Source organism: Podarcis raffonei, chromosome W (assembly GCF_027172205.1).
Source record: "Podarcis raffonei isolate rPodRaf1 chromosome W, rPodRaf1.pri, whole genome shotgun sequence".
Taxonomy (NCBI): domain Eukaryota; kingdom Metazoa; phylum Chordata; class Lepidosauria; order Squamata; family Lacertidae; genus Podarcis; species Podarcis raffonei.
Window position 1 is genome coordinate 16937428 of NC_070620.1, and position 144179 is coordinate 17081606.

The following is a 144179-nucleotide window of genomic DNA, read 5'->3' on the forward strand; positions in this document are numbered from 1 at the left end:
TCACATGGAAGAAGTGAACATATCCCATTACTACGCTGCCTGTAAGGATGTTTTCAGTGAGCAGGAGGCAGATAAGCTGCCCCCCCCCCACAGGGAGTATGACTGCAAGATAGACTTGGTGCCAGGGGTCAGATTACCCCCTGGGAAGCTTTATTCTATGTCAGAGGCAGAGACGCAGGCTCTGAAGGAGTTCTTGGACAAGAATTTGAAAAACGGTTTCATCAGAGAATCCACTGCAGCAGGAGGTTCCCCAGTTTTCTTAGTAAGCAAGAAAAACACGGATAAGGTGAGGCTGGTGTGTGATTACAGGCGTTTGAACAGTGTAACAGTACCCATAGCCTATCCATTACCAAAGATAGGAGATTTATTGACGAAGGTTAGGACTGGGAAAATCTTCACAAAGTTGGACTTGAGGGGGGCGTATAATCTGATCAGAATCTGAGAGGGAGATGAGTGGAAAACCACCTTTTACACTCTTTTTGGGTCATATGAGTTCTTAGTCATGCCCTATGGCTTACAGGCGGGCACGCCCACGCTTCAATCTGTTATACAGCACGTATTGGGGTCACTGCTGTACAAAAACTGTGTGTGTTATTTGGATGATGTGCTAATCTTCTCAGAAACTGAGGAGGAGCATGTGAAGCACGTGAAGGAGGTATTGGAGAGGTTAAAAAGGCATAAGTTGTATGCCAAGTTAGAGAAGTGCCAGTTCCACATGCAAGAAGTGGAATTTTTGGGCTACCGCCTCTCAGCAGGAGGTGTGCACATGGAAAAGGGAAAGGTGAAAAGTGTGCTGGAATGGAAGCCACCCAAAATGAAGAAAGATGTTCAAAGGTTCATAGGCTTCAGTAATTATTATAGAAATTTTATACCCAATTACGCACAAATCACAGCCCCTATAACCGATTGCTTGAGAGGAATGAAGGCTTTCTATTGGATGCCTGAGGCACAGGCATCCTTTGAGAAATTAAAGAAGGTGTTTGCCTCAGAAGAGTATCTGATACACGTAGAGCCATGAAAACCCATGAGGGTTGAGACAGATGTATCAGACAGGGCTATAGGTGCAGTGTTACTCCAGCAGGATAGAGAAGGAAACTGGAGGCCATGTGCCTTTCATTCCAGGAAGCTAAGCCGCTCTGAGCAGAATTACACGATTTTTGACAAGGAGCTTTTAGCCGTTTTTGATGCGTTCCGAATTTGGAAGCATTTCTTAGCAGGTGCACAGCAACAGGTGCAGGTGTATACAGATGACAAAAACCTGGAGTACTGGAGGAAGGCTAGACTGCTTAATCAGAGACAGGTCAGATGGTCGGAATTCCTGTCAGGCTTTAACTTCAAGATAGGATACGTGCCAGGGGTGCAGAATGCAAGGGCAGACGTGCTATCTAGGAAGCCAGAATACATGGAAGGGCAAGACGCTCCAACGGAGAGGTATGTGTTTAAACCTGAGCAATGGCAATGCACAGCCACCATAGTAAGGGAGCAAGAGCTGCAGACACTCACAGAAAGGGACGAGTATGCACAAAGGAAACTGTTAGAAGTAAGACAAAACGAAGGCAGAGGAGGGTGTTTTGAAGAAAAAGAGGGTTTACTTTATTACAAGGGGGCGCTGTATGTGCCAGATGGGGAATTAAGGGCAAGAATTTTCAGGCAACATCATGACAATCCGACAGCGGGGCATTTTGGGCGTAATAAGACTATGTACTTGATTACCAAGGAATTCTGGTGGCCCAGAATTAAGGAGGACGTAGCAGAGTACGTCAGGGGCTGTGCGGTTTGCCAAAGGGCAAAAGGGGAAAGGGCAGCGCCTGCAGGCTTGCTCCAACCTTTGCCCACACCTCACAAACCGTGGGAGATGGTATCTATGGATTTTATCACCGACTTGCCGGTGTCTCAGAGGAAGACAGTGATTCTAGTAGTAGTGGACATGTTGACAAAAATGGCGCATTTCATACCCTGTGCCAAGATGCCTTCTGCACAGGAAGCAGAAGCAGCGCCTCTAGGGGTGAAGTCAAACGGCTGCGTTAGCAGCACTGATGTGACCTCCCTAGGGTGCAGGCCTGGGCAGTGTGTATGGAAGTCCTGGTCTGTCTAGACGACAAGACCTCCCTCTTGGCCTCATTGAAGTGGTCCAAAGGAAAGCAGAGGAATACATATGGTGCTAGCTTGGCTGCAGTAGTTGATGAAAGAGGCATACACGGCACCATACAATCACCTTAGAGACTCCACTCTGGAGACTTCTGGGTTGGCGCCATCGGTAATGGCGGATTCCCTCTGACTCTGAGGGACCAGTTCTGAGGGAATCGGGTCTGCACCGGTACGGCGAAGCGGGGACCCTTCAAAAATCACAGGCGGGTGAAGCCTGTGAGCGTGGGACTCGGCGGGCACCTTTCGCGCCCCCCCCCCCAATTTGCAAAGGAACCCAACTACAGGCTCCAGAGCGAAGCGGGGTGAGCGGCGCGGTGCTGTGAGTCAACTGCTTCTTCCGCGGAGCGAAGCCGCACAGCCGTTACCGGAGAGCGCTGACTTTTTCCTGTGACAATCCGGCCACAAAAGCAACTACCCGTGAGTAGGATAAAATTGGAAATAAAGGAAGAAGAAAAAAAAAGAGGCTCAATTCGGCACCGAAGCGGGGAGGCATAAACAGGAAGTCCGCCTTCCGTTTCTTGTAAATAGACTAAAGCAAAGAGGCTGTAAGCTAAAGACCTGGAAAGTCGATTGGGAAGGACCATAATCCTAACATCAAAACAAGTGATTTCCCCCCTTGGCTGCAGGAGAGGAGGGGGGAAAGGTTTGAACTGTATTTTCCTGCAAAAAGAGAGGGAAGGAAATAAAAATTCTTTAATGCAACAAGTTTTGACTGTTACTGTGTCCCCCTAGAGGAAGTTTGAAATTGTTACAACAATTGGGCCAGGGGAATTTTCCACTTCAAAACAAACTCTGACCGTGGGATTGACCTTGGGTTTTAGCTAAAGTGTTATGGCAGATGGAAAAGAAAAAATAGATTTGCTTCAAGAAAAAACAACGAGGTCTGGTAAATCTTGGCAGCGAAGAGCATCAGCATCTGGCCCTTCTGCGCCACCAGCGGCAGCATCTGCACAATCTAAGTCAAAAGTAATGGCATCTGAAGATGTTTTAGCACTTGCATTAGGTAAAATAAATGAATCCTTGGAAAAGTTAAGTAAACAAGTAGCTGAAGCATCAATTAAAATCGATCAAAACACCACAAGCATTAATAATTTGGGACAGAAGGTGAACACTAATACAGAAACTATTGAGAAATTGCTACAGGAATCTACTTTGACCCGACAGACAGCCAAAGAAGCTAAGGAAAAAGCAGTTGCTGTAGAGGAGAAGATACCACCTATACATAGGCAACTCGAGGACCACAGGTCGATGCTGTCTATGATTGAATTGAAGGAGAAACAAACGAACTTGAGGATCAGGGCTGTGCCTGAACTTGAGAAAGATAACCTGATTGATTTTCTTATGCAGGAATTTGCAGACTTTTGGAAACCAGATTTGGAGAAGGAAGAATTTAAGATAGTGAGTGCTTTTAGGCTTGGAAGAGGGGGGAAGAAGAACAGGGTGAGAGACTGTTTGATTACCCTCCGAACAAAAGAGGAGAGAGACAAAATCTTGAGTCTGCACTTTCAGAAGACCTTGGAAATACATCAGTCAAGAGTGGAGATATTTAAAGACATTCCGAAACATCTTCTGGACCTTAGATCCAATTACAGAGATTTGGTTGCCCTGTTGAGAAGTAACAGAATTGTTTTTAGGTGGGAATTTCCCCAAGGCCTATCTTTTAGCTTTAAAGGAAGAAAGATAAAAATAAGATCAGTGGATGACAAAGAAATATTTTTGAAAGATTACGGAGAAGATTTGCAGAAAGAATCTGGAGAAGAGCCAAGAGCATTAGAAAGAGGAATACTAGACAAAGCAACACTACATTTTGGATTGGACTGCCCAGAGAAAGTGATACCACCGACAGAACAAGAACAAGCACTTGGCGCAGTTGGAGGAAAAGCAAAGTAACTACATCATGGCCCTGCAACTATTAAGCTGGAATACTAATGGTCTTAACTCCCCCCAAAAAAGGAAAAGAATTTTTCATTTATTAAAAAAGGAACAATTGGACTTGATTTGCTTACAGGAAACACATGTAATAAGGCTACATAGAAAAGTATTGATCAACAAAAGACTGGGTCAAGAGTTTATCTCATCGGATAAAGTTAAAAAAAGAGGAGTAGTGATTTATGCAAAGGAGAGCTTATCACCGAAATTTATTTTTAAAGATGACCAAGGAAGATTTGTGGCAATTGAAATTCAAATACAAGGAGAGAAATTTCTGATAGTAGGAGTTTATGCACCAAATGAGGGAAAATCAGAATTCTTTAAAAAGTTGCATGAGACCTTGATGGACTATCTGGATTACAATGTGATCTTGATAGGGGATATGAATGGAGTGGTATCTACAAATATGGACAAGGCACAAAGACAGGTAGTTACTAAGGACGGTAGACTACCGAAAACCTTTTTCGAGATGACTGACAATTTGGATTTAGTTGACATTTGGAGAATAAAGAACCCCTTGGGTAGAGAGGGAACTTTCTTCTCTGAAGCCAAAATGACATGGACAAGAATTGACCAAATATGGGTAACTAGAGTACTGGCCCCAAAGACAAGAAAAGTGGAAATTTGCCCAAAAACCTGCTCTGACCATAATGCCGTGAAGATGGAGATGAAACTAACACCAGCTGGCTCTTTCAGATGGAGGATGAATGACACCTTGTTTAGGGATGAAGAAGTGACTAAGAAGGCCAAAAAAACCTTGAGAGATTATTTCGAGATAAATATGAATACCACTGTTGAAAAAAGAGTAATCTGGGACGCAAGTAAAGCGGTTATGAGAGGGTTTCTGATACAACAGAATGCAATAAAGAAGAGAACCCAAAACGAGAAGAAAGATAAAATTTTGGAGAAAATAAAGGAAAGTGAGAAGAAATTGAGAGCAAAACCAAAATCGCAAGAGATCTTGAGAGAAATAAAGTTATACCAAGTACAATATATGAAAATGATGAACCAGGAAATAGAATGGGAAATTAAACAGATGAGGCAAAAGACATTTGAGTCGGCTAATAAATGTGGGAAATTGTTGGCTTGGCAAATGAAAAAAAGACAAAAACTTAATACTATCACAAATTTAGAAGTGGAAGGAAAGAGTATACAGAACCCAGTGGAGATTAGAAATTGTTTCCAGAGATACTTTAAACAACTATATACACAAGGGCCACAGAAAGAAATTGACATAGATCGATTTTTGAAAATAAATGGATTACAAAAAATTTCTCAAGAAAATAAACTAATGTTGAATAATAAAATAACTGAACAGAAGGTAGAAGGTGCCATTCAGAGTATGCAATTAGGTAAATCTCCAGGACCGGATGGATTGACTTCTAGATATTACAGATCTTTGAAAGAATGGTTAATACAACTGTAATGGAAATTGGGGTTGCTCGTGCGTAAGTTGCCGCCACTCTTGGCAAGGTTGTCTGGTTAAACCTTTCCCTGGCTGGACAGCCCTCACTCCATGGCTGTCTCAGTCACTGGCAGAATCCGTCAGTGGGCGTTTCCTGAACTTCTTCCAGCATAAAAGTTCTTTGACGCCAAGTCTCCGCCTAGCCTCCCTGCGCAGAAGTCTTCTGCGCAGGGTGGGTGTGGGCAGCAGAGGACCCGTGCTCTCTCCACTGGTCTCTGGCGAAGAGTCCTGGAGCCATCTCTCCGAAGCCCTCCTCTGCCCCCCTTTCTCCCTGGTGTCACGCTGATTTCCTTCCCCGGCCGATGAGTCCCCTCTCTCCCTGCTGGGCCCTTCTCCAGCATCGCTTGGGAGCCTTGCCTCCACTCCTGGCTCCGATGGCAGTTCCCTGACATCCACCTCCCGCCCAGGACCCCCTCCACCTCCGGCCCGCAACTTTGACCCAATTTCGTCCCTTTCCTCGGCCGACGATGCGGGGAATCCCCGGAAGGAGCTGCCCCCATCCTCTGATGATTCAAACTCTGCTTCCCACCTGCTCCTATCTCTTCCCGCGGGGTAACCCTCCCAGTCCGATTCCTCTCCCTCTGACACCTCTCCTCCCTCCTCTTCAGAGGCTGAAAAACCCACAAAATCCTCTTCATCTTCTGTAATTCCAAATTGCTCCTCCCAGAATCTCGCTAGTGGTTTGGGTTTCCTTGGGAACCTGCTGTGAAACTCCTCCCTAAGATACTCATCCCTGATGGCCTCCGCGGGAACCCACGTGTTTTCTGACTCGGGTTCGCCCTCCCAAGCCACCAAGTACTCCACCTGGCGCCCTCGCCATCTTGAATCGAGTATTTCCGTGGCTTCACTGCGAAGTTCCCTCTCCTCCACCTGCGGGTGTGTGGGGACTTCTCCCTCTCACCCTGGAAATTCCCGCCCCTCCCTGTATGGTGAGAGTAGAGACCTATGGAACACCGGGTGTAATTTCATGCTGGCCGGCAACTTGAGCTTAAATGCCACGGGATTCACCTGCTGTGTTACCTCAAAAGGTCCTAGTCGCCTTGGCCGCAACTTCTTGCACCCTCCCTTAAAAGGTAACCCTTGGGTTGACAACCACACCCGATCCCCAACCCGTATGGTTTCCCCTTCCCTACGGTGCTTGTCTGCCTGCCTCTTGTAAATTTCCTTGGCCCGTTCCAAGTTCATCTTAAGTTGCTGGTGTAAGGCCTCCATTTCTTCCACAAACTGCTCTGCCGCCAGTACGCTCCACCCTTCCTCCCCTTTCCCCGGGAAGGCCCTGGGGTGACACCCATAATTAGCCATGAACGGGCTCATTCCCCTGGACACATGTTCAGCGTTATTGTATGCAAATTCGGCCAGTGCTAGTTTCTCCACCCAATCGTTCTGCCTCTCGCTGACGTAGCAGCGTAGGTATTGTTGGAGTATACTGTTTGCTCTTTCCGCTTGCCCGTTGGTCTCCGGGTGTCTCGCCGTCGAGAAGCTCACCTCGACTTGCAGCAAGCTCATGAGCTTCCTCCAGAACCGGGAAGTAAATTGTTTCCCGCGGTCGGATAAAACCCTCAAGGGGGCGCCATGCAGCCTGAAGATGTGATCCACAAACAACCTGGCTGTTTCCTCTGCCGTCACCGCATGCGAGCAAGCGATGAAATGGCACATTTTTGTTAGCAGATCTACTACCACCATGACTGCTGTTTTCCCCCTTGACTTGGGCAAATCGGTCATAAAATCTATGGATACCACCTCCCATGGTCTTTCCGGCGTGGGTAAGGGTTCCAGTAACCCTGCGGGTGCAGCCCTCTCCCCCTTTGCCCGCTGGCAGCGGTCGCACCCCCGTACATATTCCCGTACATCTTCCCTCACTCTTGGCCACCAGAACTGCCTGGTGACAAGCAACATGGTTTTGTGTTGACCAAAATGCCCCGCCATCGGGTTGTCGTGGAGTTGTTTGAGTGCCCTTCCCCTCAAGTTCTCCCCCAGTACGTACAGTGCTCCCTTGTAATACAGTACCCGTTCCTTCTCCTCAAAACCCCCATGGTTTTCCCCTGCGTCTCTGAGTTCCCTGATTTTGGTTTGAGTGAACTCGTCGTCTCTCGTAAGCCTGGCTAGTTCTCGTCTCCCGACCAACACTCCCCCCCACACCCATCGGTTCTCGGGGATCACGTGTCTGACTTCTGGCGGTTCCTCTCCTTCCATGTACTCCGGCTTCCGGGAGAGAGCATCTGCTCTTATGTTTTCCTCTCCCGGCATGTACTGAATCTCGAAGAAAAACTTGGAGTACTCCTGTGCCCATCGCACCTGTCTCTGGTTGAGCACCCGCGCAGTTCTCCAGTATTCCAGGTTCTTATGGTCCGTACACACCTGGATCTTGTGCTGCGCCCCTATTAGCAAATGCTTCCAGCGTCGAAATGCTGCATAAATTGCAAGCAGTTCACGGTCATACACCGTGTAGTTTTGCTCCGACTTGCTCAGCTTCCTTGAGAAAAAGGCGCACGGTCTCCAGCTCGACTGGTCTCCCGGCTGTAGCAGTCCGACAGCCCGGTCTGACGTGTCTGTCTCCAGCCTCATTGGCTTCTGCTGATCCACGTGCAGGAGCTGCTCTTCCGAAGTGAATGCCTTATTTAGCCTTTCAAAGGATTGCTGTGCATCTTCTGTCCAGACGAACTTTCTTTTGCTACTGAGACAATCTGTGATGGGCGCGGTTAAGTGGGCGAAGTTCTTGATGAACTTCCGGTAGAAGTTGCTGAACCCTAGGAACCTCTGCACGTCCTTCCGGGTTTTGGGGGTCTTCCATTCCAGCACCGCCTGCACCTTGCCGGGGTCCATAGCTAGGCCCTTGTCCGACAACCTGTACCCCAGGAACTCGACCTCTCGGGCGTGGAATTGGCACTTCTCCAGCTTGACCCACAACTGGTGCTTCTGTAGTCTCTTTAGCACTTCCCAGACGTCTCTGACATGTTGCTCCTCGTCGTCCGAATAGATTAACACGTCGTCCAAAAAGGCTACGCAATTTTTGTACAGCAGGGGCCCCAACACGTGGTGCATGAAAGCTTGAAAACAGGCGGACCCCGACTGTAATCCAAATGGCATAACTAAGTACTCAAAGGCCCCCAAAGGGGTGAACATGGTGGTCTTCCATTCATCCCCCTCCCCCATCCTAATCAAATTGTACGCTCCCCGAAGGTCCAGCTTAGTAAAAAATTTTCCCTGCCTTACTCGTGTTAAAATGTCGTCAATCCTGGGCATTGGGAAGGTCACGGGTTCTGACACCAAATTGACAGCCCTATAGTCCACAACGAGCCTGGGCTGATTAGTATCTTTCTTGTCCACAAAGAACACAGGGCTGCCCCCCACCGCCTTTGATTCTCTTATGAAACCTCTTTTCAGGTTCTTGTCAATAAAATTCCTTACCTCCTGCATTTCCCGGTCCGACATGGCGTACAGCTTACCCATTGGCAGCTGAGCCCCTGGGATCAAGTTGATTTGGCAGTCAAAGGGCCTATGGGGGGGTAGTCTATCCGCTTCCTTCTCACTGAAGACCTCCTGCAGGTCAGCGTATTGTGGTGGTACCTCCCCTTTCTGCTCCACAGCCATCCCAGCCACCCTGGCCACGGCAATTCTCGGGGTTTTCCCCCCTAGACAGTGTTCCAAGCAGTATGCTGACCCAAAGGTGACTGTCCGCTGATGCCATGCCACTACTGGATCATGTAGCGCCAGCCAGCTCATTCCTAATATGATTGGGGGTCCTGCCAGTGTGGCTACGTGAAAGGCAATGGTCTCTGTGTGCCTGGAAACCCTCATTCTCATGGGTGGAGTCTGGTGCGTCACTCCCCCCCCAGAAGTTCTCTGCCATCAATGGTGGTCACCTGCAAGGGAAAATCTAGGGGCAGTAGGTGGAGCTGGTCCTCTAGCGCGAAGTCTTTGCTGAAAAAATTGCAAGAACTGCCTGAATCCAGCAGCCCCTTCACCTTAACTGGGTGCCCGTTCGGGAGTTCTAGTACCACCTCTATGGCTATAGCTGCTTTGGGGGGGTCTGGCTGGGGCACTTTTAGTGGTTGCTGGCCTGGCTGCTGTGCCTGCTGATCGGCAGCCAAGCGTTGGCGTTTCCCTGCCCCTGCTCCTTTTCCCCCTCCTCCTCACAGCCAGCGGCTCCCACCATCCCTTACCATGCCTTTCTTTGAGGGCAGACCCTGGCAAAATTTCCTGGCTGTTGGCAGAGGAAACACTTCTTGGCTGTTTTCCTATCCCTTCCCTCCTTCTTGCAAACTTTGCTGAAGTTTGAAACCCCGCTCGCGCGCGCACCATCAATTTCCATTGGCTCCACTGGCTGGGATGGCTGCCTCGGTATTTCAGGAATGCGGTTGTCATGCCAACGCTTTCCTCTCCCTTCCCGCTTCTCTTGAGCCCGCGCCTCTTGCCTTACACCAATCGCAAGCACAGCCTTGGTCAGCTGATCCATCGATTGCGGGCGGGGCGCGCGGGAAAGCTCGTCCTTCACCGATGGGGCTAATCCTTCCTCAAACAACATTTGTATGGGTTCCGAGTCCAGATCCCACCCAAGTCTGTGGATAAGCATCGCAAAACGTGACCAGTACTCTCTAACTGATTGGCTCCCCTGCCTGCAAGCCATCAGTTCCCGGCGAGTCACACTTTGCTCCACTTGACTGGAAAACATGGTATCCATGGCGCCAAAAAATTTCCTAAGGTCTTTTAAGGCAGCATTCTGCGTTGCCATTAAGGGCCTGATCCATTCCCTGGCCCCATCTTGAAGATGCCCTACAACATAAGCCACCCTCTCCCCATCGTTAGCAAAGTCATCATACTGCAGTTCCAAAGCGTACTGTACCTCCGTTCTGAACGCATTATAGTCTCGGGGGTTCCCCCCAAACTTGTGCACCAGTCCTGGTACCTTCCTTGAGATGGGGGTGGGCCTCCCCTGGGCATCCTGAGTCCGCCTTTCGTCTAGCCGCGCCATCAACAGAGCAACCTGCCGTTCCAAATCTTGGTTTCTCTCCTCCAGATTTGGCACTGCCGCTGCTTCCTCCTTGGCGCCTGCTCCACCAGTTTGACTCATGGTGCTGCCTGTCCTGTCGTTGTGCACAAGCAACGTCAAGGACTGACGGATTGCTGTAATGGAAATTGGGGTTGCTCGTGCGTAAGCTGCCGCCACTCTTGGCAAGGTTGCCTGGTTAAAACTTTCCCTGGCTGGACAGCCCTCACTCCATGGCTGTCTCAGTCACTGGCAGAATCCGTCAGTGGGCGTTTCCTGAACTTCTTCCAGCATAAAAGTTCCTTGACGGATAGTCTCCGCCTAGCCTCCCTGTGCGGAAGTCTTCTGCGCAGGGTGGGTGTGGGCAGCGGAGGACCCGTGCTCTCTCCGCTGGTCTCTGGCGAAGAGTCCTGGAGCCATCTCTCCGAAGCCCTCCTCTGCCCCCCTTTCTCCCTGGTGTCAGGCTGATTTCCTTCCCCGGCCGATGAGTCCCCTCTCTCCCTGCTGGGCCCTTCTCCGGCATCGCTTGGGAGCCTTGCCTCCACTCCTGGCTCTGATGGCAGTTCCCTGACAACAACCTTTAAAGGAAGTCTGTAATGAAATACTGGAAGGGAAAAGGGCACCGGAGTCGTGGAAGGACGCGTATATCACACTTATACCGAAAACAGAGATTGAAAAGACGCAGCTCAAGAACTACCGCCCCATATCATTGCTTAATGTGGATTACAAAATTTTTGCAGACATTTTGGCAAAAAGATTAAAAAAAGTATTAGTGGAAGAGATTCATAAAGATGAAGCAGGCTTTCTCCCGGGTAGACACTTGTCTGACAATACGAGAAACATAATTAATATTTTAGAAAAATTGCAAGTGAATATAAATACCAAGGCAGTTATGATATTTGTGGACGCGGAGAAAGCTTTTGACAATATTTCCTGGAGTTTTATGAAGAAGAACCTACAGGGGATGCGGGTTGGTCAAGGTTTTGGAAATGGTATAAGTGCAATATATTCTGAACAAAAGGCTAAACTAATTGTTAATAATGTGGTGACGGAGGAATTTAAGATAGAGAAAGGGACACGACAAGGTTGCTCAATTTCTCCGTTGCTTTTTATATCGGTCCTGGAGGTCCTTTTAAATATGATTAGAAGGGACCAATTGGTTAAAGGCATACAAGTCGGAGCTAAACAGTACAAATTGAGAGCATTTGCAGATGACTTAGTATTGACATTACAGGAGCCAGAATCTAGTACTAAAAGAGTATTGGAACTGATTCAAGAATTTGGTCAGGTTGCAGGATTTAAGTTGAATAAGTTAAAAACCAAGGTTTTAGAGAAAAATCTAACAGTGATTGAGAGAGAGAGGTTTCAGAAGGAGACAGGTTTAACATTGGTTAACAAAGTGAAATACCTGGGGGTTAATATGACAGCTAAGAATGTGAATCTATTTAAAGATAACTATGAGAAATGCTGGGTTGAAGTGAAAAAAGATTTAGAAATATGGTCAAATTTGAAGCTTTCACTGCTAGGCCGTATAGCTGTGATAAAAATGAATGTATTGCCAAGAATGTTGTTTTTGTTTCAAACACTGCAAATTTTGGATAAAATGGACTGTTTCAAGAAGTGGCAGAGAGATATTTCTAGATTTGTCTGGCAGGGCAAGAAGCCTAGAATAAAATTTAAAATACTAACGGATGCAAAAGAAAGAGGTGGATTTGCCCTGCCAGACCTTAAACTTTACTATGAGTCGGCCGCATTTTGCTGGCTGAGAGATTGGCTGCTTCTTGAAAACACAGACATTTTGGATTTAGAAGGTTTTAACAATGTATTTGGGTGGCATGCATATCTGTGGTATGATAAGGTCAAAGCACATAAAGCATTTAAAAACCATATTGTCAGGAAAGCATTGTTTAATGTCTGGATAAGATATAAGGATTTACTTGAAAATAAAACCCCAAGGTGGTTGTCACCGATGGAAGCGAAGGCTCAGAAAAAGCTCAATACGGAGGCCAAATGGCCGAAATATTGGGAAATTCTGGAACAAGAGGGAGATAAATTGAAATTGCAGAGCTTTGAAAAACTAAAAAATAAAGTGCGAGATTGGCTTCACTATTATCAAATAATGGAGGCATACAATGCGGATAAGAAAATTGGCTTCCAGGTGGAAAAATCAAAATTGGAAACAGAACTGTTAGATCCCAAAACTAAGACTTTGTCAAGAATGTATAACTTGCTGTTGAAATGGAATACTCAGGATGAAACGGTGAAATCTGCTATGATTAAATGGGCACAAGATGTTGGACATAACATAATGATGGCTGACTGGGAACAGTTATGGACCACAGGTATGAAGTTCACGGCATGTAATGCCTTAAGAGAAAATATTATGAAAATGATATACAGGTGGTACATGACACCAGTCAAGCTTGCAAAAATCTACATTTGCCCGATAATAAGTGTTGGAAATGTAAAGAAACTGAAGGTACATTCTTTCACCTTTGGTGGACGTGCCCAAGGATTAAGGCTTTCTGGGAGATGATATATAATGAAATGAAAAAGGTATTTAAATATACCTTCCTGAAGAAACCAGAGGCCTTTCTCCTGGGCATTGTCGGCCAATTGGTGCCAAAGAAGGATAGAACTTTCTTTATGTATGCTACAACAGCAGCGAGAATACTTATTGCAAAGTATTGGAAGACACAAGATCTACCCACACTGGAAGAATGGCAGATGAAGGTGATGGACTATATGGAACTGGCGGAGATGACTGGCAGAATCCGAGACCAGGGAGAAGAGTCGGTGGAAGAAGATTGGAAGAAATTTAAAGACTATTTACCGAAATACTGCAAAATTAATGAATGTTAGAATGATGTTGGAATGAAGTTAAGTGGTTTTAGCAGCAATGTTATTAAGGTCTATGTAAAAATGGATTGTTAATAGATGTGAACTTGAAGTAATAATATACTAAGATAAAGGATTAAGATAAGAATAAAGAGGGAAAGGATTTGCTGAATTAACTAACTGAACTGGAATGCAAAAAAGGGAGGTGTGAGGAGCTCAGGGAAACAAGTGAATGAAAGATAAGATATGGAAAGACTGATTTGTTTTTAATTGTTATTCTATTTTTTCTGTTTTTTGTATTTTCTTTTTTCTTTTTCTTATTTTTCTTGTATTATTGTAATTTTATTTGAAACTTTAATAAATATTATCTTAAAAAAAAAAGAGAGAGACTCCACTCTGGATTTGTGTAAGGTTTACTCATTAGCCTTTTCTTCTCCTGAAGATCTCCCACAGAGTTTTCCTTCTCCTAGATGGGCTACCTTCCCAAACTGACGAGCCCCACCTGCCCACATCAGATTTCAATGTGTAATTCAATTCATGAGGAAATTGGGACAATGTAGGGCAGACTCTCACATTCCTAAGTTGGATTCCACAATTAACAAGGTGTTTTGAGATGGATTTGGGAGTTCCATTGCTTTGGTTTTTCCAGAAAGTTAAATGCATGATTTTGCTGCCCAAGGATTGTGGGACCTGCAGCCCAAACCATCTGGAGGGCACCAGATTGGCGAACACTATTACAGACCATGCTTTCGGTGTCAGCATGTGTTCATTCATAAACCACTTCTTTTCCATTACTGCATCCATCTGCATTGTAAAAATAAATAAATAATCAAGACAAAATATTTATTCACACACACACACACACACACACACATATATATATATATACACACACTCACTTTTTTATTTAAATGCATATTGTTTGCAAAAATGCATTTTGTTACTGATTTTGTGTGCTGGGAACACTACTGCAAAATCTGGAGAAGTGTAAAATCCAGGACATTATAATGATCTGATCTGTACTTTAATCCTGGAGGTAAAAGTTGGATAAATTCATCTTGAAATTAGCAGAAATCATTTTCCCCAAACATCCCTAATGCAAACATTTCCCTATATCTATATAGGAAAGCTATAGGGTGCCCAGATTGCATGAGATTTCCTAGAGCCATTTTTCTGAACACTGAGCTGCCAGCCTAGTTCCTCCTCTAGAACACACAGAGAATGTCAGTAGATTTGGCCTCAAGGTTAGCCCAGTCAGAGTCCGCCCAAGAAGTCAGCTTGACTTCACCCTGAGCTGACAACTTAAGGCAAAAATCTTTGGCATCCTGCAGATACCGCAATACTCTCTTGATGCCATTCCAAGCCTATACACTTGGACTTGAAGTTTCCCTGCTGAGCAGATTGATAGCAAACACTATGTCTGGTCTGCTCCACTGGGACAGATACAACAGACTACCCAGAGCTGACTGAAAGAGTTCAGCATTTTCGAACACAGCGCGTTCTACTTGCTGACTGTCTTTCACGTATCCAGCCTCCATAGGACTTCTGACTCCTGCTGCATTGCCTCATGCCATTTGCTGGCTTCCTCCTGAGGCATCCTTTGAACATCCTCAAAGGTTTCAGGCTCACACCTAGCCACACCAACCCACACACTTGTGGCCTCGAACCTGTCAGGAGGCTTGCCCTTCATAGATCTTGTTGATCTTCTCAGCGTAAACTCTGATTCCCCCTCTGACCCACTAGGGCCAGCAAGACCATCCTCAGTGTCAGAAACTTCCCCCTCTGACCTGCTGCGCCTTTTGAACCTTACAGCTGGACCTGCGGGTGAGGAGGGCTCACTCTTTGTCTCAGACTTGACAGTGGTTTGAGGAGGCGTTCTGGGCCTCCCCCTCTGAGGGATTCTAAGCTGCCCCTGTTATGGACTCTGTTGCCCTGGACTTTGATCCCCAGCAACAGATTCCTCCTCCTCTTCCTCATCTGAGTCAAAGAACTGCTGTAAAAGAACATCTGGGTTGCCATGCAAACGAGTCCATCCAGCTTGTTCACAGAACTCAGCGCTGTTGCTGATTACCAGTCTAGACTGGTTACCACTCGGGTAACCTCCAATGAAAACCTATGCAAACCTCCAAGCTTTAGAACCAGGTTCATACCCCACAAAGATCATCTTCTTGGACCTTGGTTCGCCCTTCCTGCGTAAATCCTTTGGAATGAGGACCCAAGCCTCACAACCAAACACACGTAAGAAATGCCCTTTGGGCTTCTTACCGTGCAGCAGGAAATAGGACGTGTCCCCTACAACAAAGCTATAGGACCTGTTCAAAGTGAAGCTGGCAGCTTTCCAAGCTTCGGCCCAAAAGCGCTGTGGGAGCCCTGCGTCATACAGGATAGCAGAAACAGCTTCCTGTAAAGTGCGATTCTTCCTTTCCGTGACTTCATTTTGTTGCGGACTGTGAGGCGCTGTCAGCCGGTGGCTGATTCCCTTCTGGCGGAAGAAACTCTGCAACACAGAACCAGTGAATTCTGACCCCCTGTCACTCTGAAAGTTTCTCACCTTGGTGGAAAAAGTCACCTCAACTGCTGTGATCCAATCTTTGATCAACCCAGCAGCCTCACCCTTGTGTTTAATCGGAAAAACCCAAGAGGACCTCAAAAAATCATCAACTAGGAGAAGATCGAACTTTGATCCACCCCCTGGGGTGTGTTTGACTGTTCACCTCCCTAAAATCACCTACAAGTCTTTTTTGGTTGGTATCTCCCTCATCTACAAAAAAAACCTGGGGAACCGCCTGCTGCATGGGATTCCCTGATAACCCCCCCCCTTTTAAATTTTTGTCAATGAACTCTTTCAGAGCTTGTGTTTCTGCTTCAGACACAGAATAGAGTTTCCCAGGCAGTAGTTGGGCCCCCAGAATTCAATCTAGCTTGCAATTGTATGTTCTGTGGGGGGGGCAGCTTGTTGGCATCCTTTTCACTAAAAACATCACTGTAGGCTGCGTATGGTGGGGGGAATGGTCAAATCAGTCCTTGTCCCCCCCCCTTCTACTTCAGCTTCTTTTGCCCCCACTTGCCTGCTTCCCCTACCTCCCAAACAATATTGAATACAATGCGAAGAGGCAAAGGTGAGTGACAGTTGACACCAAGCTATCACTGGGTCATGCTTGGCCAGCCAACTCATTCCCAGCACCACTGGGTGTCCCGCCAGCTTAGTCACATGGAAGGACATCGTCTCTGCATGGCGTGATACCTCCATCCTCATGGGCAGGGTCTCATACACCACCTCTCCAGCCACCAGTGGTCACCCATCAATTGTTTTGCCCCTCAGAGGGAAATCCAACAGGTGTAAAGCTAGCTGGTGCTTCTGCGCCAAGTCTATGTCAAAGAAATCTGCTGACACTCCAGAGTCCACTAGAGCTTTAACTTCCAGTTGACGCCCGTTTGGGAGTTGTAGTTTCGCCATCATGGTAATTCCTGGAACTGGAGCATCAGCTTGGGGCTCTTTTACTGCTCCTTCCCCTGGCTGTCGGCCCCCAATTTCAGCCAGGCGCTCTTGTTTCCCTGCTCTTGCTCCTTTGCCACGTTGCTGGCCCCCACCTCTGTGCCAGACAGTGACTCCCAGGCCTTGCGGGGCGGACACTGCCTGGCAAGATGCCCTGGCCTGTTGCACACAAAACGTTTCCTGGTTTCCTTCCATTGCTTCTCTGCCCCGCCTCCAGTGGAAGCAACATTTGAAGCAGATTTGGCGTGCACCACCCTGATCTCCATTGCTTCCTCCTCCTGTCTGGGCCCGCTGCCAGTCTTATGTTCTGGAATGTCTGGAATGCGAGCTTCCTGTGAGCATCGCCTTTGAGCCAGTGCCACTAACTGGACTCATCCACTTCAGCCCCAACTGGGCTAGGCGAGCTGGGTAGCACTTCCAGAGACCACCTTCTGCACAGGAACAGGTCAAAGTGCTGTGGACTCACAGCTTAGAGTTGTGAGCACCGGATTCACTTCCACAAGAAGACAGTCGTCACACAGCAGAGTCTAGCATAGCATATAAACGACTCGGAGAGCAGCTCTGTAGAATATCTTCTTTATTCTATAGCTACAACTATAATACACAACTATATACAGAGCTAAATAGGTCTAAGCATAAATGAATGCTGCACTGCACTGAGTGTCTGCAGCTGCTCTTAGCAGCAACCTTATCTATACACACGATCTCTAACACTCAGTCTCTCTCTCTCTCCGACACTGACTGACTCTTTGATGTTAGGCTGGAGCGGAATAAGTAGAGAGCAGAACACCGCCCCTCCTCTCTGGAAAATCACCAGACTCATCAGCAGATTCTTGGATATGGGAGGGGTGAAATCTCCTCACTTCCAGCCAGTGCTGCCCAGTTACATCCCTCCTCTCTGCCATTTGATTCTCCTGATGTAACCCGATCTGCAGGCAGATCCGGACCAATTCCTCAAAGGAGGCCAGCTCTGGCATTCGTGCAAGCTTGTCCTGCACCTCCCCAGACAACCCTTGCCGGAAAATGGCCTCCACTGGCTCTGAGTCCATTCTCCACTAGAGCTTGTGGACTAGCATGGCAAATTCTGTCCAGAAGCTCTCACCGATCTGTTTCCTTGCTTCAAATGCAGCAGCTGCTGTGAACTAACTTTCATTTGCAACGAACTCAGGAACACAGTGTCCATCATCTCTGTAAATTGCTGGACATTAGAGAAGGCTGCGTGATTGGCCGCCATCAGCGGCACAACCCATTCTTTTGTGCTTCCTTCTAAATGCGCAATTATGAATACCACCTGTTCCTCATCTGATTTAAAATAATTCTTCCGAATCTTTAGAATATACTGCAGTTCAGTTTGGAAGGTCGAGTATTGTTGGCTGCTCCCTGCAAACGTACTGAGATGCATAGTGACTGCTTTACTTGCCTTGTTCGCTTGTTCCACCTGCAGTAGCTTGCGCTGTTCCTTGAGCTTCCCAACCAGCTCGCTGACTTGTGCCTGTAGAAGCAGGTTCTGCTGCCAAACTGCTTCCACTGCTGGCCCGCTGGCTCCCTGTCCCGGGGCTCCTCCAACCGCTCCCTGCGGCTGCTCACCCCTGGCTCCCTGGGTGCCCCTGGCTGCCTCTGGCTTCTGTATGGCTCACCTCCGCCCTGCCGTTGCGAAGAGGGAGAAAAACTCTCCAAATGCTGTAAAGGTGGTGTTCCCCCTTCGCAGTAACACTCCAGCACAATCAGCGTGGTATTTAGTGTTTTTTTAAAAATATATTTATTGAAATTTTCAACTTTAATACATTAAAAAAGAATCAAAAAAGGAAAAACAAAAAGGTTTAAAAACACATAAAGTTCACAATCCTTATTTTTCTATAACATATTTCTCTGACTTCCCCACACCTCCCCTTCTTATATTCCAATTCAAAATGTTAGTTCAGCAAGTTCTTATCCCTAATTTTAACCTTTTTCTATTTAGTTCATTTTAAAAAAGCAATTTTGCCTTATCCAAACTTAAACACAATACTTATGCATCAATACTCGTTCTTAAAACATTTTTCTAACGTCGACCCAATTTCCCTTCCACGAATTCCCCAATTTTCATACAAATAACAAAATAAAATAAAAATAAAACAGATTGTAATTATACACCCTTTGGATTCCCAAACTCCACCCCCCCCCTTTCCCGGTTTCAATCCCCAACAAATGACCATCAGTCTTAGTCTACTATCAGCCTGGAGATCTCACATCCGAGGCTCTTAATTCTCTCTCAATTCCTCTCTGCCGGTTTTTTTTTATAGTCCTTAATATTAAACACCAGATCTCGGAGAAGCTCTGGCCCAACGGGATCCATGTTTCTTCCAGACAGACCTCCATACTTAAAAGTGGAGCCCGAATCATGTTTCTTATTCCTTTCAAGTCCAAATGTCCCCAAAGCTCCAACTTCCACCTTAAGCAAATTTGTAATCCTTGGGTATTCAGATCTCGACATGAGGAGATCTCTCCATTCTTCAATCTCCAATTCAAGCCAGATTTTTGACATCAAGTTCTTATTTTCCTTTGTAGCCATCATGTCAGGCCTCTGGCTCTCCTTTATCATCTGCAAAGTTACAGCTCCTCCTTCCTTTTCCTCAGGAACAACATTTATCTCCTTCTCCACACGCTCAAAGCTCTCAAGTTTCTCTTTTTGTCCAGCTGCATGGGCTTCCTGAGTCAAATCCTTATCAAATTCAGTGATGTTATTTACTGTTAAGTTCAGAGTTGCAACATTTGTAGCCAAAACATCAATTTGGCCTTGTAACTTTCCCAAGAGAACAAAAACTTTGTCCAACCCAGCCTGAATTTTCCCTCCTCCAGCCATTCTTGTATGGTCCCAAATCCCCCTCTAGAGGGATTTTGGTAACTTAATATTCCTTCCAATTCAAATCCAAAAATCAAGTTAGTTTGTAACAATTCTTCCTTGTTTTCAACAAATTGTAACCAAATTGTAACAAATATAGCCAGCAGAAAAAACAGAAACAAAGTTCTCTTTTCCCGTCTTGACAGCTAAATTTGACAGCTGTCAAACTCTTCAATACCTCATCAGCAGGCTCTCTCGCGGAGCACTCCCGGGTCCGGGGGGGTGGCACTTCAGCTCCCAAGATTAGCTCTTTATCCTCCAGTAAGATTACTTATATTGCCAAATCGTGAAATTAATGTCTTTTACCAAGTAAAAAAGAAAGGGTTCTCTCGACCTTAGTTAGCAGGTCCTTGCTTTAAATTATTTACAAGACGGGGAGACAGACTTCCTGTTTGCGCCTTCCCCGATCGTGCCTAATTAAAAATAAAAATAAAAAAATTCTTTCCAATTTCTGTACTACTCACGGGTTGTTGCTTTAAAGTCCAATTGTTCACAAAAAGAAGTCAGCGCTCTCCGACCATGGCAATGCGGCTTCACTCCGCAGGAGAAACAGTCGACTCTCAGCACCGCGCCGCTCACCCCGTCCCCTGCTCCGAAGCCTTTAAAAAGGCTCCTTCACAGGTCGGGGGGGCGCACAAATGGTGCCCGCCGAGTCACCAGGTTCACAGGCTTCACCACCTGTGATTTTTGAGGGTCCCCGCGTCGCCGCAGCGGTCAAGACCAAATCCTGCGGAGCCGATTCCCTCCGGAGCTCGGAGGGAATCCGCCATTAGCCGATGGCGCTAACCTGGAAGTCCGGTGTTTACAGTTTTTATTACATAGATACAAGAACAGCTACAGTTCAGAATTATGCGTCCAAACCCGTTGAGTCAGATTTGGGAAGTGGCTTCCTACAATTCCTGCGCCAACAAAGTAGGCGTGGGAATTGCGCAAGATGTCTTTGATCCTTACGTTTCATTTCCCTCCTTGTCTGTGCTGATTTGAAATCCCCCTCCCTTCCTGAGTCTGAGCTTCCTTCCTGAGCCTCTGCGTGGTTGCCGGGCTCTCCAACAACCCTGAGCCCCTGCTCTCCCTGGCTACTCTCCGCCCTCTCTTCCGCTTCCTCTGTCTCTGGGTGGTTGCAGGGTTCTCCAGCATCTCTGAGCCCCTGTTCTCCCTGACTGCTCTCCGCCCCCTGTTCTGCCTCCTGCACCATCTCTTCTGTCCATTGCTCCTCAGAATCCTCCCTGACAATGAGGGGGAAAGCTGGGAAATAATGGGAGAGGAGGAGGATGTGGTGGAAGAAGCACCAGGGGAGCAACAACGGGAGGACTTGGTGTCTTTAGAAAGCATTCCAGAACACGGCAGGCCTTGAAAGTAGGAGAGCAAAGAGCTCAAAGGCAGAGGGCCCTTTCCAGCACCCATAGCAATGACTCCTGAGGAAGTGGGAGAGACGGAGGGGAGGAGTTTCACTCAGAACAACGCCTTTATTCCCAGAGGCCACATTCCTAAGCCTCTCTCAGATGACCTTGTCTTATCTGTTCCTGGCAACCTGCCATGGGGGTTGGTTCCTCTGCCACCTGACAGTATAACAGTGCCCCCAGCTCCCATAGATGTTCTAGAATGTCATGGTCAATGGTATCAAAGGCCACTGAGAGATCCAGTAGAACTAGGAAGCACCTTCCAGCTTTTTCCCTATCTCACCGGAGATCATCGACCAGCGTCAAGTGCCCAAAACTCTGAACCACACCCTCCAAGTCTGCTTCAGGTTGCATGCTGCACGGATCTGCCTGCACGACGCTGTAGTGAATTACATCCTGAAAAGACTTCGGAGGCAGGGGTATCATGTGGATTTGGAGCACCAGTTCAGAACAGCTGAAGGATTGAGGAAGTCCAACATAGTGGTGAGTAGCGAGACCAAGCATTCCAAAAGGACCGAAAAAAATGTACATTATATTTGAAAGACAACTGTAAGCAATTAACATCATTAGCAGGGTTAGCTGAAGATCTGTTGAAGGAATGGGTTTCTGTGCAGTCAGTTTGAAACTGACCCAAAATCCGCATTTTTCCTTCTCCAAGGGAGCATTTCTAAAATGCATTAACTTGAGCTGTTGAGCAAATGCATAACAGGAACCCAGCTGTATAAATAAAGCGCTCTCCTTTATCAGTCCGTGACAGCAATGTATGGCCTTGACTGTTCCAGTGGAGCAGGGATGGCACGTCTGGGTCTTATCTTACATCCTGACCTCACTCTGACGCACAGACCTGTTGAATGGTCACTTTAAAATGTGAAGGTTCATTATTATTTCACAAGTTGTGTATGTCTTTAAGGGCCAGGGCCAGGGCAAATAACGAGACCCAGTCTTACAGCTGTGAAACATAGCAGGTGCTGCTGAGTTGTGTTAATCAAGCTGTGTCAGCAATTGGGTATAGTATATAAGGAGTAGCACCTAGCTCTCCCATTACCCTGGGGGATGGGTTGGTGGTTGGGTCTGGTTTGTTGTTGATGTATTTAGTGTATAAGGAGTTTTTGTTTTTGTTATTAAAACCTTGTTAAAGTTATTTTTGAGTCCCTTTTTAATGCATGGTCTCCCCAGCAAGCTCTCTGCAGCACTACTAAACTGCAAATAGCCAACATCTTTGGTTCTGGGCCCAGCTGCTGAGTGGATGACTGCATATTTTTGGACTCTGAGAAAGGTTTGAAAACTCCTTCTCCTGTTGGCGTAGTTCTGTGGGTCTGGAAGAGTTCCAGAATGGTTGACCAGGTTCCAGAAGCTGAGAAGGCTCTGGTCTTCCCACAGCTGACAGATGAGAACTATAGTTTATGGTCTTTTCGGGTGGAGGTGCTTTTGACCTCTAGAGAAGTATGGACCTATGTAACTGATGACCCTCCTGACCCTGTAACTAATGCTTGGTCAAAAGGAGATGCAAAAGCCAGGGCGATAATTAATTTGGCAGTCAGAGATCAGCAAGTAGTCTATATAAGGAATAAGAAAACTGCCAAAGAAATGTGGGACAGTCTTGAAGCAGTGCATATTAGAAAAGTGTCAGCGTCTGCATTGACGTTTTTCAAGCAGCTGTACCAGACGAAGTTGCAGCCTGGTGGTGATTTGGCAGCACACTTGAGACGTCTGTGTTGGTTTCCATTTCCCTCACTGAGCAGCTGCTGGTAGTCACAAGACTGTTTTCATTCCACAGTCCAGTTAGTGTTGGATTCCCATGGGAAACGGAGACGGGATGTGACGTTTACTGGTTTCCTGTTTCTTTTGTTCTGTCGTTTCTTTGTCGGAGTTGCTCTCTGCTTCTCACAGAGACAAGATGTATATTTGTATGCTCTCAGCATAGCTTAGAAATAAAGCTTAGCAATGTAGCCATACTTGCTTCACCCTTTCGTTGCGGACTCTGGGTATACTCTGCTGGGCTCAAGCCAAGATGAGCCGTATCAGCTCGGAGGATCGGAGCTGAAATTACTAACAGTCTGGAGGCAATACGCTGCGAATTAATTCAAAGGGACATGGAGATACCTGATATTCAGTATGTTTTTATCATTCTTTGTTCCCTTAATGAGGACTTTGATGGTATAGCTAGCCAGATATCTGCCGTTCCACCAGCACAATTAACTGTGGAAGGGGTAACGGCAAGATTAATGGGCTAGTTGGACAGAAGGGATGCTTGTGCCATAAGCACTCCTATTTCCAGAAAGAATGAGGAATGCCATATGCAAACTTGTGGTGATACGACTGCATTTAAAGCTGCCAAGCGTTGTTGGTTCTGCAATAAGCAAGTACATTTTGCAAAGGACTGCAGATCCAAAAGAAAGCAAAGTACTCCCAAGTCTGTTTCTGTTCGTCAATCACGGTTGTCAGCCCAGCAGCCAACATCGTACTGTAAAGACAGAAACGAGCCGCGAGCTTTTCATGCTCGGACAACAGATCGTAAAAGAATTAAAGGTGCCAAGTGGAATTCTTTTATTGTGGACTCAGGTGCATCCCAGCACATTTGCAACGATCAAAGCTTGTTTATTTCTTTCAAAGAGGAAATTGGTAATGTACATTTAGCCAATTCACAAGTCCCGCAGTCGCTTGGCAGGGGTACTGTTAAACTTGATTCTTTAAACATGACAATAGTGAACTGCATTTACTGCCCATCAGTGGACAATTTATTATCAGTAAGGTGTTTTGCTCGTCAAGGCATAACTGTGCGTTTCTTAAAGTCAATGTGTGAGTTTTTCGATGGGACCAAACGTCTATTGTATGCCCGGGACTCTGATGGTTTATATAGACTGTACTTTCACACCTGCTCCCAATCGCCTATAAATTGCAGAGCAGCACAGTCAAGCCGGGGGTTGAGGAATGTAAGGCCACATCCCGGGTGTGTCCATGAGGCACACCGTCTTCTAGGACATCTGAATTTTGCTGATGTAATTAAGACAAAGAATATTGTTAATGGCCTCAACTTAAAACCATGTAAATTCTTTATGCAATGTCTATCCTGTTGCAAAAATAAGATTAAGGTTGCACGCAAGGGTAGGTGCTCAGATAGGAAAGTAAATGAGCCATTTGAGCACGTACATTGTGATTTAGTTGGGCCACTCCCACCATCATTAGGAGGTTCTAAGTACTGGCTTACCCTGATAGACCAGTATAGTAGATATTGTTGGACTTATGCAATAGCTGAATGCCTTGGTTGAAGGTATGACTATTAAGTGTAAGGCATGCGCAGCAATTAAGGTGAAAATGGCTGCAAAAGGTAAGGTGTCTAGTAGACAAGCTACAGAAACATACCAGGTAATGCATGCTGATCTCGTTGGTCCACTATTGCCCTCTTTGGGTGGAGCCAGGTACTTCATGGTCCTCATTGATTCATTTTCCAGGTATATTTATGTGTTCAATCTCAAGCAGAAATCAGAGGCGTTTCCAAGGTTCAAGGAATTCTGTGCTTGGTTGGAAAATGTGCATGGTAAAAAGGTAAAGTCTCTTTTTACAGATCGAGGGGGAGAATTCACTTCTCAGCAGTTTGAAGCTTTTCTGACTGAGAAAGGAACTCAACACGATTTGTCAAGTCCTCGTTCTCCATGGATGAATGGGCTTTGTGAGAGAGCAAATCAAACATTGCTTCAAGGGTTGAAAACCTTGCTGCATGATGTCAATCTTCCAGAGAGTTATTGGGCAGAATCTCTGAGCTGCTTTGTTTACAGTTATAATCGGAGATTATCATCATCGATTGGTAGTACCCCTTATGAAAAGATGTTTGGCAAGAAACCATACATCAACCACATGAGAATTTTTGGTTCTGACATGTGGGTTCACACACCACAAAGCTCCAAGTTAGGCAAGCGTGGTTTGCTTGGTATCTTTCTAGGGTATCAGAAAGGTTCTTACAGAGTAATGATGACTGACTCTAAGACCATTAGGCTCACTAGAAGTGTTGAGTACAATGGCAAGTGGGGGGAGAATGTGGGAGTTTTCCAGTGTTATCCTGATGACAGTGAAGAGACTGAGGATAAGCAACAGCAACACCCCACACAGCAACAGCCCACACCTACTGATGAAGGTCCTGAGTCTGAATCTGAAACTGACTCAGATGGTTCGGACGATTTCAAGAGTGCTAAGGCCTCTCTGCGACCCTCTGAAGGCTCTGATTGAGAATTGGAGGAACCATTGTTCACTGTAGGCCACTTTTCTCCTAAGAAGGAAGAGGAAAGTGTTGAAGACTTACGGCTAATTCGCAGGTCTGAGAGAGCCACAAAAGGTAGACCTCCAAAGAGATTTGCTGATGAATTTGCTAAGACAGCAAAAGCTGTAACTGCTGTTAATAGCTCCAAGAAGGTATTTGAACCTTCAAGTTTCCAAGAGATTCAAATCCTTTGGATTCAAAGGATGCTGAGCCATGGTTAACTGCCATGAAGGCTGAGCTTGATTCCTTAGAGAGGAACAAAACATGGGAGCTAGTTCCAGTAGTTCCAGGAATGAAACTGCTTGGAAGCAAATGGGTCTTCAAAGCGAAGACAGATCAAAATGGCAAGATAGCCAGACACAAAGCCAGATTAGTAGCCAGAGGTTTTTCACAAGTACTAGGTGAAGACTATCACGAGACCTACTCACCCACCGTGAGGTATGAGAGCATTAGGCTTATGCTCAAGCTTGCTGCAGAAGAGAATCTACACGATTTGCCATGTGAATACAGCATTTTTGTACGGATCTTTAGGTGAATCACTTTATATGCTTCCACCTGATGGCGTACAGGTAAAACAGGGATTGTTTGTTCTCTGAAGAAATCCCTTTATGGTCTCAAACAAAGTGCACGGTGCTGGCACTCTAAACTCACTGAAGTATTGTTTTCTCTGGGTTTTCAGCAAGGTAAAGCTGATCCATGTGTAATTCAATTCAATTCAAAATCCTTTATTAGGCATATCACACCTCACATTAACAAACAAACATCATATACAGACTGTATAAAATATGGGCTCAGCGAACACAATTTATCCCAGTCCTATTCTTAACTCCAAAAAATAAATCAATGTACATAAATAATATAATACAAGACACAGGTACCAGGACAGGATTACCACGAGACCTACTCACCCACCATCAAGTATGAGAGCATTCGGCTAATGCTCAAGATTGCTGCGGAGGAGAAACTGCATGTTTCCCATCATGACATTAATACAGCTTTTTTGTACAGGGTTTTGGGGGAGGAGCTGTTTAAGCTTCCACCTGACGGGATGCAGATACAGAAGGGAATGGTCTGTAAACTGCGGAAATCCTTATATGGTCTCAAGCAGAGTGCCAGGTGTTGGAACACAAAACTCACTGAGACGTTGCTTTCTCTAGGTTTTCACCAGGGCAAAGCTGATCTATGTGTGTTTGTCAAGGAGGAGGGGCAAAACAAACTGTATTGTTTATGTTTTGTTGATGATCTTCTGATGTTTTGGAAGAATCAGGCTTTTTACCAAAGCACCCTAGCTCAGTTGAAGGAGCACTTTGACATGAAGGATCTTGGTGAGGTATCCAACTATCTTTCTCTGCAGGTGGAGAGAGACCAAACAGGTAATTTTCTGGTACACCAAACACAGAACATTGCTGATGTATTAACCAGGTTGAATTTGGTTGATGCAAACCCAGCAGACACACCGATGGTGACAGGTTACCAGGTAGATAGTACTGCTGAAGCGTTTTCTGACACAACTCTGTACAGATGCATTCTAGGCAAGTTGAATTTCATTGCTAGATGTTCGAGACCTGACATAGCTGTAAGCACTAACCTGCTTAGCAGACATGCTAACAATCCTACTGTTCAGGATTGGAAAGCTCTGAAGCGCATAGCCCGCTATTTTAAAGGGACTTTGCACTACAGGCTGAGGTTCACCAGTCAGAAGACTGGAGGTCTTGAAATCTTTGCAGATGCAAGTTTTGGAAGTGACACCACGGATGGTACAAGCACTTCTGGAGTGTGCTATATGTACAACCACTGTCTGTTTGACTGGTTGTGCAAGAAGCAGACGACAGTTAGCCTAAGTTCCTGTGAAGCAGAACTCAATGCTCTGTTATTTTCACTCATGGATTGTGAATGGTTGATGCAACTGTTTCAGGACATCAGAGTTTCTGTGAAATGTCCTGTACAAGTGTATCAAGACAATAGATCCTGTTTGGCTTTGCTGAACTTGGAGAGTTGCAAGCAAAGAACCAAGTACTTGCAGATTAAGCTACATCGTGCAAGAGAGTGTATTCAGAAAGGACTCATTCAGGTGTCCTACATGCCAGGAAATGAAATTCCTGCTGATCTGTTGTCTAAGGTTGTTAACAGAGAACAACTTAAGGTTTACGTACAAAGGTTGCAATTGGGTTGAACCACAGGTACTACAGGTTACACGGAAAGGGGGAGGATGTTAGGATATTTCCGTTCCACCTTAAAAGGGAGCAGGCTTTGTGAGTCACAGAGTCTGCGTATTTCCTGTTCACAGGAAGTTTATGTTTTCTGTTGCTTTCGTTTCTCTCTCTCGGTGCCTGAACACTGAAGCAGGCGGTCATGTTTTTTCTTTGTTCTGACCAACGCTGAATAAACTTAAATAATGCTCTCCTGCGTGCATCTTTCGCTGTGCATTATCTGCTGATAAGAGCGTGCATCAGCTCTGGAATGTGGCAAGCTATTTCTGGAGCTCGTGTCACTAATTGCTGATACTGCGTGCCAACGGGAGATCGATGGCCGTCCGGAGGCGACGGGGGGCCATGATGGACTTTGTCTCCCTGGTAGTATCCCAACAATATATGCTGCATGAATTTTCTCGTTTCTTTGGACTTGCTGTGGACTGACCACGCAAGTGCCTTCTGCTATCCGGAGAGCAGAATAAACTTTTTGAATCAACCTCGGTGTCATTTGACTCCTTCCTCCCTGTTCTGGGAGCAATGCTCACCCTACCATCGGTAAAGTCTAATAAGGCTACATTTCTTGGTGCATTGGCCGGGAAAGCGTTCCCCGAGGACGAGGGATGAAGGTCCGAGGTGCCACCGCAAGTGTACAGCTCGGTTCGGCGTCGGCGGCTCCAAGCGCACACCCTGCCAGTTCGTAGGGGGAGCCGACCACCCCGTCCCTGAGTGGAGACGCTGCAGGCGGCAAGAGAAAGAGAGCGGCCGCACGGGAAAGAGGGTACTCAGGGGAAAGGTAAGCTCCACAGTTTATTTTGTGGGAGCCAGGGGTCTGATCAGCCCCGCCCAGTAGGAGCAGTAGAGTGCCGCTGGTTTTGGTAAAAGGGAATTTTGGGGATGGGGGAGGTGCATGGGGTTTTTTTTTGTTTTTTTTTTTGTATGTGTATGGGGACACTCCAGTGAATGTTTTTTTTAATAGATTTTTTATTAAATTTTTCCATAATATCTCCAATCATACAATTTTCCAAATCACATATTTTGACTTATTGAACCTCCCTCAACTCCTCTGACAATCATCCGTAGTTAAATTTCTATCTTCACATTCCTTAATTATAATATCACCTTTAAGTAAATTTTTTCTGTCCTCATTTACATTCTTGCAATATTCCTTATTTTTTTCACAAAGCTTCTTTAAAACACACTAGCGTTGTTTGTTCCTCACATACAGTCTTCAAATATTCTCTGAATTTTCCCCAGTCCTCTAGGAACTTATGGTCTCTTTGAAGTCTGATTTTTCCAGTTAATTTGTCCAGTTCTGCATAGTCTGTTAGTTTTGTTCTCCATTCTTCCAAAGTTGGTAGTTCTTCTTGTTTCCATTTTTGGGCCATCAATATTCTCGCTGCTGTTATTGCGTACTGAAAGAGTTTACAGTCCCTCTTATTTATTTCATTTTTAGTTATTCCCAGTAAGAAGGTTTCTAGTTTCTTTACAAAGCTATATTTCAGCATTTTCTTTAACTCATTATATATCATTTCCCAGAACCCCTTCACTTTCTTACACTCCCACCACATATGAATAAATGTACCCTCTTTCTCTTTACATTTCCTACATTTGTTACAGGTTTTGTACATTTTTGCCAATTTAACTGGTGTCATATACCATCTGTATACCATTTTCATAACATTTTCTTTTAACGTAGTACATGCTGTAAACTTCAGATTTTCATTCCATATTTTTTGCCAATCTTCCATATCTATACTATACCCTAAATCTCTGGCCCAGTGAATCATTACCGCTTTGACTTCCTCATCCATCGTGTGCCATTCCAGTAAAATTTTATACATTTTTGAGATTATCTTACAATCATTATTAACAATTTCTGTTTGAAATTTCGAATCTTTTTCTTTATACCCTTTTTCTTTCACATCCTTTTTAAACATATCACTTATCTGATAATAGTGCAGCCAGTCAAATACATGTTCTTTTACTTGCTCATATGGTTTCAATCTCCATTTCTCTCCTTCTTTCACCACCAAATCTCCGTAAGTAATCCAATTACTCCTCATGTTAATTTTCTTGACTCCCATAACCTCTAGTGGGGATAGCCAATGTGGAACCCCCATTTCTAATAAATTTTTGTATCTGTCCCATACTTCAATTAACAATTTCCGGAAGATATGGTTTTCAAACTATTTATAACCCTTTTTCTTCTCTTGCCATAGATACGCATGCCACCCAAATCTGTTATCAAATCCTTCTAGATCCAATAGTTTTGTATTTTTAAGTTTTATCCATTCTTTTAACCAGCAAAGACATGATGCCTCATAGTATAACTTCAAGTCTGGCAGGGCAAAGCCTCCTCTTTCTTTTGCATCTGTTAGTAATTTATATTTAATTCTCGGCTTTTTGCCCTGCCAGATATATCTTGAAATCATTCTTTGCCATTCCTTAAAAATCGTTACTCCTTTTAGTATTGGAATCATCTGAAATAAGAATAACATCTTTGGTAGCACGGTCATCTTGATCATTGAAATTCTACCCCAAAAGGATAGTTTTAACCTTCCCCATACCTCCAGATCTTTCTTGATTCCATTCCACACCGGAACATAATTGTTCTGAAACAAGTCGATATTTTTTGGAGTTACCCATATTCCCAAGTATTTAACCTTTTTAACAATTTCAATACCCATTTGTTGTTGCAGCACTTCCATCATTGTTTGATCCATATTTTTAATTATAATTTTAGTTTTTTTTTCCTAGTTAAAATAAAACCTGCCACATCACCAAATTTTTCAATTTCCTCTAACACTTCAGTTGCACTATTCATCAGATCTTCCACCATTATAACCAAATCATCGGCAAAGGCTTTGACTTTATATTCATTTTGGCCTACTGTCACCCCCTTTATCCTTTCATTTTTCCTAATTGAATTCAGAAAGACCTCCAGGACCATTATAAACAATAAAGGTGAGAGCGGACAGCCCTGTCTAGTACCTTTTGATATTTTAATTTCTTCTGTTATCACGTTATTTACTATCAGCTTCGCCCTTTGTTCAGTATATATTGCCTTAATTCCATTAAAGAAATCATTCCCCATCTCCATATATTCTATATTTTTCAACATGAAATCCCATGATACATTGTCAAATGCCTTTTCGGCATCTACAAACATTAACATTGCTCGTCTCTCATTCCTGGCTGTCAGATATTCCAAAATATTTATTATATTCCTCACATTATCTCTCATCTGTCTGCCAGGAAGGAAACCTGCTTGGTCCTCATGAATGATTTCTTGTAAAACCTTTTTTAATCTCTTTGCCATTATTCCTGCAAAGATTTTATAGTCCGTATTTAATAAAGAAATCGGTCTGTAGTTCTTTACTTGTGTTGGATCCGCATCCTCTTTTGGAATAAAAGTTATAAATGCGTCTTTCCAGGTCTCAGGAATCTCTCTCTCTTTTAAGATATTATTCATTACTTCTTTTAATGGTGTCGTCAGGGTTAGTCTCAACTCTTTGTAGTACCTTGCTGTAAAGCCGTCTGGTCCTGGGGCTTTCCCGTTTTTCAGTTCTGTTATTACCTCCTTGATCTCCTCGATGTCAATCGGGGTGTTCAGCCTCTCTGTTGCTTCTGTCGGGATCTTTTGCACCTCTTTCTCTTTTAAATATCTTTCTATTTTCCTCATGTTGTTCTTTTCTTTGTTCCTATACAATTGTCTGTAAAAGTCCAGGAATCCTTTTCTAATAGCTTTAGGGCTGATTATCTCTTCTCCTTCCACTTTAATTTTGTTTATTGTACTTTGTTCTTTCCTTTTCTTGATCTGCCAAGCAAGCCATTTTCCTGATTTGTTTGCAAATTCAAAGTTCTTTTGTCTTAATTTTTTAATGTTCCATTCCACCTCTTTGTTTATTATCATTGCAAATTGGGTTTGGGTAGTTTACCTTCTTTCGTTCCACTGTCTCTCAGTCTATCCATTTCTGTTGAAACTACCCCATTCATATCTCCCATCACAATTATCTTTTGGTCCACATATTCCAACAATTTTTCTTCCAAACTTTTGTAAAAATCAGTTTTATTTCCATTAGGTGCGTAGATCCCGACAATTATTAATTTTTCACCTTGCCAATTAATTTGAACAGCAATAATTCTTCCTTCTTCATCCTTAAAAATTTGCTGGGCTTCAATTTTACTTTTTATATACAGAATCACTCCTCTTTTATTTTCTTTGTCTGAAGATATAAATTCGTTTCCGAGTCTTTTGTTAATCAGAATTTTCCTGTGCCTTTTTGCCACATGTGTCTCCTGCAGACAGATTATATCTAAGTTTTTTTCTTTAGAAATTGTTCCACCTTATTCCGTTTTTTTTGTCGTTCAGTCCATTAATGTTCCAATTCCATATTTTTAACTCCATATTGTTTCCAATTAATAAAAATGTTAATAATTTTTCCTCTAATTTATTTTATTATAATCTTTCCTCTTCTTCCTCTTCTTCCTCTTCTTCTTCTTCTTCTTCTTCGTCAGGCTTTTCTCCAATTTTCATCTTCTCCCCCAAATCCTTCACTCCTTTAACATCCACTCCTCCTGTTGCTCCTTTGACTTCTTCTTCTTCCTCTGTTAGTAATTCTTTATATTTTCTCTGGAATTTGCCTATCTCTTCCGGGCTGGTCAGTCTGTGCCTCTTATTTTTGTAAATAAGAGAGATCCCTTCCGGGAACTCCCATTTGAATTCTATATTGTTCTTTTTGAGAATTTGCACCTGTGGCTTGTAGGGGTCTCTCCGTTTTAACAATCTAATTGGAATATCTTTAAAGATGATTATGTAACTGCCATCTATAGATAATCTTTTTTCTCTATTTTTTTGAAGTACCAAATTTCTCATGTCTCTATCCTTAAAAGTTATAAGACAGTCCCCTGGAAATTTTCTTGCCTTAGTCGTTCTCACTTTCATTCTGAAAGCATTCTGTACTGTACTTGCCACCTCCTCTACTTGTAACTCCAACCATTGTGCCAATTCTGTTACTAATTTTTGTCTGATATTCTCACCTTGGCTTTCTGGTACCCCCCTCAGCCTTAAGTTGACTTCCTGTTGCCAAAGTTCATTCATGGAGATCGCATCCCACATTTCTTCTTGTGATTTATTGGTTTCCAAGAGACCTACCCTGATTTTGTCATCTTCACGTTTCAATTCCTTCATTTCCAATTTCGTCCTTTTCATTCCTTCCTCTAACGCATGAGTTCTTTTGGATACCTCTTTAATTTGCCCTTTCAGTTCATTTACTGTTTCATCTATTTTCTTGTCCATTTTCCCAATCTTTGAATCCACCTGTTCTATTTTTGTTTCCAAATTCTTCTCACTTTGTCTGATCTCTGCGAACATTTTTAATATTTCGGTTCTGAAATCTGATTCTTGCTTAGACCCCTTTCTTTCTGCCAGAGTCCCCCCATCCCCACCTTTCTCTGGTGGATGAGACATTTTGTACAAATATGTTAGTAGTGCACCAATTAAGTATAAAACCTATTTCAATATTAGAATCACCAATCCCAAAAAAATAAAATATAAATCAGTTTTGCAAATATTTTACAAAGCTCAGAGCAAATTCCAATCAATTAAGTTCACTAAAGTTCAGTATATTTGGTTCTGATGTATTTATAATAAATCGTTTTGAATAAAGTTCCAATATCTTCGTCTTGTTGCCACCAATTAGGCTAATCCACCGAATAGGATAATCCAAAAGCCCCAAAAAAAGAAACCAAAATTCAAATTGTAATCCCTCCAGGGGTATCCAAAATTTAAGTTGAAATCAGATGCTTAGATCAATTCTTAAATCTTCATGCCTCCATTTAGGCTATTCCTTATAGGGTCGTTTGTAAAGTATTTTTTTAGAACCACTCTTAGTCTTCTTGCCCTCAATTGGGCTAAATTCCACAGAGATTCAGACCAGCAAAAGGTTCCAAAAGAAATTCAGGCAGACCAGAGTTCATCCCCCCAAAGTAAAAATCCAACCTTCAAAAACGACAGGCCGGCCCAGGGAGTCCAGCAAACACCAGAAAAACAAGTTGTAATTTCTCCCCCATCCACCAGGAGTCCACCATCCGGCAAAAAGAAAAAAAAAAGAAAAAAAAGTCTGCCCAGCTTTTGTTTTAACTTCCCAAAAACAATGGCAATAGTGGCATGTCCATAAAAATTATTTAGAGTTATTTAAGGTTGTCTAACCCCTTCATGGATCACTGCCTTGCCGTGGCGAAGGGGCTTGAAGAACTCAGAGAAGCTATGAACTACGCCGAGCAGGGCACACAAGATGAACAGGTCATAGTGGAGAGTTTTGACCAAACGTGATCCACCTGGAGGAGGAACCGGCAAGCCACTCCAGTATCCTTGCCAAGAAAACTCCATGGACAAAGACAACAGGCATATAAAAGTTATGACGCTGGAAGATGAGCCCCTCAGGTCGGAAGGCGTCCAACATGCTACTGGGGAAGAGCGGAGGGCAAGTACAAGTAGATCCAGAGCTGATGAAGTGGCTGGGCCAAAGCCGAAAGGACGCTCAGTTGCGGATATGCCTGGAAGCGAAAGGAAAGTCCAATGCTGTAAAGAAAAATATTGCATAGGAACCTGGAATGTAAGAACCATGAACCTAGGTAAGTTGGAGGTGGTCAAAAATGAGATGGCAAGAATAAATATTGACATCCTGGGCATCAGTGAACTAAAATGGACGGGAATGGGCGAATTCAGTTCGGATGACCATCACATCTACTACTGTGGGCAAGAAACCCGTAAAAGAAATGGAGTGGCCCTCATAGTCAACAAAAGAGTGGCGAAAGCTGTACTGGGATGCAATCTCAAAAATGATAGAATGATCTCGATACGAATCCAAGGCAGACCTTTTAACATCACAGTAATCCAAGTTTATGCACCAACTACTGGTGCTGAAGAAACTGAAATTGACCAATTCTATGAAGACTTACAACACCTTATAGAAGTGACACCAAAGAAGGATGTTCTTCTCATTATAGGGGATTGGAATGCTAAAGTAGGGAGGCAAGAGATAAAAGGAACAACTAGCAAGTTTGGCCTTGGAGATCAAAACGAAGCAGGGCAAAGGCTAATAGAGTTCTGTCAAGAGAACAAGCTGGTCATCACAAACACGCTTTTCCAACAACACAAGAGACGACTCTACACATGGACATCACCAGATGGGCAGTATCGAAATCAGATTGATTATATTCTCTGCAGCCAAAGATGGAGAAGCTCTATACAGTCAGCAAAAACAAGACCTGGAGCTGACTGTGGCTCAGATCATCAGCTTCTTATAGCAAAATTCAAGCTTAAACTGAAGAAAGTAGGAAAAACCACTGGGCCGGTAAGATACAATCTAAGTCAAATCCCTTATGAATACACAATGGAAGTGACGAACAGGTTTAAGGATTTAGATTTGGTGGACAGAGTGCCTGAAGAACTATGGATGGAGGCTCGTAACATTGTACAGGAGGCAGCAACGAAAACCATCCCAATGAAAAGGAAATGCAAGAAAGCAAAGTGGCTGTCCAACGAGGCCTTACAAATAGCGGAGGAGAGAAGGCAAGCAAAATGCGAGGGAGATAGTGAAAGATACAGGAAATTGAATGCAGATTTCCAAAGAATAGCAAGGAGAGACAAGAAGGCCTTCTTAAACGAGCAATGCAAACAAATAGAGGAAAACAACAGAATGGGAAGAACCAGAGATCTGTTCAAGAAAATTGGAGATATGAAAGGAACATTTCGTACAAAGATTACCATAATAAAGGACAAAAGTGGTACGGACCTAACAGAAGCAGAAGACATCAAGAAGAGGTGGCAAGAATACACAGAGGAATTATACCAGAAAGATATGGATGTCTCGTACACCCCAGGTAGTGTGGTTGCTGACCTTGAGCCAGACATCCTGGAAAGTGAAGTCAAATGGGCCTTAGAAAGCACTGCAAATAACAAGGCCAGTGGAAGTGATGGTATTCCAGCTGAACTATTTAAAATTTTAAAAGATGATGCTGTTAAGGTGCTACACTCAATATGCCAGCAAATTTGGAAAACTCAGCAGTGGCCAGAAGATTGGAGAAGATCAGTCTACATCCCAATCCCAAAGAAGGGCAGTGCCAAAGAATGCTCCAACTACCGCACAATTTCACTCATTTCACACGCTAGCAAGGTTATGCTTAAAATTCTACAAGGAAGGCTCAAACAGTATGTGGATCGAGAACTCCCAGAAGTGCAAGCTGGATTTAGAAGAGGCAGAGGAACCAGAGACCAAATTGCAAACATGCGCTGGATTATGGAGAAAGCTAGAGAGTTCCAGAAAGACATCTACTTCTGCTTCATTGACTATGCAAAAGCCTTTGACTGTGTCAACCACAGCAAACTATGGCAAGTTCTTAAAGAAATGGGAGTGCCTGATCACCTCATCTGTCTCCTGAGAAATCTCTATGTGGGACAAGAAGCTACAGTTAGAACTGGATATGGAACAACTGATTGGTTCAAAATTGGGAAAGGAGTACGACAAGGCTGTATTTTATCTCCCTGCTTATTTAATTTATATGCAGAATACATCATGCGAAAGGCTGGGCTGGATGAATCCCAAGCTGGAATTAAGATTGCCGGAAGAAATATCAACAACCTCAGATATGCAGATGACACAACCTTGATGGCAGAAAGTGAGGAGGAATTAAAGAACCTTTTAATGAGGGTGAAAGAGGAGAGCGCAAAATGTGGTCTGAGGCTCAACATCAGAAAAACGAAGATCATGGCCACTGGTCCCATCACCTCCTGGCAAATAGAAGGGGAAGAAATGGAGGCAGTGAGAGATTTTACTTTCTTGGGCTCCATGATCACTGCAGATGGTGACAGCAGCCACGAAATTAAAAGACGCCTGCTTCTTGGGAGAAGGGCAATGACAGGCCTAGACAGCATCTTGAGAAGTAGAGACGTCACCTTGCCAACAAAGGTCCGTATAGTTAAAGCCATGGTTTTCCCAGTAGTGATGTATGGAAGTGAGAGCTGGACCATAAAGAAGGCTGATCGCCGAAGAATTGATGCTTTTGAATTATGGTGCTGGAGAAGACTCTTGAGAGTCCCATGGACTGCAAGAAGATCAAACGCATCCATTCTTAAGGAAATCAGCCCTGAGTGCTCACTGGAAGGACAGATCGTGAAGCTGAGGCTCCAGTACTTTGGCCACCTCATGAGAAGAGAAGACTCCCTGGAGAAGACACTGATGCTGGGAAAGATGGAGGGCACAAGGAGAAGGGGGCGACAGAGGACGAGATGGTTGGATAGTGTTTTCGAGGTTACCAGCATGAGTTTGACCAAACTGCGGGAGGTAGTGGAGGACAGAGGTGCCTGGCGTGCTCTGGTCCATGGGGTCACGAAGAGTCGGACACGACTAAACGACTAAACAACAACAACAACAAGGTTGTCTAAAGTTATTTAAGGTTACGTAAAATCAAAATCCCGAAGGAAAAAGCACAAAAGACGCACCTTCTTCCCCCTTCCTCTTCCAAAGCACACAAAAACAATGAGCAATGGAGTCTAAACAATGAAACAATGGAATCTTCCGTTGCGCAGAACTTTCAAAGTGAAACTAGATTTCCCTTTTTTCCCACCGTCACAAAGAGGACTAAAAGTAACAAAATATTATCCCTTTGCTCCCCCTCTAGTTTCCTCTTTTGCCAGTTATTTTGTATCTTCAAGTGTAATCAGAGAAAGTTAGAGAGGAGAGAGAAACTTTGGCCGCTAGCGTCACTCACGTTTTCCTCCGCTTTGTTTAGATCTCTGCGTCCGCGATGATTTCAGATAAGAATTGAGCTCTTTTTGACTTCCTTTTGTTCGAATCTTTCCTTAAATGACATCCAGATTACTTTTGTCCTTTTTTGAGCTCGAATTTCCTTTTTTTGAGAATCCAGCGCTTCTCCTACAGGCTCGGGGCTTCGCTTTTTCGGAGATAGCTATGGCTTCCCTCAGCCCGCTTCTCCCCCCGCCGTACTCTTCGCTCCAAACCGGAGTTACCTGCCGGCCGGGAGGTCCGCGTTTTGGCTCCGCGGGAACCAGTGTATCTGAACACCCTCCAGATACTTTTCAGGGGACCACGGCGCCCTGTGGAACCCCTATTTTCTCTGAAAAGCTCGGGATTCTCCACTGGGAAGAAATCCCCGCCTGAGTCGGAGTCGCGCTGAACCGGAAGTTTTCTCCAGTGAATGTTTGAGTGAATGAGACGCTGGGGCTCAGGGCCACTGGCGAAGTGAAGTGTGGTCCTTGAAGTGCGGTTCCTGGTGACGCAAGTCCGTCCAGGCCACTAACAGGACGCGGAGAAAGGTGACTGAGTGAAAAATAATACTAGGTGGTCGGAGTGTCCTGGGTTATGGGGGGACAAGGCAGTAAATCATCCCCCTTGCAGTTTGTGTGTGCTAAACACAGAAAATGGGGTCAAAGAACACTCAGGAAAATTACAAAATTACCAAATATTGCATAGCATGCCAACCCCCAGAGCAAGAATACCTGTGTCATTTAAACATATGACCTCTTTTTGTTATCATAGAGGTGGTTCTGTAAATTTGACATACTTTTACAGGTAGCAGCAAAGGGAATTTGCAATATTTGCAGACCTGTGTTGTGTGCGTACTTCACGAGTCTTTTCAAGATTGCATCATGCTAACTGTGATTGTATGATGAATCTGTTTCCAAAGACCCCCGTGAAACATGAGACATTATGTGCTTTAATTATAATTTGTACCTTTTAAAACTTAAAGGGGTGTGCAAATTAGATTTTATTATAAATCTCAGCTCCGTTTAAAATAAGGATGAGCACACTATTTGATACCAAAATTGATTTTTGCATTACCTTTCTTCTGATATTTTTGAAACACGTATAATTTTTATTTGTAGAAGGGATGAACAATTGTGCCCCAAATGTTATGGGGGAGGTGTTGAAGTAGTCTGAGCTGGAGAAGGTAGAGGGGAAGTAGAAAAAAAGGTGAGAGAGTAGAGAAGTGAGAATGTTGGAACAGGAGAAAAGTTGGGTAGTGTGTTGTAAAGACTGTTGAGTGTTTATGCTAATTAGTATTAATGAAATTAATATATTCAGATGCTATTATTGAGAGAGAATTTACTAAATATAGTAAAAGCTGAATTGCATAGAGGCTGTGTGACCAGCAACACACTTTAGTCACAGTCTTGCATGTGCTGTTAAAATACACTCAGATTCTGAGTCTGAGGTTTTCATGAGTAAAAACAGCTTTTAAAGAATTAATCCACAGCTGTTGCAATGCTGAAAGGTGCAGTTGCCTTGATCTCACCACGAAACTTTGTACCTTTGCGTGGAAAGAACTTTGCGCTGTGAAAAACTCACAGCGTTTTAAATGATGAGAGCAGCAATCTCCTACAACGAAAGCTTGACGGGGCTATCTCTGGTTTTGGTTTCTGTATTTATTTATTTTTTTGCAAAAAATTTATTAGTTTTTACAATATCAATGACAAACAAAAACATAAAACAAACAAAACATAACAAACATAAATCATAACCTTATTGAAAATAACAGTTATTTACTTTGTAAAACGACTTCCTCGTTTCCCCTTAGTTGAATTTCATTGCATGTCCTTATAACGGTTTTCCAAATCCCAATTTTAATACCCTTTAAATTAAACATTAACATCTTTAAATCTTCTCCTTCTTGTATTAAACATATTATTTTATCAGTTAACATAGATACAATCCTAAGCCCTTTAAGTATCTGGACGCTATTTCCAGTTATTTTAGCTTAACAAATTTAACTAAATAATCATTACATTTCTTCCATTCTTCGTGATGTTCCTCCTCCTTCTGGTCGCGGACACTTCCGGTTAGATCGGCTAGCTCCATACAATCCATCATCTTCATCTGCCATTCTTCTACTGTTAGTAATTCTTGAGTTTTCCACTTTTTAGCTAACAAAATACGAGCCGCAGTTGTGGCATACAAAAATAGATTAACATCTTTCTTGGGCAATTCCGAACCTGTTATTCCAAGAAGAAAGGCCTCTGGTTTCTTTATAAATGTATATTTCAACATTTTTTTCAATTCATTATAAATCTTTTCCCAGAAGTCTTTCACCTTGGAGCAGGTCCACCACATATGAAAGAATGTTCCTTCCTTTTCTTTACATTTCCAACATGTATTATCACAATTATGATACATCTTTGCTAATTTTACAGGTGTCAAATACCATCTATACATCATTTTCATAATATTTTCCTTTAACAAAGTACATGCGGTGAACTTCACCCCTTTCTTCCACAATCTTTCCCAGTCCTCAAACATTATGTTATGTCCTAAATCTCTTGCCCAATCTATCATCACCGATTTAACTTGTTCATCTTTCGTATGCCACTCCAGCAAAAGCTTGTACATTTTAGATAAGTTTTTACCTTCAGTATCTAACAACTCCATCTCCAACTTAGATTTTTCCAAGGCAAAACCATTTTTCTTATCCAGTTTATACAATTCGTTAATCTGGTGGTAATGTAGCCAATTTAGCTTATCTTTAATTTGCTCAAATGGTCTTAATTTATAGCCTTCCTCTTCCTCTATTAATAAGTCATAATATCTCAACCATTTGGTATCCATATTTAATTTTTTCTGGGCCTTTGCCTCCATTGGTGAAAGCCATCTGGGCGTCTTTCTTTCTATAAGGTCTTTGTATTTTATCCAAACATTATACAACGATTTCCTAATTATATGATTTTTAAATGCTTTATGGGCTTTTACTTTATCATACCGCAAATATGCATGTCAACCAAACATATTATCAAATCCCTCCAAATCTAGTAAATCTGTATCTTCTAATTTCATCCATTCTTTAATCCAACAAAGTGCGGCAGCTTCAAAACAGATTTTTAAGTCTGGCAGAGAGAATCCCCCTCTTTCTTTAGAATCCATAAGTAATTTGTATTTAATTCTGGGTTTCCTCCCCTGCCAGATAAATCTAGAAAGAGCTTTTTGCCATTCTTTAAAACATTTCACATTGTCTATAATTGGGAGGGCTTGAAACAAAAAAAGCATCTTTGGCAGCACATTCATCTTAATCACAGAAATCCGGCCCATTAATGACAATTTTAAGTTAGACCGCACCTCTTTTTTTTTAAAAAAGATATTTATTAAAGTTTTCAAATTTAATACAGTAAAAAAGAATCAAAAAGAAAAAAGCAAAAAAGTTTAAAAACACATAAAGTTCACAATACATATTTTTCAATAACATATTTCCCTGACCTCCTCATACCTCCCCTTCTTGTATTCCAATTCAAATTGTTAGTTCAGCAAATCCTTATCCATAATTTTAAACCTATTTCTATACCCCTTTTTTTCTCTCCCCCCCATATCACTCAAAGCATTACAGCTAAAAACCCCTTAATTTCTATCCAACATCATTCAACATTCATTAATTTTACAATATTTCTGTAAATAGTCTTTGAATTTCTTCCAATCTTCTTCCGCCGACTCTTCTCCTTGGTCACGGATTCTGCCAGTCATTTCTGCCAATCCCATACAGTCAATCATCTTCATCTGCCATTCTTCCAGGGTGGGTAGATCTTGCATCTTCCAATACTTTGCGATAAGTATTCTTGCTGCTGTTGTAGCATACATAAAGAAAGTTCTTTCCCTCTTTGACACCAATTGGCCAACCATGCCCAGGAGAAAGGCCTCTGGTTTCTTCAGGAAGGTATATTTAAATACCTTTTTCAATTCATTATAGATCATTTCCCAGAAAGCCTTAATCCTAGGGCACGTCCACCAAAGGTGAAAGAATGTACCTTCATTTTCTTTGCATTTCCAACATTTATTATCACGCAAATGGTAAATTTTTGCAAGCTTGACTGGGGTCATGTACCACCTGTATATCATTTTCATAATATTTTCTCTTAAGGCATTACATGCCGTAAATTTCATACCAGTGGTCCACAACTGTTCCCAGTCAGCAAACATAATGTTATGTCCAACATCTTGTGCCCATTTAATCATAGCAGATTTGACCGTCTCATCCTGAGTGTTCCATTTCAACAGCAAGTTATACATTTTTGACAAAATCTTAGTTTTGGATTCTAACAGTTCTGTTTCCCATTTAGATTTTTCCACCTGGAAGCCGACTTTCTTGTCCAAATTATAAGCCTCCATTATCTGATAATAATGAAGCCAATCTCGCACTTTATCTTTTAATTTCTCAAAACTCTGCAGTTTCAATCTATCTCCTTCTTGTTCCAGAATTTCCCAATATTTCGGCCATTTGGCCTCCATATTGAGCTTTTTCTGAGCTTTTGCTTCCATTGGTGACAACCACCTTGGGGTTTTATTCTCCAATAAGTCCTTATATCTAATCCAAACATTAAACAATGCTTTCCTGACAATATGATTTTTAAATGCTTTATGTACTTTAACCTTGTCATACCACAGATATGCATGCCACCCAAAAACGTTGTTAAAACCTTCTAAATCCAAAATGTCTGTGTTCTCAAGAAGCAGCCAGTCTTTCAACCAGCAGAACGCTGCTGATTCATAATAAAGTTTAAAGTCTGGCAGGACAAATCCACCCCTTTCCTTTGCATCAGTTAATATCTTAAATTTTATTCTGGGCTTCTTGCCGTGCCAGACAAATCTAGAAATATCTTTCTGCCACTTCTTGAAACAGTCCATCTTGTCCACAACTTGCAATGTTTGAAACAAAAACAACATTCTAGGCAATACATTCATCTTTATGATTGCAATTCGACCCAACAAGGAAAGCTTCAAGTTTGACCAAATTTCTAAGTCTTTTTTCACTTCCATCCAACATTTTTCATAGTTATCTTTAAACAAATTCCCATTTTTAGCTGTCATGTTAATCCCCAGGTATTTCACTTTCTTAACCACAGTCAAACCTGTTTCATTCTGAAACTTCTCTCTTTCAGTCAATGTTAAGTTTTTCTCTAAAACCTTAGTTTTTGACTTGTTCAATTTGAATCCTGCCACCTGACCAAATTCTTGAATTAGTTCTAAAACTCTTTTAGTACTAGATTCTGGCTCTTGTAACGTCAAAACTAGGTCATCTGCAAATGCTCTCAGTTTATACTGTTTAGCTCTGACCTGTATACCTTTAACCAACCGGTCCCTTCTAATCACGTTCAGCAGGACCTCCAGGCTCCAGCACACCTCTAAATCTCTTTTAATTTCATTCCATATTTTCTCATAGTTATCCTTATACAAATTCAATTTTTTCCCAGACAGGTTCACCCCCAAATATTTAACTTTTTTCACAAAATCTAGGCCCGTTTTTTCTTGTAATATTTTCCTTTCTTCATCATCCAGATTTTTCTCTATTACTTTGGTCTTGCTCTTGTTTAATTTAAATCCTGCTACCTGACCAAACTCATGTATTAACTCCAGTGCTTTAACTGCACTGGAGTCTGGATCTTGTAGTGTCAGAACTAAATCATCAGCAAAGGCTTTTAATTTGTATTGTTTCGAACCTATTGTAATACCTTTAACTTGTTCATCTTTTCTAATCATACTTAGCAAGACCTCCAGAACCGAGATAAACAGCAGAGGGGACAGTGGACACCCTTGCCTGGTTCCCTTCTCAATTCTAATTTCCTCTGAAACCACATTATTTACAATAATTTTAGCTTTTTGTTCTTGATAGATTGCTTTAATACCATTTATAAAATCATGACCTATCCCCATACTCTCTAAATTATGTAACATAAAACTCCAAGAAACATTGTCAAAGGCTTTCTCAGCATCAATAAACATTAACATTGCTTTACAACTCTTTCTTCTAACTTTTCCAAAATATCCACAACATTTCTAATATTGTCTTTCATATGTCTTCCAGGCAGAAATCCTGCCTGGTCTTTATGAATATACTCCGATAAAACCTTTTTTAGCCTATTAGCCAGTATATTTGCAAAAATTTTATAATCCACATTAAGTAGGGAGATTGGTCTGTAGTTTTTAACGTTGGATCTATCCTGACCCTGTTTAGGAATCAGAGTAATGTAAGCTTGTTTCCAGGTTTCAGGTGCTTCCCCCCCCCCCCTGTAAAATTGAATTAGATATTTCTACGAGAGGTTGCATAAGCCAGTCTTTCAATGTCTTATAATATTTCGCTGATAGACCATCAGGTCCTGGTGTCTTGCCAAGTTGCATTGAATTTATTGCATATTCCACTTCCTGACTTGTAATTACACCATTTAGCAGATTCTTTTTATCTTTCGGAATCCATTGCAGTCCGTTGTTCTTTATAAATTGCTCGATTTTCCCTAGATCTTCTTTTTCTTTTTTATACAGTTGCTTATAATATTTATAAAAACATTTTCTAATGTCTGCAGGTTTCTCTACCGATTTTCCTTCTGTAACAATGTTTGTAATAGTACTTTGTTTTTGTCTCTTTTTTAATTGCCAGGCTAGTAGTTTCCCACATTTATTTGCAGATTCAAAATTTCTTCGTCTCATCCTTCTTATCTTCCATTCAATTTCTTGATTTACTAACTGTGAATATTGAACCTGTAAGGCTTTAATTTCTTTTTGGATCTGCAAATTCTTTGGGTTTCCTCTAAGCTTCTTCTCCTTGTCTTTCAGTTGTTCCATAATTTTGTCTTTTGTCTCATTCTGTGACTTTCTCCTAATTGCGTTTTGTTGTATCAGAAACCCTCTCATTACCGCTTTGCTGGCCTCCCAAATCACCCTTATCTCCATTCCTTGAGTCATATTAAGTTCAAAATAATCCTTTAGGGTTTTTTGGGCCTTATTTACAATTGATGAATTTCTCAACAAATCGTCATTCATTCGCCATCTGAAGGAACCCTGTACAAACATTTTCAAGTCCATAGACACTGCATTATGATCCGAGCAGGATTTAGGGCAAATTTTTGTTTTTGCCACTTTAGGAACCAAGTCTCTGGATATCCATATAGAGTCTATTCGCGAAAATACTTGGTTTGCATCTGAAAAAAAAAGTGAAGTCGCTTTCCATTGGGTTTCTAATTCTCCATATATCTGACAGATCAAATTTTTCAGTTAGATCAAAGAAAGTCTTCGGTAGTCTGCCAGAGTTCGTAACCTTTGATCTCTGAGTTCTGTCCATCAAGGTAGATGCAACTCCATTCAAATCCCCCATCAAGATAATTTTATAATCCAGGTATTCCAGCAGACTTGCTTCCAGGTTCTTAAAAAATTCCGCTTTGCCATCATTATAGAATCATAGAATCATAGAGTTGGAAGAGACCACAAGGGCCATCGAGTCCAACCCCCTGCCAAGCAGGAAACACCACCAGAGTACTCCTGACATATGGTTGTCAAGCCTCTGCTTAAAGACCTCCAAAGAAGGAGACTCCACCACACTCCTTGGCAGCAAATTCCACTGTCGAACAGCTCTTACTGTCAGGAAGTTCTTCCTAATGTTTAGGTGGAATCTTCTTTCCTGCAGTTTGGATCCATTGCTCCGTGTCCGCTTCTCTGGAGCAGCAGAAAACAACCTTTCTCCCTCCTCTATGTGACATCCTTTTATATATTTGAACATGGCTATCATATCACCCCTTAACCTCCTCTTCTCCAGGCTAAACATGCCCAGCTCCCTTAGCCGTTCCTCATAAGGCATTGTTTCCAGGCCTTTGACCATTTTGGTTGCCCTCCTCTGGACACGTTCCAGTTTGTCAGTGTCCTTCTTGAACTGTGGCGCCCAGAACTGGACACAGTACTCCAGGTGAGGTCTGACCAGAGCAGAATACAGTGGCACTATTACTTCCCTTGATCTAGATGCTATACTCCTATTGATGCAGCCCAGAATTGCATTGGCTTTTTTAGCTGCCGCGTCACACTGTTGGCTCATGTCAAGTTTGTGGTCAACCAAGACTCCTAGATCCTTTTCACATGTACTGCTCTCAAGCCAGGTGTCACCCATCTTGTATTTGTGCCTCTCATTTTTTTTGCCCAAGTGCAATACTTTACATTTTTCCCTGTTAAAATTCATCTTGTTTGTTTTGGCCCAGTTCTCTAATCTGTCAAGGTCATTTTGAAGTGTGATCCTGTCCTCTGGGGTGTTAGCCACCCCTCCCAGTTTGGTGTCATCTGCAAATTTGATCAGGATGCCCTTGAGTCCATCATCCAAGTCGTTGATAAAGATGTTGAATAAGACCGGGCCCAAGACAGAACCCTGTGGCACCCCACTAGTCACTCTTCTCCAGGATGAAGAGGAACCATTGATGAGAGCACCCTTTGGGTTCGGTCAGTCAGCCAGTTACAAATCCACTGAGTGGTAGCAAAGTCAAGACCGCATTTTACCAGCTTCTTTACAAGAATATCATGGGGCACCTTGTCAAATGCCTTGCTGAAATCAAGGTAGGCTACATCCACTGCGTTCCCTTCATCTACCAGGCTTGTAATTCTGTCAAAAAACGAGATCAGGTTAGTCTGACATGACTTATTTTTCAGAAATCCATGCTGACTATTGGTGATCACAGCATTCCTTTCTAGGTGCTCACAGACTGTTTGCTTAATGATCTGCTCCAGAATCTTCCCTGGTATTGATGTCAGACTGACTGGGCGGTAATTATTTGGGTCCTCTCTTTTCCCCTTTTTGAAAATAGGGACAACATTTGCCCTCCTCCAGTCTGCCGGGACTTCGCCTGTTCTCCAGGAATTGTCAAAGATGACTGCCAGTGGTTCTGAAATCACGTCTGCCAGTTCTTTTAATACTCTTGGATGCAGTTCATCTGGCCCTGGAGACTTGAATACATCTAGACTAGCCAAGTATTCTTGTACTATCTCCTTAGTTATTCTGGGCTTTGTTTCCTCTGCTGAATCATTTACTCCAAATTCTTCAGGTCAGACATTGTTTTCTTTATCGGAGAAGACTGGGGCAAAGAAGGCATTGAGGAGTTCAGCCCTTTCTGTGTCCCCTGTTTGCATTTCACCATCTTCTCCTCTGAGTGACCCCACTGTTTCTTTGTTCTTCCTTTTGCTACGAACATACCCATAAAAGCCTTTTTTGTTGCTTTTAACCTCTCTAGCAAGCCTGAGTTCATTCTGTGCTTTAGCTTTTCTGACTTTGTGTCTACACGTGCTGGCTATTTGTTTGAATTCCTCTTTGGTGGTTTCCCCCCTTTTCCATTTTTTGTACACATCCTTTTTTAATCTTAACTCAGTTAAAAGTTCTTTAGATAACCACCTTGGCTTCTTTAGGCACCTTCCATGTTTCCGCCTCATTGGTATTGCCTGAAGTTGTGCTTTTACTATCTCCCTCTTAACAAACTCCCAGCCATCGTGAACTCCCTTTCCTTTTAGTATTACTCTCCATGGGATCTCACCCAGCACTTCCCTAAGTTTTATGAAGTCGGCTTTCTTAAAGTCAAGAAATTGAGTCCTAGTATGCTTGGCTGCTCCTTTCCGCTGTATAGTAAACTTCAGAAGAGCATGATCACTCGCGCCTAATGATCCTTCCACTTCTACCCCACTAACCAGGTCATCAACATTGGTTAGGACCAGATCTAAAATGGCTGTTCCTCTTGTTGCTTCTCCCACTTTCTGGACAATGAAGTTGTCTGCAAGGCCAGTGAGGAATCTGTTTGACCTTTTGCTCTTGGCTGAGTTTGACATCCAACAAATATCCGGGTAATTGAAGTCCCCCATTACTACTATCTCCCTTCCTTTTGCATGCTTGGCCATCTGTTCCAGGAAGGCATCATCTATGTCCTCCGTTTGGCTTGGGGATCTATAGTAAACTCCCACAATGAGGTCACTGTTATTCTTCTCTCCCTTAATTTTGACCCAAATGCTCTCACTTTGGCTTTGAGGTTCTAAATCTTGGATCTCTTCACAGGTATACACATCCCTGACATATAACGCCACTCCTCCTCCTTTCTTGTCTGGTCTGTTTCTCTGAAATAGATTGTATCCCTCCATTATTACATTCCAATCGTGGGACTTATCCCACCAGGTTTCAGTGATGCCTATTATGTCATATTTAGTTTGCTGTACCAAGAGCTCAAGTTCATCTTGTTTATTTCCCATGCTTTGTGCATTAGTGTACAGACATTGAAGACCATTAATCATTCCCCCGTGTCTCTTATTTAAGGATTTTTTCCTCTCACCACTAGGTCTGCGTGCTGTTTGCTCCATTTGGTCTATGACATTTAGATGATCATCTTCATCAATTGATAGACTCCTACCTTCAGGAGCACTGTCTCCCTCCCCCACATTAGTCAGTGTAAAGCCCTCCTGATGAGGTTTCTGAGATTTTTGGCAAAAACATTCCTCCCAACCATTGTGAGGTGCAGCCCATCACTTGCCAGAAGTCCGTCTTCAAGAAACTGCAGTCCGTGATCTAAGAATCCAAACCGTTCCTGTTTACACCATTTGCGAAGCCAGCTGTTCACTTCCACTATTTTTCGCTCTCTCCCTAGGCCACGTCGTTCAACTGGGAGGACAGATGAGATGACAATTTGTGCACTTAATTGCTTCAATTTCCTGCCCAGAGCCTCGTAGTCTCTTTTGATCTTCTGGAAGCTATTGCTTGCAGTGTCATTGGTTCCCACATGAACCAAGAGGAAGGGGTATTTGTCAGTGGGTTTTATGATTCCTTGGAGTCGTTCAGTTACATCTTGGATCTTAGCCCCGGGGAGACAGCACACTTCCCGAGACATCTTGTCAGGCCCACAGATCACTGCTTCTGTTCCCCTCAGTAGGGAATCTCCTATCACCACTACACGCCTCCTCTTAGGTTTGGTCAGGGTTGTCCGTTCCAAGGTCGCCTGCACATTCCCTGAGGATTGACTTTGCTGCTCGCCTTCATATACCTGATCGACTGTAATGAGGGAGAGATCCTCAAATGGAGTCTGCTCTTCATCTTCCATTCTAGGGGAGAGGACCTCAAAGCGATTGTGTATTTCTAAACAATCAGAGCGAACCCTGAGCCTCCTACTTCTTTGCGTCACGTTTCTCCATATATCTGGCTCCTGTGTTGGTGAACTAGCCTCCTTCTCAGGGGAGTCCCCTGTCTCCTCCTTGGTGGAGACGGTGTGCTCTGTTGCTTCCAAGAAGAGCTCCAGCTCTCTAATTCTTTGGAGCGTAGCTACACGTTCCTCCAGTTGCTGGACTTTGTCTTTTAAGAGGGCAATCAACATGCAATTGCTGCAGGTAAAGCTGCCTGCAACCTTTGGCAAGATGGCAAACATTTCGCAGGAACCGCAGGCGACTGCAGCTGTTCCCTCACCCTCCATCTTGAGAACGTGTCGTTGGGGGTGGCTACAGCGATCCTCCATCATAAAAAGTGTGAAGACAGGACAAATAACTCCCCCCAAAAAAACCTAGGTCTCCCCCAACAAATGTTTGAGGCTAGCTCCCCTAAATCTAAAAGATGGATCAAACTGCCGCTGCCCTGCAAGCTCTGATAAGCTCCTCCCACAGCTAATCACCTGACTCAACAGAAACCCTGCCCCCTCTGACCTTTGCACAGGGAGAGCAGCTAATCAGCCACAAGAAACACACACAAGAAAACCCTTTTTCTTCCGCTGCTGCCCTGCAAGCTCTGATAAGCTCCTCCCACAGCTAATCCCCTGCCTCAACAGAAACCCTGCCCCCTCTGACCTTTGCACAGGGAGAGCAGCTAATCAGCCACAAAGAAACACACAGACACAAGAAAACCCTTTTTGCTCCTTCTTCAGCTGCTGCCCTGCAAGCATAGGTGCATAGATTCCTAATACCAAAAATTTCTCGCCTTGTGCTGAAATTTCAACTGCGATATATCTTACTTCCTCATCTTTGAAAGCAAATTTTGGATTCCATTTATCTTTGATGTAGAAAACCATTCCTCTTTTTTTGACTTTCAGAAGAAATAAATTCTTGACCCAATCTTTTATTTATTAAAAAAAAATTGTGTAATCTTGTAATATGGGTTTCCTGTAGACAAATTATGTCCAAATTTTGTTTCTCCAAAATATGATAAATTTGTCTCCTTTTTTGTGGCAAGTTCATGCCATGAACATCCCATGAATAAATTCTCAACGCCATATTGTCTATTTACGAGGAGGCTGCCTCCGCCCCCCGCAGCTGTGAAGTTTGCAATCCAAGTTCCACCGAGTGCTTCTGCATAAATCTATCCTTCTCCTGAAGATTCTTAATCTTTTGCTTTCTTCCTTCAAATTTGAAGGATAGGCCCTCTGGAAATTCCCACCTGAAAAAAATGTTCTTTCTCCTCAGAATGTCTGTCAGATCCTTGTACTGGGATCTCAAATTCAAAAAAACCCTAGGAATTTCCTTGAAGAGAACCACGACTTTATCAGACACTTTGAGGCCTTTTTTATAGTGATGTCCCAAAATGATATCTCTTTGTTCCTTAGTCTTAAAGACCACAATACAGTCGTAAGTTATTTTAGTCTCTTTTTTAGGTCCAAATCTATAGGCTTTCTCCACCCAGTCTTCCACTTCCTCTTTTTCAGATCCCAGAATTCAACAAAATGTTTTATCACACATTCTCTGAGTTTATCTTGATCCTGTTCCAGATTAGGAAATCCTCTCAATCTCAGATGGGATTGTTTCTGTGCCAGCTGTAAATAAACTATAGTTGTTGCATTTTCCTGTTGCAAGCGTTCCAGGTCCTGGACCCGAATATTCTCCAATTGTGTCAATCTTTCATCATGTGTATTAATTTGCTCTTTAACAACTCGCAGGTCGGTGCTCAACTGGTCAAACCTTTCTTCCAATTTATTTACCGCACCTGTATTGCGGTCCAGTCCTTCTTTAATATCATTTAACGCTGACAAAACCGACTCCTCAAATTGTGTCGGTGCGTTAGAGCCACGTCTAGGCTTTTCTTTTTCTGAAGTCATATCTGAGGAATGTCAAGGTCAGTCTCACAGTCTGCCAGAACAATGGAGAAAAACAGTTTCTCCTTTCCACCAGCCAAATCGAAAGCAGCTTCCTTAGTCTTTAAAACTACTCCAATCACAACAAAAAAATATGGCAGAGAGAAGTTTATCCAAAGCACTCTTTCTTGAGAGGAAGTAAGACAGTTTTTATAACTTTGGAACGTTACTAGTCAGTGCAGGACAATTCACAATTTACAGGCTATTTACAGGCTATTTAGTCGAGGTGGAGATTACGTTTATTCACTTTCCTTATAAAATCACCATGGAGACTAGCCTTTCCTCTCGGCTGGTCCGCTGCCGAGAGAGGATATCTCAGTCTAATTAGGCAAGTTTCCAATTGTAATAAATCATTCACATACCCCCTATGTTCCCAAAGAATATTGTATTTAAACTATACAAGTTTTGAAAAACTGGCTAGGATTCTGTATGCTGCTGAACCATGGTGAATAATTGGGAGAGGAAGAATTTTGTGTAACTGCATTTTCCCCCCAGAACTATTTTTGAGGTGTAAATGAAACCAAAGAAATGGGTGGGGAACTCAAACCTTTATATGAATACCGTATTTTTCGCTCTATTGGACGCACTGGACCACAGGACGCACTTAGTTTTTAGAGGGGGAAATCAAGGAAAAAGATATTATCCCCCCCCCCAGCCCCAAAGAGCAACGGACAGGCTGCGTGCAGCCTGTCTGCTTCTCCCAGAGCTTCTCGGGGCTGCAGGGGAAGCCCGGGTTCCCCCACCAGCCCCAAAGAGCAAAGAAGCCAAGACAGCATGCAGGATCCATAGCCGCGCAAACTCTCCAGCCAGGAGCTAAAGCTCTCCAGCGCGGCTAAAGAAGAAGACAAGGCAGTGAGCGCGATCCATCCCACTCACTGCCCTGGCTTCCTCTTTAGCCTTGCGCAGCATCTTTAGTCTTGCACAACGGGATGGATTGCGCCCGCTGTCCACCGGGGCTGGACTAGATGACTCCTGGGGTTCCCTTCCAACCCTGCAATTCTATGACCTCAGAAGGTGTTTGGGGTCTCCACCACTGGAGGCTTTTAAGCAGCGGTTGGGGGACCATCTGCCTGGTGTTCTTTAGCTGTGATTCCTACATTGTGAGGGGGCTGGGCTAGATGACCCTCGGGTGGCCCTCCCAACTCTATACAGTCCTACAGTTCTGCAGCAGGAGATCCACAGCCACCTCACGCAATGCCCACTCCCAATTTTCATCTGAGAGACATCTGGCTTCAGTGTCTAGGTAGGTACCCCCCTACCTGCCACACTTCCCCCACCCCACTTAAGCTGAGGGAATTCCTGCCCAGAGAAGCTCCCAGGTGAGACAAGGGTTAACCTCTCCAGCCGGGGAGAGGCATGCAAGGCTAAAGAGGAAACCAGGGCAGCGAACGGGATGGATCGCGCTCGCTGCCCTGGCTTCCTCTTTAGCCTTGCGAAGCCTCCCCCCCCCCCCCCCCGCTGGAGAGGCGCGCAAGTCTAAAGAGGAAGCCAGGGCAGCGAACGGGATGGATCGCGCTCGCTGCCCTGGCTTCCTCTTTAGCCTTGCGAAGTCTCCCCCCCCCCCCCGCTGGAGAGGCGCGCAAGTCTAAAGAGGAAGCCAGGGCAGCGAACGGGATGGATCGCACTCGCTGCCCTGGCTTCCTCTTTAGCCTTGCGAAGCCTCCCCCGGCTGGAGAGGTTGTGCAAGGCTTTTCTAGAGGAGGGAGAAGGGACTGACTGGCGGTGTCAGTCCGTTCTCCCTCTTGGGGAAAAGCCCGCAAGAGCCGCGCGAAGCTTGTGTGGGGCTCTTGGGGGCTTTTCCCTCCTGCCTCCCCCCTGCATTCGCTCCATAGGACGCACAGACTTTTCCCCTTAGTTTTTAAGACGGGAAAAGTGCGTCCTATGGTGCGAAAAGTACGGTATATTAAAAGACCACCCCCTCCCTTTGAATTATCTAGGCATTAATTTTGAAATTTCTGAGTAATATCTGCCAGTTTCTGACACCTGGTGGGGATTATATGCAACTCCAAGACATATGTTCTCTTGGGGAAATGTGCCTTTTATTGTTTTTATTGTTTTGTTCATCAGCCGAGGGCGCTGACAGAAAGCAAAGAAATCTTCTGCCAAAGCATTCAGTTGGGCCCTAATGGTTCAGGAGTAGTCTGCGGCCATTAAAATAAGAGAACTAGTGGGTAGATCTTACCCAATATTTGTGTGTTAATAATGTCTAGTTTCAAAAGCAAAGGTTTAAAAATATACATGCAAAGACAATCTACCCTTAGGGCAGAGACTGTCTAAGTAAGGGGTATGAAAGTAAACAGACATCTGAATAAAAAGAACTTCCCTTTTCAAGCTGTTTTCGCCATTGTTTATCTCTGAGCTTATCATACATATTAGAGGCTCTTTCCTTCAACTATACAATCGTGCAGGAAGTGCAGAGATAGTGGAACTTGGGGTTTCAAACCAAAATGCTAAGTAAAACAGAATGTTGTGAACACTGGCCGAACTGAATGCAAAAGTGCATTATAATTTGTATGTCTGAATTACATAAATGTGCAGAATTTTATTATTACCAAACATGGTTACACTGACGCAAATTCAGGCACACTCCAGTTTAATATTCCTGCAACTACTTGATAAGAAGTTTGTGTGTGTGTGAATCCATGTAGGAAGAGTGTTGGGGTGAAATAGCAAATGTGTGTATTGGGAAACTGGGACCTGCCCTCTACTTAATTCATAAAGCAAATAACACCAAGCCAGCTTTGTCCTTCAGCAGAATACTCAAGATACAGTGTACACAAAGCTACAGTGATACAGTGTAAGGTTTGTTTACACTCTCTGTAGCATACACAAGCAGGACCCAAAATACATGAGGAATCAGATGCCACATTTTGAAGTAGGTGAAGTAGTCCACCTCCCCACCAGAACCATCACCAGTAAGATAATTGAATCCAGAGGCTAAATTAACTGACTGAAGCCCTGGCTCCCTATGGTCCTTCTCCCACTCAGGGTCCTCATTTTGTCTTAATAGTACGGTGCTGAATGCCAGGTCAGTGAATGAGGTGTTGTAGCAATGTAGAGCCATTTGCTTGGGGGCAGTGTGGTGTGGTGCAAAGGATAGGTCACAGTAGCATATCTGTGATTCTGCCTCCCTTTCCAAGTACTCCATCTGGCACACTGCCAATATTAAAATATTAAAAGTATTATCTATTTGATGCTGGATACAGGAAGAAAATCTCACCGGTTTTCTGCTCCACTCACCCCAAGCTGGACTTTGATGGGACGTTTTGCTTCTGCACATGACTTTGGCAAACATCTAAGCTGAAGCATTCCTTTCTCACCCATCCTAGAATGTTCAGTTCACACTGAGTTCATGAAACATCATATCCTGACCTGTTCCTAATGCATGGTTGACCACATCTATGGAATACAATAGTTATGCTCTGTTAAGTTTTGCTATATCAATCACTAGTAATAGTTTATATGCCTCCCAAAGTCTTGCTATATCAATCATTAGTAATTGTTTAATAAGGAGGTTTTCATGCCTGTCTAATTCTGTGTTCCATTTCCCAACCTTTAATCTATTGATGATTAATGTCTATATGCAACCCTTGCATTGTATTTGTATGAACCAATCAGCAACAAGCACATACGTGGCAATGCTGTAATATTCAATAAAAGGGACTCCCCGAGACATGCTCGGTAGATGCCTCCCTTATGACACTTGCCATCCGTCTGTCGTTTATTTCAACCCAACATCTGGTGACCCCGACGTGCCAGATCCCTATACGCAGCAACTCCTATACTTCACTCGACTGGAAAAGTCTCGGCGCGCCATTTCGTGAGTATGGGGGGGGGGGACTGACAAAGTTCCAGCAGGAGCACGCCAAGGAGCTGCTCCATCTCGTTAGACAGCGGGTGGCAGGTGCTCATGTTTCTTTGAAAGAAATTGAACAATTGTTATGTGAGATTGCTTGCCAGTGCCCCTGGTACCCAGAGTCCAGCTCTCTGGGATCAGAAGCTTGGCAAAAGATCGGAAAAACCCTCTTCGCTGAAGCGAGGGCACCGATTCATTGTCTGCTCACTTGGCAAAAATGTGCAGACGCCGTCGCTAAATTAGGACCTCAGGCATCTCCGTCGGCCCCTGCTCTTTTAGCCGCAGCAGACAATCCCCCACCTTACCCAAAGCTTCTGCCTCCATCGCAACCTTGCCAACCCCTCCCTCCTTCGCCTGCCTCAGCCTCTGCGTGCTCTCCCACAGGAGCTGTACGAGCCGCGCTTTCTCAAGCTAGGCAGCAAGGGTTCCTTGTTAGGATATTTCCGTTCCACCTTAAAAGGGAGCAGGCTTTGTGAGTCACAGAGTCTGCGTATTTCCTGTTCACAGGATGTTTATGTTTTCAGTTGCTTTCGTTTCTCCTTGTTGCCTAAGCATACCGATGCAGGCGGTCATGTTTTTCTTTGTTCTGATCAACGCTGAATAAACTTGGAAAAATGCTCTCCTGCTGTGCATCTTTTGCTGTGTGAATTCTGCTGATAGAGTGTGCACCAGCCTAAGAATGTGTCAATCTGTATTCTTGAGGCTTCGTGTCGCTAATTGCTGATACTGCGTGTTTACAGGAGATCGATGGATCGTCCGGCAGCCGGCTTGGGGGCTAAGATGGACTTTGTCTCCCTGGCAGTATCCCAACAACAGGTTTCGGGGCCAGATTCACGGCACTTACAGGAGAGTAAGACTGCGACAGACTGCTGAAAGGTATGTGTTGGAAAAGCGAAAGCAGAGGCTTTTCTGAATTCCGTGGAAGAGTCTTTGAACTCCGGCTGGCTAATTGGCCTGGGAGCGGCGCCAGAGAATTCATGATTAATGGGCTGCCGAGATAAGACGTCTTTGAAGGCATAAAAGACTCACGGCTCAAGTAAAAAGCTGGAATGGAGTTTTTCCAAGCTTCTGAGGCCACTGAGTGCCCAAAGTTAAATCGGCACAATTATGAGACCTGGGCAAAATGGTGTGAGAGTTTGCTGCGTCAGTTTGGAGTCTGGCATACTGTGTCTGAAGCCCCTCCAGTTCCTCTGACAGAGAAATGGAGAGCCCAGAATATGAGGGCCATTGACGTAATAGTCTTATCCGTCTCTCTGGAGGAAATAAAAACGCTTGCTGGCAACGTGACGGCACGTAAGATGTGGAATGCTTTGAAAAAAGCCCATCTGCCAATCATCCCAGCCCAGAGTTTGAATGCATCGGAGGTCCTGGCTGTTTCCCAGAATGCGAGTGAATGCAGGGATGCTGAGTGCACCGGTTGCAAGCTGCAGGGGGAGCAGACTGTCACGTCATCCCAGGCAGCATTCCAGCCTCCAGGGGGAGCCAAGGAGTCAGCAGCTGTTAGCTCTGTTTCTCGTGAGAACCAAGGTCATCGCCTTTGCAGAGGCCGGAAGGTCAGAGGTAAACAGAGCAAGATGCCTGCAGATGGCCCGAAGCAGAGGGAGGGTGAAGAGCCCACGCCAGTGGAAAACAAGGTTTTGTTTGCTGGCACAGTTTCACCAAAGGCTAAAGGCACGTCTGATGGCCAGGAGCAGGGGGGCAAGCTTCAAAAGCCCACGCCGGTGGAAAACAAGGTTTTGCTTGCTGGAAAACCTGCTCCAAAGGCCAAGGCCAGGTTTGTTGTTGACTCTGGTGCCAGTCGCCATCTTTCAAAAGACCGCCACCTGTTTATCTCCTTCACACCTCAAGATGGTGAGATCCACCTGGCTGATGGAAGGACTTTGCAAGTTGCAGGAGTTGGGACTGTGAAACTTGCAAGTCTGCAAACTACCATCAGAGATGTACTTTTTGTTCCAGGAGCTGCAGGCAATTTGCTTAGTGTCCCACAGCTGACTGGGCGTGGTTTTGAGATATCCTTCAAGAGGAGCGTCTGTGTCATCAGGAAAGGCAAAGAGGACATTTTGCATGCAAAGTTTATGGATGGCTTATTCTGTATAACTTATGATGACAGTGCTGTTGCTGTGTCTAATGCAGATTCTTGTTGTGTTGCACAAACTAACGAAGTTCTTCATGCAGGATGTATTCACGATGCACATCGAAGATTTTGTCACCTCTCTTGGCAAGCACTGGCCAAGATGCCAGAGATGGTTGAGGGTTTGAACATCAAACCCTGTAAGTTTCACATGAAATGTGTATCTTGTGCAGAGAACAAGGTGAAGGTTGCTCCAAAAGGCAAGGAGTCTAGCAGGCAGGCTTCCAAACCCTACCAGCTAGTGCACGCAGACCTGGTTGGTCCTCTTGCGCCCTCTTTGGGAGGAGCAAGGTACTTCATGGTTCTAATTAATTCTTTTTCCAGGTACATTCATGTGTTTATGCTCGAGCAGAAATCGCAAGCATTTCCTAGGTTCAAGGCATTCTGTGATTGGTTGGAGAATGTTCACGGTAAACGTATCGGCTGTCTGTTTACTGATCGGGGCGGGGAGTTCACTTCTCAGCAGTTTGAAGCTTTCCTGACTGAGAAGGGAATCCAGCATGACTTGTCAACGCCTAGATCGCCATGGATGAATGGGCTTGCGGAGCGAGCAAATCAAACGTTGCTACAAGGACTGAAAACATTGTTGCATGATGCCAATCTCCCTGAGAAGTTTTGGGGGGAGGCTCTGTCGAATTTTGTTTATTCTTTTAACAGGAGACTGTCATCACCTATTGGTTGTACTCCCTATGAGAAGATGTTTGGTAAGAAACCTAACGTCAAGCACATGAGAATCTTTGGTTCTGACATGTGGGTACACACCCCACAAAGCAACAAGCTTGGGAAGCGTGGGGCACATGGTTTGTTCATGGGGTACGAAAAAGGTGCATACAGGGTATGGATGACTAACTCTAAATCCATGAAGTTCACAAGGAGTGTTGAGTACAATCCTAAGTGGGGGGAAAATGTGGGAATTTTCCAGAGTTACCCAGAGGAGGATGAAGGTGATGTGAAGAAAGCAGATCATGCTGAGGAAGCTGAGGAAGCTGAGGATGAGGATGAGGATGATCAGAGTTCGGATTCCAGTTCAGTGGGCGGCGCTGCTGCTGGTGTCAGCGACAGTGATGACACAGCAGACTACAAGAGCGCAAAGGCCTCAGTCAGACCATCTGATGCGTCTGACAATGAACTGGAAGAACCACTGTTCACCATTGGTCACTTTTCTCCTAAGAAGGAGGAGATGAGTCCATAAGACTTGCGTCTGGTTCGCAGGTCTGAAAGGGCGACCAAAGGCAAACCTCCGAAGAGATTTGCTGATGAGTTTGCTAAGACGGCAACTGCTGTTCTTAGTAGCTCAGAGAAGGTGTGGGAACCTTCAAGCTTCAAAGAGGTTCAGGAGTTAACCTCTAAAGATGCTGAGCCTTGGCTTAATGCCATGAAGGCTGAAGTTGATTCCTTGAACAGGAACCAAACTTGGGAGCTGGTACCGGAAGTCCCAGGGATGAGACTGGTTGGCAGCAAATGGGTCTTCAAGGCCAAGACAGACCAGATTGGCAAGGTTGTCAGACACAAAGCCAGATTGGTTGCCAGAGGTTTTTCACAGGTACCAGGACAGGATTACCACGAGACCTACTCGCCCACCGTCAAATATGAGAGCATTCGGCTGATGCTCAAGATCGCTGCGGAGGAGAAACTGCATGTTTCCCATCATGACATTAATACAGCTTTTTTGTACGGGGCTTTGGGGGAGGAGCTGTACATGCTTCCACCTGACGGGATGCAGATACAGAAGGGAATGGTCTGTAAACTGTGGAAATCCTTATATGGTCTCAAGCAGAGTGCCAGGTGTTGGAACACAAAACTCACTGAGACGTTGCTTTCTCTAGGTTTTCACCAGGGCAAAGCTGATCCGTGTGTGTTTGTCAAGGAGGAGGGGCAAAACAAACTGTATTGTTTATGTTTTGTTGATGATCTTCTGATGTTTTGGAAGAATCAGGCTTTTTACCAAAGCACCCTAGCTCAACTGAAAGAGCACTTTGACATGAAGGATCTTGGTGAGGTATCCAACTATCTTTCTCTGCAGGTGGAGAGGGACCAAGCAGGTAATTTTCTGGTACACCAAACACAGAAAATTGCTGATGTATTAACCAGGTTGAATTTGGTTGATGCAAACCCAGCAGACACACCGATGGTGACAGGTTACCAGGTAGATAGTACTGCTGAAGCGTTTTCTGACACAACTCTGTACAGATGCATTCTAGGCAAGTTGAATTTCATTGCTAGATGTTCGAGACCTGACATTGCTGTAAGCACTAACCTGCTGAGCAGACATGCTAACAATCCTACTGTTCAGGATTGGAAAGCTCTGAAGCGCATAGCCCGCTATTTTAAAGGGACTATGCACTACAGGGTGAGGTTCACCAGTCAGAAGACTGGAGGTCTTGAAATCTTTGCAGATGCTAGTTTTAGAAGTGACACCACGGATGGTACAAGCACTTCTGGAGTATGCTACATGTACAACCACTGTCTGTTTGACTGGTTGTGCAAAAAGCAGACGACAGTTAGCCTAAGTTCCTGTGAAGCAGAACTCAATGCTCTGTCATTTTCACTCATGGATTGTGAATGGTTGATGCAACTGTTTAAGGACATCGGGGTTTCTGTGAAATGTCCTATACAAGTGTATCAAGACAATAGATCTTGTTTGGCTTTGCTGAACTCGGAGAGTTGCAAGCAAAGAACCAAATACTTGCAGATTAAGCTACATCGTGCAAGAGAGTGTATTCAGAAAGGACTCATTCAGGTGTCCTACATGCCAGGAAATGAAATTCCTGCTGATCTGTTGTCTAAGGTTGTTAACAGAGAACAACTTAAGGTTTACGTACAAAGGTTGCAATTGGGTTGAACCACAGGTACTACAGGTTACACGGAAAGGGGGAGGATGTTAGGATATTTCCATTCCACCTTAAAAGGGAGCAGGCTTTGTGAGTCACAGAGTCTGCGTATTTCCTGTTCACAGGATGTTTATGTTTTCAGTTGCTTTCGTTTCTCCTTGTTGCCTAAGCATACCGATGCAGGCGGTCATGTTTTTCTTTGTTCTGATCAACGCTGAATAAACTTGGAAAAATGCTCTCCTGCTGTGCATCTTTTGCTGTGTGAATTCTGCTGATAGAGTGTGCACCAGCCTAAGAATGTGTCAATCTGTATTCTTGAGGCTTCGTGTCGCTAATTCTGATACTGCGTGTCTACGGGAGATCGATGGATCGTCCGGCAGCCGGCTTGGGGGCTAAGATGGACTTTGTCTCCCTGGCAGTATCCCAACATTCCTATCCTTAGAGGAAGAGGCTGGATGGGCTGGGGAAATGCCATCTGCTTTCCCTATCTCCTATGTGAACCCCGGCACTGCACAACAGCAGGTTATGTATGAGGCGCTTTCTTATTCTGTTCTGAGAGAATTAAGGAAAGCCATTACTGATTCTGGCTTAAAATCTTCTTATGTGCTAGGGATGCTGGAGGGGATCGCAAATGGTTACACAATGCTTCCTCAAGATTGGAAGGATTTGATGAGCATGCTTTTATCTCCTGCTCAGTATGTGGTTTTTGAAAGTGAATTTAAGCATAGCGCAGCAGCCCTGGCTGATCCACAACATTCAGCCATCCAACTCTTTGGCGCTGGTCTGTATGATAATATACCAGCCCAGGCGCAATTGACACCTTTACATTTCAGTCGCACCACGACCTGTGTACAACGCGCCTTTCAGAAAGTCCCTCTCTCAGGGCAACCACTGAGCTCCTTCGTTAATATTAAGCAACAACATTCAGAGCCTTACCATCAATTCATAGATAGATTGAAAGAATCAATCACCAGGCAGATTGATGACACCACAGCTCAAAATGAATTGATGAAAAAATTGGCTTTTGAAAATGCAGACACTGATTGCAAGAAGGCTTTGCAGTCAATCATACATCGCCCCAAATATGACCTGGCCGATATGATTCAAACCTGCACAGATGTTGGCAGCCAGAGCCATGTGATGTCTTTGCTTGCCGGTGCCATCCAGGCTGGCAATAGGCCGACGGGCAATTGCTTCAATTGCAAACGCCCAGGTAATTTTGCTAAATAATGCAGAGACCCTGGCGGGGGGGGGGGGGCAAACAGGAATGGTGATGCCAATAAGGCTAAACCTTCCAAAAAATGCCCAAAATGCGGAAAAGGCTATCATTGGGCAAATCAGTGCAGGAGTTCAGGAAACTCCATAGGGGCCCAGCTCTCGGGCCAGGACAAATAGAGAGGCCTCCGCCGTTAGTTTCCACCATTGAAAATTTTTCTAAGGATACACCCTCTGATTTCACGATTGATTTAATCAATCAAGATACCAAAGGCGCTGTTTTACCTGGTGAAATTGTGCTTATGCCCACCCAATTGGCGGGCCCACTACCACCTAAGGTCGCAGGCTTAATTTTACCCAAATTCTCTGCGGCCAAAGAAGGTATCCTGATTATTCCAGGAGTCCTAGATCCTGACTATGTGGGCACAATCATGGTTCAACTTTGGAGCCATATGCCCATGCAGTTAAAAAAGGGTGAGTCCTGGGCGCATTTGGTAGTGCTCCCTTCTCATCCTACTGCTTCTATTATGGATAGTAATTTGCACGAGCTCTCTCCCCTTTCTCCACAGCTGTTAGCTGTAATCCAGAGGATTGGTGAACAGAAGCTTCTTCGTAAGTATAAAATCAATAGCAAAGTTCTGGAAGGCTTGATTGACACGGGCGCAGACATTTCTGTAATATCCAGTAATTGCTGGGACCCCACGTGGCCCCTTGAGTCTGTCTCTGCAGTTTGGGGTGTGAGTGGACCTCAAACCTCTTCCAAAAGCGTACAGTGGTTGCCTGTTTCTCTGCCTGATAGCTCTGAAACCATTGCATACATCCAGCCCTGTGTGCTGAAAATCCACCTCAATCTGTGGGGCAGAGACCTACTACAACAATTACAAGCTACCATTCAATTTAATGAGTAAGCTTGCACTCCCCCTCAACTGGAAATCCACCCCTGTATGGGTGGAACAATGGCCCATAACGGAGGGAAAGCTACTTGCTTTAAAACAATTGGTGAATGAACAATTATTGGCAGACCATATTGAATTCTCTGTTAGCCCCTATAATACCCCCATCTTCGTCATAAAAAAGAGAAGTGGGAAATGGAGATTTCTCCAGGATTTATGTGAATCAAGCCCTCCAGCCTTTCCGTCTTCAGTATCCACACCAATAAATGTGTGGGAATCTTTTGCAGCTAGACGCAACCCCTGATAATTTGCTTCTGTGTCTCATTTTCTGCCTTAATATTAATTCCATGATAATGCTCATTTTCAGCGTTTTGTTTTTGCCCCTCTTTGCTTCCGCTCCTAATAGCGGGGGTTCCACACCAATAAATGTGTGGGAATCTTTTGCAAAAACCCTCAATGTTTCTTCCTTTTGCTTAACTCAGCAGGTATCAATAGGTGAAACCCTTGGCTCCTGCCTTATCCCTGTTTGCCATGACCCTTTTGATATGCAATATGATACCTGGTTTTGCTCATCCCTACCCCAAAATGATTCTCTCCACACCCTTGGTTATTCCGGTTGCCATAACTGGGGTACCCAAGTGCGCCGACGCCCACCTCTGGCCATTGATTTGTTGACCCCATACGTGGCTTCTTTTAATGTCACTTGCGCCCGTATGGTCAACTGCACAAAAACCAACTGTGTGAACATGGGCAAGGATAATTTTAATTGCTCTAATTATGTAAATATTTCCTATGTATATAAATATACAGAGCTGCCTGAAGGCTGGTTCTGGTCGTGCCCAGGCTATACATTCAATTATATTCCAGCAAACATCAGCCATGGCACACTTTGCTGCTTAAGCCGTTTGTCCATCATTTTACCTAAAAAGCATCATTTGTCCCGCTCTCGATATCGCCGCTCTGTGGAATTGACTAATGATTGTGATGATTCTGTTTCTCTTCCCAGTAGATCTGAATATATTGCCTTAGCTGTTTCTCTCTTAGGAGTCCCTGGATTGGCTGTTCGGAATAGTATGAACATTAATACTTTAGCTTGCTCCGCAGCAAAAGCTCTGAATTTTACTTCACAAGCTCTTCATCTTTTGAATAAAGAACAGAGTGAACTCCATCACGGACTTTTACAAAATCGTGCTGCCATTGACTATTTGCTGATGCTTCATCATTATGGCTGTGAACAAGTGGATGACATGTGTTGTTTCAATATTACTGATAATTCTAAAGCCATTCAAAAGCAAATCTCTCATTTGCAAAATCTTACACACCATATTAAACAGGACGTTGGATTTTCTGGCCTCTGGGATTCGTTCGCCCAGTGGCTCACTGGCTGGTTGCCAAATCTGAATTGGCTTCGTAATCTTTTTCAATATGCTATTGTCATAATATGTATATTAATTTTGTTATGCTGCTTTATCCAATGCATTCCTGGTCTCATGCGTCTTTGGTCTCAGCTTTTTTCTCCTCCTCGGCCACCTAATAAAATCATTGCTGCCTACTTTGCGAAGTGGCAGCACCAACAGTAAATAATAGGGAAAATGTGGGCAGACTTATTTCGGGCATGCGCTGGCATACCACGTATCCCAAAGTATTTTTGTCCCATTCACCCTGAAATCATATAGCAACATCTCGCAAAAAAGAAAAAAGAAAGGGGGAGATGATGGGACGTTTTGCTTCTGCACATGACTCTGGCAAACATCTGAGCTGAAGCATTCCTTTCTCACCCATCCTAGAATGTTCAGTTCACATTGAGTTCATGAAACATCAAATCCTGACCTGTTCCTAATGCATGGTTGACCACATCTATGGAATACAATAGTTATGCTCTGTTAAGTTTTGCTATATCAATCACTAGTAATAGTTTATATGCCTCCCAAAGTCTTGCTATATCAATCATTAGTAATTGTTTAATAAGGAGGTTTTCATGCCTGTCTAATTCTGTGTTCCCTTTCCCAACCTTTAATCTATTGATGATTAATGTCTATATGCAACCCTTGCATTGTATTTGTATGAACCAATCAGCAACAAGCACATATGTGGCAATGCTGTAATATTCAATAAAAGGAACTCCCCGAGACATGCTCGGTAGTTGCCTCCCTTATGACACTTGCCATCCGTCTGTCGTTTATTTCAACCCAACAGGACTTGTAGCACAATCCTGTAGATGTCTGCTCAGAAGGCTGTTCCAGTAAGCTCAATAGGACTTACTCCCTTGTTAGTGTGCTTGCAGCCTTACAGATTCTTGTTGTGGAAAAGCTGAGATCAATAAAAGAAGCTCCACACAATGGAGGACTGACCTTTTCATTTCAGGAAATGCCTTGAGCGTCCAGTGCACCAGTGTGTGCTGAGCATTCCCTAACATCATAAAGAATGGGGGGAAACTGAGCCAGAACCCCTTTTCTTTTCAGCTTTTGGGGAGAGATGTTTAGCGAAGTCCACAGGCCCCACTGCCTGCATTCGTTCGTTTGTGGTTTGTGCCTTTCTTTGTGGTTTCAAATATGGAAGTTATCAGGCAGTCCTTATCAGGGCTGCTTATGTCATATGCTGTCGTAGCCTTCTCCGACATGGTGGTGTTCCCTAAAATGTTCCTAGTGCTCTAGGTCAGATATTTAGTTTCACACTATGAAAAGGAACAAGCAGGAACCTTTCCCCTAAACGGTGTCTTGGTACCTGCTCTCACCCCCCCATCTGCTCTACATAGGATTGAATTAAATAGATATGCAAAAAAAAAAATGGTGTTAAAAGTTGAGTTGCACCCTTTCAAACTGTTATCAGATGTTTTCTTATAAGAAAATTCAGCCACACAGCAGGTAGCACTTAACCTATTGTTGTGCCCTAATTTTAACTGAACCACTGTCCCAAGTCAATTAAGTACGTGAATATGTATATCAAGATTAAAATGACTTGCAGATAAATAATAATAGGGGGGAACTAGGAAGGACTGTCCTACAGTTTATTTAAAAGGTCAATCAACTTTCAAATGCAGCCCAACAAAACTCCCTTTCGCAGTGAATATCCTGCAGAAAGAATTTAAAACAGAAGCATATCTTAGAGCCAGCATCTGGTACATGTTTTCAGCAGGGAGACCTTATACTATAAGCCTGACTTTACACTTGCTTTGATGACAACAATAGCTCAAGCAAATACTTATGTGCTTTTAAGCTTTCTGTGTGTGTGAATGATTTCAGATGCCAGATTATCACCTGTGTTACCTTGTTAACGTACTTCATCTTTGTGTCAGTGTCACAAAAAAAGGGGGGGGAGGAGGACAGCGAGGAAAATGATGTTGGGATTGAATAATTTAGAAAGGACTTAGAAAAGGAGGTGAAGTGGACAAAAGGACAGTACAAAAGGGTGTTTCAGAATATAAGACCATATAGCGATAAAGTGCCTTTGGTCCTGAGGGCAGCAGAGTACAGGGATGGGAATTGGCCGAAGAAACAGAAGGCATTAATGGGGTAATGGGGCCCTTTGGATGTCCAGCAGTCCTTTGTCGGGCTCAAATTGTTGCTGTTTTTGTGTGTTGAATATATGCTATATGGTGATTTGTGGACCTAGTAGGTATCTAAAACCATTTGCACATGGCGAAATATGTATTTTATCAAGGTAATTTTATCAAGGTAATTGTTAGGCCCTGATGATGACCAACCCATAGCCTATTTGTCTGAAAAATTAACCACTACAGAACAAGGTTTGCCTCCCTGCATGCGAGCAGTAGTGGCTACTGCCACTCTGATTACAAAAGCTGACAAGTTATGAAGTGCCAAGCACTGCTCATGCACCCGCAGTTGCAGCTTCAAGTTACTGAGGCTCTTACCCGGCTACACTACCACCTATGGGAGAAGATGGGCCTCCAACACATGACTGCATACAAGTAATGGATGAAGTATATTCCAGCAGGCCTGATTTGAAGGATGAAGCAAACCCCAGGCAGTATCAGATTGGACTGCTACGACTGATCTACACCAACCCCTTCGACTCACCATTTTTTGGCGCCCACCAGACGACCGCCCTGCTGGTGCCACCCCCAGAAGCTGGCATCTCTACGCACGGCAGAAGAATCCAGTGTGGACTAGAAGAGGACCTTTTCTATCCTTTTCGTTTCTTTCCCTTTGGATATATAGCTTTGTATATAGCTTTGTGGGAGGTAACCCAGGTAATAGGTAATAATTAGGTCCCTCCGCCTAAAATACCGCAGATAGGACTGCGGGTGACCATGGTTTTTGCCAGGATGGTATTCTTCTTTCTGGCCAGCGGCGTGCCTGAACCACTTAAGGTGACCAAGCAGCTAATGAGAGAGTGGGGTGCCCGTAACATGTATAATAAATGGCGGAAATGGTAGCCTATTCTGGAAACCGAACCAATTGCATGATCTGCACTCTGGGACCTACAGATGCTTTGGGAGGAATACCCCTCCTCCCTGTGCCTTTGAATGAGTCCTCAGTTACGGCCCCGATTTTGGTTTCTGCCGGGTTTTGTGCAGCGTTAAATTTGACAGAAGGAGCCTGTTGCTTTAACATTTCTGACCATGGTGAAACTATTCGAAACTTGGCAGCAGAAATAGAAAAATAGCCCATGTTCCTGTCCCAACCTGGAACTGATGGGACATGTCTTGGTTGACTGAGTGGCTTCCAAACCTTGGGTGGCTTAGAGGACTTTTAATAATGTTACTGGGCCCCTTGCTAATCTTCTTTTCTGCTCCTGTATACCCTGCTTGATGCAATGCCTGCAAAATATGATGCGTAAAATGATGTCACGAATGATTTGGCTCCAGATTATAGCACTGACACGAGAATACCAGCCAGTGCCTTGGGACAAGCCGGAAGGCTGTCCAAAAGAAGAGGAGGGAATGAAGGAATGGGTTTCTGTGCAGTCAGTTTGAAACTGACCCAAAATCCGCATTTTTCCTTCTCCAAGGGAGCATTTCTAAAATGCATTAACTTGAGCTGTTAAGCAAATGCATAACAGGAACCCAGCTGTATAAACAAAGCTCTCTCCTTTATCAGTCCATGACGGCAATGTATGGCCTTGACTGTTCCAGTGAAGCAGGGATGGCACGTCTGGGTCTTATTTTACATCCTGACCACACTCTGACGCACAGACCTAGTCCGGGAACAGCGCCAGGAGAGTTGGTGACCTTCTAACCCCAAGATAAGAGTGCCGGAACAGGAATACCCTTATATGGTCCAAGAGTACAGGAAGTGGAACACCCTTTTATGGTTAAAAGTACCGGAGCAGGAACATCTGTGATGTCAACCTGCGTGTATAAGCTGACGTGGCTGGATTCCTGGGGAAGGGGGGAGAGGGTGCCTAGAGGATATATATACTGCATGAATTTTCTCATTTCTTTGGACTTGCTGTGGACTGACCATGCAAGTGCCTTCTGCTATCTGGAGAGCAGAATAAACTCTTTCTCTGAATCAACCTCGGTGTCATTTGACTCCTTTCTCCCTGTTCTGGGAGCAACGCTCACCCTACCACCGGTAAAGTCTAATAAGGCTACACTGTAAGGTGAAATTGCTACCTATTCTCCAGGACCGGATGGGCTGACTTCCAGATATTACAGATCTTTGAAAGAGTGGTTATTACAACCTTTGAAGGAAGTCTGTAATGAAATTTTGGAAGGGAAAAGAGCACCAGAATCGTGGAAAGAGGCGTATATTACACTTATACCGAAAACGGAAACTGAAAAGACACAACTTAAGAACTACCGTCCCATATCCTTATTAAATGTGGATTACAAAATTTTTGCTGATATTTTGGCTAAGAGACTGAAAAAAGTATTGATTGAGGAGATTCATAAGGACCAAGCGGGCTTTCTACTGGGAAGACATCTATCTGATAGCTTGAGGAACATAATTGACATTTTGGAAAAGCTAGAAGTGAATATAAACACTAAAGCAGTTCTGATATTTGTGGATGCGGAGAAAGCTTTTGACAATATCTCTTGGAGTTTTATGAAAAAGAACCTACAGGGTATGGGGGTAGGCCAAGGCTTTGAGAATGGTATAGGTGCAATATACTCTGAACAAAATGCTAAATTAATTGTAAATAACGTGGTTACGGAACAATTTAAGATAGAAAAAGGGACACGACAAGGGTGCCCAATTTCCCCATTGCTTTTTATATCGGTCCTGGAAGTCCTGCTGAACATGATTAGAAGGGATTGGTTGGTTAAAGGTATACAGGTCGGAGCTAAACAGTATAAACTGAGAGCATTTGCAGATGACCTAGTTTTGACGTTACAAGAGCCAGAATCTAGTACTAAAAGAGTTTTAGAACTAATTCAAGAATTTGGTCAGGTGGCAGGATTCAAATTGAACAAGTCAAAAACTAAGGTTTTAGAGAAAAACTTAACATTGACTGAAAGAGAGAAGTTTCAGAGTGAAACAGGTTTAACTGTGGTTAAGAAAGTGAAATACCTGGGGATTAACATGACAGCTAAAAATGGGAATTTGTTTAAAGACAACTATGAAAAATGTTGGATGGAAGTGAAAAAAGATTTAGAAATTTGGTCAAATTTGAAGCTTTCCTTGTTGGGTCGAATTGCAGCTATAAAGATGAATGTATTGCCTAGAATGTTGTTTTTGTTTCAAACATTGCAAATTGTGGACAAGATGGACTGTTTCAAGAAGTGGCAGAAAGACATTTCTAAATTTGTCTGGCAGGGCAAGAAGCCCAGAATAAAATTTAAGATATTAACTGATGCAAAGGAAAGGGGTGGATTTGCCCTGCCAGACTTTAAACTTTATTATGAATCAGCAGCGTTCTGCTGGTTGAAAGACTGGCTGCTTCTTGAGAACACAGACATTTTGGATTTAGAAGGTTTCAACAATGTTTTTGGGTGGCATGCATATTTGGTCAGGTTGCAGGGTTTAAACTGAATAAGTAAAAAACCAAGGTTTTAGAGAAAAATTTAACACCAATTGAGAGAGAGAGGTTTCAGAATGTGACAGGTTTAACTTATAAAAAATCATTTTTTCATATTCTCTTATACCATTACAGCTAGAAACCACTTAATTTCAATCCAACATCATTCAACATTCCTTAATTTTACAATATTTCTGTAAATAGTCCTTAAATTTTTTCCAATCTTCTTCTGCCGACTCTTCTCCCTGGTCACGGATTGTGCCAGTCATTTCTGGCAATCCCATACAGTCAATCAACTTCATCTGCCATTCTTCCAAAGTGGGTAAATCTTGCGTCTTCCAGTACTTTGCAATAAGTATTCTTGCTGCTGTTGTAGCATACATAAAGAAAGTTCTATCCTTTTTTGACGCCAACTGGCCGACCATACCCAAGAGAAAGGCCTCTGGTTTCTTCAAGAAGGTATATTTAAATACCTTTTTCAATTCGTTATAAATCATTTCCCAGAAAGCCTTGATCTCAGGGCACGTCCACCAAAGGTGAAAAAATGTACCTTCATTTTCTTTACATTTCCAACATTTATTATCGGGCAAATGGTAAATTTTTGCAAGCTTGACTGGGGTCATGTACCACCTGTATATCATTTTCATAATATTCTCTCTTAGGGCATTGCATGTCGTAAACTTCATACCTGTGGTCCATAACTGTTCCCAGTCAGCAAACATAATATTGTGTCCAACATCTTGTGCCCATTTAATCATAACAGATTTCACCGTTTCATCCTGAGTGTTCCATTTCAACAGCAAGTTATACATTTTTGACAAAATCTTAGTTTTGGGTTCTAACAGTTCTGTTTCCAATTTAGATTTTTCCACCTGGAAGCCAACTTACTTATCCAAATTGTAAGCCTCCATTATCTGATAATAATGAAGCCAGTCTTGCACTTTGTTTTTTAATTTCTCAAAACTCTGCAGTTTCAGTCTATCTCCTTCTTGTTCCAAAATTTCCCAATACTTTGGCCATCTGGCCTCCATATTGAGCTTTTTCTGAGCTTTCGCTTCCATTGGTGACAACCACCTTGGGGTTTTATTTTCCAATAAATCTTTATATCTAATCCAAACATTAAACAATGCTTTCCTAACAATATGGTTTTTAAATGCTTTATGTGCTTTAACCTTGTCATACCACAAATATGCATGCCACCCAAAAACATTGTTGAAACCTTCTAAATCCAAAATTTCTGTGTTTTCAAGAAGTAGCCATTCTTTCAACCAGCAAAAAGCTGCTGATTCATAGTAAAGTTTAAAGTCTGGCAGGGCAAATCCACCTCTTTCCTTTGCATCTGTTAATATTTTAAATTTTATTCTGGGCTTCTTGCCCTGGCAGACAAATCTTGAAATGTCTTTCTGCCACTTCTTGAAACAGTCCATTTTGTCCACAATTTGCAATGTTTGAAATAAAAACAACATTCTAGGCAATACATTCATTTTTATAGCAGCAATACGGCCCAGCAATGAAAGCTTCAAATTTGACCATATTTCTAAATCTTTTTTCACTTCAACCCAGCATTTTTCATAGTTGTCTTTAAATAAATTCCCATTTTTTGCTGTCATGTTAATCCCCAAGTATTTGACTTTCTTAACCACTGTTAAACCTGTCACATTCTGAAACCTCTCTCTCTCAATTGGTGTTAAATTTTTCTCTAAAACCTTGGTTTTTTACTTGTTCAGTTTAAACCCTGCAACCTGACCAAATTCTTGAATCAATTCTAAAACCCTTTTAGTACTAGATTCTGGCTCCTGTAACGTCAATACTAAATCATCTGCAAATGCTCTCAATTTGTACTGTTTGGCTCCGACCTGTATACCTTTAACCATCTGGTCCCTTCTAATCATATTCAGCAAAACCTCCAGGACCGATATAAAAAGCAATGGGGAAATTGGGCACCCTTGTCGTGTCCCTTTTTCTATCTTAAATTGTTCCGTAACCACGTTATTTAAAATTAATTTAGCCTTTTGTTCAGAGTATATTGCTTGGTCCTTATGAATCTCCTCAATCAATACTTTTTTCAGTCTCTTAGCCAAAATATCAGCAAAAATTTTGTAATCCACATTTAATAAGGATATGGGACGGTAGTTCTTAAGCTGCGTCTTTTCAGTCTCTATTTTTGGTATAAGTGTGATATATGCTTCTTTCCACGACTCTGGTGCCCTTTCCCCCTCCATTATTTCGTTACAGATCTCTTTCAAAGGTTGTACTAGCCATTCTTTTAAAGATCTGTAGTATCTGGAAGTCAGTCCATCCGGCCCTGGAGATTTACCCAATTGCATATTCTGAATGGCACCTTCTATCTCCTGTTCAGTTATTTTATAGTTCAACATTAATTTGTTTTCTTGAGAGATTTTTTGTAATCCATTTTTTTTCAAAAATTGGTCTACGTCAATTTCTTTCTGTGGCCCTTGTGTATATAGTTGTTTAAAGTACCTCTGGAAGCAATTTCTAATCTCAGCTGGGTTCTGTATGTTCCTTCCTTCCACTTCTTCTCATTCTGGATTCTCTTTTTTAATGCATTCTGTTGTATCAAGAACCCTCTCATAAGAGCTTTACTAGCGTCCCAGATTACTCTTTTTTCCACATTGGTGCTCATATTTATCTCAAAGTAGTCTCTCAAGGTTTTTTGGGCCTTCTTAAACACTTCTTCATCTCTAAATAAGGTGTCATTCATCCTCCATCTAAAGGAACCAGTTGGTGTTAGTTTCATTTCCATCTTGACAGCATTATGGTCGGAGCAGGTTTTTGGGCAGATTTCCACTTTTCTTGTCTTTGGTGCCATTCCTCTAGTTACCCATATTTGGTCAATTCTAGTCCATGTCATTTTGGCTTCAGAAAAGAAGGTGCCCTCTTTGGCCAAGGGGTTCTTTGTTCTCCAAATATCAACTAAATCCAAGTTGTCTGTCATCTCAAAGAAAGTTTTCGGTAGTCTACCATCCTTAGTGACTACCTGTCTTTGTGCCTTGTCCATATGTGTAGATACCACTCCATTCATGTCTCCCATCAAAATCACATTGTAATCCAAATAGTCCATGAGGATCTCATGCAACTTTTTTAAAAAATCAGATTTCCCCTCATTTGGTGCGTAAACACCTACTATCAAAAATTTTTCTCCCTGTGTTTGAATTTCAATTGCCACAAATCTTCCTTGGTCATCTTTAAAGATAAATTTCGGTAGTAATCTCTCCTTTGCATAAATCACTACCCCTCTTTTTTGACCTTGTCCGATGAAATAAACTCCTGACCAAGTCTTTTATTAATCAATAGTTTCCTGTGTAACCTTGTTATATGTGTTTCTTGTAAACAAATCAGGTCCAATTGTTCCTTTTTTAATAAATGAAACACAGATCTCCTTTTCTGAGGGGAATTCAAACCATTACAATTCCAACTTAGTAGTTGCAGAGCCATGATGTAGTTACTGTTAGGATATTTCCGTTCCACCTTAAAAGGGAGCAGGCTTTGTGAGTCACAGAGTCTGCGTATTTCCTGTTCACAGGATGTTTATGTTGTCAGTTGCTTTCGTTTCTTGCTTCTTGCCTGAGCAGACCGAAGCAGACGGTCATGTTTTTCTTTGTTCTGACCAACGCTAAATAAACTGTAAATATGCTCTCCTGCTGTGCATCTTTTGCTGTGTGAATTCTGCTGATAGAGTGTGCACCAGCCTAAGAATGTGGCAATGTTATCTGAGGCTTCGTGTCGCTATTTGCTGATACTGCGTGACTACGGGAGATCGATGGATCGTCCGGCAGGAGCTTGGGGGCTCAGATGGACTTTGTCTCCCTGGCAGTATCCCAACAGTTACTATGCTTCTCCTCCAACTGCACCCAGTGCCTGTTCCTGTTCTGTTGGTGGTATCACCTTCTTCAGGCGGTCTTTTAATTCAGGAGGTAAATCTGGTGTATCTAAAGTTTCACTTACAAGTGCTCTTAACTCTCCTGCAACTTTCTTCTGCAGGTCTTCTCTGTGGTCTCTCCAAAATTTATCTTTGTCGTCCTCTGATCTTATTTTTATCTTCTTCCCTTTGTAGCTAAAAGACAGGCCTTGGGGGAATTCCCACCTGAAAAAGATTCCGTTACTTCTCACCAGAGCAGTCAAATCTCTATAATTGGACCTAAGGTCCAAAAGGTGTTTCGGAATATCCTTAAATATCTCCACTCTTGACTGATGTATTTCCAAGGTCTTCTGGAAGTGCAGACTCAAGATTTTGTCTCTCTCCTCTTTTGTTCGGAGGGTGATCAAACAGTCTCTCACCCTGTTCTTCCTCCCTCCTTTTCCAAGTCTAAAAGCACTCACTATCTTGAAGCTGTCCTTCTTCAAATCTGGATTCCAAAAGTCTGCAAATTCCTGTGTAAGAAATTCAATCAAATTATCTTTCTCCAGTTCAGGTACCGCCCTGACCCTTAAATTTACTTGTTTCTCCCTCAACTCAATCATAGACAATATTGATCTGTGGTCTTCAAGTTGTTTATGTATCGGTGGTATCTTCTCTTCTACAACGGTGGCTGTAGCGGTTGCAATTTCTTTTGCCTCATCAGCTGTCTTTCGTGTCAAAGTTGATTCCTGTAATAATTTCTGAATAGTTTCTGTATTAGTATTGACCTTCTGTCCCAAATTATTAATGTTTGTAGTGTTCTGATTAATACTTGTAGTGTTTTGGTCAATTTTGCTCGATGCCTCGGCTACTTGATTACTTATTCTTTCCAAAGATTCATTTATTTTACTAAGTGCCTGGGCCAGGGCATCGTCAGCAGCCATACCTTTAGGTTTAGGTTGTGCCAATGGGGTTGCTGTTGGCAAACCAGCAGGACCAGATGTCGATGCTCTTCTTTGCAGCCCACCATCTGTACGAAATACTCTGCCAGACCTTGTTGCTTGTACCAAATCTATCTTGTCTTTCCCATCTGCCATAACCCTCAAGATAAAAGTCAAGGTCAGTCACACACTCAGAGTCAGAGTTTGTTTTGAAATGGAAAATTCCCTTGGCCCAGCTGCTGTTGTGACAATTTCAAAGTTCCTCTAGGGGGACACAGTAGCAGCAACAGTCAAAAATGTCTTAAAGTAACTAACTTTCCCCTTTCGCCCCCCCAGTCTCAAAAGGACAACAGTTTCTATCTCAATTATTTCCTGATATTTTGAAATCAGGAGAAGCCAGTCAGTAATATTGTGTCTTAATTGTATCTTCAGACGCAGAGTTAACTGTCAAAAATAAAGATACTTTCAGCAAAGCACGTTTCTCAATACGGCATTTTTACTGTTCACTGGGAGCCCATTTCAGGGATTTGAGCGGTGGATTTTAGTTCCTCTTGCTCTCTCTTTTTGCAGGGAAATACAGTTCTGAGCCTTTCCCCCCTCCTCCCCTGCAATCAAGGGGGGGAAATCGCTTAATTGATGTTCGGATTATAATCCTTAGCAACGTCCTTTGAGGTTTCCGCTTACAAGTTCATTGCTTTACTCCATTTACAAGAACGGAAGGCAGACTTCCTGTTTATGCCTCTCCGCATTCGGTGCCAAATAGTTTGTAAAGTTCCTTTAGTTCCGAAACAAAAAAATTTTTCCCTTCCAGTAGCACCTTAAAGACCAACTAAGTTAGTTCTTGGTATGAGCTTTCGTGTGCATGCACACTTCTTCAGATACACTGAAACAGAAGTTGCCAGATCCTTCTATATAGTGAGAAGGTGGGGAGGGGTATTACTCAGAAGGGTGGTGGGAATGGGTGATTGGCAGATAGCTGTGATGAGCCTGTTGACGACTCTTAACGACTGCAATAGGTCTTACAGGAAAAAGCAAGGGGTGAGAAGGTGAAAAATGGCTTTGTCATGTATAATGAGATAAGAATCCAATGTCTTTGTTCAGACCAGGTCTCTCCATGGTTTTAAGTTTGGTAATGAGTTGCAATTCAGCAGCTTCTCTTTCCAGTCTATTTCTGAAATTCCTTTGTAGTAAAACAGCTACTTTGAGATCTTGTATAGAATGTCCTGGGAGATTGAAGTGTTCTCCTACTGGTTTCTCTGTCTTGTGATTCTTGATGTCCGATTTATGTCCGTTTATTCTTTGGCGTAAGGTTTGGCCTGTTTGTCCAATATAGAGAGCTGAAGGACACTGTTGGCATTTGATGGCATATACAATGTTAGACGATGAGCAATTAAATAGTTCCGAGATGGTATGTGTGATGTTGTTGGGGCCAGTAATGGTGTTGTCCGGGTGTATGTGGCAGCAAAGTTGGCATCTGGGTTTATTGCAGGCTCTGGTGCCAGTGTCCGTGTTACGTCTGGTTGTAGTATTATTGTGGGTTAGGAGTTGTTTAAGATTGGGTGGCTGTCTGTAGGCAATGAAAGGTCTTCCTCCCAGAGCTTGAGAAAGAGAACTATCATTGTCCAGGAGAGGTTGTAGATCTCTGATGATGCGTTGTACTGTTTTAACTTGGGAGCTGTATGTGATGACTAGAGGTGTTCTGTTATTTTCTTTTTTGGGTCTGTCTTGCAGCAAGTTCTCTCTGGGTATCTGTCTGGCTCTGTTGATCTGTTGTCTAACTTCATCTGCTGGGTATTTTAGTTCTAAAAAGGTTTGCTGTAGATCTCTTAGGTGAGAGTCTCTGTCTGTAGAATTGGAACAGATACGGCTGTAACGTAGTGCCTGGCTATATACAATGGACTGTTTGGTATGTTTGGGATGGTAGCTAGAGGCATGTAGATATGTTTGTCGGTCAGTTGGTTTACGGTATAAGGTGGTGTCTATGCGTCCATCCTGTATTTTTATAGTAGTGTCCAAAAAATGTATTTCTTGCATAGATTGATTCATTGTTAGGTTGATTGTGGGGTGAAAATCATTGAATTTCTGGTGGAAGGTGTCCAGGGTCTGTTGACCATGTGTCCAGATGATAAAAATATCGTCAATGTATCGCAGGTACAAGAGAGGTTTGAGTGGGTAGGAGTTTAGGAAACGTTGTTCTAAATCTGCCATGAAGATGTTGGCATACTGTGGGGCCATGCGGGTGCCCATTGCTGTGCCGCTGATCTGAAGGAACAGGTCATCACCGAATTTGAAGTTGTTGTGGGCAAGGACAAATTGGCAGAGTTTGGTGGCAAAGTCCGCTGTGGTTTTATCTGAAATGGTGTTCCTTATAGCTTGTAAACCATCGTTGTGTGGGATGTTGGTATACAGAGATTCCACATCCATAGTAGCTAGTATAGTATTGTTGGGAAGATTATTTAAAGATTGTATTTTCCTCAGAAAATCTGTGGTGTCACGTACATAGCTGGGAGCACTGATGGCATATGGTTTCAGAACAGAGTCCATATAACCGGAGACACCCACTGTAATAGTGCCAATACCTGAAATGATGGGGCGTCCTGGATTTCCTGGTTTGTGTATTTTAGGTAGAAGATAGAAAGTTCCTGGTCGAGGTTCTGTTGGCGTGTTGGTGAGGATCTGTTCTTGGATGTGTGGGGGTAGCTCCTTAACAATCTTGTTCAGTTCTTTTTTGTATTCTTGTGTGGGGTCTGAGTCCAATTTTATGTAAAAGGCGGTATTGGAAAGTTGTCTGTGAGCCTCCTGAATGTAGTCAGTTTTGTTCATGATGACGACAGCTCCACCTTTGTCTGCTTCTTTAATTATAATGTCTGAAATTGACCTACTCACGGATCGTTGTTTTACAGCCAAATTTTCCAGGAAGAAGGCAGCGCTCTCCGGCAACGGCTACGCGGCTTCACTCCACGGAAGAAGCAGACGACTCACAGCACCGCGCCACTTCCCCGCTCCGCTCCGGAGCCCTTAACCGGACTCCTTCGCCGATTGGGGGGGCGCAAAAGGTGCCCGCCGAGTCCCACAGTCACAGGCTTCACCCACCTGTGATTTTTGAAGGGTCCCCGCTGCGCCGTAGCGGTGCAGACCCGATTTCCGCAGAGCTGGTCCCCTCCAAGTCAGAGGGAATCTGCCATTGCCGATGGCGCCACCCCGGAAGTCCTGAAAAAAATTATTCAGCAGGCAACAACTGGATAATGAACATGACGCAGACCTGATTTGTAGCAGGAGGGAGCATTGCTATAATGTGGGTTGCTGGTGCCCAGGGTGGGGCAAGTGTTGCGCCCCCTTGGTGGATTGGGCAACTGGAGTGGGGGGGTGTGCAGAACCCACAAGGCACATGGCTGTCGGCAGTACTGCTAGTGGGGGTGGCTGCATGTCTTTTTGGCTTAGCGGCTCCACCGCCTCCTGGCTCAGCCAGCCCAGGAGCGTGGTATGGTCAGACAGCCCTTTACTGACCACAAGGAAAAGGAGGCGCCGCTCCAGTCCTGAAGGCCCCTGCCTAGGTATAGCTTGTCTCCCTGTGGCTCCAGAAGGCAGCAGGAGCTCAGCCATACAAGGGAGCCTGTTGTGGGGCACAGTCTCTCACAATTTTGTGCCCAGGGCCACCGCCCCTCTGCCCCCCCCCGCTATGCCTCTGGAAGGGAGATCCAAAGGTATGTGCCTTCACACTCAAGCCCTAATTCCTACAACATATGAAAACATATGAAATGGACTTCCTGATATAGTGGCATCTACATGAGACCCTTGCAGAAACAATTGTTTACCACACCCCCAAAAGGATATTACGGAGCTAGAAAAGGTTCAGAAAAGGGCAACCAAAATAATCAAGGTGATGGTGCAATTCCCCTATGAAGAAAGGGTGCAGCATTTGGGACTTTTTAGTTTAGAGGAAAGATGAGTAAGACATAGTATGACAGACATTTAAGAAACTATCCATGGCCTGGAGCAAAGCTGTTGTGCTCAAATTCTGCTTGCTGGTTTGCCTTTGGGGCATCTGGTTGGCCACTGTGAACACAGGATGCTGGACTGGATGAGCCATTGGCCTGACCCAGCAGGGCTTTTCTTAGGTTCATACGTTCTTGTTCTTGTTCTCTCTCTCTCTCTCTCTCTCTCTCTCTCTCTCTCTCACACACACACACACACACACACACACACACGCGCGCGCACACACACACACACACACACACACACACACACACGCACACACACACACACACACACACAGGGAATGCATGAAGCAGGATTGTGGTACATAATGCCAGTATACCAGGCCGCCACACTCCATGAGGCAGGTACACATTTTCAGCTGAACCCATGAACATTCAAACCATGGGTGGGATGACAGCAGCAACATCCCCTTCTGCATCAGCTCCATCAGCTTAGTTATTAACCTTCTTGCACTGGGCAAGTCTGCACTGCAAGGTTTCCTGCTCAAATTTGCTTGAACCCTAGTGGGATCTGCTGTGCAATCAGGGCTCCCACTCACGTTTCAGCAAACACAAGTGGAAGACCCTTGCAGACCTTTCCCTGCTCAAGGCAGGGACATCAGAGGCCTCAGGAGTGGGTGGGGACGATGTGTGTGCCTCCCTTGCCCTCATCAACAGGTTGAATGTTCAGCTGTCATGAACACAACTGGCCTAAGTAGAGAAATACAGTATGAGTCAGTAAGCAGTCCTCCTCCCCCTCTCTCTGACACAGAATGGAATGTTGATAAGCAGCTAGCAGAGAGTGGGAGAGTGAGAAGTCAGCTCACTCAATACACGCAGGCAGACTTGGAAAGCAGGCGGCGTAATATTTCCTCACCGGAAGAGGAGGCAATTAATCATCTGAGCCCAAGGAGTCGTTGTATGGGAAAGGTATTAGACAGGAAGCAAACCTAGAAGCATAAGGGTCATAGGTTCAGGATATTCTGCAGAACCAGAACCAGGAAGCATTCTTCAGAAGGGTCAATTGATTCATAAGCCATAGACTGTCCAAGGCTAATTGTTTGCATTGCAATAAATCTTCAAGCTAATTACAACTTGTGTGCTGTGTTATCAAGACGGCAGCCTGGGCTTCTGACATCAGCTGGATGTCTGAATGTGGTTCTGCTGTGTGTGTACTTTGCTGTGTGTGTGGTCTATGTTAAAGTTAAGAGCCACTAATTTATTTATTTAGTACATCTCTATCCTACCTTTGTCTCTCAGGAGCTCAAGGTGGCGTCCATGCTTCTCCCCCACTCCTCATTTCATTCCCACAACAAGCTTGTGAGGTTGGTTAGGATGAGAGGCAGTGGCTGGCTTCAGGGCAGAGTGGGAATTCAAGCCCTGGTCTCCCAGGTCTTAATGTGACACTCTAATCCTCACAACAACCCTATAGCCTTCATGGCTGGTGTTTTCTGTTCTAGTGGCAGTGAGTTTCACAGATGCAGTGAAGATGTTAGTTGGTGTTGCAGGAATTTATGTATAGGTTGGGGGGGGTTGCCCCTCCAGCAGATATCATGCACATGCAGCCCACTACCAAAATCAGCACAATCACTTTTGTGACTTTTGTGATTTGTCCCCACAAAACACTTCATCACAGTTTCTTCCTATCTATTCAAAGGGCCTCTGCTGCACAATACCAAATGTAACATAACAATTCACTGATAAATGTATCTATGTACTGGCTCACTGGGAAAACTTCAGAAATTCATATAGACATGTGAGCTCAGCTACTCAGCAGCCCCTCTGCCTGAGTGATAATTCCTGGCATCCTGATACCTGAGTGCCAGACAGGTAGCCATTCCAGAAATAACAAACCCAGATGAAGACAAAAGGGTGTGATTAACTTGGCTGGGAAACAGGGAAGTGTAAAAATCTCTTTTGTTACACTTGATGGGTGTTTGGTGGAGGGCAAGGGGAACCATGGGGCAGGGTCCAGGATGCTCAGATTACTGCCACCAGACCGCCCCTTTCATGATGTAACCATGATGTATTAGTAATGTAGTTTGGGGGGGGGGTGTAACATGGAGATTAGCAGCTAATAAAAGTTTGGGTTCTCTTTTGTTTGGGGCTTCTGTTATGTACTGAGTTGAATAGGATCCAAAATGCAGCAGCCTGATTGGTCCTAGAACAATGCAGCAGTATGATTGGTCCACAGGAGCCACCCAATCCAGCTCCAAGTGGAAGTGAAGCCACAACCTGATTGGCCTACAGGAGAATCCCGGAATTAGCCAATCACGTGCAGCCCATTGTGTAAATAATGTATATAAAGCAGATATTTGGGGGGAACATTCATTCCTCCTCACCACTATGAGCTGAATAAAAAGCATGAAATCCACTCTTGACTCCAGGTATATTTCACTGACGACGAGGATGGGATCCCGTTGAGCTGACCACCACAAACAGCACCGCCACCTGCCGCACCGCTGCCTCGCACCGTGTATCTGTCAGGATCTCCGCTCGGCTAAGCTGATAAAGCTCATTTTCCTCTGGCCGAGTCCTCCGACGATAATTAACAACCTGAGCCTTTGATGAGGCCTCAGGTACATTCCCGTTCAGCAGAGAATCAAAGCAGCACAGGGAAGTGATGAGATTTATGGCTACATCGCTATGCTTCACTTCTTACTACGCAGACAGCAAAGAAATATACATTCTCTCTCTATGAAAGCAGAGAGCAACTGCACAACAAAGGAACAAAGGAACAGGAAACCACTAACGTCACATCCCGTCTCCCATCTCCCGTGAGACTTCCAACAGCCTGGACTGTCTCTGGAATGTACACAGAGACCTGTGACTCTAAGCAGCTGCACAGTGGCACAAACAGAAACTAACTTCCTCCCCCTTTCTGTGAACACCACTGGGCAGTGTGTCATGTACAGTCTCAGTACAAACCCAATTTCTGTACATAGGTACAGTGTTGATCCTTCGGAACAACCTTGGACAATAAATCAGCAGGAATTTCATTACCTGCCATGTAGGACACCATTACGAGTCCTTTCTGAACACATTCCCTAACGTGTTGCAGCTTCAATTGCAAGTGCTTTGTGCTTTGCTTACAACCTTCAGAAGTCAGCAAAGCCAAACATGCTTTGTTGTCCTGATAAACCTGGATTGGACACTTGACAGGAATTCTCATGTCTTTACACAATTGTAACAACCATTCACAATCCACCAGTGAATAAGACAGTGCATTCAGTTCAGCTTCACAAGAACTTAAGCTTACTGTTGTTTGCTTCTTGCACGACCAATCAAATAGACCCTGATTGTACATGTAGCAAACTCCAGGCGTGCTTTTCCTGTCTGTAGTGTCACTTCCAAAACTCGCATCAGCAAATATCTCAAGACCACCAGACTTCTGATTGTTAAATCTCAGTCTGTAATCCATAGTGCCTTTCAAATAATGTGCTATGCGTTTCAGAGCTTTCCAATCCTTAACAGTAGGATTGTTGACTTCTGCTTAGCAAATTCGTGCTAACTTCAGTGTCAGGTCTTGAACATCTGGCAATAAAGTTTAGTTTGCCTAGCACACTTCTGTGCAGTGTCGTGTCAAAAAATGCTTCTTCAGTATCATCTACCTGATAACCTGTTGTCATTGGCGTGTCTTCAGTGTCATCAGAATAATATTTGAAAATTCCCACATTCTCCCCCCCCCAACTTGGCATTGTACTCAACACTTCTAGTGAGCCTAATTGTCCTAGAGTCAGTCATCATTACTCTGTAAGAACCTTTCTGATATCCTAGAAAGACACCATGCAAACCACGTTTGCCTAACTTGGAGATTTGTGGTGTGTGAACCCACATGTCAGAACCAAAAATCCTCACGTGCTTGATGAATGGTTTCTTGCCAAACTTCTTTTCATAGGGGGTACAACCAATCAGTGATGACAATCTGCGATTATAAGCCTAAACAAAACAGCCGAGCGCTTCTGCCGATTGGGATCATGCAGCAAGGTTTTCAAGCCCTGAAGCCATGTTTGGCTTGCCCTTTCACAAAGTCCTTTCATCCAAGGAGACCGTGGACTTGAAAGGTCATGTTGAATTCCTTTCTCAGTCAGAAAAGCTTCAAACTGCTGAGAAGTGAATTCTCCCCCTCGATCTGTAAATAAACATTTCACCTGTTTATCATGCACATTATTCAACCAAGCACAGAATTCCTTGAACCTAGGAAACGCTTCTGATTTCTGCTTGAGATTGAACACATGAATATACCTGGAAAATGAATCATTGAGGACCATAAAGTACTGTGATGGCCTGGGAATCTGATTCAGAAGCTGAATCTGAGGAGTCCCAGCCTGCACAGGAGTCCCTGCCTCCAGGGCCGGCTGAGCTGGGGCAGGGGCTTGAATCTGAAGGGCCTGCACCTGTGCCGGATCCTCAGGAGCAGACACCAGATGCATCCATTCTGGCTCCGGAGGTGATTGAGGACCCATTGCCTGCAGGTGCGCCTCTCCCAGCCCTGTCAGGGGAAGGTGAAGCTGCTCCTGGGTCCAGTAACCCTCCAGCCTCTCCTGAGCTGCAGAGGCTCAGGGCAGAGAGGTGGAGGGAACTGGGTTCTCTCAGGAGGAGTGCTCACCTTAAGGCCAGGAGAGGCGGGTCACCTGTGGGAGGAGATAAAGGCCAGTCAGCCCAGTCCCAGGTTGCGGGAGCAACGTCGTTGGAAACCTGTTTCTGCCAGCACCCAGACCTATTTTTCCGGAGTTCCAGACCACGCCCGGCTTCTTGCTTTGGACCCCGCTTCCCCCTTGGTGGACAGCCTCCAGACCCTCGTCCCAGGTCCGGACTTTGACCACACCTCACGGTAAACCCCCCCCCCGGGACCAGCACAAGTACCTGGCTCCACCCAAAGAGGGTGCTAGTGGACCAACTAGATCAGCATGCACTACCTGGTATGGTTCTGTAGCTTGTCTACTAGATACCTTACCTTTTGCAGCCATTTTGACCTTGTTTGCTGCGCATGCCTTACACTTCATGTGGTAACTGCAGGGTTTAATAGTCATACCTTCAACTAAGGCAGGCATTTTGGAAACTGCCTCGAAGTTTAAATGACCAAGTTGCCTGTGATAATCATGAATACATCCTGCATGCAAAACCTTGTTAATATCTGCAATACAACCAGTTTCATCCTGCACAACATCAACAGAATCATCATAATGCAATACAAACAAACGATCAATATAATCAGCATGCAATACAAAGTCATCTTTCTTGGTGATGGTGCACTTCCTCTTCTTGAAGGAAACGTCTATGTCCTGTTCAGTCAGCTGCGAGACGCTCAATAGGTTGTGTGCAGCATCTGGAAGAAAAAGAACATTGCGTATCGATGCATCCAAGCTGTGAAGAACAACCCTCCCATAGCCTTGAGTGGAGATCGTGTGGTCATCTGCTTGGTGAATCGCACCTTCCTGCGGAGTAAAGGACACGAACAGGTGTTTGTCTTTGCAGATGTGCCAGGTCGCTCCCGAGTCAACGATGAAGAAAGATCTAGACGTCTTCTGAACCTGTGGAGTGTAGCGTGAGACCATAGCCTTGTGTTGCGTCGTCCTGGATTTCTGACCTTTGCCTTTTCCACGTGTTGAGCTTTTGCTGCGCTGCTCTGTTGCCTTGGCCTTGGGATGTTTACATTCCCTCTTCACGTGGCCTAGACGTCCACATGAGTAGCATTTCACTGCCTTCAAAGCTTTGGCACCATCTAGTGGTTGCACTGCATTCTGGGATTACATCTGTGAGGACTCCCTCTTGGTGATACTGCTGGCACTACGCTGATCCGCTTCATTCAACACCACAGCAGTAACATGCACTACCGTTAGCTGAGCAGTAAGCAAAACAGCAAGCTAACTGGCAATCACTTCCCAACTTGAACCCAAAGAATGTAGAATCAAGAAGGAATACATAGCCTCTGGAAAGGTGATTCCATGCTGTTGCAACTCATGGCTGAGATTCTGCATTTCCATGAGGTGAGCACGTACGTCTGCTCCATCAGCAAGTGCCATATCATGCAACTTGGCATAAAAGAACAAAGAAGCTCCCGCCTCTGTTCTTAAATGTGACTGTTGAAAACTGTCCCACATCTCTTTGGCTGACCCTTTGCCACTCAAAAGACATAACTCTTCAGGAGACACAATAAGCGTCAGAGTCCCCCTTGCTTTGGAATCCTTAGCCTCCCATTCTTCAGACACTGGAGCTGGGGGGGGGGCGTCTGATATGACATTAAACAGACCCTCTTTTCTTAGCAGAGCTTCTGCATACTGCACCCAGTCCTGATAATTCCCTTTTGAAAGCTTAGTGTAAGGGTTCCAAGGGGTTGCTCGAGAGCAAGCAGGCAAATACCTCCCTGCTCGGCGGTGAAGCCTTGCTTTTGATGCAAAAATAAACTTTATCTGTCCAGAGTGCCACTCTCCCGTGGCTGGCTCATTCACTGGCAGAATCCATGAGTGGGCGGTCCTTAAACTTTCCCCAGCAAAGTAATTTCTTGATGCCCAGTCTGCGCCTCCCCTCTCGGCATGAAAGCTTACTGCGCAAGGAGGGCGTGGGTAATGGAGGACCTCTCTCCTCCCGGCTTTGCCCAGGCAAGGTGTCCTGGCACCGCCTCGCCTCCTCCGAGCCCTGCAGCTCCTCTCCACTGGCAGCGTGGTTACTCTCCTCCGCTGAGGAGGAGCTGCTTCCCACGATCTTTGGGGGCTCTCTGTAATCCATCCGGCTTTTCCTCTCTTCCTCCTGAACCGATGGCAGTTCCCTGACACTTAGGAATTGCCATCGCAAATTGAAGAGCTTCTGTCACTCTCGCACTAACCATCTTGTGTCTTTAAAGCAGGCTGTGTCTGTTTACAAGCAAGCTGCATTCCAAAAGCACACTACTTGAGGCTTTTGCTTTCTCCTGCCACTGCCGGTAAATGCTTTGGCTAAAAGTTCAAAGTCCACCCTTATTGCCATTAATTAGGGACTGGCAGGCTTTCTGGGGCTTGAGCACATACCTCTCATCAATCTTCTTGACACGCAGAGAAGATAACCTGCATTCCGTTCTTCTGGGCCCGGAACCAAAAATGTCGGGATCTCCGCTCGGCCAAGCTGATAAAGCTCATTTTCCTCCGGCCGAGTCCTCCGACGATAATTAATGACCTGAGCCTTTGATGAGGCCTCAGGCACATTCCCGTTCAGCAGAGAATCAAAGCAGCACAGGGAAGTGATGAGATTTATGGCTACATCACTATGCTTTATTTCTTACTACACAGACAGTAAAGAAATATACATCCTCTCTCTATGAAAGCAGAGAGCAACTGAACAACAAAGGAACAGGAAACCACTAACGTCCCATCCGTCTCCCGTGAGACTTCCAACAGTATGGAATGTGTGGAATGTAAACAGAGTCCTGTGACTCCAAGCAGCTGCACAGTGGCACAAACAGAAACTAACATGGACTACACTGACAGGTAGCAGTTCTCCAGAGTTTCAGACCAAGATGTCTCCCAGGCATACCTGGAAATGCTGGGGTTTAATCCTAATACCTTCCACATGCAAGGCAGATGCTGTATCACTTAGCTACACCCCTTCCCAAAGAGGGCAAAGCTGGGAAGATAAGCTGGGAATTCTTCTCCCGGTTGTTTATTTATTCCAAACATTTGCATTCTGCCCTTCATCTAAAAGATTCCAGGGTGGTGAGCAACAAGTCTAAATAAATTATTTCTATCATAAACACTAAAATATACAATAAAGACATAGTATTAATAGATAATATGAGGCATCAGCTACAATCATTCAGGAGACAAAGGCATTCCACAAATTAAAGCACGTGGGAAAATTAAAATGTTTTAGCCTGGTGTTGAAAAAAACTAAAAAAAAAAGGGCAATGTACAATAGGTGCCAGATACAACTCTTTGGAAAGTGCTTGGGTGAACTGGAGAACAATTCAGGACACCCTTGATACCCACAAATTTTAAGACAAACCCTGAAACTGATAATAGAGCCCGAAGACCTTTGCTGGCAGCCCAAAATGAGTCCTAGATCAGAAGAAATTAACTTTGGCTGCATCATGCAAAGTGATAATATGATTTGCTCTGCTAGTAAAAGAATGAAGAAACACTGGGATGTACAACTGATGTACCACAGTTTAAAGCTAATTCAGGCCCTGGGTAATTTGATATTTAACGATTTGTGATTCTATTTTTAAATTTGCGCACAGTGGTTTAAACATATGAGATGCATTTATTTGATACATAGGGGTTGATGAGGTAAATTTATAGAAACAGTAAATATGCATACATATTGCCATTAGCCATAGCTGTTATTTTATAAACCCAAATAGCACCAACCTGCTATTTGTTGTTAAATGGCTTCCTTTCAGTTATTACTGTTGCTTCAGTTTATTTTTTATTAGTGTGGGATAATTTTTAACCATAATATGTACATGATCATTAAAGTGAGCACTGAAACTCCTATATTTGGCTTGAACAAATCATTTGCAACTGAAACAGCAAACTCAGAGTCTGATTAACTAAACATATTCCATTTATACTAGAAGGAGTGGGAGGCTGTGAGCAACAATTCATGCTTCTTGTATGAATTCAATACTTATCAACCTTTGGCATAAATTCAGAATGTATTGTTCCTTGAAACACCAGCATTTTTTGGAGTCCTGTGGAGGACAGTCAGAGGAGAAAGACCAAAATATGTCAGCAAAAAGGTTTCTTGGAAACTGGTGGATCCTATCTGTCATCCTGACCTAAGGTCTTCAAGGTTGCTCTTGAAAAACTTTGTTTCCTTAGTGGCACACCATAAACATGGCAATAGCTATGTGGAGATATTGTTTTATAGCTGATCCATTCCTCAGATTAAAACCAGTTAAGTACGTGAAGCCTGCTAGAAGGAACCTGCCCTTTGAACCAATGCTCCCTAGTAAATACCGTATTTTTCGCTCTATAGGACGCACCTAGTTTGGGGGGGGGACAAGAAAAAAAAATCTGAATCCCAGAAGCTAGAACAGCAAGAGGGATCTGGCTTCTGGGATAGCCTCTTGCTGTTCTGGCTTCTGGGATAGCTGGTCTAGCTTTGCGCGAAGCCTCCGCAGGGCATGAGGAGCCTTCATCCCCGTGTCCTGCGGAGGCTTCTGGGACAGCCTGCGAAGCCCCCGGAGGGCAGTGGGATGAAGGCACCCCGCTGCCCTGCGGAGGCTTTGCGCCGCTAACCCCGAAGCTAGAACAGCGAGACGGAGTGCTGCGCAGCGCTCCTTCTCATTGTTCTGGCTTTGGGGACAGCCTTGGAAGCCTCTGCAGCTAACCCTGAAGCCTTTGGAGCGCAGCGGGACCTCGCGCTGTGCTCCAAAGGCTTCGGGTTCCTTTCGCTGAAGCCAGGAGAGTCTTGCTCTCCTGGCTTCAGCAAACGGAACCTGAAGCCTTTGGAGCGCAGCACGAGGTCCCGCTGCGCTCTCCAGGCTTCAGCGAAAGCAACGTGTAGCCTCTGGAGCACGGAGGGAGCTCTCCCTCTGCGCTTTGGAGGCTTCGCGTTGCTTTCACTGAAGCCAAAGAGCCTGCATTCGCTCCATAGGACGCACAAACATTTCCCCTTAATTTTTGGAGGTGAAAAAGTGCGTCCTATAGAGCGAAAAATATGGTACATCTAAATGTCTGTGAAGTTTTGTTCCTGCTACACCTAACTAATTTACTATTATGTCTTGTGGGCCTACCTCATCATTGACCCTTTGATGTGTGCAGATCTATGAATTTGTTTAAGCAGTTCAACCCAAAATTTCATTTATTTCATGTGCATTATTTTTGGATACACGTTTTCAGCTGCGCAAGTGGCCACTTTGCCTGCACAATGAAAGTGAAATGAGAAGTAGGAAGACATTGAGAAATCTGCCATTTGTCTTTGAAGTGCAACTGCTTGCTGAGTGTTATAAAGAAAGCTCTGGCAGAGCTTGAGAGCGGCCAGGGGGGAGCCATGTTACTCCTCTGGTCCAAATGTACTGTTTCTAAGACTTTACGTTCATTCCTACATCTCTTAGATCAAGAAACCATACAGCCTTATCCTTTGGTTTGTTTTTTTTCTTCCATTTTCATGCTCAACAACATGCAATATGGCTAGACACTATTTTCCATGGAGGTCAACCTGAAATTAATCTTGTATTGCATTTCTTTTAGCAAGCTTTATTTACAGAAAAAATGCATTACACGTGATGGGAGTTATTTATTGGAATTAGACTTTACGTATGGAGGAGAAGGTCTGTCATTGGCTGTTGGCTGTGATAGTTAAATGAACCTCTAAGTTCAGAGGAAGTCTACTTCTAAATGCCTAGTGCAGCGGACTATCTGGTGATTCCCCTTCATCTGGGCCTGGTCAGTCTCTTCCCCTTCCTTACGTTGCACAAACAGTTGACAGTAATTGAATTAGCTACTTTTCTAATTTGAACCTCATTTCACTATCACCTTCAGCTCCAGCTTGTGAAAGCTCAAAAACATTTATATATCCAGTGCTGAAACGAGAGTAGATGGACTTCCATCATTCCTGACCACAGACCAGGGCTGATGGGACTTGGAGTCCAACAAAATCTGCCTGGCCCTAATAAGGTCTTTTCTTAGGTTGTAGTTGCAAATCTTATTCTCAGTCAAAAATAAGAGTCTACACTTTCCCACTGAGAATAAGATTTGCAATAAGAACAGCCTTGAAGTTCAGCTATGTTGTATGGAAATGTTCTGTTTACAGCATGAGCTATCAGTGATACGTGGTAGAAAACATAATATTTGGTTGAGCATTATAATGAAGTGTGTACCATTGAACTCAGTTATGCTTATTCCAGGGACGCGGGTGGCGCTATGGGTAAAAGCCTCAGTGCCTAGAGCTTGCCGATCGAAAGGTCGGCGGTTCGAATCCCCGCGGCGGGGTGCACTCCCGTTGTTCGGTCCCAGCGCCTGCCAACCTAGCAGTTCGAAAGCACCCCAGGGTGCAAGTAGATAAATAGGGACCGCTTACTAGCGGGAAGGTAAACGGCGTTTCTGTGTGCGGCTCTGGCTCGCCAGAGCAGCGATGTCACGCTGGCCACGTGACCCGGAAGTGTCTCCGGACAGCGCTGGCCCCCGGCCTCTTGAGTGAGATGGGCACAAAACCCTAGAGTCTGTTAAGACTGGCCCGTACGGGCAGGGGTACCTTTACCTTTACCTTATGCTTATTCCAAGTAAAAATGTCTACCATTATACTGTATTTTTCACTCTATAAGACGCACCAGACCATAAGACGCACCTAGTTTTTTGAAGAGGAAAACAAGAAAAAATATATTCTGAATCCCAGAAGCCAGGACAGCCAGCGGGATCGCAGCGCAGCGATCCAGCTGGCTGTCCTGGCTTATGGGATAGCCGTGCGCAGCCTCTCCTTGCCCGGGAGAGGCTGCGCGCGGCCAAGCAAGAAGCCAGGAGAGCTAGCGGAATTGCAGCACTGTGATCCCGCTGGCTGTCCTGGCTTATGGGATAGCCGTGCGCAACCTCCCCTTGCCCGGGAGAGGCTGCGTGCAGCCAAGCAAGAAGCCAGGCTGTCCTGGCTTATGGGATAGCCACGCGCTGTGCTCCGGAGGCTTCCGGCGGCTATCCCTGAAGCCAGGAGAGCAAGAGGGGTCAGTGCGCACCAATCCCTCTTGCTCTGCTGGCTTCGCGTTGCTTTCGCTTAAGCCATGGAGCCTGCATTCGCCCCATAAGACGCGCACACATTTCCCCTTACTTTTTAGGAGGGGAAAAGTGCGTCTTATAGAGCAAAAAATATGGTAAGTACTGATTATGGATTTGCTGCTGGGAGATTCTACTATAATTAGTTACGAGAATATTGTTGTGGTCAACTTCACTATTGGGTAGTTGAGGAAGTAAATTATAATTGATTGCTAAAGGGAAAGTCTGGCATGAATTACTGGAATCAGTGCAGTTAAAAAGCTGTTCAGAGGAAAACATCACACAGAGCCAAACAAACCCAGTCAGGTTTTTGATATTGGTTTGGAAAGAAGAATGCAGAGGGAGAGAGGCGGAGGTCAAGCAGAGGAGGTCACAGGACAAATTTGTAGGAGGAAAATGTATGAATCCCTGTGACTCACATGTGTGGGGTAAATTATAAAAGAATCAGCTGGGTGCATGGATTCAAAATGTGGAGCTAAATTCACTCTGAAACAGGAGAGAGCCTCTAGTAGCAGAATTTAAACTCACAAAGGTCAAGCAGCAGTTGGAAGTGTAGGTTGTTAAAACTTTTTCATATCCCATTTAGTCTGCTTGCAAAGTGCTCCCTTCTTTTTATCCCTATGTGAGTGACTCTAAGCAAAAGACCTGCAGCACAATACCTTTTTAAAGCAGTTTTCTTCTTCACCTTTCCCCAACCCACATCCCGCCCCCGCCCAATAATTCATGCACAGCAGCTTTATCAACCTCTATTCAGGCTGTTGCAAGTGAACTCAATATTGCCCCCGTGCTAACTTTGTTTTTTCCATGTTTTGGAACAACTGCCAAACTGACATTTTAAATTATCTATTTTGCACTGGCTTGCAAACAACCCCTCCATTACAGCTCAGAATGAAAAAACATAAGCTGTTACAAGTGTCAAACCACTGCAGCTACCATGTATTCACCCTGCATTATTTTAACGTTGACACTTGCTTTTCCTTTACTGGATTTCCCCCCTCATGTTCATGGGACTAGTCAAAGCTTTGCAAGATCCGGAGCTGGGCCTCTCTGAACTCGGAGGCTATAGTCACATCAGTGTCACTCTGTAGATCAGACTTCAATTCCTAGCTCATTCCTTTTCAACCTGTCTGTCTCAAAATTCACTTGCATCCTGGATGTGACACTTAGCTGAACTACCGTAGATTCCGGCGTATTAGGCGACTGGGCGTATAAGACGACCCCCCAACTTTTGCCTTTAAATTACAGAGTTTGGCCAAGCGCCGCCAGGGGCAGAGCACGTGTGGAGAGAGGCTCAGAACTCACAGGGTTAAGAAGTTCTGAGTGACGTCTCACATTCTGAGGCGTGGTTTTAGAATACTGAGGGGAGTGTTTTTCTGTGCCTCAGTCAGTGTGTGTTCTGCTCCGTTGCGAGAGAGCAGCCATGAGTGCATTGTCACCAGGCAGGAGATTTATAACTGTTGTGTTTTGCTAAGGGAATAAAGACTTAAAAGATAAGGAGACAGCCTGCTGCGTTCAGCCTGAGTTATTACGCACACACGACGATCCTGCTTCTGTTCCGCTGTGTTTACGTTCTGCTGGAGTCGGAGGTCCCTGGGGGAAAAACAGAGCCGCGCAGAAGAAGCGTGCCGGACCCCCCGGAATGGCTCAGGTTATGGGGTCATCAGCCAACGCCTGAAGCAGAGATAAGCAGCGTTCGTGCGTGTGGGAGAAGCCGGCTGAGGAGAAGACTGCAGCCAAAGGCCAGCTAAGGAGAAGCTGGAGCCAGCTAGAGCTGTGCCTATCTTGAGGCAGAGGGGAGCTCGCTGGGAAGATCTGATCTGCTGGACCGGGAGGTGCTACTGCTGTTACTGTAAGTAGGCCGGGCCCCGGGAGAAGATGGCAGACAGCCATGAATCGTCAATCCCTTTTGATAAGGTGGACGGGAGCAAGCCCTGGGGAGAGTGGCAGGCACTGAAGAAGACAGTGGGAGCCAGGCCAGAGGGGGCTGAGAACTGCTCTGAGGAAGCACCAAGCCCAGGTGGGGCTGAGAGACGCCCAGAAAGCCCAGAGGGGGCTGGGACTGTGTTGGGAAGCTATTGCAATGCACCAACACATGAGCTGCGTGCTGGAGAGCAGCTGAGAGAAGAGAAGAGAATTGCAGTGGCTGTCTGTTCCACTGAGAACTTTGCACCTGAGAGTGGGGGTGCAGGCCATTCCAAGGGTCTTGAGAGTGCCCAGGCTGTTTGGCAGGAGCTGGAGGGGGTTTGCAGAGAAACCACAGCAGAAGCCAAAAGCCATGTCCCCAAAAGCAGAAAAGCCTCAAGGAGCGCTGCTGGAAAGGTTGGGGGGGGCAGAGAAGACCAAAGGCAAGTTTGCAAAGTTTTCCACTCGGCGTTGTTTTGTTTGCGATTCTTCTGACCATCTGTGTCGAAGCTGCCCACAGAGAGCAAGGGAGACAGGGCAGGATGTGTCCAAGGTTGCTTCCCATGGGAACCAGCCGGGTTTCCATGGCAACCAGTCCAGAAGAGGAGGCAGGCGTGGGAAACCGCAGATAGTACGTGCTCCAGAGGGGGAAGAAAACGCTTATCAGCTGACTGCTTCAATGGCAGTGTTGGACAACACCACCTGCAAGGTCGGGAACAGCAGGAAGTCTGTTGCTAAGGCAACAAAGAAGGACAACTCCAGAGAGGAGAGAGTGCTGCGTTGGGTTGTGGACTCGGCCGCTAATGCCCATCTGGTAACAGAGACACCTGGTGTCGAGATAAGGAACTGCAGAGCTGTTTCAGCTGGGAAAACAGTTGTCTTTGCTGATCATTCACAGAGACATGTGACTCATGTTGCTAACTTGTTTGTCTCTTTCTTACAGGCAGAGCTGAAGGTCTACGTCGTACCTGAGATAAAACATTGCCTTTTATCTGTACCTTGTCTCTTACAGGAGGGATATGCAGTGAGTTTTGAGAAAAATGTTTGTACAATTTCCAGAGGGGGAAAGCGACTAATAAGTGTTGAGAAAAATCAGAACAACCTCTTTGTTCTGGAAACACCTCTGGAGGGTGAGGGGAATGCTGGGAAAGCCACTGATCACACTCATGTGTCGTGTGCTTGCGTGTGGCACAAGAGAATGTCACATGGTTCCTGTGAAGACATTCAGATGTTATCAGAGTGCACCAAAGGTTGCAAGGTAAAAGAATGTGGTCAACCTTTGAATTGCAGAGCTTGCAGAAAAGCCAGGAACAAGGGATTTAATCATCCCAGGGTGGAAAGAGTAACCACAAAGCCTTTTGAGCTTGTACATGCAGACCTTTTTGGTATGCCACAGCCAAGTCTGGGCAAGGCCAGGTTTCTGATGGTGCTGACAGATGATTTTACGCAGAACGCATGGGCGTACACGCTGAGAACTAAGGAGGAGGCAACACAACTGATCAAAGATTGGATTGCTGAGGTGGAACTAAGGTTCTCCACCAAGGTGCAGGGGTTCAAGTGTGACCGAGGTTCAGAGGTCACTGGGTCTGCTCTAAAGGGTTTCTTTCGCCAGAGGGGGATACGTCACAAGGTGACTTCTCCTCAGGAGAGTGGCGTGGCAGAGCTTAGGAGTAAAGCTCTGGTTCAAGCATCAGAGATTCTACTGGATGACTCTGGTTTGCCTCAAAGTTTTTGGGGGGAGGCGGTAAAGACAGCCAATTTCACGATGAACAGGTGCTACAATTCAGTGGTAGGTGACACCCCGTATTTCCTGCTTCATCGAAAGAAGCCGCTTGTGCATTTCTTTCGCACTTTCGGTAGCAGAGCCATGGTGCCTGTACCAAAGTTTCAGCAGCAGGAGGGTGGCCCAAGGTACCAGGAAATGATCTTCTGTGGGTATGAGCCTGCGACTAAGGGATGGAGATTTGCATATCCAGAAGGTGATCAGACCAAGCTTCTGGTCAGTAAACAGGCTGAGTTCTTTGAGCAGGATGGTTGGGCAAGGCGCAAAGCGAGCTCTGACGTTCACTCAGATTGTCTGTCTGACTCTGAGGAGGAGGGAGAGCCAGAGCCTGAACCTGCTGGTGGAGACCAGGTCCCTGAACAGAGTAGGGCGTCTCCACAGGTTGTTAAGAGAGTGTCCAAGAGTGAGCCCTCATCTCCTGTACGCATAATGGAGAAAGCTCACAGACGTGTCAAGTCAGAGGGGGAATCTTCTGATGAAGATGAAGACGCACTTGCTGGCCCCAGTGGGTCAGAAGGAGCACCCCAGTTTGTGCCCAGGCGGTCATCTCGGGCTACAAAGGGAATTCCACCTGAGAGGTTTCAGGTCACAAATGCGTGGGTTGGTTTCGCACAGTGCGAACCTGAGATTTGTGAGGTTCAACAGGTGCCTAACAACGATGCCAGGAAGGGGCGGAAGGCAATGGGGAAAGTGTTGAACACTCAGAAGTCCTCTCAAAATGTGATTCGAGAGGGGGTGTGGAGAGAGGCTCAGAACTCACAGGGTTAAGAAGTTCTGAGTGACGTCTCACATTCTGAGGCGTGGTTTTAGAATACTGAGGGGAGTGTTTTTCTGTGCCTCAGTCAGTGTGTGTTCTGCTCCGTTGCGAGAGAGCAGCCATGAGTGCATTGTCACCAGGCAGGAGATTTATAACTGTTGTGTTTTGCTAAGGGAATAAAGACTTAAAAGATAAGGAGACAGCCTGCTGCGTTCAGCCTGAGTTATTACGCACACACGACGATCCTGCTTCTGTTCCGCTGTGTTTACGTTCTGCTGGAGTCGGAGGTCCCTGGGGGAAAAACAGAGCCGCGCAGAAGAAGCGTGCCGGACCCCCCGGAATGGCTCAGCATGCACCCCTCCTCTGCCTCTGCCGTCGCAGCAGCAGCAGCCCGAGGCGAGGCGTTTGGTGGGCGGAACTCCCTCCCTCCCAGCTCCCTCCCTCCCTCCCTCCAGGAAAAGGCCGCGAGCGGCTCCCAGCCCTGCGCGATCTGGGGGATCCTCGGACACGTCATCCCCAGGCCAGCCAATCAGCTGGCCCAGGGGGTGTGGCTTGCCTCATTTAAGGCAAGCGCGGCTGAGGACCTCCCTCTTTGGCCAGATGCCCTTGTCATTCAGCTGGGTGAAAATGATCTGGCCTACCGGAAGGGCGTCGACTTAATGTGGAACATTTTTGATGATTTTGATGATCTGAGGATTTCTTTCCCAAATTTAGTCATAATTTGGTCATCACTGTTGGAAAGGCACACTTGGAGGGACTGCCGATGCCCTATTGCTATAAACAAATCCAGAAAGACCCTAGAATGCTCAGTGGCTCGTAGAGTGGCAGCACTGGGGGGCAGGTCATTGACCACCCCAACATCCAGTTCAGCAAGGTGACCCTCTACCGCGAGGATGGCGTGCATCTTTCCAATGCGAGAAATGATGTTTGGTTGGCTGGCACATCTGTGGGGATTAGGGATTGGTTGCAAGTCTGAGGGTATTGGCGGCGAACTTTGCTCGAGTGGCGGTTAGGCATTGGTATGGGTATTGTTATGTAGATGCATGGGGGGGGAGCGCCATCACCTCCCCCGGATATTGAAGGGTAGTCCGGTAAAGGATTCTGGGGGATGTGGCCCCGTCCAAAGCCTATGGAGGCCAGGGCCCAAGGCACGCCCCCGAGCAGTGACCCTGGGGCAGTGCCTAGTTGATGTGCATCAGCAGGGCTTCCCCTGCTGGTGTTAACCCTTCCCGGTCTTCAAGCAAGCATGCTGAAGCCGGATAGTCGGATAGGACCAATGCCTAAGCCAATACCGCTCATCACCTGTAACCAATAAAGTTGTGGCCAATTTTAGCCCATTAACCTTAAATTAACGGTGTCTTGTGTCTTTATTCCTACTGGTGGGAGGTGGGAACTTGCCACGCGAAGGGGAAATTGGTCATCCGATGTCATCAATACTTCAGGTGACTGACAGGATGTGGGACCCTACTGCGGGTCAGGGGCTTTGCCAGTAGTCAGAGTCCACTAGCTGGATCCTGTCTTATGTTTTCAGCAGAGATATGCTCCAGAGAAAAAGACAACCATAAAGAAAGTCTGTCAGGTCCTTGTTCAAGGATGAGTGCCTTTTATAATTCCCTCTTAACAGGGAGGAACAGTGAATGCTGTGATTGTAGCAAGTGAGTGTCGGAGAAAAATCAAGAATTCCCTAAATCTTTAATATTTTTCAAAACTAAAATAAACACACACAAAGCCTCTGGGATAGGAAAGAATGCAGCCTGAAATAAACATATAGTGTTGTTGTTCAGGGAGGAAAGGGTCCCAAAAGCTTTAGCGTTGAACTAGAAACAATAGATAAAAGAAGCAACTAGGCTGAGATTAAAAGAAAAATAATAATTCAGGACTATTTTTTAAACCCTATATCTGTAACTCATAGAGTTTATTTGACTTGTGTGACTTCTATAGTTAATAATATACCACACTGCAGTTTGATGGTGAGTGCAGAATAAATATTCTCTGTTTGCGGGCCAGATATTTTCTCATTTCATCCTTTATTTAGAATGCAGAGCAAAGACAGAATAAGTACAAAGCTTTAAAACAGCATACATGGGTATTGTGCTAAGGGATTTTTTGATACATAAGCATAGTTATAATGACCATTGAAGAATGTTTCCTAGTTGTATAGATGCTAAATTTGGATCTCCGCTGCTTTGTTAGGCAAACAGGAAGATACATTGCAGAAAGATTGTGGAAGATGACATGGAGAACCAACTGGGTTTTTAGGAGGGAAATTCAGCTCCTAATGCCAGCACCTGACTGGCCAATTAGGAAAGCTGAGGCGTGCATTTATAACATACCTCCTCCCCTGTTGGGCATGCCAAACATTTCCTTGCCTGTTTGCGATTACCTGAAGTCCATTATAATGGTCCTAATGAGTGGCAAAGGCATTTTTCAGCAAGGCAGCTATTTTGATTTTTCCTAAATGCACACCCTTGGTATAACGTTGTCATTTCAAGAGGCAATGTAATTTTGTAGGCTCCATCCAAGTGCTGTGCTGGCAAACAATAGAAGAGGAGATTGGAGATTTCCATTTAAATATATTTCTGACATGTTGCTTGTTCCATTTTTTTCCTTTCCTGTTAAATAGCATTCCTTTCATATATGATTGTTCGGGTAATCAATCCCAGTCAGCACGGCCAATGAGCAGGAATGATTAGAGTTGAGTTTCACAACATCTGGAGGCTACTGAATTGGCTGCCCTGATGTAGCAGCAGGAAACCATGTTTTCCTGTCATATTTGAGCCATGCCCGTGGTTTTTCTTGGTTAACCTAGATGTTTGGAATATACATGACAGAAAATGAAGTGTCGCCATTAAAATAACTCTGCAGTCCATCAGGAGTATGGTTTTTTTTATAATAATAAAAAACTACTAATAAATACATATGAATGAATAGATATTCCACAATGGAGCACCGAAACACATAGATTTAGGTTGCAATTTTAACTTTTTTCTTTTCTTTTCTCAAAAGCTTATACTATAGGAAGTTCACAATGAAAGGAAAGCATAGTGTTGACATCACAGTGAGCATCTGAAGCAAATGTTGCTACCTGAAATATTTACTTCACCAAGTAAGAATGTTGAAAACAATCTGGCTGGGCCCATACTAAAACCCTTGCTTTGCCTGGAATGGGAGCTGGCAACAGCCTGATGAATTGACCAAAAAGGGGCCGAGTTGGATGGCAGTCATGAGATTTAAAGTACAAGATGATGAGGGTTGTCTTCCCAGGGGCCCAAATCATTTTTCAACTCGCCTGTGTTTCTCCTTTCTATCCATATTTGCTGTGAACACTCTTGTTTGTTTCATCAAGGTATCTGCAGCTGGGATAGGAAACCTCAGGCCCATGGCCAAATGAGACGCTCCTGTCCTTCCCTATCAAGCCACTGGGACTCGTCCCGGGCCATGTCCCACTGTGGGTCACATCTCCTGTCCTCAGAACGCATCCCTTTTCCCCTTATCCACTCTCCTTTAGGGCTTTTGCCTTTGATCAACAGGTAGAGGGTGATGAGAGGGGTATCGATGTATAGAACTTTCTGACTCTTGCACAGCTGAGATGGAGCCTGCTGTGGAAAGGTAAAAATCGCATTTGATTGTTTTGCCCACTTCCCTCTGCTCCTGCCCACCAGTGGAATACAGTCCCCAGAAGGATGTCCACAGGAGAATGCGGCCCTCAATTTCACCACCCCTGATCCTAAAGAATTCAGATAGCTATTAATGAAATAATATAGTTGGTGTTTCAAATCCAAGAACAATGAAGCAGGTGTCTCTAACCATACTGACATGGTCATTCATCATCTCCAGCAGTCATGTATTTTGCTTATCATATCTATACACCGACCTTCTTTCAAAGAAGGCAGAGTGTCTTGCATAAAGTTTCCAAGCAGTCTTTCATCCAGATAGCTGATAGAGCCAAACCTTTTTAAATGCTACCCTATCTAAGCAAAGTCAAGGTTATTTATTTACTTAGGCAAGTCTGGATTTAAGCCGATCACAAAAGGAAGTCCCTCTTCTGTCTGTGGAAGGCCTTTGATTCAGTGAAGGCAACATTCTGGCAGACTGAGAGAAGAAACTATTTTTGCTTATTCTCCTCTCCGTGTGCAGCCTCCTATGTCCCCTAGAAATCTGCCCCAGGTGAATGGGAAGAGCCTCTGGAACAATGCAGGAGGTGAGCCTGGGAGCTGCAAGGGAGAAGTGAAATGTCCTGAGTGACACTCTACTTTGAGGATGCTACTGCCAATGATGGGATAATCTATACCCAACTGTCAGCTTCGTTCCAGAGCTGACAGAGGATGGGAATGAGAGCAGACAAAGAGAGATAAGGACACTGGAATGTGAGCTGCAATGTGAGAGGGAGGAGGGGCAGCCAAGCGGCATGGCTTCAGAGAACAGGCAGCAGATAGCAATGGTAAAGCCACTTCCAAACCTGAGCAGGAGGTGGGGTTGCGGCTTCACGCCCACCCCACGTGAGCGGGGGCTGGTTTCAGCCCCCGCGAGAGCAGGGGAATCCCGGCCGCGTCGTCCACCCAGCCAGCCAATCGTGTGGCTGGGGGAGCGTGGCCTGCCCTATTTAGGGCCGGCGCGGCCGGGGCTCGCCCTCTTTTTGCTGTAGAGGGGTTTTTCTATCCTTCACCAATGCCTTTTCTTCTGCACCAAAATTAAGAAAATAGTATATTGTTGTTTACTAACTTTATGAGAAATCAATGTTCTGGTACAGTATGTGAACACATTCACTTTTGTTGTGGTGTCATATGTTGAAGACTTTTAAAGGGGAAAAAATGAGGTCTGTTAGAGTAAAATGGATCCTTCAAAAATTATGGTAAATATGTTAGGCTGACATGCACTCAGTAGCCTGTGTGAATTTATTTTCAACCCATCAGCCCAAGTCATCAAGATCCTAATTGGGCACTAACTGCTTGGGCAGGTTGGCATGAAATTTAATTTTGCTAATCAGCCCAAGGCAACATTAGCATGAAATAAACAATTTGTGTAGGTTACATTTTTTTTGTAACGGGCAAAAGATCATCGTCTTGCTTTTGAAGAAATTCTGCTGTTTGAAGCAAAATGTATTTTGGCAAGTGGCATGAAAAATATGTGAGATTTTGACCAGCTTCGGCCCATCTGAAGCTGATACAGGCTTGTCTCATCTTGAGCCCACGCAGAGCAGTCCACACAGCAGAAGGATAAGCAGTATGTGCCACATTCTTAACTTTATTTCTTCTCTATGCTGAGAGAATACAAACATGCATCTTGCCTCTGTGAGAGCAGAGAAGCAACTGTCTCTCTAACAAAGAAACCGAGAGAACACTGAAAAACAGGAAACCAGTGGACGTCACATCCAGTCTCCCATTCCCGTGGGAATCCAACAGTAACTTTGACTGTGGAATGCAAAACAATGTCTTGTGACTGCAGTTGCTGCTCAGTGAGGGAAATAGAAACCAACATCCTCCCCCTTTCTGTGAACATCACTGGGCAGCGTGTTCGTACAATATCAGTACAAACCCAACTTCTGCACATCGGTACAGTGTTGATCCCTTGATACAATCTTGGACAATACATCAGCAGGAATTTCATTACCTGGCATATAGGACACCGTTACGAGTCCCTTCTGAACACATTCCCTAGCATGTTGCAGTTTCAATTGCAAATGCTTCGTGCTTTGCTTACAACCTTCAGAATTCAGCAAAGCCAAACATGCTTTGTTGTCCTGGTAAACCTGGATTGGACATTTGACAGGAATTCTCATGTCTTTGCACAATTGTAACAACCATTCACAATCCACCAGTGAATAAGACAGTGCATTCAGTTCAGCTTCACAAGTACTTAAGCTAACTGTTGTTTGCTTCTTGCATGACCAATCAAATAGACCCTGATTGTACATGTAGCAAACTCCAGACGTACTTTTCCTGTCTGTAGTGACACTTCCAAAACTTGCATCTGCAAATATCTCAAGACCACCAGACTTCGGATTGTTAAATCTCAGTCTGTAATGCATAGTGCCTTTCAAATAGCGTGCTATGCGTTTCAGAGCTTTCCAATCCTTAGCAGTAGGATTGTTGACTTGTCTGCTTAGCAAATTACAGCTAACAGCAATGTCAGGTCTTGAACATCTGGCAATAAAGTTTAGCTTGCCTAGCACACTTCTGTACAGTGTAGTGTCAGAAAATGCTTCTTCAGTGTCATCTACCTGATAACCTGTTGTCATCGGTGTGTCTACAGGGTTAGCATCCATCAGGTTTAATTTGCTTAACACATCAGCAATTTTCCGTGACTGGTGTACTAGAATGTTACCATCTTGATCTCTCTCTATTTCCAGAGATAGGTAGTTGTTTACCTCACCAAGATCTTTCATGTCAAAATGCTCTTTCAGTTGAGCTAGGGCGTTATTATACATTGTGTCATCCTTCCAAAAGAAAATAATATCATCAACATAAAACAAGCAATACAGCTTCTTTTGCCCTTCCCCTTTGACAAATACACATGGATCAGCTTTACCTTGCTGAAAACCTAGAGAAAACAATACTTCAGTGAGTTTTGTGTGCCAACACCGTGCACTTTGTTTGAGACCATAAAGGGATTTCTTCAGAGAACAAACAATCCCTGTTTTACCTGTACGCCATCAGGTGGAAGCATATAAAGGGATTCACCTAGAGATCCGTACAAAAATGCTGTATTCACATCGTGGTGACTAACGTGAAGATTCTCTTCTGCAGCAAGCTTGAGCATAAGCCTAATGCTCTCATATCTCACGGTGGGTGAGTAGGTCTCATGATAGTCTTCTCCTGGTACCTGTGAAAAACCTCTGGCTACCAATCTGGCTTTGTGTCTGACTATCTTGCCATTTTGATCTGTCTTCGCTTTGAAGACCCATTTGCTTCCAAGCAGTTTCATTCCTGGAACTACTGGAACTAGCTCCCATGTTTTGTTCCTCTCTAAGGAATCAAGCTCAGCCTTCATGGCATTTAACCATGGCTCAGCATCCTTTGAATCCAAATCCTGGATTTCTTGGAAGCTTGAAGGTTCAAATACCTTCTTGGAGCTTTTAACAGCTGCTACTGCTGTCTTTGCAAATTCATCAGCATATCTCTTTGGAGGTCTGCCTTTAGTGGCTCTTTGTGACCTGTGAATTAGCCTTAGGTCTTCAACACTCTCCTCTTCCTTCTTAGGAGAAAAGTGACCTATTGTGAACAAGGGTTCCTCCAATTCTTCTCAATCAGAGCTTTCAGAGGGTCGCATAGAGGCTTTCGCACTCTTGAAATCCTCTGAATCATCTGATTCAGTCTCATACTCAGAACCAGGACCTTCATCAGTGGGTGTGGGTTGTTGCGGCAGCTGTGGCTGCTGCTGCTGTTGCTGTTGCCTATCCTCAATCTCATCACTGTCATCAGGATAACATTGGAAAATTCCCACATTTCCCCCCCACTTGGCATTGTACTCAACTCTTCTTGTGAGCCTAATTGTCTTAGAGTCAGTCATCATTATTCTGTAAGAACCTTTCTGATAGCCTAGAAAGATACCATGCAATCCACGCTTACCTAACTTGGAGCTTTGTGGTGTGTGAACCCACATGTCAGAACCAAAAATTCTCATGTGTTTGATGTATGGTTTCTTGCCAAACATCTTCTCATAGGGGGTACAACCAATCGCTGAAGATAACCTGCGATTATAACTGTAAACAAAACACGCCAAAGATTCAGCCCAATAACTCTCTGGAAGATTGGCATCATGCAGCAAGGTTTTTAACCCTTGAAGCAATGTCTGATTTGCCCTCTTGCAAAGTCCATTCTGCCATGGCGAGCGAGGACTAGACAAATTGTGCTGAATTCCTTTCTCAGTGAGAAAAGCTTCAAATTGCTGAGAAGTGAATTCTCCCCCCCCCCCCCCGCGCGATCAGTGAAAAGAGTCTTTATCTTCTTACCATGCACATTTTCCAACCAAGCACAGAATTCCTTGAACCTTGGAAATGCCTCTGATTTCTGCTCGAGATTGTACACATAAATATACCTGGAAAATGCATCAATGAGAAACATGAAGTACCTGTTTCCACCCAAAGAGGGCGATAGTGGACCAACCAAATCAGCATGAACAACCTGGTATGGTTCTGTAGCTTGCCTACTAGACACCTTACCTTTTGCAGCCATTTTCGCCTTGTTTGCTGCGCATGCCTTACACTTCATGTGGTACCTGCAGGGTTTAATAGTCATACCTTCAACCAAGGCAGGCATTTTAGATACTGCCTCAAAATGCAAATGACCAAATTTCCTGTGAAAATCATGAATACATCCTGCATGCAAACTTTTGTTAGAACCTGCAATGCAACACGTTTCATCCTGCACATCATCATCAAAATACAAAACAAACAAACGATCAACATATTCAGCATGCAATACATAATCGTTTTTCTTTGTGATGATGCACTTCTTGTTCTTGAAGGAAACGTCAACTTTCCGTTCATTCAGCTGCGCAACACTGAGTAGATTGTGTGCAGCATCTGGAACGTAGAGAACATCTTGTATCGATAAGTCCAAACTGTGAAGAACAACAGTTCCGTAGCCTTGACTGGGGATCGTGTGGTCATCCGCCTCGTGAATCGCACCTTCCTGCGGTGTAAAAGACACGAACAGTCGTTTATCGTTGCATAAGTGGTGGGTCGCTGCTGAATCAACAACGAAGAAAGATCTAGACGTCTTCTGGACCTTTGCAACCTTTGGAGTGAAGCGTGAGACCATTGCCTTGTGCTGCGTTGTCCTGGACACCGGACCTTTGCCTTTGCCTTTTCCATGCGATGAGCTTTCGCTGCGCTGCTCTGTCTTGGCCCTGGGAAATCTGCATTCCCTCTTCATATGGCCTAGACGTCCACACGAGTAGCATTTCACTGCCTTCAAAGCTTTGGCGCCATCTGGTGGTTCCACTGCATTCTGGGATGACGTCTGTGAAGACTCCCCCTTACCCATGCAGCTAGCACCTCGCCTGTCCGCTTCATTCAGAATCACGGCAGTAACGTGTGCTACTGTGATCTGAGCAGTTGGCTGAACAGCAATCTGAGTGGCAACGGACTCCCAACTTGAACCCAAAGAATGTAGTATCATGAAGGAATACACAGCCTCTGGAAAGGTGAGTCCTCTCTGTTGCAGCTCATGTCTCAGATTCTGCATCTCCATCAGATGTGTACGCACATCTGCACCTTCAGCAAGTGCCATATCATGCAGCTTGGCATAGTAGAACAAAGAAGCACCAGCCTGTGTTCTCAAATGAGCATCTCTCAAAGTGTCCCAAATTTCTCTGGCTGAGGCCTTATCACGCAACAGACAGAGCTCTTCTGGGGAGACTATCAATGTAAGAGTTCCCCTTGCTTTGGAATCCTTAGCTGCCCATTCATCTGTTATTGGAGCTGGGGGGTGTGTGTCTGTAATAACATTAAACAGACATTCTTTACGCAGAAGAGCCTCTGCGTAGAGTACCCACTCCGCATAATTCTTCTTATTGAGCTTTGGAATCCCAAAAGCACCAGCCAGTCTTGCATTAGCCATCATTGCTGCTTTAAACAAGCTGTGTCTGTGTACAGCTGATTCATTCCAAAAGCACTTTTAAAAGTACTTTCGGTTTTCAAGCCTCCGAGGCCTTTGAGCCTGTGCCACGGCAAACAGCTTTAAAAGTTCAAAGTCCAGCCATAAAGCCATTAATTAGGGACTGGCAGGCTTCCCGGAGCAATGAGCACATACCTCTCATCAATCTTCTTGACGCGCAGAGCAGATAACGTCCGATCTGTCCCTCTGCCTCTGCCGGCATTCCGATCCTCTGTTTCTCTGTTCCTTTGCCAGCAGCCATTATTCAGTCCGATTCCGTTTTTCTGGGCCTGGAACCAAAAATGTGAGATTTTGACCAGCTTCGGCCCATCTGAAGCTGATACAGGCTCGTCTCATCTTGAGCCCACGCAGAGCAGTCCACACAGCAGAAGGATAAGCAGTATGTGCCACATTCTTAACTTTATTTCTTCTCTATGCTGAGAGAATACAAACATGCATCTTGCCTCTGTGAGAGCAGAGAAGCAACTGTCTCTCTAACAAAGAAACCGAGAGAACAGTGAAAAACAGGAAACCAGTGAACGTCACATCCAGTCTCCCATTCCCGTGGGAATCCAACAGTAACTCTGACTGTGGAATGCAAAACAATGACTTGTGACTGCAGTTGCTGCTCAGTGAGGGAAATAGAAACCAACAAAATATGCATTAAGGCTAAGGTAATGTCAAATCTGTTCTCAGCAGTTCATTTCATTTTCACTCTCTCTCTCTCTATTTACTCTCAGGCAGCTAACTGCATCCCAAGTCTTACTGAACATTATGAACCTTCTTTGTGCTAATGCACAGAATGAAATTCCAGGAAATGCAACACTTTCCCTTTCTGTAATCATTAAAAACTAGACCCCTTCCCCTCAGTACTTAAGACTAGAGTACATATATTGGATGGAATCTCATAGTTTATAATTTGGCAAGGGGTGTTTTAAGTATCGTAACAAGAGGTTGTTTCATCCCCCATACTGACTTAAGTATTTATTTATTGCTAAATAAAATAAGGCACTCTATAAATAAATAAATAAATACTTAAATAAATAAATAAATAATAATTATCATCACACACACACACAAACATTTGGTTACAGTGGCTCTTTTCATTGCAACATGGCAGCAAGGAGAAAGCTGTATTCAGTAATTGTGAGATAAATATTCCACTGAAAATATGGTGCTTCCCTTTTTAACGTTTCATTTTCTTTTTGTTCCTCCACTGACGTATGACTGCTAGAGTTTTAGATTTGTTGTTTTTTTTAAATAATTTTTATTAAGTTTTCCATTTTAACAATCCAATCAGATCACATTAAATATTCCAAATTATACAAATACATATCATAAAGTCCAAATATTTTGCCAAATTATAAATTTTTGTTGGGGCTTCTCATGTTTCAAGTTCAGTGGGGTCCAATCATCTTATGGTTCTACTGCCTTAAGTTTCCAATAGTTCTTTCTTTAAATCTTCCTGCTGTTATCCTTCTTTCTTTCATAGCCTCTGAGTTGTTTCCACAGGCGACCTGAAGTGAGCTATAACATGCTTCTGTGTGAACTTTGTATGACTCTCCTTTTTTTTTTTTTCAGCTGGTAAGTCTTTTATTTTCAGTATGACCTCACACGCTGGTGTTTATGCCGAATTGATCCAAAAGTAATAATAATAATAATAATAATAATAATTAGCGCATTGCAGTAGTCCAAGCGGGAGATAACCAGAGCATGCACCACTCTTGCGAGGCAGTCCGCAGGCAGATAGGGTCGCAGCCTACGTACCAGGTGGAGCTGGTAAACAGCTGCCCTGGACACAGATTTGACCTGTGCCTCCGTGGACAGCTGTGAGTCCAAAATGACTCCCAGGCTGCGCACCTGATTCTTCAGGGGCACAGTTACCCCATTCAGGACCAGGGAATCCTCCACACCTGCCCGCCCCCTGTCCCCCAAAAACAGTACTTCTGTCTTGTCAGGATTCAACCTCAATCTGTTAGCCGCCATCCATCCTCCAACCGCCTCCAGACATTCACACAGGACCTTCACCGCCTTCACTGGTTCTGATTTGAAAGAGAGGTAGAGCTGGGTATCATCCGCATACTGATGAACACCCAGCCCAAACCCCCTGATGATCTCTCCCAGCGGCTGCATGTAGATGTTAAAAAGCATGGGGGAGAGGACAGAACCCTGAGGCACCCCACAAGTGAGAGCTCAGGGGTCTGAGCACTCATCCCCCCCACCACTTTCTGAACACGGCCCAGGAGGAAGGATCGGAACCACTGTATGACAGTGCCCCCAGCTCCCAGCCCCTCAGGATGGTCCAGAAGGATGTTATGGTCGATGGTATCAAAGAACTAGGAAACAGCTCTCACCTTTGTCCCTAGCCTGCCGGAGATCATCAACGAGTGTGACCAAGGCAGTTTCAGTCCCATGATGAGGCCTGAATGGAAGGGATCCAAATGGTCCGCTTCTTCCAGGCGTGCCTGGAGTTGTTCAGCAACCACTCGCTCAATCACCTTGCCCAAGAATGGAAGATTTGAGACTGGACGATAGTGTTAGGATATTTCCGTTCCACCTTAAAAGGGAGCAGGGTTTGTGAGTCACAGAGTCTGCGTATTTCCTGTTCACAGGAAGTATATGTTTTGTCTATTGCTTTCGTTCTCTCTCTGTGTCTGAACATCGAAGCAGGCAGTCATGTTTTTCTCTTTGTTCTGACCAACGCTGAATAAACTTGTAAATATGCTCTCCTGAGTGCGTCTTTCACTGTGCGAACTCTGCTGATAGAGCGTGCACCAGCTCTGGAATGTGGCAAGCTATTTCTGAAGCTCGTGTCGCTAATTGACTGATACTGTATCTACGGGAGATCGATGGATCGTCCGGAATCGACGTGGGGTCATGATGGCCTTTGTCTCCCTGGCAGTATCCCAACAGATAGTTGGCCATCATGGCCGCATCTAAAGATGGTTTCTTAAGAAGCGGTTTAATAACCGCCTCTTTCAGCGGGTCTGGGAAGGCTCCCTCACGGAGGGAAGCATTCACCACCCCACGAAGCCCATCGCCCAGCCCTTCCCGGCTAGCTCTTATAAGCCAGGATGGGCAAGGATCAAGGGGACAGGTGGTTGGTTTCACTCTCCCAAGCAGCCTTTCCATATCCTCGGAGGTAACAGATTGGAATTGATCCCACACAACTTCCGGGTCAGCGGACTTCCGGGTCAGCGCCATTGACTAATGGCGGATTCCCTCCGAGCTCCGGAGGGATCGGCTCAGCGGGATCGGGTCTTGCCGCTGCGGCAAAACGGGGACCCTTAAAAATCACAGGCGGTGAAGCCTGTGAACGTGGGGACTCGGCGGGCACCTTTTGCGCCCCCCCGAGCTGCGAAGGAGCCTTTTTAAAGGCTCCGGAACGGTACGGGGTGAGCGGCGTGGTGCTGAGGATAGTATGAGGGCCTTGGAAAAAAGATGGCGGCTGTAACAACTCCTCCTTCATTAACCCTCCGGATTACAAACCTTTTATAGCCTTTTATAGCCTTTTACAGCCGTCTTTATAGCTGTTTTTATTAGACTTTTAAATCATTTTACCTCTGTTAGAAGTTTTAATCGTTTTACTTCTATGGTTGGCCAATATACGTATCAACAAGGATATTCAAACCTTCTGCTGATTAGTAACGCCGCCTTGAAGACTGGGTTACGTTGAGCAGTGGAGGAGGAGTAGCAGAGGAGTTACGTCCAAAAAAGATAAGTTCTCTTTTATCTCCGTTTACTCTTCTTTGAACCTCCGTAGTTAGTGAGACAGCGACAAATGGGTCATGGCAAGCGACCAAGATCTGCTGAGAAAGGTTGTTCACCTCCAAGAGTAAAGCAGTCAAAGCTTGAATCTCCCCCACCATCTACTAACAATAACAGCAAAACGGAGCAAGTAATTGTTCCTGCGGTCGAAACATACAACCGCTTCTGGCCTCTGTACGATCAAGGAGAGTTGGAAAAGCTAGCTGATCCAGCGGGGGATGGAAGCCAGAGGGAAGCCCTCCTCCCTGACGCCTTAATTACCCCTCCGTCACCAAAACGGGAAGCATTAGGGCAAACTGCCCATGAATTAGTACCTGATCAAATACAACTGGTAATCAGGACTTTAAGCTTCATTTTCAAGGAATTGGAGGGGATTTCTTTGTCATTGAACAAACTTTCACGGGCCCTTCTGGCTCATCTACCTTCCTCAACTGAGCTATCTAATTTGCATCAATCTCCTGTGCAGCTTGTAAGTGCCGTAAAGAGACAACTTGATCAGAAATCTCCCCTTAAGGGCCTAAGATGCAGGCTGCCACTGCTCCCAAGGAATAAGCAATCTTTGATTTTTCAACCTAATAAAATATGTTTATCCATTTTTTCCCGTGACGCCCCCAGTCTTAGGTGGAATAACCTGAGGACGGCTAAAGGGTACCTACGTGATTTGTTAAATATTCCTTTTTTCCAGATAGATCTTATATCTGTAGCACCCCTAAATGCCACGCCCTGGCCAAGGAAATTTATGCTCTCCTTCCAGTCTGCAAGGATCCCACATCTTCTTGCAAGACAAAAAGATCGGCTGGCACCCTGGGAGATTGTAACAACAAGAGTCTTTAAGGACACGAGTGTTAAACCTCTTTTTGCCAACATCTTAACTGGCAATGAACGCTCGTTTCCCTCTTCTGTTCCTATAATAACGGGAAAAACACCTAGCCGGGTATCCCCTGTTCCACCTGCAACCCCAAGTGCCCACCTAGCTACGTTGAGGAATGATCCAATTGCAAGCGGAGATTGGAATATCCCTGAAGAGAGAAATCTTATCTCCTCTTATGGAAAACTCCCTTCAGAAGAACAGCAGGCTATTCTCAATAGATTGGATCTACTCAAACAAAGACTCCTATCACAAGGGGACCCCTCTATACCGATGAGAGAGGAGAGCAGGCGCTCCACGTCCCACATGGCGTCTCCATCAAAAGCCTTGATAATTTCTTGTAGGGCAGCGGCTGAAGAAGGAACAAAAAGGGTTTTCTTGTGTGAGTTTCTTGTGGCTGATTAGCTGCTTTCTCTGTGCAAAGGTCAGAGGGGGCAGGGCTTCTGTTGAGGTAGGGGATTAGCTGTGGGAGGAGCTTGTCAGAGCTTGTAGGGCAGCGGCTGAAGAAGGAACAAAAAGGGTTTTCTTGTGTGAGTTTCTTGTGGCTGATTAGCTGCTTTCTCTGTGCAAAGGTCAGAGGGGGCAGGGCTTCTGTTGAGGTAGGGGATTAGCTGTGGGAGGAGCTTGTCAGAGCTTGTAGGGCAGCGGCTGAAGAAGGAACAAAAAGGGTTTTCTTGTGTGAGTTTCTTGTGGCTGATTAGCTGCTTGTAGGGCAGTTTGATCCATCTTTTAGATTTAGGGGAGCTAGTCTCAAACGTTGGTTGGGGGAGATATAGGTTTATTTGGGGGGATTTATTTGTCCTGTCTTCACGCTTTTTATGATGGAGGACCGCTGTAGTCACCCCCAACGACACCTTCTCAAGATGGAGGGTGAGGGAACAGCTGCAGTCGCCTGTGGTTCCTGCGCAATGTTTGCCATCTTGCCAAAGGTTGCAGGCAGCTTTACCTGCAGCAATTGCATGTTGATTGCCCTCTTAAAAGACAAAGTCCAGCAACTGGAGGAACGTGTAGCTACGCTCCAAAGAATTAGAGAGCTGGAGCTCTTCTTGGAAGCAACAGAGCACACCGTCTCCACCAAGGAGGAGACAGGGGACTCCCCTGAGAAGGAGGCTAGTTCACCAACACAGGAGCCAGATATATGGAGAAACGTGACTCAAAGAAGTAGGAGGCCCAGGGTTCGCTCTGATTGTTTAGAAATACGCAATCGCTTTGAGGTCCTTTCCCCTAGCATGGAAGACGAAGAGCAGACTCCATTTGAGGATCTCTCCCTCATTACAGTCGATCAGGTATATGAAGACGAGCAGCAAAGGCAGTCTTCAGGGAATGTGCAGGCGACCTTGGAACGGACAGCTCACGGAAGAACCCCGACCAGACCTAAGAGGAGGCGTGTAGTGGTGATAGGGGATTCCCTACTGAGGGGAACAGAAGCAGTGATCTGTGGGCCTGACAAGATGTCTCGGGAAGTGTGCTGTCTCCCCGGGGCTAAGATCCAAGATGTAACTGAACGACTCCAAGGAATCATAAAACCCACTGACAAATACCCCTTCCTCTTGGTTCATGTGGGAACCAATGACACTGCAAGCAATAGCCTCCAGAAGATCAAAAGAGATTACGAGGCTCTGGGCAGGAAATTGAAGCAATTAAATGCACAAATTGTCATCTCATCTGTCCTCCCAGTTGAACGACGTGGCCCAGGGAGAGAGGGAAAAATAGTGGAAGTGAACAACTGGCTTCGCAAATGGTGTAAACAGGAACGGTTTGGATTCTTAGATCACGGAATGCAGTTTCTTGAAGATGGACTTCTGGCAAGCGATGGGCTGCACCTCACAACGGTTGGTAGGAATGTTTTTGCAAAAAATCTCAGAAACCTCATCAGGAGGGCTTTAAACTGACTAATGTGGGGGAGGGAGACAGTGCTCCTGAAGGTAGGAGTCTATCAATTGATGAAGATGATCATCCAAATGTCATAGACCGAATGGAGCAAACAGCACGCAGACCTAGTGGTGGGAGGAAAAAATCCTTAAATAAGAGACACGGGGGAATGATTAATGGACTTCAATGTCTGTACACTAATGCGCAAAGTATGGGAAATAAACAAGATGAGCTTGAGCTCTTGGTACAGCAAACTAAATATGACATAATAGGCATCACTGAAACCTGGTGGGATAAGTCCCACGATTGGAATGTAGTAATGGAGGGATACAATCTATTTCAGAGAAACAGACCAGACAAGAAAGGAGGAGGAGTGGCGTTATATGTCAGGGATGTGTATACCTGTGAAGAGATCCAAGATTTAGAACCTCAAAGCCAAAGTGAGAGCATTTGGGTCAAAATTAAGGGAGAGAAGAATAACAGTGACCTCATTGTGGGAGTTTACTATAGATCCCCAAGCCAAACGGAGGACATAGATGATGCCTTCCTGGAACAGATGGCCAAGCATGCAAAAGGAAGGGAGATAGTAGTAATGGGGGACTTCAATTACCCGGATATTTGTTGGATGTCAAACTCAGCCAAGAGCATAAGGTCAAACAGATTCCTCACTGGCCTTGCAGACAACTTCATTGTCCAGAAAGTGGGAGAAGCTACAAGAGGAACAGCCATTTTAGATCTGGTCCTAACCAATGTTGATGACCTGGTTAGTGGGGTAGAAGTGGAAGGATCATTAGGCGCGAGTGATCATGCTCTTCTGAAGTTTACTATACAGCGGAAAGGAGCAGCCAAGCATACTAGGACTCAATTTCTCGACTTTAAGAAAGCCGACTTCATAAAACTTAGGGAAGTGCTGGGTGAGATCCCATGGACAGTAATACTAAAAGGAAAGGGAGTTCATGATGGCTGGGAGTTTGTTAAGAGGGAGATAGTAAAAGCACAACTTCAGGCAATACCAATGAGACGGAAACATGGAAGGTGCCTAAAGAAGCCAGGGTGGCTATCTAAAGAACTTTTAACTGAGTTAAGATTAAAAAAGGATGTGTACAAAAAATGGAAAAGGGGGGAAACCACCAAAGAGGAATTCAAACAAATAGCCAGCACGTGTAGACACAAAGTCAGAAAAGCTAAAGCACAGAATGAACTCAGGCTTGCTAGAGAGGTTAAAAGCAACAAAAAAGGCTTTTATGGGTATGTTCGTAGCAAAAGGAAGAACAAAGAAACAGTGGGGTCACTCAGAGGAGAAGATGGTGAAATGCAAACAGGGGACACAGAAAGGGCTGAACTCCTCAATGCCTTCTTTGCCTCAGTCTTCTCCGATAAAGAAAACAATGCCCGACCTGAAGAATTTGGAGCAAATGATTCAGCAGAGGAAACACAGCCCAGAATAACTAAGGAGATAGTACAAGAATACTTGGCTAGTCTAGATGTATTCAAGTCTCCAGGGCCAGATGAACTGCATCCAAGAGTATTAAAAGAACTGGCAGATGTGATTTCAGAACCACTGGCAGTCATCTTTGAGAATTCCTGGAGAACAGGCGAAGTCCCAGCAGACTGGAGGAGGGCAAATGTTGTCCCTATTTTCAAAAAGGGGAAAAGAGAGGACCCAAATAATTACCGCCCAGTCAGTCTGACATCAATACCAGGGAAGATTCTGGAGCAGATCATTAAGCAAACAGTCTGTGAGCACCTGGAAAGGAATGCTGTGATCACCAATAGTCAGCATGGATTTCTGAAAAATAAGTCATGTCAGACTAACCTGATCTCGTTTTTTGACAGAATTACAAGCCTGGTAGATGAAGGGAACGCAGTGGATGTAGCCTACCTTGATTTCAGCAAGGCATTTGACAAGGTGCCCCATGATATTCTTGTAAAGAAGCTGGTAAAATGCGGTCTTGACTATGCTACCACTCAGTGGATTTGTAACTGGCTGACTGACCGAACCCAAAGGGTGCTCATCAATGGTTCCTCTTCATCCTGGAGAAGAGTGACTAGTGGGGTGCCACAGGGTTCTGTCTTGGGCCCGGTCTTATTCAACATCTTTATCAACGACTTGGATGATGGACTCAAGGGCATCCTGATCAAATTTGCAGATGACACCAAACTGGGAGGGGTGGCTAACACCCCAGAGGACAGGAACACACTTCAAAACGACCTTGACAGATTAGAGAACTGGGCCAAAACAAACAAGATGAATTTTAACAGGGAGAAATGTAAAGTATTGCACTTGGGCAAAAAAAATGAGAGGCACAAATACAAGATGGGTGACACCTGGCTTGAGAGCACTACATGTGAAAAGGATCTAGGAGTCTTGGTTGACCACAAACTTGACATGAGCCAACAGTGTGACGCGGCAGCTAAAAAAGCCAATGCAATTCTGGGCTGCATCAATAGGAGTATAGCATCTAGATCAAGGGAAGTAATAGTGCCACTGTATTCTGCTCTGGTCAGACCTCACCTGGAGTACTGTGTCCAGTTCTGGGCACCACAGTTCAAGAAGGACATTGACAAACTGGAACGTGTCCAGAGGAGGGCAACCAAAATGGTCAAAGGCCTGGAAACGATGCCTTATGAGGAACGGCTAAGGGAGCTGGGCATGTTTAGCCTGGAGAAGAGGAGGTTAAGGGGTGATATGATAGCCATGTTCAAATATATAAAAGGATGTCACATAGAGGAGGGAGAAAGGTTGTTTTCTGCTGCTCCAGAGAAGCGGACACGGAGCAATGGATCCAAACTACAAGAAAGAAGATTCCACCTAAACATTAGGAAGAACTTCCTGACAGTAAGAGCTGTTCGACAGTGGAATTTGCTGCCAAGGAGTGTGGTGGAGTCTCCTTCTTTGGAGGTCTTTAAGCAGAGGCTTGACAACCATATGTCAGGAGTGCTCTGATGGTGTTTCCTGCTTGGCAGGGGGTTGGACTCGATGGCCCTTGTGGTCTCTTCCAACTCTATGATTCTATGATTCTATGATTCTATGATTCTCAACCTGCTACCTTGTTACCCCCTACTGATCTGAATCAGCAGTCACCTGTTGACCAACAGCACCATTCTACCGTGGAGGAAGTCGATAAACTCAATACTCCCATCTCAGACCTTATGCCCAATCAAAATATGGAAGTTGATGACTCCTTTGCCTCAATGCCTGAGCTAGAATCTACCCTGTCTGAAGATCACCAGGAAATGACTATGCATGCACCATCCTCACATTCATGTCCTTTAACACATCTCCGTGATAATTTTTCTCCATCTGTGCAGCAACTACAAGTGATGGCTGGAACACCTCTTAGCGCTACCCTGGTTAAGACTGATAACTCTGACGGATCTACTAGTGTAGCCCATCAAAGACTTGTTACTACTCACCTCAATGAACTGCATCCGACCTCACCAACTTTGCCTAATTCTTCCTTCCTGGCAAAGCCCTTCCTGCCTGTTAATGTTACCAAATCATCGATACAATTAACACAGAAGAAGACCTTATCCGCACAAACTAAAATTACCGATTTCCTTATGGGTCCTCGTTCTACCCCCAAGAACCCATTAAACAACTCAAAGTGACAATTACCGGGACAGCACAAGGACCCGACATTATCAATACTTAGCTGGAACATTGCTGGTTGGAGAACCAAAAAATCAGACCCCGAATTCAGGAAGTACATAAATTCATTTAAAATCATTCTATTCCAAGAAACATGGGATGAGGAAGAGATTACCATAGACGGCTTTGATCTTCTAACACTTCCGGCCTCCCCTTCTTTGAAAGGTGGACGCCCCAAAGGGGGTCTTTTGATTGGGATCTCACTCCAACTTCGCGCCAAATTCACTCTGGTACGGGCTTCCCCGCCTTTTGCTCTATCTGGACTGATCACAGAAGGGAAGTCCTCATTACTAATTACTAATGTTTATCTCCCCCCCGAAGGCTCAGCGCCTGATCTTGATTGGAGATGGGAATCATTTGAAAATCACCTACTGTCATGTCATACCAAATGCCCTAACTCGTACTCCTTAATTGGGGGAGACTTTAATGCTCGTATTGCCACAAATTGGGACCTACTAACCAAGTCCAAATGGTGGACTCCCCCATGTTTGGACAATTTTGACTTGGAACATGCCAGAATTAGAACTTCAAAGGACAACAGAGTAAACAAAGCAGGAGTGACCCTTTACCAAATGGCCATTCGCCTGAATCTAGTATTTTTGAACGGCACTTTCCCCCCCGATATACCGGGGGAGTTCACTCACCTGGGACTAACATCTAACAGTGTTATCGATTACTTCTTGATCTCCGCAAATCTGGCCGTTAATGTACTTTCCTTCCAAGTTGAAAACCAACATTTCAGTGATCACCTCCCAATAGTGACCACTTTGTCATTGTTCCGGTGCCAGAACGACAATAAACACTCAGTCCTTCTGGAAACCTTATCATCGAACAAAATAAGAGGGATCAAATGGTCGGAGGCTGTGGCCCAAAAATACCAGGTTTTTTTCCATAGGGAAATCACTGCCTACTTACCTCAAATAACTACTGATTTACAAGATTCCAATTCGGTTTTGAAACTTTTTAACCTTCTTATAACAAACCTTACCACTTTTTTTACATCACCTTCTCAAAAGGCGAAAGTGGCGCATTGCAGTGCTGGGGCCCCTTGGTTTAACACCTCTTGCAAACAAGCAAGATCCCTTCTTCGTTCCATCTATAATGAATACAAAAACTCTAATGCCCAGGCTTTACCATCCTCCTATTTACAAGCCAAAAGAGCATACAAACAGACTTTAAAGCTGGCCAAACGCGAGTGGTATCAAAAGCGTTGGCGAGCCTTGATTGCGGCCTCGAGATCCCGCAGACCACAGGAATTTTGGGCTCTGATAAACAAAAGAGGAAGGAAGTACCCACTGACGATTATCCCTGTGCCCACATGGGAACAATTCTTGAGTAAATATTTCTCCTTGGCAGAGGAATCCAACTCTTCCACGGAATTCCGAGCCGACCATCTACCTTTGTGGCCCTCCACCGACCCAGACCTGATAATGGACTTGATATTAGATCTGAAAACGGGCAAAGCCCCCGGGCCGGATCTAGTCCCTGCTGAGGCTATTGTTGCGCAACCGAGGTGGTGGGCTGAAATTCTGGCCAAAGTCTTTGATGCAATTAATTCTACTGGGCTTATCCCTAGGTCATGGAAGGAGGCCGTGATCGTGCCAGTCCATAAAAAGGGTCCCCTTGCTGACCCGGAGAACTATCGGAACATCAGCCTTTTGTCTATCATCGGGAAAATCTATGCAAAATTTTTGCTGTCTAAGCTGTCCCATTGGGCAAACGACTCAAATTTGATTGGCCATGAGCAAGCGGGCTTTAGGAACAATTATTCGACCTCTGACCATATGGTAATCATGTATCATCTTGCCAGAAAATATTCTGCCCCGAGTCGGGGGCGCCTATGTGTCGCTTTTATAGACCTAAAGGCTGCCTTCGACAGTATCCCAAGAAACTGCCTATGGAAGAAATTAGAGAGATGGGGCATAGATAGAAGGCTGTTATGGCTTATAACCCAATTACACCATGGGTCGTCGGCTAGAGTGAGACTCACACCGGCGGGAAACCTATCCAACGAGGTCCCAATAAATAGAGGTGTGCGCCAAGGCTGCATTTTGGCCCCACTCCTCTTCAACTTGTTTATTAGCGATATGAAGCTCTTTCTGAATGAGTCTCAAGCCAACATTCATGCCCCCCGCCTAGCTGATTTTTGCTGCCCTCTGCTCCTATATGCCGACGATGCAGCGATCCTCTCCTACTCTAGAGTTGGTTTATGCAGAGCTCTAAAGATTTTTGCGGCTTATTGCAAACTTAACCATCTGACAATTAATCATGGGAAATCTAAAGTCCTGGTCTTTTCCAGGTCTCGGAAAACTTACAGCTGGAAGTTAGATGGAGTCCAATTAGAACAGGTTTTCAAATTTAAATACCTGGGAGTCTTTTTTCATTACAATCTAAGCTAAGGAAGCCACAGATACAGTATTTACTAAACAAAGGGAAAACAATACTTTATACTCTACTCCAATTTTTTGCGGCCGACGGAGCCTCTCACATCCCTTCTGCATTGAAGGTATACCACGCAAAAGTGGTCTCCACCCTCTGTTATGCTGCCCCGCTCTGGGCCCCAGGGTCCAATTTAACATCGCTGGGGACATTGCAGAATCAGTTTCTCCGTCGCCTTCTGAAACTCCCCATGTGTGTGAGCAACGCAGCCATACGTCTGGAGTTAAGGATTGCATCATTGGAGACTGTCATCTGGAAGCGAGTCTTTGGCTATTGGCTGTCCAGCTGGCATAGGCTTCCCGACCATTACCTTTTTCAGTGCCTCTGGCGGGACGTCTTTGTCAATCCGTGGGTAGGAAAAATCCATGCCAAACTTCTGAGCATCGGAATTTCCCCAGCGGACTCCTTAAAGATGAACTTACGCTCAGCCAAAAGCCTTATTGAGCAAAGATTAGCGGACATTGAAAACCAACACAACCTCGCCAGGGGTGGGGGTGTCTGCTCCCCCAGGTATCATGGAATAACCCCACCACTTGGCCTTCCATCATACATGTCATCTCTTTCATCAGTACCACACCGACTTGCATTTATTCGTGCAAGGTTCAATGTCCTTCCATCGAATCAGCTGAGCCACAGATTTTCCAAGGGTTTGGTGTCTCCGCTATGCGTGTGTGACGGGGAAACTGTAGAATCTCTTACACATATAATGTTCAACTGTCCCCTACATAGCATAGCCAGGACTAAATTCCTGGGTCCTGCTTTACTGCGCTTGGTTGGCAGGCCTGTTGAGTCACACGCCGCACTGCTTTTGCAGGATACAGATCCTTCTGTAACTCTGCAGGTGGCGAGATTCCTGAATGCGGTTATCTCACACTCAAAAACCACCAAAAAACAACAACAACAGCAAAACTAATCGGACTGTTATGATGAGAGTGCATGTCGGATTTCGTCTTCAGTTTTCCTTTTCCTGTGATCCGTCCCCTGGAGCTCTCCTGGCCCCAAGCTGTCATTTGGCTCTACTCAATGACCCACCCTTGCATCGTGGTGTTCACCTTCTGTTGTCGGATATATCGGTTTTTATGTCGCTGTGTTTTTATGTTTGTACATATTTTATGGGCTAATAGCCGTAAATATATAAATAAAATAAATAAATAGAGTGGTGCTGAGAGTCGACTGCTTCTTCCGTGGAGTGAGGCCGCACAGCCGTTGTCGGAGTGTGCTGACTTCTTCTTGTGAACAATTGGACTCTAAAGTAACAACCCGTGAGTAGTACGGAAATTGGGACTTTAAAGAATTTTTTTTTATGAATTAGGCACGATCGGGGAAGGCGTAAACAGGAAGTCCGTCTCCCCTCTATGTAAACATCTTAAAGCAAAGGACCTGTTAACTAAGGTCGAGAGAATCTTTCTTTTTTTTTTTTTTTTTTTTTGCAAAAGATCTTAATTTCACGGTTTGGCATTATATGAAATTTTACTGGAAGCAGGGGAGCCTGCGGACAAAGAATTAAATTTGGGAGCTGAAGCGCCACACACCCCCCCCCGGACCTGGGAGTGCTCCGCGAGAGAGCCTGTCGAGGTATTGAAGAGTCTGACAGCTGTCAAGTTAGCTGTCAAGACGGGAAAAGAAAATTTTGTTTCTGTTGCTTTTGCTGGTTACATTTGTTGCAATTTGCTGAAAATAAGGAAAGGCTGATACAAACTAATCAGATTTTTGGTTTTGAGCTGAAAGGAACATTAAGGAACTAAAATCCCTCTAGAGGGGGTTTTGGGACATTACAAGAATGGCTGGAGGAGGGAAAATTCAGGCTGAACTGAACAGAGCATTTGTTCTCTTGGGAAAGTTACAAGGCCAAATTGATGTTTTGGCTACAAGTGTTTCAACTCTGGACTTAACAGTAAATACCATCATTGAATTTGAAAAGGATTTGGAACAGGAAGCCTATCCAACTGGACAAACAGAGAAGCTTGAGAGCTTTGAGAATTTGGAGAAGGAGATATATGTTGCCCCTAAAGAAAAGGAAGGAGGAGCTGTAATTCTGCAGAAGCCAAAAGAGAGCTGTAATTTGAGGCCTGACATGATGGCAACAAAGGAAAATAAAAACTTGATGTGGAAAGTCTGGCCTGAATTGGAGAGTGAAAAATGGAGAGATCTCCTCGTGTGGAGATCTGAAGACCTAAGGATTACAAATTTGATTAAGGTGGAGGTTGGAGCTGTGGGGATAAACGGACTTGAAAGGAACATGAAACAAGATTTGGAACACCCCATAGGCTTCACCTTAAAGTATGGAGGTTTGGACGGAAGAAATATGGATCGTGTTGGGCCGGAGCTTCTCCGAGATTTGGTGTTTAACATTAAGGACTATCAAAAAAAAAACGGCAGAGAGGAAGTGAGAGAGAATTAAGAGCCTCGGATGTTAGATCTCCAGGCTGACTGTATATTGAGATTGATAGACATTTGTTGGGGACTGAAACCGGGAAGGGGGTATGGGTGGAATAGAAATTGGGAATTTAAAGGGTATATAATTATAATTTGTTTTCTTTTTTTTGCATTATTATTTGTATTAAAATTGGGAAATTCGTGGAAGGGAATTATGGTCGATCTTAGAAAATGTTTTAAGAATAAGTATCGATGAACAAGTTTGGATGAGAGCTAAGATTAGATAAAGTAAAATTGGTTTCTAAGGTGAATTAAATCAGGTGAGGACTTGCTGAGCTAATAATTTGAATTGGAATACAGAGAGGGGAGATGTGAGGAGGTCTGAGAAATAAGTTAAAAGAAAAGTAAGTAATGGAAATTCTATGTGTTTTTAATTTTGGGGGGTTTTTTTGGGGGGGGGTTTGTTTTGTACTTTGTATTACTTTGGAAATGCTAATAAATATTCATTAAAAAATCACTAAAAAAAACACACAACTTGACTAGACAGGACTCTAGCACTCTCCCACCCCAGCCCTGCTCCCACGGTGGAGTCTACCTCTTTCCGAATCTGAGCAACTTTATCTGCAAAAAACTTTGCAAAATCATTGCAGGAGATCATGTGGCCCATACTGGGCCCCGATGGAGCAGGTAGTTCCGCTAAATTGCGAACCATTGAAAAAGTCTCCTGCTGCTGTTTTCTGCCGATGCAATAGAGGCCGTGAATAAAGTCTTCTTCGCCATCGCTACCGCCACTTGGTAGGCTCGACATTGAGCTCTAACCCGTTTCTGGTCAGCTTCAGAATGAGTTTTCTGCCACCGGAGCTCTAGCTGTCTCAGTGATTGTTTAATTGCCCTCAGATCCATTGAAAACCATGGGGCTGTCCGGGCTCCATGCAATCAGAGAGGGCACTTCGGAGCCAAACAGTCAATAAAGGTAAAGGTAAAGGTACCCCTGCCCGTACGGGCCAGTCTTGACAGACTCTAGGGTTGTGCGCCCATCTCACTTAAGAGGCCGGGGGCCAGCGCTGTCCGCAGACACTTCCGGGTCACGTGGCCAGGGTGACAAGCTGCATCTGGCGAGCCAGCGCAGCACACGGAAACGCCATTTACCTTCCCACCAGTAAGCGGTCCCTATTTATCTACTTGCACCTGGGGGTGCTTTCGAACTGCTAGGTTGGCAGGCGCTGGGACCGAGCAACGGGAGCGCACCCCGCCGCGGGGATTTGAACCGCTGACCTTTCGATCGGCAAGCCCTAGGCGCTGAGGCTTTTACCCACAGCGCCACCCGCGTCCCTCAAACAGTCAATAGCCGTGGTTAACTCCACATTCCAGCGGGCCACCAGGGAATCAGCTGAAAGGCCATCAACATGGGATAAAGCATCCCCTACCACTCTCTGGAAGCCATTTGGATCCATTAAGTGGCGGGGGCGGACCATCCAAATCAGTCCCACCTCCCTGCAGAGGGGATGGGTCGCGGAGAAGTCCAGTTGCACCAGGAAGTGATCTGACCATGGCACTTCTTTCCTTTCGCTTTTACTTAGTGTCAGATCACCAACATCCATAGAGGTAAACACCAGGTCCAAGGCATGTCTGCGGCTGTGGGTTGGGCCAGACTTATTCAGGGACAGCCCCATGGAGGCCATGCTTTCCATGAAGTCCCGAGTGGCCCCTTGTAAGGTTGTGTCGGCATGGATGTTAAAATCCCCTAGGACAACCAAACTAGGTGTCTCCAGGAGAACATCCGCCACGACCTGAAGCAGCTCGGGCAGGGAATCCTTGGTGCAGCGGGGAGGTCAGTACACCAATAGGAATCCTGTACTGCCCCTATTGCCCAACTGGGTCTTCCCAATAGGACGCCTGGTGCAAACTAATGACTTCCTAAAAATCACTGCAACCCCCCCTCCCCGCCCACAAGGCCAAGTCCTCCATCCATGATCAAGTCATGGATGGCAGTGGTCTTATGAATCATTGACCTGGCATTCCACAGCAGCACCTTCAGGTCATGTGCGTATCCCTTGCTGATTCTAGTATCTGTCCGCTTAGGACCAGACCCGGAGGAAGGGATAGTCCTCAAACAACGACTAAACCTGCCTCCTCTGTAATGACATGATCTGGTCTTAGCGTAACTCCTCCTCCTACCGGTGATCACTGAGATCGGTTGTCCCAGCGCATCCCCCTCTGTGGAACATGCCCCAGCCATTTTGTTGGCTGGGACCCACTCCCCGGCAGCCCTGACCCCTCCCCTTGAGAACAAAATAAAACCTTAAAAATAAAAAAAAACCAATTAAACACTACAAACAAAAAAACTGTAAAAGTTACAAAACATCAAAATCAAACAAATTCCCAAGCCCAACCAAACATCCATCCCACCCCCACCCCACCACATACAAAAATTCAAAAGAAAATTTTAAAAACATTTTAAAAAGAACTCTGCGCCCCTCCGAGTCCTCCTGGACAGCAGCAGCAGTAACAGCAACCGTCCTTGTGAGGCTTCAGGCCCCGCCCTGGGCCAGGTGGTGAGTGGCAGGAGCAGGGCCCTCAGGCACTCACACAGGGGAGTCCTCCTGGGCAGCAGAGCAGTCCTTTTGAGGCTTCAGGTCCTTCTCTGGTGGCAGACACCATCTTCTCTCAGTTCCGATGAAATAAAGTCTAGGCGTTTGCTCATTAATTTTCTGAGACAGGTTGCACCAAACATTAGACTTTCCAGGGGAGGTTTGCCAAATCGGACCTGAAATACAGATATAATAACAAAGTAAGAGCTCGCCTCCCCCTATGACTATTAATCTCTGCAACTCAGTCTGTCTCATAATGGCGGATCCCGATTAAATAGTGCATCACAGGAGAGTCTTTTATCTTCTTCCGAGTAATTCAAAGAGCAAAGGCTTTAATTAATATTATTATTTCCACACAGTTTATATTTTCCGATCTCACTTGCTATAAGTAATGTAGATGGTTCTTCGGGGGGGGGGGTTGTTAGGTATTATTGTAGTAGAAAAAGAAAAAGTTTTATCCCCCCTCCTTTCCATTCCGTTCTCATTTCCCTTCCTCCCCCACAACAAACACTCTGTGAGGTGAGTGGGGCTGAGAGACTTCAAAGAAGTGTGACTAGCCCAAGGTCACCCAGAAGCTGCATGTGGAGGAGCGGAGACGCAAACCCGGTTCCCCAGATTACGAGACTACCGCTCTTAACCACTACACCACACTCTCAGTTGGCAGATTAATTACCCTTTCTTCGCCCAAAGCATGTCCAAAATTCTTAAATCCAATTTTTTATCTTAAGAACTGGAACTTGGAGCGCTCACAGAGACAACGTCCAGGAGATCCGAACTCCCTTGAGGGCTTTCCATCCAGTGCCCTCACCCCCTCCTTCTTTACGAACTCGGGGGTGGTTTGTGGGCAGCTGTGGATGAGACTGCATCTTCCCTTCCACCAGGAAGAATTTGGGAGGCTGATTACTCCCATCTCAGCCTCTAAATTACCTCATGTGAGCTGGAGAGATGGTATTGTCGGCCATCTTCCGTGGCGCCCCTAGCGGAGCCCCTAGAGTTTTAGATTTGAAGTGATATTGTATACATATATGCTGTGGAAGTCTAATGCTACAGTCTTATGCATGCTTACCTGAAAGTGAACCCCACTGAATACTAAGAGATTTACTTCTGAGTAAACATTCATAGGAATCGACTGCTAGTACTGATATATTGGCATGGTGTGTGTGTTGTGGCTTGGATACTAACTGGATTTTCATTGATGGAAGTAACTGGACTTCTTTTTCATTGTATCTAAAGAAGTGTGAATGCACACAAAAGCTTATACCAAGAACAAACCTAGTTGGTCTCTAAGGTGCTACTGGACAATTTATTTATTTTTTTGTATATTTGGACCTCAATTGGTGGGAGCATTCCCTGAGCAGAGTTTAGCTCAAAGGATGCTCCTCCCTTTGCTTGAATTCCCCTCCCCCTGAAGCCCTTTGTCTCCCCCACCCACCCACCTCTAATATACTCCAGAGGGGTGAAGGACCCTCCAGGACAGGATGAAAGGCATCACAGGGGATTTACAGAAGGAACAAATAAACATTCTCTCTCTCTGCTCCCTTCTAACACGGGGACCCTCCACTGAATCTTTTAGTTCTGTCCAGGACCAATAGGAGTCCCTTCAGGACACCTAGATCCAAGCATTAATAGTACTGTAATAATTAAAACCTGAAGAGATAATTATCTAAGCAAAACTGAGCACTTCGCAGCCACACTGATTTCAATAGGGCACTAAAGAGCTGGCATAAATCTCTTTTGTTCGAGAGGAAGAAAATGGGCAACGGTGTTCAACTTTTACTGGATTACACCTTCCCCCCCCCCAGCTTAAAAAGTGCAGATGCTACCTGGTTCTATGCATGTTTCCTCAGACACAAATCTCACTTCTTCGTTGTGATTTACTTTAAGTGGGTACCATATTTTTCGCTCTATTGGACGCACCGGACCACAGGACGCACCTAGTTTTTAGAGCCCCGGAGAGGCGCGCAAGTCTAAAGAGGAAGCCAGGGCAGTGACTGGCGGTGTCAGTCCCTTCTCCCTCTTGGGGAAAAGCCCGCAAGAGCCGCGCGAAGCTTGTGTGGGGCTCTTGGGGGCTTTTCCTGCCTGCCTCCCCTCTGCATTCGCTCCATAGGACGCACAGACTTTTCCCCTTAGTTTTTAAGACAGGAAAAGTGCGTCCTATGGTGCGAAAAGTACAGTAAATGAGCAAAAAAACCTACAGATTCAGGAAGAAGTAGACTCCACCGTGGGAGCAGGGCCGGGGCGGGAGAGTGCTAGAGTTCTGTCTAGTCAAGTTGAGTGGGATCAATTCCAATCTGTTACCTCCGAGGATGTGGACAGGCTGCTTGGACAAGTGAAACCAACCACCTGTCTCCTGGATCCTTGCCCATCCTGGCTTATAAAAGCTAGCTGGGAAGGACTGGGCGATGGGCTTCGTGGGGTGGTGAATGCTTCCCTCCGTGAGGGAGCCTTCCCAGACCCGCTGAAAGAGGCGGTTATTAAACCGCTTCTTAAAAAACCATCTTTAGATGCGGCCACGATGGCCAACTATCGCCCAGTCTCAAATCTTCCATTCTTGGGCAAGGTGATTGAGCGAGCGGTTGCCGAACAACTCCAGGCACGCCTGGAAGAAGCAGACCATTTGGATCCCTTCCAGTCGGGATTCAGGCCTCATCATGGGACTGAAACTGCCTTGGTCGCACTGGTTGATGATCTCCGCCGGGCTAGGGACAAAGGTGAGAGCTGTTTCCTAGTTCTGCTGGATCTCTCAGCGGCGTTTGATACCATCGACCATAACGTCCTTCTGGACCGTCTTCAGGGGCTGGGAGCTGGAGGCACTGTCATACAGTGGTTCCGATCCTTCCTCCTGGGCCGTGTTCAGAAAGTGGTGGTGGGGGATGAGTGTTCAGACCCCTGGGCTCTCACTTGTGGGGTGCCTCAGGGTTCTGTCCTCTCCCCCATGCTTTTCAACATTTACATGCAGCCGCTGGGAGAGATCATCAGGGGGTTTGTGCTGGGTGTTCATCAGTATGCGGATGATACCCAGCTCTACCTCTCTTTTAAATCAGAACCAGTGAGGGCGGTAAAGGTCCTGTGTGAGTGTCTGGAGGCGGTTGGAGGATGGATGGCGGCTAACAGATTGAGGTTGAATCCTGACAAGACAGAAGTACTGTTTTTGGGGGGCAGGAGGTGGGCAGGTGTGGAGGATTCCCTGGTCCTGAATGGGGTAATTGTGCCCCTGAAGGACCAGGTGCGCAGCCTGGGAGTCATTTTGGACTCACAGCTGTCCATGGAGGCACAGGTCAAATCTGTGTCCAGGGCAGCTGTTTACCAGCTCCATCTGGTACGTAGGCTGCGACCCTATCTGCCTGCGGACTGTCTCGCCAGAGTGGTGCATGCTCTGGTTATCTCCCGCTTGGACTACTGCAATGCGCTCTACGTGGGGCTACCTTTGAAGGTGACTCGGAAACTACAACTAATCCAGAATGCGGCAGCTAGACTGGTGACTGGGGGCGGCCGCCGAGACCATATAACACCGGTCTTGAAAGACCTACATTGGCTCCCAGTACGTTTCCGAGCACAATTCAAAGTGTTGGTGCTGACCTTTAAAGCCCTAAACGGCCTCGGTCCAGTATACCTGAAGGAGCGTCTCCACCCCCATCATTCTGCCCGGACGCTGAGGTCCAGCGCCGAGGGCCTTCTGGTGGTTCCCTCATTGCGAGAAGCAAAGCTACAGGGAACCAGGCAGAGGGCCTTCTCGGTAGTGGCGCCCGCCCTGTGGAACGCCCTTCCAGCAGATGTCAAAGCGATAAACAACTACCTGACATTCAGAAGACATCTTAAGGCAGCCCTGTTCAGGGAAGTTTTTAACGTGTGATATTTTACTGTATTTTTGGTTTTTATGGAAGCCACCCAGAGTGGCTGGGGAGGCCCAGCCAGATGGGCGGGGTATAAATAATAAATAATAATAATAATAATAATAATAATAATAATAATAATAATTATTATTATTATTATTATTATTATTATTATTATTATTATTACAGCCTTCAGCGCCTCCCATTTATGTTTTCTCCTTGCTCGTTAAGATATCGGTAATCTCAAGGGGCCTTGTTGTACATTCTGTCATTTACTCATTAAGAATTGAGATGGTTTTCTCTGCTCTGGCACCCACTCTGTGAATATCCCTCTCTCATGAGACCATTCCCCCCCCTCCTCATTATAAAAATTCTACCAACAACTTAGTGACTTGCAACATTTTTGTATGAAAATAATTATTTTTTATTACTTTCTCAAAGTCTTGTCACTTTTATGCTTATAGAGAGGAGAGAGACTTTCTGTGATGTGGTCCCCAAACCCTCCCCTAGACAGGCCTGAGCAGTGTTCACATTATAACATCCTCAGTACCAGGTTAAAATTTTGTTTTGCACAGGCATTTTAAAGTAGCTACAATTTTCTATGTCCTGGTATTTTTTTAAAAAAAAACTTTAGTTATATATATATTTAGTTTCTGTTGTCTTGATGGACTTTGTTTTGCCTTTCTCAGATGTAATGGGAAAACACAGAAGACCATGGTGATCTTGAGGAGTTTTTGGTGGTGCACCTCTCATGCCTAGAGGACCTTGACCCTTTAAGTGAGTAAATCTATGTCTCTCTTATGATTACATAAAATATTAGTTCTTGAAAGTGAAATATACTTGGAGTCGAGTGTGGATTTCATGCTCTTTATTCAGCTCATAGTAGTGAGGAATGAAAGTTCCCCCAAAATATCTGCTTTATATACATTATTTAAACAATGGGCTGCACGTGATTGGCTAATTCTGGTATTCTCCTGTAGGCCAATCAGGTTGTGGATTCACTTCCACCTGGAGCTGGATTGGGTGGCTCCTGCGGACCAATCATACTGCTGCATTGTTCTAGGACCAATCAGACTGCTGCATTCTGGATCCTATTGTTCTAGGACAAATCAGACTGCTGCCTTTTGGATCCTATTCAACTCAGTACATAACACCCCTCCCCTCTAAGTTCCAGTCCTGCCCGGGAGGTCGCATTCATAGTCCTCAAGGTACGCTGGCCACCTACGTGTGCGTTGCGGCCTGGGGTGTTCCCTGGTCCAGGGTTCAGGTTCTGGCTCGTGTTCCAAGGATGCTGGCTGTGATGGGGCCGTTTGGTCTGGCGCAACCGGCTCGCTCAGTCGTGGTGTCCGTTCCGGTGTCCGTTCGGCCTCGCGGGTCCTCTCTGTATTTACTGATTCTGCCTCTCCTGCAGGCCCCTCCTGTTCTACGGGCCTCACTGCCCCACAGTTCCCTTGGGACTCCTCTGACCTGTACTCCTCCTGGTTTTCTCCCGGGAATCATCGCCGTATCTGGTCGCAGTGGCGGCGCCAGCATTACCCCCCCTCCGTTAGCACCTCGTATGACACGGGGCCAGTGACCCTGGTGACTGTGGCAGGTACCCATGCTGGGCCTGCCCCAAAATTATTTGTGTATACTGGGTCCTGGGCCATGAAGGTCCGGGGGTTCCTGCCTTCTGAGCTCTGTCAGAGTGTAGGCGGTCCAGTCTGACTGTGAGGCGCCAGCCCATTAGTAGTTCAGCGGGGCTCCGGCCAGTTGTTGAGCTGCGGGTGCTGTGCTGTGCTAGAAGAAATGTGGCAAGGCAGTACTCCCAATCCCCTTGTGTCATGCGGCGGAGGGTGTCCTTGGTGGTCCGCACCATGCGCTCTGCTTGGCCATCGGTGGCAGGGTGGAATGGCGCCGAGCGGATGTGTCGGATGGCGTTCCGCGCTGTGAAGGTCTGGAATTCTCCTGATGTAAATGCGGTTCCCTTGTCTGAGACGAGAGTGTCAGGAAGCCCGTGGGTTGCAAACAGCCTGTGTAGTACCTGGATGGCTGCGGACATGGAAGTGTATGGTACCAGTGTGACTTCCAGCCATTTGGTGTAGGAATCCACCGCTATAAGGAATGTTTTCCCCTGAAAGGGGCCAGCGAAGTCCACGTGCAGGCGTGACCATGGTGCTCAGGCGGACTCCCAGGACTGGACTGGGGCCCTTGGGGGATCTGGGCGGGATTCTTGGCAGGCCTGACAGTGTTTGACCCAGGCCTCTATCTCTCTGTCGATCCCCGGCCACCACACATAACTCCTGGCAAGGGCCTTCATTCTCACTACCCCTGGGTATGTCTCGTGTAGGGCTGTGAGGACCCTTTTGCGGAGGGGCTGGGGAACAATGACCCTGCTTCCCCATAACAGGCACCCCTTGTGGGCTGACAGTTCATGATTGTGGGTTGTGTAGCCAGCGAATTCTGGCCCGGGGCTGCTGCTGGGCCATCCCCTCCACACCCAGTCCAGGACCCGGGAGATGACCCTATCTTTCTTGGAATGGTGTGCAACTTCTTGTGCCTGAATGGGGCGGTTGGGAAGCAGCTGGGTCAGGGCCTGTTTCCGGTAGTGGTAGCCTGCTGAGGGCGTCCTCGTGGCCCATCGCCTTCCCAGGGTGGTGAATCAGTGCATACTGGTAGCTGGCAAGGAAAATTGACCACCTGAGGACGTGAGGAGACAGCACTTGGGGGGTCTGCTTTTCGGGGGCAAACAAGCCAAGCAACGGCTTGTGGTCCGTCATCATGGTAAAGGGACGCCCGTACAAGAAATCATGGAATTTTTTTACTCCCTTCACAATTGCCAGACCCTCCTTGTTGATTTGCGAGTAGTTCCGCTCAGTTGCATCAAGTGTCTGGGAAAAGTTTGCCACCAGTACCTCTCTTCCATCCGGGAGTTGGTGTCCCAGGACAGCGCCAATGACGTAGGGCGAGGTGTCGCAAGCTAGCACCACCGGCAGCCTCTCGTCAAAGTGCGCCAAGACCGAGTTTGAGACAAGCAAGTCCTTGACTGCCTGGAATGCGGCCTCCTGGCGCTGGCCCCTCACCCAAGGGGCCCGCTTGTCCAGGAGTCTGTGTAGGGACTCCGCTACCACCACCTTATGGGGAAGGAAGGCATGGTAAAAGTTCAATAGACCCAAGAAGGCCTGAAGTTCAGTCTTGCCCTTGGGCGCTGGGGCATCACAAATGGCCCGTACCTTGTCCCCAGTTGGGTGGACCCCTTCTGCGTCCACCATAAATCTCAGAAAGTCCACCTGAGGCACTCCTAGTAGACACTTTTCCCACTTCACCTTGAGCCCCGTCATCTGGAAATGGTGCAGAACAGTGCAGAGGCGGTCCTCAAACTCCTCTGGCATGGGCCCGGCAATCAACTGATCATCGAAGAAGGGGGTGACGCCAGGAATCCCTTTAAGGAGAGAGTCCATTAGATTCTGGAATATGCCTGGTGCCACGCTGACACCGAATTGCAGCCGCTTTACCCTGAACGCTCCTGTGTGCATCACAATTGTCTGTACCTCTGCTGTGGCTTCATCCACCGGCAGCTGTTGAGAGGCTTGGGCCAAGTCCAGCTCACTGAAAATTTTTGACCCAGCCAGGGTGGCGATGACATGGCTGACCACTGGCACTGGGTATGCATGGGCCATGAGGGCCTTGTTTATGGTACATTTGTAGTCTGCGCAGATGCAGACCGAACCATTAGGCTTGACGGGTGCGACAATTGGGGTTTCCCAGGGGGCATTAGGCACAGGCTCCAGCACTCCTTGCTCCACAAGCCGGTCCAATTCCTCGTCTACACGGGGTTTCAGGGTGAACGGGACCCGGCAGGCCTTGAACCTAACAGGTCATACTGCGGGGTCAAGCTGTAGGGCAATGGGGGGGGCGTATACTGTCCCAATTTCCCATCGAAAACCTCCGGAAATTCCTTGCATATGGCATCCACGTCCACTTGTAAGCTAGTTCAGTTCACCCCAGTGATGGCTAACCCCAGTGGTCCAAACCATGCCAATCCCAGTAAGTTAACGTAGGGGCCCTTGACCACAAGCTAGTCCAGTTGCCGCATCCGCCCTCGATATTGCGCTCTGAAGGTCCCCACCCCCATTGTGGGGACCTTATGTTTCTGGAAGTCCTGGAGGGTGAATGGGGCCGGCCTGAGTTTGGGACCCCCACTTGGGCACAGTTTCTTTAAGGTCCTTGCCGAGATTATGGATACAGTTGAACCCGTGTCAAGCTCCATGCGGCACGGGGCCCCCTCTATCTGTACCTCTACATAAATTTTCTCTATGCTGGGGTGGGGCAACTGGTCTACCTGGCTGAGATGGTACTGTGTGGGAACAGGGTCCCAGGTTGGCTCCTGATATAGGGAGTTAGATTTATGTTCACTGCCTGCCAAGCATTAAGTAGTCCTTCAGTCTAGCATGCAAGGCCATGGATAATATCCCAAGTACCAGATGTGCTTTGTGTAACCCCAATAATATATAAGTTCCATGAACACTTCTGCTGGTCAGAAACTTATCTCTGGATAGCCATGACTCTAGCTCCTACTCCAGCTCCTGTTTCAGGATTCATGTCTGTCACTGACAGGATTCTCAATGAACAAAAGAAGAGACGCAAAAGGATTGCAGTGTTCTAGCTTTCTGCTAGTTAGTAAATAAAATATTTCACCTCCATCCCATTTGTGTGTTCATTGTGTTCCAAATCAAAAAAGAACCTCCCTGTCCATTGGCAGAATATCATATGTTGTTGTTTTCTGCTTACAACCCGTCCAGATGAAGGGCAATTTAGAAAACATTAAAAGAAGTAAAATACTGAAATACTGAAAAAGAAGTAAAAAACATTTAATTATCTCACTCATTACAATCACTAGAATTCAATTAATATATGTGCCTGTTGATATTATTAATAAAGCTCCTGATCAAATTAGATTTTGGCTACAGAAAGCAGAATAAACTCTTGTGAAGAGCAATGTGCATATGATGATGACTGCAAATACACTTCTAACTTTATTAGGCTGCTTGGCATTTTGGTAAGTATGCATTTCATTGATCCATTGGCCAGAAGTGTCTGACTTGTTCTGTGTGGTCAGTGTACATTTAATACATTTAATGAAATATTTTTTTTTTAGCAGGTGTAGATTACCATGCAGGGATGAAAAAAGATGCCTTTGCTGAAATGTCTCAGCTGATAGAATCTCTTCACCAATATTTGGAAGTACAGTTGTACCTTGGATCCCGAACGCCTTGCAAGTCAAATGTTTTGGCTCCTGAACGCCACAAACCCGGAAGTGAGTATTCCAGTTTGCGAACGTTCTTTGGAACCTGAATGTCCAATACGACTTTCGCGGCTTCCGGTTGGCTGAACATTTTCAAACGTTTTGGAAATCGAACGGACTTCCAGAACGGATTCCATTCGACTTCCGAAATACAGTGGTACCTCGGGTTAAGAACTTAATTCGTTCTGGAGGTCTGTTCTTAACCTGAAACTGTTCTTAACCTGAAGCACCACTTTAGCTAATGGGGCCTCCCGCTGCTGCTGCCTCGCCACCGCCGCGTGATTTCTGTTCTCATCCTGAGGTGAAATTCTTAATCCGAGGTACTATTTCTGGGTTAGTGGAGTCTGTAACCTGAAGCGTCTGTAACCTGAAGCATCTGTAACCCGAGGTAACACTGTACCACTATATTAATAGCTTGGACTGAAATGCAATCCAAGTGAAACTAAATCTGACATTGGGTGGCTCACTTGAATTAGGAGACAGTAGACTGGTTCTGTAACATAGCTGTCAACTTTTCCCTTTTCTTGCGAGGAATCCTATTCGGAATAAGGGAATTTCCCTTTAAAAAAGGGAAACATTGACAGCTATGTTCTGTAAGGATCTATAGTCCCCATTGAAGGGTCCTGATCATAGCTCAGGGATGCTCCTGCCCCCAGCTGTGTTTCTGGAATCTTTTTGCTAGGACTCAGAGAAAATTGCCTACCAAAATTCTCCACACAATTTGTGAGCAGTTAATTTGGGGGGGGGAAGGGAGAAGAGATTTTGCTTACAATTATTGGAGGTTAAATTCCCCTGCAGTTTGTTCTTTTCTTTAGGCAACCATGTCCTATATTATTTATTCATATGGGTGGATGAAGAAAACAATGGGCTAAGAGAGATGGTCAAGAAGGACTAGGAGCGAAGACCATTGTTCCCTTCCACATTAAAATAACATTAAACATTATTAAAATGGAATCCGCAGCTGCACACAACGTTCATGAATGGTAACGTTGGCCAGCGGGTAGGTTGATAAAGAACATTTGCAAAATCTGTCAGAAAATTATTTTCTGGGAAATTTTGGCTCAGCCCTACATTTTTAAAATTTCTGTTGGTGTGTCAGTAGCACCCTCTCCTGGGGAGCCCGGATCAAGTCACTTTGAGACAGCACCGAAGGTTGTTGGTTGAAGAGCATAGGAGCCATTTTGTTAATGATCACTGCACCAAGAGTACACTGTAGCAAAATGTACAGTGGTACCTCGGGTTACAGACGCTTCAGGTTACAGACTCCGCTAACCCAGAAATCGTACCTCGGGTTAAGAACTTTGCTTCAGGATGAGAACAGAAATCATGCGGCAGTGGGGGGGTGGCAGTGGGAGGCCCCTTTAGCTAAAGTGGTACCTCAGGTTAAGAACAGTTTCAGGTTAAGAACGGACCTCCGTAATCTTACATCCCTATCCATGGCATTCTCTGTACTGGTACCCTCACTATGGAACGTCCTTTGGGCCAATTTATTGCAGGCTTTAACAAAGGGAGTGCAAATGTTCCTTGCCCCCACCCTCCAAGAAAAAAAACAACCACAGACATTTGTAGCTTAGACAACTTGTGTGCTTTTTTTGTTGGTTTGTTTTCATTGAAATTTTTTTATGGATAACAATGGTTCATATACCATCTCTGTTTTCAATTCAAAGAGTCCTTTCTACATGTCAGTTACATTCAGTGTGAGGTGCTGCTGTCACAGACATTGTGGTTTTGTTTTTTTTTGTTTAAATTTTTATTGGCTTTTCAACATATAATATAAGACATTACAAACGACAAATACAAACAAACAAACATAGAAACATGTATAATTTCATGAATTTTTTCATGTACCCAATTTCAACGACTTCCCCATGCCTCCCTTTTCTGCATCCCTATTTTAAACTTTTTCAGCAACCCCTGATCTGAATTACTTATAAATTCCTTTCTTTACCCTTTTCTTTCCTCTTGTCCAATCATTAATCTCTGCAAATCTGCTATGCTTTACCCATGACATTTTAGCACTCACTAATTTTACAACAATTTTTAAGATAAAATTTAAATTTCTTCCAATCTTCTTCCACCGTCTCTCTCCCTTGGTCACGGATTCTGCCCGTCATCTCTGCCAGTCCCATGTAGTCAATCACCTTCGTCTGCCACTCTTCCAGTGTGGGTAGTTCTTGTGTCTTCCAATACTTTGCTAGTAAAACTCTTGCTGCTGTTGTAGCATACATAAAGAACGTCCTATCTTTCTTTGACACCAATTGGCCTACCATGCCCAGGAGAAAAGCCTCTGGTTTCTTATGAAAGGTACACTTAAGCACCTTCTTAATTTCATTATAAATCATTTCCCAGAAGACCTTAATCCTTGGGCACGTCCACCAAAGGTGATAGAAAGTACCTTCAGTTTCATTACATTTCCAGCATTTGTTATTGGGCAAATGATAAATTTTTGCAAGCTTGACTGGGGTCATGTACCACCTATAAATCATTTTCATAATATTCTCTCTTAAGGCATTACATGCCGTGAACTTTATACCGGTGGTCCATAACTGTTCCCAGTCAGCAAACATAATGTCATGACCAATGTCCTGTGCCCATTTAATCATAGCTGATTTAACCATTTCATCCTGTGTATTCCATTTCAACAGCAAGTTGTACATTCTTGACAAATTCTTAGTATTGGGTTCTAACAATTCTGTTTCTAGCTTTGACTTTTCCACCTGGAAGCCGATTTTCCTGTCCTGTTTAAAAACTTCATTTATCTGGTAATAATGAAGCCAATCTCTTACTTTAGACTTCAGTTTCTCATAACTCTGTAATTTCACATTTCCACCTTCTTGTTCTATAATTTCCCAATATTTTGGCCATTTAGATTCCATATTAAGTTTTTTCACTTCCTTTGCCTCCATTGGTGACAACCACCTAGGGGTTTTATTTTCCAACAAATCTTTATAACGAATCCAAACATTGTATAATGCTTTCCTAACAATATGGTTTTTGAAACCTTTATGAATTTTTACCTTGTCATACCATATATATGCATGCCAACCAAACCTATTATTGAACCCTTCTAAATCCAAAATGTCTGTGTTCTCAAGAAGTAGCCAGTCTTTCAGCCAGCAAAAAGCTGCTGCTTCATAGTACAGTTTTAAGTCCGGCAGGGCAAACCCCCCTCTTTCTTTTGCATCAGTTAATATCTTAAATTTTATTCTGGGCTTTTTGCCCTGCCAGACAAATCTCGATATATCTTTACGCCACTTCTTGAAACAGTCCATTCTGTCCACAATCTTCAATGTTTGAAACAAAAACAGCATTCTTGGCAAAACATTAATCTTAATAACAGCAATTCGGCCTAACAAGGAAAGTCTCAAATTCGACCATATTTCTAAATCTTTCTTAATTTCTGTCCAACATTTCTCATAATTATCTTTAAACAAGTTCATATTCTTAGTTGTTAAATTAACCCCCAGATATTTCACTTTGTTTGCTACCATTAATCCAGTTTCACTCTGAAACTTCTCTCTTTCCTCCACTGTTAGATTTTTTCCCAGTACCTTTGTTTTTTGTTTGTTTAGCTTGAAACCTGCTACTCGACCAAAGGCTTATATTATCTCCAAAAGTCTTTTAGTACTAGTGTCTGGCTCTTGCAAAGTTAGAACTAAATCATCTGCGAACGCTCTCAACTTATATTGTTTAGCTCCGACCTGAATCCCTTTAACCAGCTGGTCCCCTCTAATCATATTTAATAACACCTCCAGAACAGATATGAAAAGTAATGGGGATATTGGGCACCCCTGTCATGTCCCTTTTTCAATAGCAATTTCCTCAGTAACCACATTATTTACAATTAGTTTTGCTTTTTGTTCAGAATAAATTGCACCTATACCATTCTCAAAACCCTGGCCTACCCCCATTCCTTTGAGATTCTTTTTCATAAAACTCCAAGAGATATTGTCAAAGGCTTTCTCAGCGTCCACAAATATTAATACTGCCTTCGTATTAATATTGTTTTCGAGCAACTCCATAATGTCTATTATATTTCTCACATTGTCAGATAAGTGTCTTCCCGGGAGAAAGCCAGCCTGGTCTTTATGAATCTCACCCACCAAAACCCTCTTCAATCTTTTTGCCAAAATGTCTGCAAAAATTTTGTAATCCACATTGAGCAATGATATAGGGCGGTAGTTCTTAATCTGGTTCTTTTCAGTCTCAGATTTTGGTATAAGTGTAATATATGCTTCTTTCCACGATTCAGGTGCCTTCCTCCCCTCTAATATTTCGTTGCAGACTTCCTTAAACGGTTGAATCAACCAGTCCTTCAAAACTTTGTAATATCTGGAAGTCAAACCATCTGGTCCTGGAGATTTTCCCAATTTCATATTTTGAATGGCTCCCTCTATTTCTTGCTCAGTTATTTTCTGGTTTAAAATCACTTTACTTTGATCAGATATTTTTTGTAGTCCATATTTTCCGAGAAATTCTTCTATCTCTTTTTCATCCACCGGCCCATGTGCATAAAGTTTTCTGAAATAACTCTGAAAACAGTTTCTAATCTCATTTGGTCTAGAAATGTTCTTTCCTTCAACCTCTAAGCTTGTAACCATATTCAACTTTTGTCTTTTCTTCAATTGCCATGCCAGAAGTTTCCCACATTTATCAGCCGATTCAAATGTCTTTTGTCTCATTTGCCTTATTTTCCATTCTATCTCCTGGTTCATCAATTCCATATACTGTCTCTGATAAAACTTTATTTCTCTTAGAATTTCATGAGACTTTGGCTTTGATCTCAATTTCTTTTCGCCTTCTTTTATTTTTTCCAAAATCTTATCTTTCTTTTCATTCAGTCTCTTCTTTTTTAAAGTATTCTGCTGTATCAAAAATCCTCTCATAACGGCTTTGCTTGCGTCCCATATTATTCTTTTCTCCACCTCTGTTTTCAGATTTATCTCAAAATAATCCTTCATAGTCTTCTGGGCCTTTCTGTACACCTCTTCATCTCTAAATAGGGAATCATTCATCCTCCATCTGAAGGAACCAGCTGTTGTTATGTTCATTTCCATCTTTACAGCATTATGGTCGGAGCAAGTCTTTGGGCAGATTTCCACTTTTTTTATCTTAGGTGCCATCCCACTAGTTACCCAAATTTGGTCGATTCTGGTCCAGGTCATTTTTGCTTCTGAGAAGAAAGTTCCCTCTCTCTCCAGAGGGTTTCTTGTTCTCCAGATGTCAATCAAATCCATGTTATCTGTCATTTCAAAAAAAGTCTTAGGTAGTCTCCCATCCTTAGAAACCACCTGTCTTAGTGCTTTGTCCATATTTGTAGAGACCACTCCATTCATATCTCCCATCATAATTACATTGTAATCCAAATAGTCCATTAATGTCCCATGTATTTTCTTAAAGAACTCTGACTTCCCTTCATTCGGAGCATAAATCCCAATTATCAATAATTTTTCTCCTTGGACTTGTATTTCAATTGCCAAATATCTTCCTTGTTCATCTTTAAACATCAACTTAGGGGCCAATTTTTCCTTAGCATAAATCACCACTCCTCTTTTTTTCACTTTGTCTGATGAGATAAATTCCTGTCCCAGTCTTTTGTTAACAAGTAATTTTCTATGTATTCTAGTCACGTGGGTTTCTTGTAAACAAATCAAGTCCAATTGTTCCTTTTTTAAAATATGAAAAACCTCACGTCTTTTTCTGGGAAGGTTCAAACCGTTACAATTCCAACTTAAAAATTGTAGAGACATCTTGTTGTTTACTTAGTTGCTCCTCCCACTGCCCCCAACAGTTGTTCTTCCTTTGTCGGAGTTTTAAGTCCAAATGTCAAGTTCGAAATGTCCGCTAAGTCCTTTGCCTCAGTAGTCAGGTCCACCACTTCCTTCACGAGGTCCTCTTCGTTTCTTTCCAGAAATTGTTCTTTGTCTTGCACTGTTTTTATTTTGGTTTTTTCCCCTTTATAATTAAAAGACAAACCTTGTGGGAACTCCCATCTATATATTATGTTGTTCTTCTTCAACAAAGTGGTCAGGTCCTTGTAGTAAGTTCTTGCTTCCAGGATGTATTTAGGAATATCCTTGTAGATCTGCACAAAGGAATTTTCAATCTCAAGAGATCTTTGATATTGTAAACTTAATATTTTGTCTCTCTCCTCCTTAGATCTCAAAGTTATCAGGCAGTCCCTTGGATTCTTTCTATTTTGTCTTCTGCCCAGTCTGAAGGCCGTGACTATCTTGAATTCCTCCTCTTTCAAATTTACTTGCCAAAATTCCGAAAATTCTTTTGTGAGGAACTCTGCCAAATTGTCCTGTTCGCTTTCTGGGACTGATCTCAATCTCAGATTCCTCTCCTTTCTCTGAAGTTCCATTAAAGACAGGGCCGCCTCATGCTCCTCCAGTTTTTTACAAACTGGTTCTAACTTTACTTGTGTGGATTCTGCAATGGTTTTTGCCTCTTCAGCAGTCTTACGAATTGCAACATTTTCTTCAATTAGTTTATTTATAGTCTCTGTATTGGATGCAACACTTTTGGTATTTAAATCTAGCTTCTCTGATAACTCTGTCAACTGTTTAGAATTTTCTGTACCTTGCTTTGTCAGAGCTTCTAAGGACTCATTAATTTTTATTAATGCTTGTGTCACTGTATCCATCCCTTTTTCCTGCCCCTCTACACCTGCAAGGGCTAAGCCTGATATGGAACCTCTTTTCCTTTGTGCAATTTTTGTTTTAGCTCTTGTTTTTATCTCATCTTCTTGGCCACTCATGTCCCAAGGTCGTTCCCACAGGAATTATTTCCAGATGGAAAACTCCACTGACTTGCTCTTTACACACTTGTCTTTATGGCTATTTTCCCACAACCCTCTAGAGGGAGCAGCTCACAGTTCAAAATACAGAAAAACAAAGAGAAAAATGGCTACAAATCTTCCAGTAAGTTTCCACTGAAAAGGCTGTCAGTTTGTATCTTCAACCAAACTCCTAACAATAGCAAACAAAGTCCCAACTTTGTATCAAGCACGCAATGCACCAACTTAGTATCTAATTTCAAATGACAGTTTCCAGTCCCGGTGACTTACTCTTCTTTTAAAGCAGTCCTTTCCCAAGGGTTTAAAACGGCAGAGAAATCTTTTTCCTTTCACCTCTTTCAGACAGGTAATACAAGTTCAAATTCATCCCCCCCGCTCCTGCTGCTAAGGGGGGAGGTTCAAGTTCAATGTCTGGGTTAAATGTTAATTGAATTATCTTCCGTCAAATTGCAGCTTGTATGTCGTTGCTTTAGCTGTCATGCAGTCCGGGAAAGGCAGACTTCCTTATTTTAACTCTTTCCCGTTTTCGGCCATATTTTTGAAATTTCTTGTTTTAAATCCCAAAAGTTTCCCAATCCTACTCACAGGTAATTTGTAAATCCAAATGCCAGGAAGGAATCGGCGCTCTCCGTTATGGCGACGCGGCTTCACTCCACGGGCTGGGTAGCGACTCTCAGCACCGCGCTCTCACCCGATGCCGCTCCGGAGCCTTTAAAAAGGCTCCTTCACAGTAACGGGGGGCGCTTAGGGTGCCCACCGAGTCTCCTTGCTCACAGGCTTCTGCGCCTGTGATTTTAGGGGTCCCCGCTTCGCCGTAGCGGTCAGACCCGAACTCGCGGAGTAGTCTCCCTGAGCGGAGCTCAGCAGGAGACCGCCATTGAACGCTGGCGCCGACCGGAAGTCTGTCACAGACATTGTGAAATTGGGCAGAGAGAGATGTGGGAGAAAGAAGGGGAAATAATGATCTTTAATTATTTTGCATAGTGTATGTGCAGAGTTTTGTGGCACTGACAGGTGGATAGGATCGTTATTTTTATTTTTAAAAACATATTTTTATTAAAGATTTCTTGCTTTACAAAAGTATGTGCAAGATCTCTTTTTTCAAGTTATATTTTCTGCAGATCAGTTTCATTTGTTGAGACATTAGTGTTACATTAGGAAGAAAAGGGGGAAGAGGGGGAGGGGGAATGGTGGGTGGGGTGGGGTTGGGTGGCAATGCTTCTGTTCTACTTGGTGTATGTGTGGGGTTTTGTGTCAGCGTCGCTTGTGTGGGTTCTGTTTGCTTTTCACTTGTATTCCTTTGGTGGTGAGAGAGGTTGGGGTTGGCCTAGGGTGTGGTTGTTTGTTTGTGATTGGCTGTGGTGAACTTTGTTTCCATGTGTGAGTGGGGTGGGTGGGTGTTGTGAATCAGGTTAGCCAGATCAGGGGCGAAGGAAGGCTCTCCGGCACCCGGGGCGAGGTGTTGAGGGGCAGGGCGAACCACCCACAGGGGCGGGGCAAACTGCTGAGTGGTGCATGTGCAGGGTCGCAACGTACGGCACCAATATTTTGAGAGGCTTCAGGCACCATTATTTTCCCTGCCCCAACCCAGATATTTTACTCTTGGTGTGGTGGTACAACCATTGGCCCCACCCATGGCTATGTAGCTTTGGACTCCCAGAACAAAAATAGCTTGGCACCTGTGGCTTGGGTTGCAGTCAGTAAACTCGCTTGATGAATGAGCCAGCTCTGCTTCCTCCAAGTCTCCTCACCTGCTATTGTAGGGAGCTGAGAAATTGTGCTTTTATCATGTTGTCTGAAGGAAATGGGGAACATGTATCAAAGAAGCGGCTCTGTATTTTTCAGTTCTGCTTTCTATTCCTCCTTAGAAAAATCATGAGCAGAATGGCAAAAAGGCACATATTATTATTCTTTTCATCCGAACTGAACTGGTGGAGTGAGAATTTTGAAGCTGGAAAGTTTAGCATTAAATACACTCTACCTAAAGGGGATATTTTAACAGCTTGGAAATGAGTAAGGAGGAGGAGCTAAAATGCTTCAGGGGCTCAACTACCTTCCCTAAGAGGAAAGTCTGAAGTGTGAAGGGATTCTTCATTTGGGGCAGCGAAGAGATGAGACAGCCCATGGGAGGAACTGATGGGAATTTATAAAAAATATATCATGTTATGGAGAGGTGGAAAGTTATATATTGTTCTCTTCATACAGTACTAGAACTCAGGTTCACCTAAATGTGTTGGTCAATAGTAGACTCAAAACACACAAAATTTAATAATTTATAGTTATCTTACGGAATTCATTGCCACTGAAAGTTGTGATAGCCACTTACTGTTAAAGAAAGGAGGAGTATAGGCTGATCAATTGCTATTACCCACCACCATTACTGTCATCATCTTACTGTATACTGTCCTTCCTCCCACAGGAGGGAACTACTAAAACATGCTAAAATACAAGCATCAGTGCAGTAAGAAACTACATAAGTGAAAGAAACCTCACTTTACACATACAGACCTGTGCTACAACTGCTAAAACTTAATGGGAATAATCGTTGCTTTCACACTTGCTTGTGGACTTCCTGCAGCACCAGATTGCCCAGTATTGGTGAAAAGTCCTCTGAACTAAATAAACCCTTGGTACGATCCAGTAGGGCTCTCTGTATGTTTTTGTGAAAAGGAAATTACATGGTAACCATACCTCCATGTGTACAGTGAAAAAGAGGAGACTGAGAGGAGATATGATAGCTGTCTTCAACTATCTCTTTCCCCCCCCTGAATAATATTTATTACTTTTAAATACTACAAAAGAAAAAAAACCAAAGAAAAAACAATACAATACAATACAAAAACACTACATAACACTAAAACATTAAACTAACAAGACAAAACAAAAACAATTTAAAAACACATCAAAACAAAAAAGAAAACATTTCAATATCTTATCTTTCTTTCACATATTTCCGCGACCTCCTCACACCTCCCTTTTTGTATTCCACTGCTATTAATTATTTCAGCAATTCCTTTCCATCTTCCCCTGTTTTCTGTCCTATAATTATCTTAACACATTTTAACCTTATTTTTCCTTTAATACTCTATTAATCTATTTATACTTAATTCCTTATAACATTTCTACTAAAGCCATATCACTTCATTCCAACATTCTTCTAGCATTCATTAATTTTACAATGTTTCTGTAAATAGTCTTTAAACTTTTTCCAGTCTTCTTCCACCGACTCTTCTCCCTGGTCTCGGATTCTGCCAGTAATTTCCGCCAGTTCCATATAGTCCATCAACTTTATCTGCCATTCTTCCCTGGTGGGTAAATCTTGTGTCTTCCAATACTTCGCGATGAGTATTCTTGCTGCTGTTGTTACATACATAAAAAAAGTTCTATCCTTCTTTAGCACCAATTGGCCGACCATGCCCAGGAGAAAGGCCTCTGGTTTCTTCAGGAAGGTATATTTAAATACCTTTTTCATTTCGTTATAAATCATATCCCAGAATGTCTTAATCCTTGGGCATGTCCACCAAAGGTGAAAGAATGTACCTTCAGTCTCCTTACATTTCCAACATTTATTGTCAGGCAAATGGTAAATTTTTTCAAGCTTAACTGGCGTCATGTACCACCTAAAAATCATTTTCATTAAATTTTCTCTTAGGGCATTACATGCCGTAAATTTCATACCTGTGGTCCATAACTGTTCCCAGTCAGCCATCATTATGTTATGTCCAACATCTTGTGCCCATTTAATCATAGCTGATTTCACCGTTTCATCCTGAGTGTTCCATTTCAACAGCAAGTTATACATTCTTGACAAATTCTTGGTTTTTGGATCTAACAATTCTGTTTCCAATTTTGATTTTTCCACCTGGAAACCAACTTTTTTGTCCAATTTGTATGCCTCCATTATTTGGTAATAATGGAGCCAATCTCGCACTTTGTTTTTCAATTTTTCAAAGCTCTGCAATTTTATTCTGTCTCCATCTTGTTCCAGAATTTCCCAATATTTCGGCCATTTGGCCTCCATATTGAGTTTTCGCTTCCATTGGTGACAACCATCTTGGGGTTTTATTTTCTAACAAATCCTTATATCTTATCCAAACATTAAACAATGCTTTTCTAACAATACGATTTTTAAACGCTTTATGTACTTTTACCTTATTGTACCACAAATATGCATGCCAACCAAATACATTATTGAAACCTTCTAAATCCAATACTTCAGTGTTTTCAAGAAGCAGCCATTCTCAGCCAGCAAAAAGCAGCTGATTCATAATAAAGTTTAAGGTCTGGCAGGGCAAATCCACCTCTTTCTTTAGCATCAGTTAGTATCTTAAATTTTATTCGAGGCTTCTTGCCCTGCCAAACAAATCTGGAAATATCCTTCTGCCACTTCTTGAAACAATCCATCTTATCCAAAATTTGCAATGTTTGAAACAAAAATAACATCCTTGGCAGCACATTCATTTTTATCACAGCAATTCGGCCTAACAATGAAAACTTCAAATTTGTCCATACTTCTAAATCCTTTTTCACTTCAATCCAACATTTTTCATAATTATCCTTAAATAAATTCACATTTTTAGCAGTCATGTTAACCCCTAAGTATTTCACTTTTTTGACCAATGTTAGTCCTGTCTCCTCCTGAAACTTCTCTCTCTCATTCGCAGTTAAATTTTTCTCTAAAACCTTGGTTTTCATCTTATTCAACTTGAAACCTGCAACCTGTCCAAATTCTTGAATCAGTTCCAATACCCTTTTAGTACTAGGTTCTGGCTCCTGTAGAGTCAATACTAAATCATCAGCAAATGCTTTCAATTTGTACTGTTTAGCTCCCACTTGTATACCTTTAACCTCTTGGTCCTTTCTAATCATGTTTAACAAAACCTCGAGGACCGATATAAAAAGCAATGGAGAAATTGGGCAACCTTGTCGTGTCCCTTTTTCAATCTTAAACTCTTCTGTCATCACATTGTCCACAATTAATTTTGCCTTTTGTTCTGAATAAATTGCACCTATACCATTTTCAAAACCTTGTCCTACCCCCATCCCCTGTAGATTCTTCTTCATAAAACTCCAAGAAATGTTGTCAAAGGCTTTCTCTGCATCCACAAATATCAAGACTGCTTTCGTATTGATATTCACTTGTAGTTTTTCTAGAATATTAATTATATTCCTCGTATTGTCAGACAAATGTCTGCCCAGGAGAAAGCCCGCTTGGTCTATATGAATTTCTTCTGCTAACACCTTTTTAAATCTTTTAGCCAAAATATCTGCAAAAATTTTGTAATCCACATTAAGCAGCAATATAGGACGGTAGTTCTTAAGCTGTGTCTTTTCAGTCTCTGTTTTCGGTATAAGTGTGATGTAAGCTTCCTTCCACGACTCTGGTGCCTGTCTTCCTTCCAATATTTCATTGCAGACTTCCTTCAATGGTTGTATTAACCATTCTTTCAAAGATCTGTAATATCTTGAAGTCAAACCATCTGGTCCTGGAGATTTGCCTAATTGCATGTTCTGGATGGCCCCTTCCACCTCCTGATCCGTTATCTTATAATTCAACATTAGCTGTTTTTCCTGAGAGATTTTACGTAGTCCATTTATTTTCAGAAATCGATCAATATCCATTTCTTTTTGCTTCTCCTGTGTATAAAGTTGTTTGAAGTATCTCTGAAAACACTTCCTGATCTCCACTGGGTTCTGTATATTCTTTCCTTCCACTTCCAAGTTTGTAATAGTATTGAGTTTTTGTCTTTTTTTCATCTGCCAGGCCAACAATTTTCCACACTTATTTGCCGATTCAAATGTCTTTTGCCTCATCTGTTTGATCTTCCATTCTATTTCCTGATTCGTCAGCTTCATATATTGTGCTTGGTATAACTTTATCTCTTTCAGGATCTCCTGTGACTTTGGTTTTGCTCTCAATTTTTTCTCTCCTTCCTTTATTTTCCCCAGGATTTTATCCTTTTTTTCATTCTGAATTCTCTTCTTATTTTTTTTTAATTAAATTTTTATTGGTTTTCCAACATAGATTAAACACATTACAATTCACAATACATAGACAAACAAACATATAAACATGTATAATTTCATAACCTCTTTTTCATAAACCTTATTTCACCGACTTCCCCATGCCTCCCTTTTCTGCATCCCTATTTTAAAACTTTCTTCAGCAACCCCTCATTTCAGTTAACATTCACTTTCTTTAATCCTTCTTCTCTTACCAAATCATTTACCGCTGCAATTCTGTTTTACATTACCCATGACATTTTAGCACTCATTAATTTTATAACAGTTCTTAAGATAAACTTTGTATTTCTTCCAATCTTCTTCCACCGTCTCTTTTCCTTGGTCACGGATTCCTGAATTCTCTTCTTAATTACATTCTGTTGTATTAGGAATCCTCTCATAACCGCTTTGCTTGCATCCCAAATTACTCTTTTTTCCACTGTGGTATTCATATTTATCTCAAAATAGTTTCTTAGAGTTTTTTGGGCCTTCTTAGTCACCTCTTCATTCCTGAACAGAGTATCATTCATCCTCCATCTAAAGGAACCAATTGGCGTCAATTTCATTTCCATCTTCACAGCATTATGGTCAGAACAAGTTTTGGGGCAAATCTCCGTTTTGCAGATCTTCGGAACCAGTCCCCTAGTTACCCAGATTTGGTCAATTCTTGTCCAAGTCATTTTAGCCTCAGAGAAGAAAGTTCCCTCTCTTCCCAGAGGGTTCTTCATTCTCCAAATGTCAACTAAGTCCATACTTTCAGTCATGTCAAAAAAGGTTTTTGGTAGTCTACTATCTTTGGTGACTACCTGTCTCTGTGCCTTATCCATATTTGTAGACACCACTCCATTCATGTCTCCCATCAAGATCATATTATAGTCCATATAATCCATCAGAATCTCATGTAGCTTCTTAAAGAACTCCGATTTTCCTTCATTTGGTGCATAAATACCTACAATCAGGAATTTCTCTCCTTGTGATTGAATTTCAATTGCAACAAATCTTCCTTGATCATCTTTGAATATGAATTTTGGTGATAGGCTCTCCTTTGCGTAAAGGACCACTCCTCTTTTTTTAACTTTATCTGATGAAATAAATTCTTGGCCTAGTCTTTTATTACTCAATATCTTCCTATGTAGCCGTATCGCATGTCTTTCTTGTAAGCAAATCAAGTCCAAACATTCTTTTTTCAATAAATGAAATACTCTCCCCCTTTTTTCGGGGGAGTTAAGTCCATTCACATTCCAGCTCAAAACCTGCAACGCCATCATGTAATTACACTGGTATCCCCCCAACTGCACCCAATGCCTGCACTTCTTCTGTTGGTGGTGGTGATGACACGTTCACTGGGAGGTCCAATCCAAAGGATAATGCCGATATATCCAGTATTCCCCTGTTTGGTGATCTTCTGTCCGAAGCTCTTTGCTCTGGTCCTCTATCTGGTGATCTTCTATCCAATGCTGTTGGCTCTTTTCCAAGTCCCTTCTGCAGATCTTCTTCGTATTTATACAAAACTTTACTTTATCTTCTACTGATCTTATTTTTATTTTCTTTCCTTTGAAACTGAAAGATAGACCTTGGGGAAACTCCCACCTAAAGATGATTTTATTCCTTCTCAGCAGAGCAACAATATCTCCGTAGTTAGGCCTAAGATCCAAAAGGTATTTTGGAACGTCTTTAAAAATTTCCACTCTTTTTTTTTTTAATGATATTTATTACTTTTCAAACAACTTCAACACAACACTACAAGAAAAAAGAAAAAAGAAAAAAAGAACAATACAAATACAATACAAAAACACTACATACAAAACAAAACAAAAACAAACAAAAACAATTTAAAAACACCTCAAATATTTTCAATAT

At 44.3% G+C, this 144179-nt stretch overlaps 1 protein-coding gene across 1 annotated transcript; it reads left to right on the top strand.

Moving 5' to 3' along the window:
• Nucleotides 1–33806: 33806 nt before the first annotated feature.
• Nucleotides 33807–84257, top strand: LOC128405979 (craniofacial development protein 2-like). Its single transcript, XM_053373034.1, has 4 exons — nt 33807–35527; nt 81008–81117; nt 82501–82657; nt 84143–84257. Exons 1-4 carry the CDS (start codon nt 33981–33983, stop codon nt 84255–84257), a joined length of 1929 nt encoding a protein of 642 aa, XP_053229009.1. The 5' UTR covers nt 33807–33980.
• The last annotated feature ends 59922 nt before the right edge of the window (nt 84258–144179 follow it).

Excerpts from the sequence above, each read along its gene's own strand:
- LOC128405979 (XM_053373034.1), top strand. The coding sequence starts at position 33,981 with ATGGACAAAGACAACAGGCATATAAAAGTTATGACGCTGGAAGATGAG. Across the intron at positions 35,528-81,007 it reads ATCCTGGAAAGTGAAGTCAA|GGGGTACAACCAATCAGTGA; the intron begins ATGGGCCTTAGA and ends TTCTTTTCATAG. Across the intron at positions 81,118-82,500 it reads TTTTCAAGCCCTGAAGCCAT|CCTTGAGTGGAGATCGTGTG; the intron begins GTTTGGCTTGCC and ends ACCCTCCCATAG.